Source organism: Prosopis cineraria, unplaced genomic scaffold, assembly GCF_029017545.1.
Source record: "Prosopis cineraria cultivar Desert tree isolate PC_DT_omini unplaced genomic scaffold, ASM2901754v1 PC14, whole genome shotgun sequence".
NCBI lineage: Eukaryota > Viridiplantae > Streptophyta > Magnoliopsida > Fabales > Fabaceae > Prosopis > Prosopis cineraria.
Genome location: NW_026555345.1, coordinates 29,830,805 through 29,958,940, shown reverse-complemented (window position 1 = coordinate 29,958,940; position 128,136 = coordinate 29,830,805). Strand labels below are relative to the sequence as shown.

Here is a 128,136-nt window from a genome sequence, read left to right as displayed (position 1 = left end):
TATGCATTTTCTTGGAAGTTGTAATGCCTATGAAGCTGAAACATAGGCAATTTGAAAAGGTCTGCAATTAGCTTGGGCTATGGATTTTAAGAAGGTTGTTCTCGAATCTAATGCTAAGGCTGTTATTGATTATTTAAGCACTAATACATGGGATAACAATGGCAGTCTCCTACTCTTGTAGATCCGGTCTATGCTGAACTTTGATTGGGAGGTATAGGTCTTACATATACCTATTCGCCGTCAAGCATTACTGTAAGCATATGGGTCATCACAAGTATAAAATATTTTAGAGATATCGTTCCCACAATGATATAAACAAAAGATGGTTAAAATTCACTATTAAGTTTTGAGTTAGATTAAGCAAAATCAAGAATAGGTTTGTGTGAAAGTAATGAAAATTGAATTAGAAGTGTTTAAGCAATTAAAATTTGTTGAAACCTTGACTTTAAGAGGTGAGAATTTAGGATTATCTCTCCCCTTTGTATTTTATAAAACTTAAATTAGTTTCTCTCAAACATATTTTTAATGAAAATAAGTACTAGTATAGGATTTTAATTTACTTGAACAAGCTTTCTCATGTCAAAATTAAATATATTTGTAAATACTAAAATTTCACAATCTCTTGAAAATAATTAGTAAAAACAAATTTTAAGTTCTAATCTTAATATGACTATAAAGGGTTAATAAAATATCTCTATTTTATTAATAAGTTATCCATGTATCTTCATAAATTTTAAGTCCAACACTATTTTATCTAAGTTTTACACCTAAATTAGCTTTCTCAAGCACAATTCAAGTAAACAAAACAATCTAAAAGGTGATCAAGTACTTGGAAGCATTAAGCATAAAATAAAATAAATAAATAAATATATATATATATATATATATATATATCATTAGTTACCAAAAGAGAGGAATATTCAAGTCTTAATCCATACAAAGGTTTGAAAAAATCCTAGAGCAAGAAAACTAGCTATTAATGTTCAAAAAGAGCAACAAATACCAAAATGTACAACATTCATATCAGAAACAAAGAGAAAAAAATGAAAAAGAAGCGGAAAAACCAAAAGAAATCTACTTGAATATCTACAAATCTACAATCCTTGGTCAAATCTCCCTCAAAAACCCAAAACCCTAGTAGAGTAAGTCTCCAAGAACCTCCAAAAGTTATAGCATCCCCTTTTTAGTGCAAGAATTTTGCATATGTAACCTTAGCTTTAAGTCTGATTCTAAAACGAATAGATTCAGTAAACACATTTTGGTTGCTGCCAAAACCTATCACCACAACTTTAGTTGCAACCAATTATTTCTTGGCTACGGCCAAAATGCATTAGTGATGTTCTATTTCTGGCTTTCGACTAAGGCTAAAAGTGCTTTGGTTAAGGTTTAATTTTTCACTCTTTGTCTTGTCTTTTTCTTAATATAATGACTTCCTAACTCCTTCTTTGCTTCTTAAATAGTGTTCCAACAACCTAAGAAGGTAAGTAATTTTGTGAGGTTCAAGCTAATCTTTTTCAAGATAAAAAATTATGCACGATTTACACCAAGATTTTGTCATTTAAATCCAAGTATGAGATATGCACATTTTCCTGTTATATGTACTAAAAGTATGCACAACTTTATCAAAAAGGATATGAAATTGTTGAAAAATATGCTAAGATATGTAAAATCTCTCTTACTATTCCCTGATTAACTCCTAATCTCAATTAATTTAGAGATTATCTCAAGGCAAGTGACAAGTTTACCAAATTTCACAAATGGGTTATATAAATAGGATCCTAAGTTTTTAAAATTTAAAACATCCCAAAAGAACTTTACAATGAAAAATTAGAGTTCATTTTATATACAGAAGTATGAAATCATGAAAAGAATCAATGCACTTGTTAAAATTAGAAAATAGTGAATCAGTGTAAAATAGGAGGCATGTACTGCGGCTCAGGCGCAATGCACTACAGCGTATTGCACGCTATTTGACAACAGCATGCTGCTGTCATTAGACAACACCTAATGCAACTTTTGACACACTCTATTTCTCCATCCAATGTCCGACTGATGTGATCTAAGTATTTATAAAGAGCTTTTTCCTAACTCTTGCTAATGGCTTTGGTTTCACAATTAAATTATTTCGTATATAAAAGTTAGACACTCATTTTAAAATTCTCCCTTTTTACCATGTACATTAAACTTGAGAGCCTAAAACTTATACCAAAAGCCAAAAGCCATAAACACCACTCAGACCACAATCAATAAACTAAAATGGACCTGTGCAATGTATTACATCATTAACAATACTTGTAAATCATGTTTTCGTTACTCAACCCCTAAATCTCAAAAATAGAAGGGGGAATTCTATTATCATATTTCATCAATTAATCAACATAATTCACATGTCAAACATATCTCTTACTTACACTAATATTTTGACCCTATTATAGATCTCACAATCTATATATATACAACATAGGGCTCAAAATACACTATATAAATTAACAAAATAAGTAGTGCAAGTAAGTCATAACTGAATTATCACTGGTTGGTAATATCATGCAACATATACACATTAATACTTAAAAAGTAAAGGAGGCCTACTAATAAAATGGAAATTCTATGCCTTCGACTATTTTCCTCTATCTCATCCCCTTGAGCTAGTTCCTGTAATATCAAAGATAGTAGGGTAGGAATAACCACTCAATAACAAAAGTCTATCAAACTCATACTAATGCATATCAACTAATTTAAATGCAAGTGGCAAAAATTATCAAATTCAAATCATTTACATGTTCTAGAGCATAATTCAAATTCTCATTCACAGTACACATACTCATGATTAATGGTTGAAATAACACTTTTACATATAGAAACAAGACTCATTACATGATTTGTTTCACTAGGGTCATAATAAAGACAATAACGTGCCCTTTTATCACTATATGCATAATCACACATCCCTTATATCCTCCTTATTCCTCTAATACCAAATCATGGGCTATAACTTATTGGGATTGTCTATATATTGAGACTACCCTAGCCAAAATGCGCATGAAATGTTATTCAGTCAAGGTTTCCTAACTCACCTGTGGGTCATGGTTTTCCTTATTTCTCACATTATAGGATGTCATTTGTAAAGTCTCTCTTACTAATTTACTATTTAACTCCAATTCATGGCAATCAAGGGATTAACCCTTAAATGATTATTTAATTGTAAAATTTCATAAAAAGAAAATTTCTCCAATCCTTTTGAAAAGAATCCCAAATTCAACATGTTAAATCTCAAACATTATTTAATAATTTCAAATTAGAGTTTTGAAAGTAAAGTAAAAACTTGAAAATCAATTGGGACCTAAAATAATGAGTTTTAAAACTCAAAGACAAATTTTGTGCAGAAAATAACACATGCACCATGGCTTACGGCATGTGCAATGCAGCTTGTCTTCTCTATGACATGCACCATACGCCACGGCACATTACATGAATTTGACAGCATTAGTGTTGTCATTTGACAACACAGGGAGCAAATTTTTTACGTATCTCAAATCTCCATTCGACGTCCGATTGAGGTGGTTTTAATGTTTACATAGAAATTTCTCCTAACTCTAGCTAATGGCATTAATTTCATACTCAAACTCCTTTTCTATAAAAAGTTAGACACCAAAATTAATTTTGACCACTTTGCACAAAATTTCACGAATAGGTGTCCCAACTCAACCATTCGTCCAATGGCTCACACCGATCATTCAACCACACCCAATAGACTCATGCGGATCTATGCAACACACCACACAAACAAAAACACTCATATCATAAAATCACCACTCAACCTCAATTTTCATAATGCATAAAGGGGAAGGAATTATTGCACAAAATCAACAATTTCATCTTGAATCTTTCAAAATACATATGTTTCTACTTGCACAAGTATTTGGGCCCTATCTACAGGTTTATAACCAAAACTTTCTAACCTAAGGCACAAAATACACTAGATATATATAAAATCATGCAAGTATTGCATAAATCATGTCAAATGATCCTAGTTGACAATTACATTGACAAATATACATGAAAGTGACAAAAGAAAGGCATATAGAGGATTATTCCAAAATCCTCGGCCTCTGTATGTTTTTCCTGAATCAAGTCTGATGAGTTAGGTCTTGAAAATATTGAGAGGGGTGAGTACAATCACTCAGTAACCAAGTTTCACTTAACCCATACAGTTACATATCAATTGTAAATAAATGCAATTAGGCAAATAAGCATAGATAACACATAAACACTCAGCCACAATTTACAAAACTAACAACCATGCAATTGGGCTTGCTACAATACACTTATTATGATATTTCACAGAACATTACATGGGATTGCAAAAATAACAACCATGCGCCCTTAACACATGCTAAACCACAAAACTAACAACTATGTGGCCGAATTTATATTCATGATTATATGCCAACCTTATATCCTCCTGTTATCTTTGACACGAAATCGATGGCTATCACATGGCTATGTCCTTCACGGACTAACCCAACCTTCTACTTGTAAGGAGTTACTGAGCCAGGGTGAATTCATTCACTTATGTAATTCAATTTTCCCCAATACTAATAACTATGGGTTGTCGTACCCTTAATCTAACCCCCTCATGAACTAGTGGAGACTAGTTAGGTTTAAGTCCCTCATAAAATAAGTGAGACAGTCCTGAATCAACTATAGGATAAGGGCTACCTCTCGATTTCAATGGTTGATGCCAAAGCAAGTTTTCGATTCCAACGGTCACTGCTAGTACCACGTGGATTTCAACCAATCCACTCCTCTCCCTAGGCGAACTCTCGCCAATAATCATGCTATACACATTTATCACATATTATGCATTTCAAGGATTAATTCACGGCAAATAATTTCATCTAACTATATTTAATTACTCCACATAGCCAACACATAATACATCACAATTCCTTACCCATAATAACAAATCACAATCAATTTCATAAAACACAAAGAGTGGCATAATCAAGGTTTTCTTTTCAAAAATCATTTCGCAAGTCAAACATGTTGCCAAAATGCATCATGAATTAAAATCATAAATCACATTTCACAAACATAATTGACATTCAACTATAAGGATTAAGTTTTCTCCGGTTACCTCAAACCATTGAGAAGTCAAAGGTTTACCCCTCAATACGCCAACTTCCTAAAGCTTCGACAAGCTCGAATGGTGACAAAATAAACCACACTATAATTATACCACAAGAATATCATTATTGTCTTAATCTTGAAAATTTATCAATATATAACTCCACACATTCTATTTTATCAACTCATGGTCACTACCCATTCATACCCAATGGGCTCATTGAGTTTCATTAATGCACATTATCACTAATAACACCTCAAATCATCTTTAATGCACATCAACCTCTCCTAACTACCATATTTATATTAATTTTTGGATATTAAATGCTCCCATAGACCAACCACTTTTAAAATTATCAATGTGGACAGAAAATCCATCTTCCAACTCAAACCTTACCATAATTCATCTAAATGAGGGAGATAAAGGAAGAATAAGGCACCATAAGCTTACTTTGGGTGTTTGTGAGTTTTAAAATATCAACAATGGAAGCCAATATCGTGCTCTATCAGAGTTTAAGTCAAGCTCTTCATTTGTCCTCTCCTCCTCTTCTTCTATTTTTGCCCATATAACATATTTGATTTATCAGATTTTTGCTCGTGCGCCACAGTGCACACTGCCCTCTGCCATGATATATGGCATAGAGGAGCCTGTTGCATTTAAATTCATCTTTGTGTACCGCGGCGAACTGACCATGCACTGCGGCATGTAGCACAAAGAATAATTCTTCACTTTTTCTTCCTCTTTCCTTACCTGGGTGACCTGCCATCGATCTGAGACCACTTTTAGGGTTGAAATTACTACAAATACACCAAGTTAAGCTCCTCTGACCACATACTTCATTAACTCACTAATTATCCCCATTAGGTTAATAAACCAGGATTAAATTTTCCAAATATTACATCATTCTCCTTATACTAGCTTCCTAGCAAGTAGATAGCAAGTTAGGTTTGAGTCCCTTGTTGAACTAGTAGGATAGTCCTTTGTTGAACAAGTGAGACAATATATATAATAAACCCAGGAAAATCATCAAGCTCAAATGAAAGCCTTATCATGTGGATTTTATTCTCTACTCTTCCTCCTAGGAAAATTCCCACATCTCATGATCATGCAATGCATAACTATGCAATAACTCATAGTATGCAAATATTCACTACTCAAACCTACCCAATTGTCTCATTGTACTTACATTTCACATATTCGCAATTTATCATAAAACTTCTTGTTAAGCAAAATCATTGAACTTTACATATCACATAATCATTGAACTCCTTATCATACACACATTTATTGAACTTCTCAACCATCACATCATTGAACTTTATAAAGCATTATTTCAGGGCACTTTCACACATCAAATCATTGAACTCCCCTTAACACAAAATTATTAAACTTCATTAACAAATCACATCATTGAATTTTCAAAGGAAACATGCCCTTGAACTTTATAATACTATCAAGTGGGTTTTTAAGAAAATCATGCACACTTGCATTTTATTGAATTTTACACATTTTAATTATCAAATTTAATTCAATAAATCAATTAACACATAAAAGCACAAGAAAGAATTTCCCTAATTACCTCAAACATTTAAGAGGTTAAGGTTTCACTCCTTAATTACACACTCTCAAAACTTTCATGAAGCCTGAATGGTGCCAATATGATCATTCTATAATAAATCGCAATATACTTTATCAATATCCATTTTTGGATAATTTTTACTATTAACTCAACCACTTTTTCACTCTTCAGATTCATTCTCTTCTCATATAAGAGTAACCATAGGGTTTCTTAACTTTCCTTAACTTTCATTAACTTTAATAAACTATAATATAGTCATTAATGGAGCCACATTGCCCCAACTATCACATTTATTATGGAATTTTTGTTCATTTAATGCCCCTAACTACCAACAGTCAAAAAGTCATAATTGTTAGGTTCCATTAGCTTAAGCAACTCCCATTAATTTCATTTAAGTTAATGGGTTCGGATTCATAACCTTTATGGACCGAAAAACATCATTCTCAACCAAACCTTAACTTCCAAACTAGAGAAAATGGAAGAGAAATATAGATTTAAGCTTGAGAAACTTATCTCTAATGTTTAGAGACTTCAAAATACTTTTAATGCTTCCTCACTCCAAACCCTAGTAGAGCTTCTTGCATTTCTTTCGTTCACCTATTTGTTTCTCTCCCCTTCTGTATCAATTTTGCGTTCTTATTTCTATAGAAAAGTGACTATGCACCACAGTGGATACACCATATGCCGCAACTCATGGCACAGAGAAGTCTTGCCTAAGCACATTGGCACACATGCATTACGACGGATCATCCACAAGTAATAATGTGTGGTACAAAACCTGCCCTTTCGATTTTCTTCCTCTTTCCATATTCGGGTGACCCAACTTCACTTCGGATTCGCATCTAGCTGAAATTACAACCAAACACACCCATTAAACCTTTCTGGCCACACACCTCACTTAATAAACTCAATTACTCTAATCAAACTTAGTTAATTAGGTTTTAAAATTTAAGGATGTTACAAGATGACATAAATTTCCATATCAATACCACAGACACAAAATTGTGTAGCGGATGCATTAGGTAAAGAAGGTCTCCATTTTTCTTCTTTGCTTGCGATGATTCCATGTTATTTACCAGACCTTGTTTCTAGAGAGTCTCTAGAATCTCCGTATTATTCAATTTAGTTTCTACCTTTAGCCCCCTCTTGTCGCCAAAAAAAAAAACATTTGAAAGCCTTTTTGATATATAACTAATATATTTTTATTATCAATATCATTATTTAATATTAAGTTATTAGTATTACTTCACCGTTATATTTAAAAGTACAAAGGATATTTTGAATTTCAAAAACATTTTTTTTTATATTGAGAATGATAGTGAGGAACAACATGGTAGATTTTTTATAAATTGCCATATATGTTTATAGTTTATCCCGTACTTTTCTAAATCTGTGATGTTTATTCCCGTGCTTTATTTAACCTTGCATTGTTTGGAGCCCTAAATCATTTTTCTTCTTGGCCAAAGAGCCATAAAAAAAAGGAAAAAAAAAAAGAAGAGAGAAGAGACTGAGAAGCATATAAAGTTAACGAACAACAGATGATGATGTAGTGGATGAATTAACATGGATATTTTATTATGGAATGGGTTTGGGATAAAGAACGGATTTATTTGGCCGAAAAAAAAAATTCTTAATCAATTATTTTCTTCCATTTCCTGTGATCAGAAAGAGCAAATGCCATTATTTCATTAATTTTGATATCATTTAATTTATATAAATGGATCCGACTTTGAGGGACAGTCTATACTAGAAGCTCATACAACCAAATTTTTCCAAAGCCCGTTCTTCTCTGCATCTTGATGCAAGTAATTAATCCAAGTAACAATATCTCTCCAAATTGGTTTAGAACAGAAATGGACCCTTAGCACATCCTCATTTATTGTCAAATTTCTCATGCATCAATACTTTTTAGCTTGGGAGAATTAATATCAAAGTTCTAAATTTTGACCAACAATCTAACTCAATTCCTATGGATTTAATTATTTAAAAATTAATTGATCAGTAACAAGTTAATGTTCAAGAGATAACTATATGGTTTTATTTTTTATTCATTTATAGTTTTATTTTTTAAAATATAGGTACTGATTTTTTTTTATTTCTTATAGACATTCTCTTATTGAAGACAATCTTATTCAATGCATGTTTAAATACTAAATGTAAGCACATCTTTCAAAAATAATTTCAAAAATGATTCAAATTTTGGTTCATTAAAAGATTAATATTTTCTACTAAGTCAATTCTGTTGATATAAAAATTAATATTTTAAGTGGTTAAAATTATAGTAATTGAGTAGTCAAATCAAATCAAAATTATAGAGATTAAAATAGATAAAATTTAAGAAGTAATTTTTTATTAAATCAAAATTATAGTGATTAAAATTTATTAGATTATAGGGAGAATTATAATAAAGACTCATTGGCTACATTTATTTAAATTCAAATCTCTAAATTTTCTAAAATTACAATGTAATTTAGGGGTATTAATTTAATATTAAATTTTTTAAAAAATAATAAATTTGCGTCTCATTTAAATTAATATCAGAATTTTCTTGCTTTATTTGTTCATTATTCTACTTTACTTTTTAATTTACTTACAAAATAATGTTAATTATCCTATTTAACTTGTTTTTATTTTAGATGTTGAATCATCTTAAGATAACTTATTGATTCTTATATTGTATGTTGTTTATTTATTTATGAACTATTATTCAATGCTCCACTTTACTTGTTCATTGTTAGACTTTCATTTGATTTCATTCTAAGAAAATAATTAAGTGAAATAGGATAATTAACAACATTTTATAAATAATAAATAAGTGAAATAAGATAGTTTTGATATTAATTTAATGAAAAATAATTTTATCATTTTTTAAAAAATTTAATATTAAATAAATATTCTTAAAATACAATAAAATTTTAAAAATTTAAGAACTTTAAATTTAAATAAATGTGATTAAAGAATCATTTTACCCCACCTGGGTCAAAAGTTGTTTTGCCGTTTCAGCAAAGGCCGACTGATGCAAAAGGCTTGGTACTTTCGTTGCTGATCATGTCGAGGTGGGACTTTTATTTTATTGCTAGGCAGTAGGCACAGGCACTACACAAGCTATGCCATAGGCATAAAGTGAGAGGGATGTATTATAAAAAAATAATAATAATAATGAGTAGCTCATAAACATTCCTAGTGCTACACGCCAAGTACTTTCGCCACATAGCATGTGTTGCCCTGGCTAGCACCCATAACCCATTATTCATGAATCATGACACGTATTGTACTATATGCTTATTCTAAATAAAGTTATATAGAATTATATATAGGTGAATCAGCGGAGAAACCTGATGATATATCATGCTTATCCTTTTCCTCCTAACTTCCTCTGCCTTTCGCGTCCACCACGGATTATTAATTCCTCACAAACAAGCTGCTCTTCTTCTTCTTCGCCCTTCTTGTGTTCAATCTTGGCTTGCTGTCAAAATTCATATCAGGGTTTTACTTCTCCAGTATAGAGAATGATTGTTGAGGACAACGATGCATATCAGCCTCCATGAAAGCTTCTCCAGAGTCCATCTTCAGATATCCAGTAGTACTAGTGCTCACTTCTCGTAAGTCTGTCAATATTATCAGATCAACCTCAGTTGATCTCTCTCGTGTATTCCTTTTCAGATGATGAATCCTGTGTATCAGATAGCAAGTAAGTTTCAGCATATCATACTCTGTATAATAATACCAATAAGAATGATCCAGCTATAGCAGTTTATTGTCGCCCTACATATTTAAGCTTCATTAGTATGTTAGATTGTCATCTATTATTGTTGAAGTGATGGTAGGCATAATGTGTACTTTTTTTTTAACGATTAAATGTCAGAGAAGCTAGCAGATATTATTAGATAGAATACTTTGTATGAAAGAACTTGAACTACCTGATGATCAATTAGACATGCAGCCTAATCCTAAATTAATATGGTATAGTACATTCTATGTGAATAATAAAAGGATCAAAGGCAACTTATATCTGTATTCGTGGACCTTCTTCTAATAGAGTAAAAAGATTAATTCTCCGTGATGAATAACTGAGCTTGGTAATTAGCTGATACTTAGTAGTTGATATGAGAGGAAGAAAGGTTTGAATGAGAAAAGGAAAGTGAAGAAGTGGGTCAGGTATCTTGGTTGATATGAGAGGAAGAAAGGTTTTAAAAAGATTCCAAGTGCTCGAGCTTGTCTTGATTGAAACAATATGTGTGGTTCTCATTGCTATTTTGTACAGATTTGCAATATGTTGGAGGAAACTGAGCAACTTTGTTGTCACACGACTTGTAATCTTGCCAGCCATTAAAATCCCTCCTATTCAGGAAAATATACAATGACCCCTTGAATCATTTTACTGGCGATAGGACCATTTCGGCCCCAAATTATTTGACCAATTATTGGCTCCCATAAGCCCACATTTAATCTTCACCAAACTGTTCGACCACTTTTTTTCACCACACTCGTGGAGAAATACAATATGCAGGAATCATTCAACCAAAGGACCTAAATTCTTGTAAAACTAATTCGTAATCATTTTTTACGATTACCAAATTTAACTGGATACTATCAAATTTTAAAATAATTACTACTAAATTTTATAGGATAAATGATTAAATTACCCCCTAAATTTTATATCTAATAACACTGTAGACCTAAATTTATTTATTGTATAAATTGTCCTTTTAACTTTTAAAAACATTGCAATATAACTTTTATTATTAACAAAGTTAACTTTAACAGTTAATTGATTAAAAAAATATTAAAAAATGACCTAAAAAATTACCAAAAATTTTGGGTCATTTTTCACAATTTTTTAGGTCATTGTTTGTAATTTTTTTGATCATTTTTTAATTTGTGATGTTCTTATTGATCTTTTTTTATATCATTTTTTATTTTTTTTATCAACTAATGATCAAAGTTAACTTTTGTTAATATCAAAAATCAGATTATATTATTTTTAAAAGTTAAATAAATAATTTGCACAATAAATATATTAAATGTTTATGGTGCTATTTAACCAAAAATTTATGGGATAATTTATTTATTTACCCAAATTTTATAAAAGTTACTGCTTAAGATTTTTTTTAAAAAAATAATATCCTATCTTTCCCTTCACTCTATTATTAGTATAAAAATGTTTAAATGAGTGGAGGCTTGAGAATTCATCTAAGTTAAAACATGTCTTTAGACTTTAAAAAATACTAATAGAAATAATTACTGATCATGTATCAATAAAATTTTTAGACAACAAAATTTTATACCACATTCTCATAAAGTATGTATTAAATACTTATTAACTAGATTAACTTTTATTAATCCTTTCACTTTCTTTGATTTTCCTTTCACTTAAAAGGCTGTCGATTTATTGTGACTTAGCCCCGATGCAAGTTAAGTAGTCTGTTTGTTTGCTATGCCTAGGCCCTGATCCGTCATTAAGAGGGCCTCTATCACTGTATTCATTTGAGAGAATTAATCCTTAAAACGGCTCAATGATCTGTCTCTCTCTCTCTCTCTCTCTCTCACAACAAAGGAAATAAAATTCTTGAAAATTGGAAGCAATTGACACAGCTTGTTCGTTAAATTTTTTATTTACATTTGAAACTACTAAAGTATACAATGAATGGATGCGACCTGAGCATCCAATGGAGATTGAATTTTAATTTTCCCATCACATTTGTGACTATTCACATGCTAGTTTAGTGTCAAAGCTAGTCAAGCATATGGCAAAAGCCTGGAATGCCGACAGGGGATATCGATAGTCCATGGTGAACAAATCCTTGCCTACCTTGCCAAACTGAAGAATAACCTTGTCGTGATCTGCCGGGCCACGCTGTGCCGGCATTGGAGCACCGGCTGCGGGATGCACAGCGGCAATCAGCTGGAAATTCTTGACGGAGGCCACAGTCACTCTGCCCCGGAAGTTAAGGCACCAACATTGCAGCTGCTCATGCCATCTTGGAGCCTTGTTCTTGAGAATTAGTGGCCTCTCTTTTACCTCGCCACTCTCTCCTTCGTTGCCGGTCCACATGATGTCTGAGAACCTAGAGCTGCTAAAATTGGATGAACTGCGGATCGATTTTGAAAAGGATGTACTCCGGAACGAGTCATCCATGGCACAAGGAAGGAGTTCTGGCTGGCCTGGGACAGTGCCAGCAGGCTCGAGGGCTGATTCTGGGATCGAGCACATGGTGCAGTTCATCTTGCGTGGGCCTCTTGTACCAAGCACATTCAGCTCATAGATGACCTGAGCAATATTGTAGCTGCCGCTGGGGACTTTTGGAGAAACCTTTCTAGAATAGAATCGACGGCTTTGGCTAGGCGAAGGAGGAGGCAGCTGAGCAAAATTATAGGGAGGCTGTGTATCATATATTAGGAATTTGGTGCCCAGAAAATTTGACCTGAAACAAAAGTTTACACTAAACTTATTATGCCTGAAGCGTATTGAAAACAACCGTGCATGCATGAAATGTTAAGACCAGAGGACTTGATAACCTATTTGGATTTCCTTGTATCTTTGTTATCAATTGACGTGTCTAAATTTTTTAAAAAGATTAGCTCATGTAATGCAGGCTGGAAAGATTATACATTTGTCTGTCTGAAAACTTTATCACTTCTTATGTTATTATCCATGAATCTAATAATAAAAACACAAAAATTGTACTTGAGTTTCTTTGCTGAATTTATAAATGAACTTGTTGAGAAAGTAGACAAGGCACATCAGTCGGATTATGCAAAACTATTTCGTCCCAGCTAAGTAGGTCTTAAAATTACATTTAAAAAAAAAAAAAGATGTAGAAAATTAATCAGGGAATCATGCATTCACCAAGCATATTGATAATATACAGTTATACACTTTATTGGCCAGAAACAGCAAATTTTTCTAGCAGGCACAATATATATATATATGTATATGTATGTATTAATATATATAATATTAATACATATCTGCACAATAGATGCTGCTAAAAGCTTCAAATAACAAACAAGTCATGAGTCACAACGATAGCAAACATAGACAGCCGAAATAGCATGTTTGGATTCAGGAGATTGGAATAAAAAGGAAGGGAAATGAATTTTTAATTATTCTTTTAACTTTCGATTTAAAGCTAACATTTTTTTTATTCTGTTCTCATATATTTCTCTGATTCGAACATACTTTGAGGAAATAGATAGTTGATTTAAATCAAAACAATTCAACATGACAAATTCAGTTGCTTTCCCTTGCATTCCTCCCTATCCTAAACACTCCTCAAGGGATGTCAATGTTTGTTACACGTGCAACTAAGAGTCCTTATAAAGTAAAACTCATATCAAAGTGAGACTTTGCTAATAAGTGCTTATTTGGTATAATCCTCAGATGTAAGCATGACCAAACAGACACACACACACAAAAAGAACCAACATTATGAATCCTGACCAAAAGAAAAGAAATGCACAAAATGAATGTCTTTCTACCATTAAAAAAAGATTCCAAATAGTCATACCTCAGCTTCCCAATATAAGTGCTACTAGATCTTGACATGCTATCAGCATTCATGGATATAATGTACTCCCTGCAAGTTGTTCGTCTAGTCCGTTTAGCAGAGAGCAGAAACTTTCCATTCTCAACAAGCAAGGCTGCAAGACCATGATATGGTTTAGAATTCAAAGCACGCCCCAAAAGGCAAGCGATAACTGGAACCATTTTGCCAGAACATGTTCATTGTTAACATAACTGTCAGGTCAAATAACTAGTTTTGCCTAATGGCATTTTGACCTGCCATCATGGCAGACAATTTTAAGCTATTAGAGATTATAGAAACCCTATTCAGCAGCCTTAAGTTAACAATGAGAGTTGGAAAATGGTCCTAGACATGATATGAAAACCTCTAATAACCAAGTGATGACACATGTCTCCATTAAACAGCTCAAACTTTTTAATTGCAATGGCTGTCAATAAAACCAATGTGCAAAGAATATGTTTGGATGCGTGGTGATGGAGGTAAAGTGAAGGATTCATCGAATCCTTTCCCTTGTCTGACAGTTTTCAACTAACACTAAAATATTCCTATGTCCTCCCTCCTTTAAATATTTAAGTGCCCCAATTTAGGAGATTTTGACGGAGACACTTTTCCATAGCAAATGAAAATATATCATCATTTCCCCATCCATTTTCCTTCATTTTTGTTCCCTTCCATTTATTTGAATCCCTTGCCTTCTCTTCCTCTTCCAACTCCCAAACATTCGCTAAATCATGTAATGGATTAACTGACCAAACCATTAGCAAATACAGAGACAAAAGCAAGACGCTGACAATAAAATAGATGAAATTGATGATACAAAAACTCACAATTTGTAAACAATAAAAGCAAGGTTGTTTGCATGAAACTTCCGAGCTTAATACAAAGACTAAATTTCACTAGCTTGTTCAATATGAACATGGAAAACCCAAATGTGGACCAAACCAAAGACCAGATCAGAACTTGGTAATCTAGTTCCAGATTGCATCAAAATAGATAATATATAATTATCATACCTCAAATGACATAAGCTAATTAAGTTTTCAATTGGTCACAAAGCAAGGAGAACATACATATGTGCGCGCGCGCGCGCGCGCGCACACACATCTTTGGCAACATAGTAAGAAAAGAAGCTTACCAGGACTTAGACAAAGAAAGAGGTGGTATGTCAGGTTAGATTTGTCTCTCTTGATGGAACACTGGATCATTCCATCCCGAGGCCCAGGCTACAAGACAAGATCACCAAAAAACATTCGTTCAGACACCTTCCAAAAGAAATGCAATTCTTATCAAATACGTCGTAGGCGTGGTATAAAAGATCACATATATCTCACCTGCTTCAAGGAAACAGGAAAAGTAATTTTCCCACAGAACTCTGGATTGCTTACAATTTCTTTGCACATTTCTCTCCAGGACTTGCACACAGCAGCACATGCGACCACATGCTTACGGGCAGGCCATGTGCTCTCACTTTCTTCCAATCTTTTGATAACATCATGAAGGAGCTCAGGCGGAAGGCTAGCCCAGCGGCTGTTCTGTATCACTGGAGGTTGTTCTGGCACCTCATAGACTGAACTATGTGACTTGCCCCTGTGATGGCCAGGAAGCCTTACCTCAAAACCCCGCCTAGATAAGCTTCCAAAACCATCCCTTACATCACGAACTATACTGCGGAAGGACATTTCCTCAAATACACTGACAGCCCAGAAGTTAATATGTTATCATCAACTTCACTTCAAATTCTAACTCTCCTCTCCAGTTTGCCACAATTCACAGAACCTAGGAGCGTGAAGCACCGCAGATCAAAAATACTTTAATCAGTTGTAGCTTCATTGTTAGGCATCAAGAAAAAACAAGGAAAAAAGACAGCAAGGGAAAAGCACAAATTAAAATATTTAGAATTATTTTTTAAAAAAGTAGATTCTCATAAAAGAAAGCCTCACATGGACCTAAGGGTTAAAGCAGCCTAAAATTGCAGACTTTTGTCAACCACATTGTTTGTGAGGTTCAATCTAAATCTAACCTCTAAAAGCAGCAGTCAAATCGAAACGATATTTTGTATCTCACCGGAAGGATTATGCCCCTAGCAATCTAGATGTAATAATTTCAGCGGCAACAAACATCTATTTTGTTATAGGAAACATTAAGAAAGTGGGATCTCCCTTTACTGAATGTGAACCATCATCATCCTAATCTTGCATTAGCGGAACCTAATTGCCTGATGTGTCAAGTTTTTTTTCTTTTTTTCTTCTTCTCTTTTGCTTTTCGTGTTTGTGGAGTTACAAGACCAAGAACCAATCAAATGAATGTCTCCCACACGCACAGATACAGAAAGGCTCGCCAGCTGAAAGTAATATAACACACCTGAAATCAAGAACTTGAGTGCACCACATGAATAAGAGATATATGTAAAGAACACACAAATATAAGAGCGCTCCACTGCAACCCAGAAATTTTTTTATATAAACCCAAAGTGGTACACACAAATAAGCACAGAATAAGAAGAAAAGTATAAAAACCCAAGAGGGGAATTTCACCAAACCTAGACTTGAAAAATGAAACTATCGGAATCTACAAAGGAAACCCAGAAGATCATGAATCGGTTTCTCGCAATCGGAGCAAGGAAAAACAGGGCCTCGATGTTTTCGAATGAAAATATGAAATTGTGAGGCAAAGGCTAGCAATTTACTTGAGCTCTGCTTCAAAAAGAGCTCATGATCATACTTGATCAAACTCACTCTGCTTCAAGAGGGGTTTATCATGAAAGTGGAGGCTCTCTCAGCCCTACTCCCCCTCTCCCCTCAGTCATAGAGCCGCTGACTATGAAGCCACAGCGCCTTCATTGAATCCATCCAACCCTGAAGTGGAAACCAACGTAAACAGAACAAACTGCTTAATTTCTTTTCTTAATGATAACTATAAATATAAATTCAATGAATTTATAATTTATAATCTTTTCGTTGATTTTCGTTCTGTGTAACTGTTCTGGCTGGTTAGCCTGGTATCCCGTGATAAATTTACGATTTTGCCCTTCAAGGTTGACTTTTTTTTAAAACATCCGCGTCGACGCGTCACTGATCTGACCGGCGCGTCACGGGCTTCCTCGGTCCAGTTCACCCTTACCTGAGGACGGTGGACGTTGGATCGTGCTGAGAGGTGCATTACATTAAAATTAATTACAATGAGATTTCATGCAAACAAATTAATTATTATAAAATTTTTAAATTATTTTTTAATATCTATTTTCAGTGTTCAAAATCACAAGATATTTAAGGGAATATTTTAATTAAAATTTTTTATCAATCAAATTTTCTAATTAAAGGTAATTTTTTAAAAAATTAATTAAATTTTAAAATATTTAAATATCTTATAATTTTTAAAAAATTACTTTTTTAAAAAAAATCTTATACTCCCTCCGTTCAAAAATTTAAAGTATTTTTTGAAGAGTGGGATGTTAAAAAATATAAGGTATTTTTAATCTTTCGAGATGTAATTATTATATTTTTTTCTAAATGTGTCCCAATTGATAATAATTTTATATTTATTATAGAATATTTAATAAGAGTAAATATGAAAAGATAGGATTAATTAAAAAGTAAATAACTATTTTATTGAGAGGTGAGATTTGATTAAAAATGTCTTATATTTTTTAACAGAGAGAGTATTTTTTAAAGGAGAGAATGTATATTAAGTACACTCAATTATAGGATCGTTATTTTCTTGTCTCTACTCTCTTCAATCATGTTTTTATTTTTTTCATTAGAAATAATTTTATTTAAGACACAATTAAATTAAATATAATTATATATTTTAATAAAAATTTTAATTTTAATTTATCATGTTATAAAAAATTAATTCCTTTAATTAGATTCAACCCTATTAATAATAATTCAACTTATTTTGTTTTGAGAGAATTTTATTAAAATTTCACATAAAAAAATTAATTATTATAATATTTATTAATTATCAATATAATTTAATTTAATTATTCATAAATATTATAATAATTAATTTTTTATGTGAAATTTAATTATAATTTTTCCTTTTGTTTTCCACTCAAATCTTTCTTCACTCTGGGCAACTGTGTCATTTTTTAGGCCTCTAAATCTAGAATCTAATAATCATGGGCTCAGAAAATGGCCATCATATGAGCTTCAGTTCATGATTCGCGAAGAATAAAGCCCAAGCCCATCAACGAAGAGTATAAAGCGGACTGAATGGATGAAGTCGCCTGCTCCTCAGTTAAACCCTTGCCTGCCTCCCTGCATCATGTTGCTTCGTCGCCGCCGCCTCTGGTCTATGATTTCTCTATTTCTCCCACCATCTTTATATGTGACTGATTTATTTTTATTTTTTTTAGCGCTCCAATTTCTTTCGTTTAGTCTTACTCCCCCCCCCCCCCCGGGGGTTTCCTCCCTAAATTGAAGCCCAATGATGCACAAATCGACCTCCATTGAGCAGTTTTCTGCGGTTCCAGTTCTTTACTTGCCTTCTCTTGCCGCTGCGATTCTCTCTCTCTCTCTCTCTTTCTTTCCTTCTTTCTCTTCTCACACACACACGCACGCACACACGTTTTGCGGTGGGTTTTGAAGGCATTTGATGAACGCCGCTAGCTTTAAACTGTGAATGATTCATCAAAGCTATGAGATCTGAGGGCATTTAGTGTGATTTATACATTTGTGATTTTTTGAGTTCTATTTGACATCAGCTTGTTCATTTGTTGTTTTTAGGCTTGTTTTATGATTGTTTTGAAAGTCCGAATTGGAGTGGATGATGTTGCATCCGTGCTCTGAGCGGTTTATTTCTTTCCTTCTCTCTCTCTCTCTCTCTCTCTCTCTCTCTCTGTTTTTTTTTTTGGGTGCACTGTTGATGGAAATGCAGCCTAGAAAGCTATTTCTAACCTCCCCTTGCAAGTTCTGTCAGCTACATGTAAGCCACTTACATTACATATTTACTTATTCACAATGTGCTAACTACACTTTAATACTATTCTTTTGGTAATTAATCAATTCCCTTTTGATGCTATTTTGTCTTTGTTTCCATGGTCGGATTACATTCTGTGAGGCAGCTTCCTACTTTAATGGATGTTAATTAACAACCTCTAGGGCTTGTTAACTAATCTTTCATGGCTTGTTGGGGAGACTGGAGAGTGGGTATTGCATAAACCATTGTTATGATTGTCTAGAGGAAATAGTTAGGACGGCATTCCCAAACCCTCCTCCACAACATAACTCCATTCTTCAACTATCTTTCTGATTACTCTTATTATATCCTGGATAGGTTCAATGATTCTTTTTGTTGTTGTTTTTGTTTTTCAATTTTATTTCCGACAATTCAATTTTTTATTTATAATTCCTACCATGCTAACAAGATCATCTCCTTCAAACGATTTTACATTCTGCTATTTTCCTATTGAACATCATAATTGTTGATTCTAATGTCTTCCTTTTGTCAATGGTTAGCTGTTGAACTCTCTGCATTGACATCAAGATAATCTGAGGTGGGTATGCCCTTATAAAAGAAACCAGTGAGATTCTGAAATACGAGAGCTTTGTTGGATCTCTGCATTTGTGGTTGTGGCAACCTTGATTCTAGAATGTATTCATGTTTTCTATTTGCATTAATTTCTTTACTTGCTCTTCCATTTTTCTATTGGCTCTGATGCCCAGTGATGCACGAATTAAACCATATTGAGCAATTTTCAATGGTTTCAGTTCTCCATTTGTCTATCCGGGCCACTGCTTTCTCTCTCTCTCTCTCTCTCTCTCTCTCTATCTATCTATCTATCTATACTCACACGCACACACTCACTCACTGTTTTGTGGTGGTTTGTGAAGGCATTTGATGAACGGCGCTGTTGTTAAATTGTGGATGATCAATCAAAGCTATGAGATCTGAGGGCATTTTTGTTTTTTGGTTGTGTTTGATGTTACTGTGTATTTGTTGTTTTGGGGCTTCTTTTTTGATTGTTTTAGAGGTTACAAGTTGTATGAATGGTGATAAGGGCACTGCGCTTTGAGCATTGAAATTCACAACCTTGACGGTTTTTCATGACTCCTTCTGCTATCTGTTAAGCTGCACGACTCATTCAACCTATCAAGTTACATGCATGTAATTATAATGGGATTTTCGTACATTGATGATTGGTATCATTTAGTTTCACATTGTACATCGTGCTCTTACTTCAGGACGGTATCTAGTATGTTATATTTGCATCTGTCCCATGGTGGAGTTGACATTCTGTATGACAGTATCAACCACCATGGCTATTAGTTTTTTAGTTCAGTATAGAGGCACAAACCATTCTTTGGACTTTTGGATGGTTATAAATGAGACGCTGCAGATGTGAACTGGGATGGCCTTTTAAGCCTGCTCACAGCCCATTTTCCAACCATTTCCGTTTGGGGATTTTGGTCCTCTTTTGTGCCTCTTTTTTCTCCCCAAGAAAACAAAAACATACTGCTTTATTTCAGTGCTTTTATGTTTCTTGTTTTACTTTCCAGCAAGGTTGATCTAGAAATTTTATTTTCCAGACCCATTCTATTACTAATGACATTGTTTCTTTCATATCGAAAACTAGATTCTGATCTTTTTTGCTTGAAGAAATATTTCATCGATCTATTTTCCTGTTAAACCCTCAGGCCCTTAGCATCATGGGGCAAGAGTCAATTAATTGTCTTTGAACAGTCGCCTTTGACTCCCCCTTTTTGTATTCTGACCTAAAAAAAAAGTTAAAATATATTTTTAATCCTTTAGCTTTATATAAGGTTTTAACTTGATTTTTTAATTTTATAAAATATTTTTTTAATCTTTTAATTCTAATTTAGTTTTAGATGATTATTTTTTGTATTAATCATTATTATTTTAAAAAATTAAATTTAATATATCAATATTTAAAAATATTTTGTTAATATTTAAAAGTTTAATGTAAAAATTTATTGTGATAAAATTAACAATATTAAGATCAAAGGATTAAAAAGATATTTTATGAAGTTAAAGAATTAAAATAAAATTTTGTATAAAGTTAAAAATTAAAAGTATATTTTAGTTAAAAAAAAGAAAGAAAGAAAACAAAAAATCGTGATAATGAGTGAACAAATGGTGGTAAGGTTGGAAAAATATTTCTTTCCCAGGTCAAGTTAACGGGTTAACTAGTTCTTCACGGTTTTAGTGTTATGGTTCTATCTTACCCCTTTTATATCAAAGACTGAAGAAGGTAGATGCTGTGTTATCCAATTATTCATCCATTTCAGATATAGAATTATTTTTCAAATAATATTTGTTTAACATTAAAAAATTATACATAGCCTTTATAAAAATTTGGCCCCACAATGTTATCCTTGCTGGCTCCGTCCCTGGGTACATGTTTGTTCAACGTCGATGACATTTATCGATCATACTGGTCCATGAAGACAGTGCCATTTCAGATGGAAAGGCGTGGAAGGGGGAAAAAAAGGCCATGGTCTCCCATGCATCTTTCCAATATATGTACTGTGACCAAGAATAATCAAGAAGTATCTCTTTTCTTGTTCTTTTTTTATTAAATGTGTTTTCTAAACTTAAAAATATATAGTATAACTCTTCACAGATCACATTGTTATTCAAGTCATTGCATTTACACCTATATATAGTACTATGATTTTGATATCTAAAACACTTAAAAAAAAAACACTGATTTAATACCTTGATTATACCTCTGTGAATTGTGATAGTTTGTTGACCAGGTTAACTAGATACTAAAATCACATCCACAAGGCAAACCCTTGATCTCAGTGATATGAGATATAGATGTGATGGATGGTTTGAAAAATCATTAATAAATTTATTAATGAGAATCAATTAACCTTCCTCTTAAAACAATGGCCTGATATTACCCTCTAAAACATGAGCTTTAGTAAAAGGGTTGAAATTCGGGCTTCAATGTTGTACCACCAAACAATGACCCAATGTTAACCAAGGGCCTTGTTGGCAAATTTTTGACAAAGATCCTCGCTATTTGTCAAATAAAGTCTTTGTTTTCAAAGTCTATTAGCTCAAAATTATGGGTGCCTCATATTCTAGCCAATTTTTCCTTCAACTCAGGCAGTCTCATTAGCTTTCCAAGGAGAGTGAGGATAAGAGAATACTTCCAAGCTTTGCACAGTTCTTTTAGTCTCTTGTTGGGCACTTTAAGAGTTAGGAGGCTATCAATAATCTTCTATTGTTCTGCAATCCATTTTGGTGCATTTCTAGTTTCCTCTTGCAACCATTCTTTGAACTGATCATCAAAATTCCATTCTATTATAGTAATTCTTTACCCAATAGTTTGGCTTTGTATGAGATTTGCTTGGGACGTTCAGGTTCTGTCTCTTTCTTCTCGTTCTTTCCTTCAATGCTTTTTGCCATAACCACATCTTGTTCTACTACTTCTGATTTGCCCTTCATGACTACGTCATCATCCAGTTTATTGGTGATTCGCTGGACGGCCTCCTCTTATGACGAACAGCTCCATCACTGTCATCACCTAGAATGGTAGAGCTAGTCCAACCACTAACCCTAGCAGACACTCACTCACTAACTTTCTCACTCATTCATACACGCTTGCTAAAATTGAACCACTTTCAACTTTCAAGTTTTCATTCAATTGTTTCTTTTAAATAAGAGAATTAGCCCTTTTGTTCACAACATCATTTATTTGGGACACCACGATCAACTATCAAGAAAGGTATTATGAATGGTAATAGACTAATGTCAGCGACCAGAACGACTTAGCATACAGTGGACAACAGCTAGTACTATAGTACGATTGAAGTTTAAGACATGACTAATGAATAGAGGTTGCCTTAGTTTGAGGGCAGTCTGAGACATGTCTCGTTCAACATTAATTGCCTTAATTAAAGTAGCTACGTTTTGTTGCTTTCTCTTCTTGTGTACCCCCACCATATTGCAAAGGGCACCATTCATCAGGTGGTAGCTAACCAAATGGTTCACATTACATTCTACCATATTGAACTTAATTAACCTTGAAAACACCAAATCTATAACTTACATTTCAACAAACCATGGATGGGTTATTTGAATATCGTTGAGTTGAATCATAAAACATGACGGGATAATTATGCAATTTTTTACTTTATATAAATTTCCTTTGAAAAAACATACATCTTTCTTAAATTTTCCTTGAGATTGTATAAAATCTGTGTTTTAAAAAATTATCATTAATATACACCAGTGCATTGAAAAAAAAAAATCAAAGTTAGAGAATGCACACAATAAAAATGCATGGGATTCATAAAGCAAATTGAAGGTCAGAACACTTTTGTTAAATGAAAATGTAAAGTTATATTAATAATCACTTATATACATCATGCAATCAAAAGCTAACCCAAAAAATAAAAAATCATAGGAGTTTCTTTGATCATTCATCACCTCCATACATTCATGTAAGCAATTTATCAAAGGTACAAAAATAAGACGAATATAGTTTGCTTTATGTGAAGAGCGAAGACACTTTGCTGAACATCAAGTGGATATGTGAGTTGTGGAGGAGGAAACATACTTGAATGAGTTGCACTGGATGTTAGGACATATACAAGAATGGAGTCATGGACTCGAACTTTGTTTTAATTCACACAACAAACGCACACACATGTCACGTACTTAAAAATAAGCAACACATAAATATGGAATCAAACTAACTCAAGGCTTATTATAATATTAAGTCAGTCACAATGGAGCTACAGAACTTAAAGAAAGAAGAGTTAGAAAAGGGGAAAAGGGACAACAGAAAGAAGGTTCAAAGAGGAGTGAGACATATCATATCAAACTCATACCGCTTATTGGGCACAAACCCACCCTTACATAACGTCCCTAGTTCGCTAGTCTCTCAACTTCCATGTGACACGCTTGGAACGGTTACTCTTTCTCAAAATAGTGGGTCTATTGCCAACCATGTGAACGGAGCTATTTCCCTCCCCATTTCTAGCAGTGTGTCAACCTGAGACCATTCCACGTGAACCACTAGTGGCCAAATCTGATCCATCACTTGCGATCGGCCCATTCATGATAACACACTCATAGAGAATAGGGCAGAGGAAGGAAGTTTGAATGTAAGAATGAAGCATGAAAAATGAGAAGCTGGTTCCTCATATAGCTTTCATTCATAAAGCACAAAGTGACAATGTGTGAAATAAGATTAGATAATTATTCATTTCCTTATTCAAAATGGGACCCAGCTTCTCTCTATTTTTTTCTCTCTCCACTTCCTCTTCACTTTTCATCTCAACCATTGGATTCATTTTTGAACATTTAAAATTTAATATTTCATAAAATTATTATTATATTCATTTTTTATAAAGTTTTATATTTTAATAATAATTTATGAAATATCAAATCTCAACCATTCAAAAATGAATCCAACAGTTGAGATGGGAAGTGGAGAGGGAAAAAAATAGAGAGAAGCCAAGTCCTTCAAAATGATGGGAGAAAATCACATTGAGAACTTGAGAAAATCGCACACAAAGGCCTCGATTTTCTCATATTTTTTGATAAAGCCCTATTCTATAATTGAGCTTTTATTTGAACATGATCTATCAATGGTGGACTCGGCTGAATGGCCAATGGGTGGATTAAATAACAACACTAATTTTTACGAAAGATTATTTATTTTTTAAAATTATAGTGAAATATATAAAAATATTGAAGGGATAAAATAAAGAGGTGCATAATCAAAAAGGAAATTACATCAAACTAAAGAGCAACTCATGGAGGTCAATATCCTAATCTTAAGTGGCATGTACATGACAAGCAAAAGGTCCAAATTTAAGGACTATGTGTCATGATTAATTAGATTTTTATTCATTCATTTTTGTGTATTATCTATTTAAATAAGATTTTTTTTTGGATTTGGAATATTTTATCTGTTAAGTTTAAGTCTTATTAGTTTGTAAAGTCTATTAGATACATCACTTTAGATATATGAGGTGTCAAATAATAATCTCAAACATATAATTATATCTTTGAATTAGTTTATATGAGATGCCTCCTTGTCTTTAGAATATTTTAAAATGATTTTTTTTTTATGTTTAGAGTTCAGAATTTTTTTCAATTTAAGGGGCAAGTTGCATTTATTTATTTTTTTCTTATTGAGCTTATTTGAAATTTTTGTACCTGTGGCTTCTTTATTCTTAATAGAATACTTCTAGGTTATAAGTGTCTCAACAATTTTTGTTGTGGTTGTTATTAACTAAGGATCTAGAAACAAGTTTTTTTAGATTGTGTTTGGACGGATGAGATATAATTTGGGTTGAAAATTTAAATTTAAAATATTATATTTAAAATCTCACATTTAAAATTCATAGATTTTAAAATTTTTATTTAAATGATATAAAAAAATTTTAAATTATAATATTAAAATTTTTTATTTAAATCTTAAATAAAATTTTAAATTTGAATTAAAAGGTATCTTAGATGACATTGGAATTGGCTTAAATACAAATCCATATGTAAATAAATATAACATTAAGGTTTTAGTTAATCATATTTTTTGTGTTTTCAAGTTTCCACTCTAACCTATTTTGTTGTTCCTAGGCTCTCCAGACAGGTTGCTAGAGCATCATATTAGTAACTGTGTTATTTGTTATCCGTGGATGATACAAATAGCTGCAAAAAGTGATGGATGATACAAATAGCTGCAAAAAGTGATGGATGATTTTCTTTCCTTTTTTTTTTTTGATACAAATGATGGATAATATTGTCCATCACTTTTAAATACTGATTAAGGATTGGATGCAACTAGTCCATTAGGCCCATCCGATGAACATAAACGGAGAAAACAAAAAGTATTCAAACAGAGTAAAAGAGGGGCAAGAGGCAGAAGCCCAAAATAGGCCTTTTTGTATTTCTTAACCTTATAGTGCCATGGGCCCATAGCCATCCGGCACCCCGGCCTTGGTGTCCTTAGGCTTCTCTGTGAAGATTTTCTTCCGAGCTTTCTTGCCACCGCCGATCTCAAAATCACAAGGACAAGGGTTTCTTGAAGTGCCTGCCTGCCATTGAATCTTGCTCTGTGGATCTCTCCATCTTCGGATCGTTATGTTGAGGCCGGTAAGTCTTTGCGAATATTTCCTTGTTTTGGAATCCTGATCATCAAATCCCGATCTGACCATTCTCTGTCAATTTCATGCTTGTATCTGCTTGTTTTGTGCTGTTGGATTGGTGATGTTTCCGAACTTTGGTCGCTTGGTTTAGTTTCCTGATGTTCTGCTTGTTTTCCGTTTAATCTCTGGAAATAATCTGAAATTTCGTGTTTACAATTATTTAAGATAAGGGGTATAATGTGGGAATAAAGGAAGTGTGGGTGATTAAAGAGAAAAAGAAAGAACTCTGATAATGATAATATAAAATAGTGTTATAATCTCATTATTTGATTGTTTTCAAAGATTTGGTAAGATTGACAAAATTATTTCTAAATCATATAATCCTTCTCAAATATGATCCCCCAACAAATGCTTGGAGAAGAGAGTATACTAACTTTATGAACTCCTGTCTCTGCCTTAGTTAATGTTTAGCTTGTTAAATTCATATTGTGGCTTGTGCCTTTGTGGATGGGTATTGTGAAAGGGGTTTTGGCTGGTTCTTTACATGTTGCCAAGACAACCCTTTGTTGTGGCGTTAATGAGATCAACTATTTGATTTTTGGAAACTTGTCTGTACTACCAGCTCAACTACTACAATTTTTTTTTTTGGGGGGGGGGTTATCTTTGGAATTTCGTTTACTTTGTAATGTCATCTATTTGAGAATTGATACAGTTGAATGGTTAAACTTTTATAAGATAACTAGTTAGACTTAGAGGACTGGCTTTTAATATATTTCAACTTGTTTGCAGTGAACTTTGATGCAATTGTTGTTTGTGATTCACACGAGGACATAGAAGATGTCAAGTAAGAAGGAAGAGAAAGCCCAGGCTGCGGCTGAAAGAATCAAGGCTGCAGCCTTGAGTGCTGCTAAAGGCCTTAGTCGTGCCCAGGCTGAACGTGCAGCAGCTGCAGCAGCGAGAAATGTGAACGCATATGGTCAAAAGGAAGAAGGGCCTAGCAGATGGCAGGAGAAAAGGGAAGCGAAGAGGCAAATGTATTTGATGAGTACCGAGAAAGCTGTTAAATTGGGAGAAAGAAAAGACCTCAAGCCCACCATGTCAACTGTTGGCAGCTCGGCCCAGTGCCAAAAGTGTTTCCAAAGTGGTCATTGGACATACGAATGCAAGAACGAACGGGTCTACATATCACGACCATCCCGTACGCAACAACTTAAGAATCCTAAATTGAGGGTGAATGTTTCTGTGACTTATGATTTGGATGATAATCCTGTCTCTAAGGATGAAAAGGTTGGAAAGAGTTCTAGTTCTAAGAAAACCAAAAGGAAACATCGGTCTGATTCTGATTCTGATAGTGGTAGTGAGGATTCAGTTTTTGAGACTGATAGCAAGTCATCATCAGTTACAGGTTCTTATTATACTTCAGATAGTAGTTCAAGCTATAGTTCGTCCTCTGATTCAGAGGAAGAAAGGAGGCGAAGGAGGAAGAAGAAGGTACAGAAAAGGGGAAGGCGAAGAAGGTACAGCACATCATCAGAATCTTCAGATTCAGTTTCAGACTCTGACTCTGATTCTGATGATCGAAGGAGCAGGAGAAAGCGCAGGCACAGTCGAAGGCGCTAAATAAAACGGTGGGATATGAAATGAAAGAACTTTGTGCTTGTTGTGGTTTCGGTTAATGACGTAAGCTTTGTTCTATTTTGACATGTTTTAGTTTAGTATATTAAATCATGTTATCTTGAAGATTTTCAGGAGTCAGATTTGATCTTTCTCATTTTTTGGTTGCTTCCTTCTTGTGAAATGTGAGATCTTGGAAGACGTTCAGAAGCTAGATTTGATATTCTCATTTATTTCTCTGCACGAATAAAAACATTTGAGTCTTGAATCTCGTCGAGCGAAATTAAAGAAGTGGTTTCCACCATATGTGATACACCTTCATGCTTGATATTTGTTCAAACAAGTGTAGCTTTTAGAGGTAACAACCGATAGATAATACATGAATCTCCATTTGTCATCAATTCCCGCACGGATCATATTTCTTTCGCGTCGGGACTTTAATCCTGAAAAATTGCAATGTTTTATTTTTTATATTTTTTGAGATTCTTCAATTTGAAAGTTACAAAACTTGGGTTCTTTCTTCTTAGTTGGAATATTTTATTTTCCCTAATCATTGTGTATGTGGGTGTGTCTATATATTAATATTCTATAGGATGGGCAATTGAAGTTTTGAGATATTTGCGTACGACTTTTTTCATTTTTTTAACGTTTAAAATTAACGCACATAACTTTTTATTGTTTTTCAAAACCTCTTATCATTAGTTAATTGTTATTTTATTAATATAGTTATTAATATATCATATTATTGGAATATACATGCCAGATAACATGGAAAAATATTTTTATTATTTCTTAACACAATTAAAGAGGGATAAAATTGCAATTTCATTTTTTAACATACATGATGATACTCTCATTTTTTTTTTAATTGAGTTACATTGTTTTCATTGTTCATAAGTAATATAATTTTAGAGAAAAATTATAATTTTATTATTTTTTATCAATTAAAATAACATTTTATATTAGACAAATAAAAAGAAAAATATTTAAAAATTATCATTGATAAGAGTCATATAAATTTTGTTATCTGCTTTGTTTATTGTCTTCATACTCTTATTTGTTTGTAATTTTTTTTTTAAATAAATTTTTCAATACTTATTCAAACAATAAAAAAATATTATTATATGTTACAGATGAAATGTGAGCAGTTTTAGAACGAGATATTTTTTTTGCTCCTGGTGTTTTATATTGATTTTGTTAAAAATAACTTGTAAAATGTCATAATTTTCTTGTATTAAATGATAACAGCATTTTTTTAAATTTTTTCATTTGTTTAATATAAAATATTATTTTAATTGATAGAATATATCAAGTTATATTTTTTTTCTCAAACTGCGTTTTCCCATAAAAATGTCGCTTGACTAAAAAAATTATATATAAGTATTATCATGTATATTAAAAGTGAAAAATATAAATTGTTATCTGCTTTGAATATACATACATACATACATACATATATATATATATATATATATATATAATTAACTAACAACTCCCAAGATTTAAGTTATCAAACAAAACACTGCTTTAATAATAAATTTATTATCATTTGCTTTGTTATCTACTGATTACTTAATATCACCAACATTTTTTAAATATTTTCTTTTCATTTGTTTAATATAAAATGTTGTTTAATTGATAGAATATATAAAATTATTATTATTTTTTCTCAAATTGTGTTACCCATGAACAATGTCACTCAACCAAAAAATAAAAATAAAAATGAAAGTATTATCATGTGTGTTAAAAGTGAAAATATAAATTGTTATCTACTTTGATATATATATATATATATATATATCAACTGCTGATTAATTAATAATTAACTAAAATTCCAAAGATTTACTATTGGGTTATCAAACAAAACTATAACATGCCTAGAAAAATCCAATGGTTATGAATCATAATGAACACCTAAAACTTGACAATGAGCTGTCTTTGAAACTTGTGATAAAACCAGAAGATGCCTTCAAAGGAAGATAAACTTGTTATGAGCAAGTATATAACAAGCCAAGTTTGATCATGCAATAAATAAAGTTCATCCGATGTTAAGCATTCAGTAGCGCTTGCATCATCCCCAGAATTGCAGAAAACACACATTACTGGAATGTATTTATCCTAAACCTTTAGAACATATAAAGAAATTATAACAACTCAAGAAGATACTGAATATCCCAATGATAATGATTACAAGTCTCCCCAATTTTACATATAGATGTACATGGTGTTACTTGCTATCTTTATTCAATATTACTAGTGCTGATGTTAGTCACCAGCTACTTCTTAGGACTCAAGTCCGTGAATTTGGGACCCGGCTGCTCCTTGGATGGTTGATCAGAAGTTGATGGCAGCATGGGAAGCTGAGGTTGCTGTTGAGCCTGCTGGGATTGACGATTAGCTAAACGATGTAAAGCCAACTGAGAAGCAAACTCGGAGGCAAGCTCTTTATAAGACTTGTTTTTATAAGCTGTCATACGTGCATGACTTTTCTTGAAGTACTTCAGTTGTACCCTCAATGCTTCGTTGAGTTCTGTAGGCACCGATAAGTCTGTCTATGTTAGTGTCCACGAGTTAAACATAAGAACACCTAGAGAATAATCAAGAAATTATCAAACAAGTCGTGTTTTCTTCTCAACGTGAACCTATTTTGAAGATATAGCAGGCAAATCAATTTTTTCACTGCATTCTGTTCATTCAACAATGACTAGCGATGGCTAAAATGAAAACTTGGAACTCAAGCATACGTTGTCTAAGCTCTGTCTCTCCGTTGATGGTCTCTGTATGCAACTTAATCTGCCTATTCTCAGCATCCATATGCCTATTGCATCCCTGCATTGAACGTGACACAAATTAGTTTGCTTGATCTACAATAAGTATATATATTTCTTGAAACAAATGATAAGTCGTGCGTCTTGAATCTTGTCTCAGGTGAAAATGTGTTAGGGATTTCCACCTTACAGACATTTCAGCATACTGTACTTGTCTAACATGCATAGCTTTTAGAGGAAACAACCGAAACATCGTGTGTTCTTAGAAACACCAATCTCCATGATTATGGAAGAGAGGATCATAGACCTCTCCAACCATAGATGAAACAACTGATGAGGATATCTTCGGCTTAGAGTTAAAAACTTCGTGACGTGTAAAGTTGCTAACAAACTTTAGTATTTAGACAAAAGTGGAAGTATAGAATTTTCAAAATACACAAATGTAAAGTAACATCTTCGAAGACAAAGCATATACCGCGGGAGGAATAGGAAACTTGCCTCCTCCATGAAATATGTTACCATGGACATGTTTCTCAGAAGTTTCTTTGTAGAAACCCAGACAGACATAGTTAAAAAAACTTGTGGGTACATGCAATGGATGGGATGGGATAAGACCAATATAAACTGATGACAAAACTGACTTTTTCAAAGCAAAACCAATTTGATCATCCAGAATGAATACGATATGAAAGTTTGATAGTATAATCATGCATCAATTAAAGGTTTACAAGAATGACTCCAAGTGACCTTTTTTTTTTGTGCACGCGAAAAAAAAAAAGAAATACATATATCTTTACATAGGAGTCTTAGACACATTGCAGTAGTTGTATGGTTCCACTTCCCAAATGAGAAAAGAAGATACTGAAAACCAAATGACAGATAAGAATGCGCATAACTTGTCAGCCCCGTAAGTAGTGTTTAGTGAGTAGAAAAATACTTTAGACATGAATTGAGAAATGTACCTGTCCATTTTCCTTCTAGATACATTTATCATTTTCTTTTTAGAAATGAAATGAGAAATGCACCTATCTTATTTTCTTTCTAGATACATTTCTCATTTTCTCTTTAGAAAACACTTTTTCATGTGCCAAACACAGGCTAAATGTACTTTGAGTACCAAAATCTTCTCTCCTGATACTTAGGACTTGCCAGCATAAATCAATAGTTCAGTGTCACCTTTTTACCAAACTCCATGAATTCCATGAGCAAAAGTGAATGACAGAACTCATTTGACTCAGGCAAAAGGAATAGATGATGGCGTGAACAAGTTGTACCAAATCTCTATTTTCCTTCTTTCTAAATGAAATTCCAAAATCAATTTATTTTAGGGTTTATGATTCTCACATTCAGAAAAAGATAGAGACTTGATTATAGGACTAATCAATATCTCTACTATAACGGTAAAGGATAATAATTAGTTCTATAAAATAAATGAAACATGGCTTTTCCGGTGCTCAATTCACAGGGAAAAAGGCACACTTGTAATGGATACCATCTATAGCCCATCAGTCTCATAACTTCTCACAACTTCAATAATGTAAAGTGGTAATGTAATTTGCCTTCGTTACCTCAATGTTTTCAAGGACCGTTTGGAGCATTTCCGATTCTGCAAACTTGATTTTTAGTTCATCCAAAACACATTAACAGTATCCTCCTCTATTTTTTCATCTGAATCAAAATTCAAATAGCTCGAATCAGGATCCATGGCTGATTCAATGTTAGACTTAGGTTTTGCTTTTGACAACAAATTCGAGTCAGACTCATCTTTATAAGCCACCATGGCTTTGAGTGTGACTCCGAAGATATCAAAATTAGAATATAACTCAAGCATGACAGACAAATGTTTAGTTGGCAACGGTTATAAATTTTAACTGGTCTCCATTATTCAACCCATGGTGCAATGTGCACAATTAGTTGACTTTTGGCCCCAAGAAGTTCATGAATTTTTGGATACAACTTTTAGTGCAAAGTTGATTATTTGGGGGCAGCTAAAAAATTATTGATAGTTTAGCCATTTAATGTTCGTACACCTTATATAAAGGGATTTGAGCCCTTTATTCAACATGTTGTCATTTACTAATGAAGTTGAATTTAATAGAAGTGATTAGTTTCTTACAATATGAGTGAACTAATGTTCGAATGCTACTAAATGAAATGACTATATCCAGTACTTAACCTTGCCTTGAACTTGGCTGTCTCCAATAAGAAGATACTACTACGCGTGGGAGGAGGTAAGTACATTTAGTGATTGACAATGTTTCAAATATGATTATCTTCAATAGGAGGATCCATGCATAATAAAAATTTAGGGGTTTGGGCCCTTCATCAATTTGATTGAATTTCAAATTAAATTTGTGTTTCATAGATATTGCCTTACTATTAAATTAAAGAACGTTGATTGTTAAATTAAAGTTTGACCCTAGGTTAAATGGTATATTTATCTTGAAATTTTTTTTCTAGAGGCACTAAATATCCTAAAACTTTTGTTTGGAGCTTATTTGCTTTTAAAACTTTTAAAATGGAGCAATTTTGCACTATCTTCTTCTTCATTATCCTCTTCTTTCTCATCTTCCTCCTCCTCCTCTTCCACTAGCAAGATCCTACTCACCCCCTAAAAATGGCCGTTCAAGTCCACGACATCGCCCCCTCTATCCATCAAAGACAGATCCATCATACTTAACTTTCCCCAATTTGCTACGTGCTCCCATCATAACATTCAAGCCACTGTCGCCATGATCAGTTTTGATGTTGTAAAGCCTTTAGAAGTATCCGGGATAAGGTCAGAGTCTGCGGAGTCTCATAGTTGAGTGAGATAGTGGAAATTGTCAAATATAAAAGAATAGAGCTTTCACACGACCGAATTCATATAGATTGACTCGGGGATAGTTGATTATTTCTGAATATAGATATCGATTCGGATGATTTTGAACTGAGCTCCATTTTCTCCAAATAATTCTCAGAGGGGAAATTGACACTTCGCAGGGACGAAATAAAACGGTAATGAAAGAGGCAAAAGAAAAAACTTGGATGTGAGGACTTGAGCTCTTGGATTTGGAAGCATGAAGGCAAAAAAAACATGGATGTGAGGACTTGAGCAAAAAAAAAATTGCTCTCTTTTTACAACTTTCAAGGCAAAAATGCTGCAAATAAAAGTTCAGGATGCCTAGTACCCTTTGAGAAAAAGTCCAAGAAACTATGTGTTTAACCGTGATCAAAATTCAATTTAATGATCAATGTTTTCAATATTTAATGGTGGGACAAAAATACTCTCTTTTTGAAACTTTTAGGGTGAAAATGTCCAAACAAAGTTTATGATGCCAGATGCTTCTGAAGAAAAAGTTTTAAAGTATTTTTGGTATTTAACCCTATTTTGAAAGTTTTGTATAAACATGAAGAAAAGAAAAGTGATGATAAATGTATAAGTGATACGCAAATTTTAATATAATTATTAATAGTAAGAATGTTATTCATATCCCACAAAAATGTGAGTTTGAATCTTTCTTGTTTTCAATGTGAAGAACTCACGATTTGTAAATGCCTCATTTTTAATTGTTGTATTTATAAATTATAAATTAACACTTTTTATCACAAAAAATTATTGTGATTTCTAAAAAAAAACAAATAAATTATAATATCATAAAGGGTTAATATATAATTTGAGTTTTAAACTATAAGTTTAAGGGCAATTAGAATCATATACTTATATTTTAGATTCTAAACAATCAAACTTGGGGCATCCTCATCCCCACCATTTATTTGGTTCCAATATCCATTAATAAAAAGATTAAATAACAATTTAGATTAAACTATAAGGCCAAGGGCGATTTCAACCCCGAACTCATATTTTATACAATTTGAGTTCTCAACAATTAAATTTAAAATTAACATCAATTTACTTTAAGCATAGTGGGGCCGCCTTTTTATTTTTGACACCATCTACCTTGTCTTACTTCTTCCCTAGCTCTCTATTTTTAGGAGTGTTTGGCTTGTATCCATTTCAATTGGTCTGATATCATCCTAATTATATCGAGACGGGTCTCATCTCGATCCAAAGACAATCATGATGGGATGAGATAGGAAAGGGGTTTTGGGACGGGACGGGACGGGACATGAGATACTATCAGGACATTCCGTCATGAATATTATAATATTATTTTTTATTTTAAAAATTTACATAAATTATATTAATATATATCTTTATACTTATATTAATTATATCAATTATAATTTCAATACTTGCAATTCTTATATAAAACTAAAGTTTTTATTTTAATAATTTTAATGACATAGAATAAGTAGGGTGATATCTTTCTTTATATTTCTTTATTACTACAATTTATTTATATCTATCTATTTAATAATTTTTATTTATATCGTATTTCTGTTTTATTTTTAAAAGAGTAATTAGCTTAACACATCCCAACTAAAGTAGAAGAATAATGATTTAATGTTGTGATTGACTTGCCTATTATTACTGCTCTTATAACCTTTTAATCACTTGTAATTACTATGATAATGGTAGTTGTGATTAATGTAATTTAATAATTGACTTTAAATCATTGTAATTTATGTATTTGTATTGTTTTAATTTTAAATTTAATAAAATTTAATAAATTATATATAATTTAATTTAATGTGTATTATCTAGATTTTTCTTTGGACATTGTTGATTTTTTCCCAGCACGGTAGGACATCCCAATCTCATCCCTATCCCATCCTGCTTCCTAACGGGATGGGGACAACTTTCGAGACAGAACAAGACACGGAAAATAAATTTGGCCCCACTTTTTTTTCAAGACGAGACACAGGATAAGGGTATCCTAATCCCATCTCGTCCTGTAAATACCCCTATCTGTTTCTAATCCATGTTCTTGTTAATAGTCAATGGCAAATCGTGAAATTCATGACATTTGCTAGAAGTGTGTGTGTGTATGTGTATAATTTTTATCTAGACTCCACAATAAATTAAATTAAAATTAACACAAACGCATATGTATCCAAATCACTATATTAGAAATCAATCTTTAATTTACTCAATTAAAAAAATAAATTACAAAGGAACCTCACATGGGTATCTATGAGCTTGGCTCCTTCCAAAGCGATCAAAATGTCACAAGCCAGTGCAATCTCGAATCCAACCATCACAGCGAACCTTGTAATGTCACCCTTGAAGACATCTTTCATTGTGATCACGTCCACACCTAACAAAACGGTCGACATGAGCTAATTAATATGATTACTTGCACAGAATCATCCTTGTCCAACCTCTTGAATTCTTGGGCCAATCAACTCATCTTTGTTCCTAACTCTCTTGTGTTCAATATTATTCAGAAAACTCTCTTCTTGCCCTCAATTCCTCTCTTCTCTCTTCTGACCTTCCCCATTCTTCTCTATTCTATACAATAGTGTTTGTTAATGCAGATCACATGTTCATTAAAATGCTCATTACAGAGGATAAACACATGTGGCAAAAATATTAGTTTCATGCAGAACTTGTTTAGATGCTGCACATTAGTAGTTGTTAGTGTTCCTAATTTTTGAGCTAATGAAATGTAAATGCATGTCTTATAAAAAAATGTAAATTTGTTTGGAAATGTTTCTTATGTCTTAAATTTTTCTATCAAATGACTAGCTTATGAAATTCTTATTATGACAAATATAAAAGTTAGGAAACATACATATCGATATGGGCATGGCACACAACACTAACACAAGCATGTTAACATGAGGTATTTGATTGTGTTTTAAAGTTGTGTTGACGCTAATCTGAGTGTTCAATATGTGTGAGACATGGGCTCAACTCTTCTTTGAAATATCTTTATCATATTTGGTAAGCTTCTTATACTTTGCAATTAATGGTGGATGCTCTTTGAAGTATGTGTCATGTCCTGTGTTCATATCTCTCTTTCTTCGAGAACATATTGTATCAAAGTTTGCTATTCAAAGCTTGATTCTTCTTGACAAGCTTAAGTGCATGATGACTATCATATCATGATTTTTACAAGTATTGGGAATAAATTGTTTGTACCATGTTAAGATCAATACAAGATTGAAATACATTTTTATTTTGTGGAATAGAGTATTTGAAAGATGTGAAGAACTACAATAGAGGTCAATGACCAATTATGTCACCTAAAATCTTAATTTGATTTCTTCTAATAATCTCTCATCACGCACGCACGCACGCATATATAGATACATATATGTGATGCATTTGAAGAAGTTTGACAAAATTAGCTATAAAATTTATTTATTTACTTGTTTGTTTTACAAGAGAAAATTTTTATAAATTGAAAGAATGAAATTTCATATATAATTGTAAACACACATGGAGGGGCCAAACATAGCATGCATGTTATTTATAAGATTTATGTTTATGCTAGTTTTTTCTTTTTATGGTCTCTCGTAATGCTGGATATGTTATTTATTTTATAGACTGTGTATTACGCTTGATATTCATAACCTCCGAGCTAGGCCTGATATTCATAGCCTTTAGGTTGTGCTTGTCATCCGTGGCCTTTGTCGTGCCTGATTGGCGTTTTTCCCACAAGGGGTGTGTACCTATGGTAGATATTTCATGCTATGTTGGCTCCTTTGAAAAAACTTTTTTTTTTCTCTCAAGAAAATGCTTTTATTAAACTCTTATCATTAATTTAAAATTATCATTTTTGCAATATTGTTTTAATTCCTATCTTTGATAATAAGCGTGTTCTGTATTGACAAACATATTTCAACATCAATTTATCTATACCTTAAGTATTTTAAAGATTTTAAATTATCAGGGTATGGCTGTCACCTTGGAAAAAAAATGAACAGGACTCAGTATTTATTTATTTATTTATTCTTTATATTTTTATTGTTTTTCAATGAACCTGGTTATCACGCACTTATTAAATTATTTGTGTTTCAGATACTAGAAACTTGCCACTTCCTTCATCTGCATTATTTGAATTCCCGTGCTTGTTGGATAGTTGTAGTAACTGCTTAGGTAAAGCTATAAAGCTGAATTTATGATAAATTTGCTTGATGATTTAGCTGTAATTAAGATTTGCTCTATAAAGTTTTAGGCAAGATATTCATATATATGATTTTAGTATATATGTTTTGGAAGAAGGGCTCTCATTTTTTTTGTCTAACAAAGTTGATATAAATATTTTTTTAAATAATAATAATTCAACTCTTGAAAGAGATTATATTGAAATTTATATAAACATCCACGAGTGAATATGACAATACCAATTGAGATTATATTAGTGAAGCAGATTTTTACCAAGTACAGCTAGAATTATAAATTGACGAAGTGAGGTTTATTTTGTACTTTGTGCCAATTACGCTTGTTTTGGTGGGGTGTGATATTAGGGTTTAAATTGCTATTTAATCTTTAATAAAATATAGGTTGTAAGGATATTATTAACGGATGTTAGGATTAAATTAACAGTGGGGGTGAGAATACTCCAAATTTAATTATTCAAGGTCCAAAATGTATCAAGTAGAGTATAGGATTTAAATTATTCAAGAATCTATAATTCAAAATCTAAATTACATATCATAAATTATGAAAAATAATTTTTTATCATATTTTTTTATTTGAAGTAATCATGTTTAAAATATAATCGGACATTAAATGTAAAATGAGTAACAATTTTATTAAAATAACTTTTTGAGATTTTTTTTTTTAAGTTGTGTTTTAGTTGGAGGGGAGGAAAAACTTTAAAAACTTTTCCCTCCCCTGTTTAGATAGAAAAAATGGAGAGTTTCCCTTCCTTGCCAACCCTTCTTCCCCTTTTTCCATCCAAACGAAGGAAGGAAAAATTTCATTAAATTTCTGCTATCTTCCAACCAAGCCGGGGTTAATTAATTTTCTCAATCCTCCCCTCTGAGAATTTCGAGGGATTCCTTACTCAGAAAAGCCAATACGATGCCGTTTTGTGTGACGAGTACCACATCCCTTCCTTGCTCATACCCGCCTTCTCCTGACCGAAGGCTCGACCGGAACCCTTTTGAGTTTCGTTTTCGTCATCCTTGAACGCCCGGGTGGGATGGAGGTACCCGATGAACCCTCTCATATTTTATCCTCTTCCGGTGTCCGTTTCTTGCTGGAATTGGGGCCGTGTTGAGGCATCCGAAGAATATCAGCTGTGTTCGAATGGGGCAAATGTGGTATGGTTTTGTTGAAGATTTTTTCTTTTATATGTGTAAGGAGGATTAATTCTGTCTTCTGTTGGATTTCTCTTTGATGACACTTAATAGTTATTTCAATTAAGGTACTTTCAAGTTTTGGTTCAATTTGGAAGCATCGGTATATGTTTCTAGCGTAAATACTATACAGGGGAAATAGATAAACCGCATTTACCAATGTTTCCGAAACCTATTTATGTCAATATGTATGTATGTGAAGCCATTTTCTAAGCTGAACCCAGCCGCCATAGTCTCAACGTAGGTTTTGTCGTTGTTTTATTTCATTCTGAATGAATTTCTGTGTGTGGGGGACTGAGCTCGCAAGTGCTGTTATAATTTATGGTAATTTTAATCTCTCTGGAAATGTAAGTTAGATGTGTTTGTTAGTACCCAATTCATGATTTTTTTTTTTGGTGGCTTTTCAAAGATCATGGACCCTTTTCTGCTTTTCTACTGTTTATGCTTGTTTCCCAGGTGAAGACTATTAAATATACTGGGTGGAATAGAGCTCAGGAAAATATTTAGTGATGAAAAGCAGTACAATGTCTCATTCCCGAGAAATTCTCATTCTCATCCAAAAGATGGTGAAGCTCCCACCAGAAAAAGCTCTCTCCTTCTTCAATTGCTCAATCATCTGTGGTGTTCGTCACGCCTGCCAATCAATATCCTTCATCTTAAACCATCTCCTCGCCTCTGGCATGCTATCTGAGGCGCAGTCTCTACTTGTGCGGTTGATCTCTGGACAACTTTTGTGTAAGTTCTCTCCATCATCACTTATGGATCAGCTAACTGAAACCTGTTATTTTTCAGAGCCAACATCTTCCCTCCTTTATGAAGCACTTGTTAATGCCTCTCTCAATTCTAAATTACATGATCAAGCCCTCTATATTTTTAAACAGATGATTGACAAGGGCATTGTTCCTAGGCCAAAAACGTTCAATAATCTCTTGAGCTCACTTATTAGATCCAATTGCTTTCAAGAAGCATGGTGGATTTTTAATGAAGCAAAGGGTAAGCCTATGCTAGATGTATACAGTTTTGGGATTTTGATCAAGGGTTGTTGTGAAACTGGTGACATGATTAAAGCTTTTCAACTTTTTGCTCAGTTGGAAGAGCTAGCATGGCCTCCAAATGTTGTCATATACACCACATTGATCAATGGCTGCTTCAAGAGTGGTGATTTTCAACTGGCAAAGAAGCTGTATTGCACGATGGAGAAATTGTGTTTAGTTCCCAATCCTCATACATACACAGTGTTAATCAACGGGTTTTTCAAGCAAGGGCTAAAGAAAGAAGGATTTCAAATGTATGAAACCATGAAGCGAAATCAAGCTGTCCCTAGTAGTCATACTTACAATTGCGTGATTAACGAACACTGCAATGATGGGAACATGGGTGAAGCTTTTAAGGTGTTCGAAGAAATGCAAGAGAAAGGCGTGGCATGTGGTGTTGTGACATACAATACTTTGATTTGTGGGTTATGTCGAGTGCAGAGGCTCTGGGAAGCTTTGAAGATGCTTGATCAAGTAAACAGTGTTGGCCTAAGTCCTAATGTAATCACATATAACACACTGATAAAGGGCTTTTGTGACGCTGGAAAGATGGACGTTGCTGCTAGATTATTTAACAAATTGAAGTCAAACGGACCATCTCCTTCCTTAGTCACATATAATACATTGATCGCAGGATATGCTAGGAATGAGAATTTGGAAAAAGCTCTTCACTTGGTCTGGGAAATGGAGGAGAGAAGCATTGCTCCCTCCAAAGTATCATATACGACTCTAATTGATGCCTTTGTAAGGCTAAATGAGATGGAGAAGGCATTTGGAATGCTTTCTTTTATGGAAAAGTCTGGTTTGAGATCAGATGTTTGCACTTATGGTGTCCTAATACATGGTTTATGCATAAGAGGCCGTATGGAGGAAGCGTCAAAACTCTTCAGATCAATGGGTGACAAGAACTTGAAACCAAACAATGTGATATATAATATCATGATTCATGGTTACTGCAAACAAGGAAACTCCTACAGGGCCCTAAGGCTGCTTGAAGAAATGGTGGAGAGTGGAATGGTACCAAATGTGGCTAGCTACAGCTTGACTATCAGAGCTCTCTGCAATGATGGGAAGTGGAAGGAAGCTGAGCAGCTTCTAAGAGAGATGATAAATTCAGGATTACAGCCATCAGTGTATTTGTCCGATTTAATTTCCCAAGCCAAAAGTGGCATTTTGAATGCTCACAGTGGCTGAGAAATTTCAATTATGCTATTTGTGTAAATCGAAAAAATTATAATTGTCATCTTCAAGTCCCTTTTCATTTTGTTAATGTCTTTGCCCCACGAAGATGAATGATGAATTACTCCCTCTTCTGATGTACAATGGAATCATCAGAGACACTGGAGTTTGGGGTAAATAAAAACGGTGTACAATAGTCCAAACCTGTAATCTACAAACCCAAGCCGCATTTTTATAGTCCGAGTTGATAGGTTTGAGTTTTACGGTATCCACCTGAGAAGATTTTCTTGACCTTTTCGTTATTGTTATTGGTATGCATATTACAATTTTATAATTTTCGTTCAATATTTTTTCTACTTATATAATAAAATAAGAATGTAATAATGTTTTTTTCATTAAATTTTTTTTTCAATTTTTTTTTTTCATTTAACCCTTTTCCATTCTGTTTATAGAAGGTTGGGTTGAGTTGAGCCTTCATCCAAACACGCCCAATCTCTATATCCTGAGATTTGATTAGCAAAATAAAAATATAAGGAGTTTATTTATAAGAACTACTTGTCCTAAAAAATTGAGAATTCAAAGAAAAATAGTAACTCAAGATTATGACACTCGATGTAATTATCATGATTTTTCCTTGGATAAGACTCGTTATGGTAATGCATAATGCACTGGTACGGTTACTACTGCATTTCCACACGTCTAATGGTGGTGATCCACTTTTATGAAGATATCTATATAACTATATTTATATTGGAATGCTGCAAAATAAATGGAATTATTGCTCGTGGGGCTTGTTCTGTTCTTTCTGATTTTGTAGTTCTTGAGGCACTTCTTACAATGGCTCAACCATAACAGGGTACTTGTTCTTCGGCATCCGTACAAGTGTCGGCTGCACAGAATCATCTTTCTCCAGAGGCTTCCACCTGTGACACCATGTAAAAGTGTCAGGTGATGGTGTCTAATGAGCATTGTCTTGAATGGTCATGTGAACAATAACATTTGGGTTTTTTAAGAGTTGTCTTGTGCTTGACTCTGTATTAACTAATATACTTTTCTCTGTTTCCATCTTACTTGTATCTGATGACCAGCTGATGAATGAAAACACAAATTTCAAGCTTGGCCAGATTCATTCCAGGGCACATGCGTGGTCCACTACCAAATCCAAGAAAGCTGAAAGGCTTTAAGGGTGCCTGAAATTGGTTCAAGAATATATTTTGATTTGTTTCCCCAACTGGTAGATTTTTTTAATGACAAAGAAAATTAATCAAAGCGATAGAGATAGAGATACATTTGTGTGTGTATAGATAGAGTTGTGTGAAAGGAGATTACATCAAATCTTGAAGGATCGAACTTCTGAGGATCTGGGAAAACTTCTGGGTCATGGTGTATGGACACAACATCTAGGTTCAAAGACCAACCTTTCTTAATTTTATATCCTGCAAAATCCAACATTCATTCAGCATCTATTACACAAGCATCTCATATTATGTGTTGCGACTGTCTATGACTTTGCAAGTTCGTACTTGTCTAAGGCCATTTCAATTCAAAAGCTTGAGTTGTTAAAGTCCTATGAAAAATTTTATTATGATAACTTACAGTAATGTTATTATGTAGGAATAGAAACGCTAATGACATACCATCAATTTCAAAATCCTGGGAAGCTTTTCTAGAGAACCAAGGCAGAATTGTGGCTCTTCTCAATGTTTCACTAATAACCTAGAGATGAAAAACGGGCAAACATCAGAATAAGCTTTTGAAATTCTAAACCTACTATTGAAGCTAACAAATTAACATATTTTTAATGCAGTGCTCACTTTGGCTGTGTAAGGCATGTTATTCACTTCAAACCATGTAAGATCTGTACCATCCTTTCTGTTTGCTATAATCTGCATGTGTTCCTCCTGCAAAACCAGCATCAGAACTTCAGATTTCAGGCTCATCAAACCAAGGAAAATTGATTTGTACTGTGTCCTTATAAGAAATTACTCTTAGTTGTTCCAAAACTGCAAGATTTTCTTCAAGAAATTTGATGAGCCAAGTGAGAGCAGCAGTTGTAGTGTCGTGGCCTGCAACCAGTAAAGTTAATATATTGTCTTTCAGTTGCTTATCAGTAAGTTTATTTTCATTGTCTTCTTCATCTGCTTCTGCCACTTTGGTGTGCTTCATAATCAGGGACTCTAAGAAATCCTGTTGAAACTCTTCACCACTTCTCCTCATGGAAATTGTGGAATCCAACATGGCATACATCCTATCCCGGGCCTGCTCGAATAAAACATTAGAGTTCATATCTTCTTCAGGACATCTTATTGATGAAATTCACTGTCAAGCCGCCTGAGCCACGCCCAAGAAGGGGTCCAACTTGGGTTTAAGCCCATTTGCCCAAATACAAGGCCCAAGTCTAGGCCCATTATATCAGACCAAGTATGATCATGGCCTACCAAGCTCAGTAATAGCCCTTTAACATATAGTTATGTCCTACTTTTTCTTACCTTGATACCACGAGGAAAAGCTGTTCCTGGAATCTTGAAAGGCAAAGATGCAAATGATGATGAAATTAGCTTGAAATTGGCACGAAATTTTTCTTGCTCTTCCCCCGTAGGCTCTAAGCTCATGATCATGTGTCCAATCACTTTCAGCGTAAACTGCAATGCAATATTCAGTCAGTGGCTTAGCATAATATAGTATGACATAAATTGTGCAAGAGTAAAACACCGGAATATGCTGTATTTTGATGCCATCTTGACACTTAACTGTAGAAACCTCTTCAAGAACCAGAACTTTTCTTCCAGACCATTGATCTAATGTTTTCATTGCTTGAGTATTGATGAAATGAAAATACTTTTTCAGACCATCCACTGATAAGGGTTCAGCAATCAGCCTTCTAAGCCTTTTATGTGCCTCTCCTGTGGTTTGAAGCAAGCTGGTGGGGCCCAGAACTTGCTGGCCTGTGTAGAACAGGTTCAAGCTCACAATGCCATCCTTCCCAGTCAGCAATATCTTGCTTGCTTCTCTCCCAGTCATGAAGACAGTGAACCTCCCAAGCACAAAGCTCTTGAACACCTTTCCAAATCTAGGAGGAAGTTTCCCAAATCAGTAATCAAAAGTCCAACTTTTTACATAAAAGATTGCGTAAATTTAAGGAACTAAAATATTGGATTGGGTGGAAGTTATGAAGTATGATTAAATGAGATTGTGGTTACCTCTGCTGCCTGGTGTTCATGAAGTTGAAGATACCAGAAGGACTGGAGAAGTCAGAGATAAAAGAGAAACTCTCACCCACAAGAGGCCAACCAAGGCTGCCTGGTATGTCTTCCATTTCTTTTGGTGAAGGGCTTTTGTAAAGCAACCACACAGCTGATAGCACTAATAATGATATGGAACAGATCACAAACATCGCAAGACTTGTTAGCTCCATTATTATTCTCCTTCACTGCTCACACCTCTTTCTTTCTATCTTGAACTTGCTCTGCTTATAACATTTCTCATGTATTTCAGACTCTGCTCACAGCCGGGGACTTATATAGCACTTTGATGAAGATCATGTTTTGCTTTTATTGACCGTATATTAACACACACACACACACACGTATATATATATATATGCAAAGCCGACCGCCCGTGTTTAACCAAATTCCTTTTAATTCTGAGGATCCTTGCCTCGCAAAAATATATTTTTAATGTATTCATTTTATTTCAAATTTTATTTTTATCTATCAATTTTAACTTAATATTTATAGCTATACCAACAAGGCGGAGTCAGAATTTAGTTATAAAAGGGTCAAAATTGAAAAACATATGCAAGTCAAAAGTGAATTTGCTAACATTTTCTTCAGGTACATGTTGTTTTATTGAGGAAAACTTTTTTTTTTTAAGTTTTAATATAAAAAATGTCGTTGTTCTTTTCAATATTTTAATATTAAATATGAATACAAATTTTTATTCAGAAAATTACTTTTTAATTTTATTCTTTGGATCAAATCGCCGATGATTCCTATATCATTAGTTGAAAGCATCTATTTTCGAGGCCATGTTTGATTGTTTGTTGTGTAGGATCTTTGGAGGTATCGCTTTTTCTCTTCGTTCTTGTTGGTATCAATCCTTTGTATTATTTAATGAATTAATAATTAATCGTTGTGTACTTGTGTCTTCTTGGAGAGCACTGATATTCAATTCTTTATGATAGTTAGATAGTTTGATTAAGGGAAAACTTAATTATTGGCTTTCATAGTTTTATCATATTTTATTATGGGTCACTGTAATTTGTTTTCATTATCTTAGGTGTCTATAGTTGTTTGGTCTATATCATTAATTATTTTATTTTTAAATATACTCAGAGAGATAACGATGTAATACCGAGGGTATTAAGTTGTCTAACATGTAATTAACTCTATGAATTGAATGTTAAAATAAGAAGAAAAAAAAGACATAGCAATCACAAAATACAAAGTAAAGAAGATCAATTGATATAGTGAATGAAACTAAAGTAGAGGCAAAGATATGAGTTTTGAAGTCTGTAAAAACAAATGAAATAAAAATTAACATCCGTTTGACGCGCAATAAAATGATGTTAGTTACCCATAATATAATTTAGCATAATTAGAGCTACATTATCATCCCACTTGGTATAATTCAAAATAAAAGGACTAATATTATAGATGAAAAAATATAAGAACTTGGAATAATGAAAAAAAAATACAAGAATCAGTAACAAAACATGATAAAATCATGAGACTCGCAATTGTGTTTTTCCATTGATCAAAACAACCAGACGTGGTTCTCATTGACCGTACTAATTATTTGCCGTCCCTCTGCATTCTGAAAAATAGTTTATTTATTTCTTTATAGTTTTTTTTTGCAATAAAAAGGTACAATTAATAATTATAACTCTTTTATGGTCAAAATCTTCAATAAAAATAAAAAAACAAAAACATATTCCCTTCATCTTAAATTAAAAAATAACGTGAAAAGATTGTTATTTCAAAATATAAAATAATTTGAAAAAATAAGATTATATTGGTAATGCTTTTTAATATTACTCTTTAAGTTTGGCCAAAAAAATATATTACTCTTTAAGTAGAAAAATAATTGAAATGATTATAAATTTAAAATTATATTAAATGAAAAGTATTTTTAAAATTTTATATTTTTATTTTAAAAAACGTTAAGCTTTATTAATATACATAATTTTATATTAAATTGTCTTACATTTTAGGCAGGAAGAAGTAATAAATATTGTAGGTTGAATTAATTATGAAATATAATAAAAATATAATACCAAGATAATATATATGTAATTTGTATTCTTTTTTCTTTTTATTCAAGGTATACTCACAGCCAACAATCATAAAATTAATTTTTTAAAAAAATCTGAACGTTATTTAAAAGATTGTCATTTTTCAAGTGATATTTTTTCACACAACTCCTCTAAAAGTCAAACTCTAAAGTGATATTCAAAAGATTCAAATTATTACCATCTGTATTACATTTACTTGCTTATGCAATCTGTGTATGTTGCAAGTTCATTTTACTTTTATATAAGCCATGCCTGAACTTCCAACGGTACATGGTCTGAGTGTTCAGTTTGTGAAATGGCAAAAACAAAAAAAACAAAAAACAAAAAACAAAAACAAAAAAAAAAAGAAAAAGAAACTCCCAAACACAAACATTTCGGAATGGAAGTGGTCCAAAAATAATAATATGATGGAAAAAAAATAAAATCATTATTTTTTGCCAGAAAATATAAAATATTATTATATTATATAAAAGTAAAATCCATAACACTATGAATAAATACCATCTGCCCTTCAATTGTGCGCCCTTTTAATTTACCCGTTATTGTGTAATAAGGGCACTGCTCTAGTTAATTTTAAGACACATTCCATTATCATCAGTTTATCATTATTCTGTTTTATGGTTATCAGTTATCACTCCAAATTTTTTTAAAAAGAAAATGATTCAGGGACAAGTTTACATTTTCTTCTATCTTAATTACTTTTAACATTTAAATTATTAGTGGAGATTGTGACGCGTTTGTCAAAAGTTTAAAATGCAAAGATCAATAGATCAAATGGTCAATTTAATATCAAGAGTTTATAATTACTTTTTATTTTGATAAAATCATAAGAACTAAAATTTGAAATTGTGACAAGTCTAAGGTCATGCTTGATAAGCCATCTTAAAAGAAAGGGAAAGTCCATCATTGAAAATAAAATTATTTATATATATTTTTAAAGAAAGGGAAACTTACTTCCCTAAAAATAAACGCGACTTACAATTTGCGACAATGACAGATAATTCACAAGCTGCTTATTTAAATAGAGATGATTTCATTCAAATACTATCAACTAATAGTCCAAGCTCTCTACATCATGAAGTCAAAACCTGTGATTATACCCTATAACGGCAGAAAATACACATAGCAAAAGACTATGCTTTTGCCCTGACGCTACAGAATGCAGAAAACACAATATAGGATAAAGGAGGCACTAAACTGCACAATGATGATCTTCACAAGCCTCACCAATAATACATACATATATATGTATATGATGCTGCTAGCGATGAATTTTGCCTATTGCCAGTGATCGAGTGCAAATATTTATGAGCTAGTTCTTGCCATTGAAATCCAAGAAGTCCGGGCCAGGCTGCCCGTTGAAAGGCTGTTCAGCGGATGACGGAGGCATGCTGACCTGTGATTGCTGTTGTGCCTGCTGGGATGGAGGATTTGCAAGATGTTGCAAGGCTAACTGAGAAGCAAATTGAGAGAGAAACCCACCATAAGAAGGGTTGCCATTCATGGCAGCAATTTGACTACTTTGTAGCTTCAGGCGCTGTAGTTCTTCCTTCAATGCTTCATTCAGAGCTGTGACCACCCATACATGTGTCTTCGTTAGTATTGCTACTTTGAAACAAAATATGGGAAAGTACAACTTCGATTTTCATCAAATGATACTATTTTGAAGGCATAAACAACCCTGGAACCCAGCATACCATCTCTAAGCTGTGCTTGTTGTTCCATAGCCTCTAAGCGCAGTTTAAGCTCCTTGTTCTCATTAGTCAACCCTGTAGTGTCTCTCTGCATCATATGAGACAAAAATTAGCTTTCTTCTCTTCAGCTTTTTCCACAGAAGTACCCACTTTCATGACATTTTAGGGTTACATTTTTTCTTTTAAGAAAAAAATTAGACGTTGAATCTCACATCTTTCAATCAAATTATATAAGGGGCTCTACAATACATGTACGTCGGACAGAATACTCGATGTTCCCCATGCCCCAAATAAAGACAAGAACCTTTACCAACTTGCTATGCAGTGGCAACAAATACTGCTTCATTTTAGCCATTAGATTCTACATCAAGACAGTTAATATTCCTCCAAATAAAGCTAGCTTTTACAGTAGATAACTGAAACGTCATAAAAGCACAAATCGTGATGAAACAATTTAGGAATCTCACTTGGCTCAAAGCCAACATTGTTGTCTTAAATAAGTAAAATCACTAACGCAAACCAAAATTTTGCTCAGGCTAATGGTAGTACAAAATTTGCAACTATATAGACACTGGCGATCAGAGCTTCAAGTTCATAGTCAGATTATCAATTTGAAGACAAAAACATACAATGTAGAAGGAATGCAGAAGAACTTAATTCCTGTCCCCATCTCCGTCATGAAGACCAGCTATAGACTTTTGAGGCACAAGATACGGACACAAGATAAACTTATGAGGCACTTTGTCAGCTACCCATACAATTCTCGAAAGTGTCATTGTTGAAACCCAAACAATAGCAAGCAAACAAATTCAAATATGATACTAGGTTTGGCAGTACAAGCCAAGGAGTGATGCAAGATAAAGGAACTGATGACACAACTGACCAGTACAGAACGCAGATCAATTCCAGAAAGAAATGATTTATGACAGGTAGTTACGTTGTGACACGTCACAGAGAATACAAGATGAAAATTTGATTCCACTGTCATGCATCACTTACAGCTATGTGCATGACTCCAAGACCTGTTGATGACTTTTTATTAATTCTAGTTTCCACATACCATAGTAGTAGGTTTCAACTTCCATGTTAACAAGGAGTTGTTGAATATCTATGTGAGAAAGTATTGCTACTATAATTGTACAAGTTAACTGTGGTCCAAATTTCCCAAATTACAAAGAACTTATTTCCGTTTTGGTTTGCCAAATTACAAACAACTAGCATACACCTGTGTCATAACTCAGCCCATTACGCCTCACAGTAAAGCAGACATTTTTTTCAATGGAGTATATGAAGCTAAGAAGAATATTAAATTTCTTTTAAGAATTTTGATCATGATGATCAAGTAAAAAAAAAAAAAAAAAACCTTTTGGCATTAAATCGAAACTTGAGTGACAATTTTGATAACAAAAGTGGACTTCTGCAACTTATGAAACCTTCAATATCTTCAGCATTTCTTTCATTTTCATCAAACCTATTATGAAATCATGAATGATTACCAATTTTAATCATACACATAATCAGGCCACACAGTTTGAGTCGCGTTGCCTCTAATATAAATCGCCAGATGGATCAGGGATGCCCTTGTATCGGTGCCTGCATCCCCAAACTCATGAATCAAGTCAGAAACACTGGTTTGTAGCATTCCAAAAAAAATAGAATTAGCTTTTTTGTCCAGTCCCTCATGAGCTGATGGACTCAATAGCTGAAAGTGAGTATCTTAGCTGGATAAGTCTTAAAACTCCCCATCCTCAAGCATCTATACTTGATTTGTTGGCCATGCTATGAGGTATTTTATTAACTTATAAATTTGTCAGATTACAAAGTAACAAAGTTATGACTCGTGATTTTGTTTGTAATATTTGTACTTTCTTTCTTCTTCTTTGTTTCAATTCCTTATTTATATTTTATCATTTGAGCCCTTTTTTGCCCACACAAAATTTATTTAATATGTTTCAAGTGGTTACCATGTTGTCTTTGAATAGTAAGATGCAATATGATTTACGATTCATGATTAAAAAATGTCCCGCGCCCGCCTTCTCATGATTGGAATGGTGAATTGTTGACTACGTTCCATATACGACAATACTGGAAGATAGGGATCCATCAGACCAAACTTTCAAGAATAGCCAATATCCCAATTCCTTTATGAACTAAGAATATGTTTCCAACACTAAAAAGACACCAAAGAGTGGGAAAAAAAAAACGGATGAGCCTATTCGCATGACCAGTATTAGTTAATAGGCGAGGACTTCCATCAATTGCGATGAACTTGGTCTGGTCCTCACCCAAGTTATCAAATTTGTAATCTACAGATATATAAGAACTGTAAAGGACATACCTGAAGCATAGTAACCTGAGCAGAGAGGTTAGTTGCTTCATTTTGAAGCGTCTGTACCTTCCTTTCCAGCTCATTTGTATACCGAATTTTTCTCTCCTTTGATCGCGCAGCAGATTGCCTATTAGCAAGAATCCTGCAACATAGAATTTATCTAGTGTTATTACATTAAGTTCATAACCGAAATTTCTTCTACAGTTTTTAACCCAAACACCATTAAAACATTCGACAATGAATAAAAAACATCACGAGATCAAAGTCACAAAATATTTTTCTATAGTTTCATTACTACTGATCACCAAAACAAACCTGATAGCAATAAAATCGTAAAAACGATATATGTAAAAAAAAAAACGGTTTTGCCCAAAATTCAGTTGAAAATATTGAAGTAGCAGAAGTAGACTGATCAACCTCCGAGCTCTCTTGGGATCAACGAGAGCAAGTTCAGCGAGCTTATCGGGAGCCATGGCCTTCTTCACACCGTCGATGGCCATGGAAGAGTCGGCCTCGAAAGACAAAGACGATGACCCATCCATGGAATTGCTGTGCCTGTGATGACCCCCTCTTCTCTCCTCCACACCTTTCCCGCCAAGTTTGTCGCCATCAACACCACCAGTCAATCCCAGGCCGTTGAAAAAATCAGAGTCCATTGACAAGCTCCGGATATGACCAACAGGGGAACCAGCGGTCCTGGACCGTGAATTCCTGCCGTTGGATTCCTCCGACGGCTTCGAGACCAAATCCATGGGCATGTCGCTGTGGGGTGCCGCAGCAGCAGCGGAGAAAGGCGAGGCGTTGGTGGAGGTGGAGTTGGGCAGCGCCGGCGAAGGAAGGTTGGAGATATCGAGGTCTGACGGGTCGAAGAGGAGGAGCTCGTCGAAGTTGGCGATGCGGAAGGAGGTGTCGGAGTGGGCCCTACGGTGGTAGGACCCACGCTGTGGGGCGTCAGGCATCTGCTCGAGGTCCACCGTGATGGGCGGCTTTCCGACGAACTTGGGGTCCATGGAAGAAAACAAACTGTGCTGGTCTCGTTCTTCCAAAAGCTGGTGGGTTGGGGAGGGGAGAGAGAGATTCTTCTGGTGGTGGTGGTGGTTGTGGTGGTGGGGTATAAATGGTGTGCGTCTGCTTGCGGGAGAGGGAGTGACGATTGACTAGGCTCAGTGCCACTGTGCCCGCAGAAGGAACTGCGTCTGATTTTTGCACAGCGTCACCAATTCTGGCGATGGTGCTTCAACTGATGATGAATCACCAGACACTTTGTTGACTTCACCCTGCCCAAGAGTTTATTGTCTGCGTACCGCGCAAGATTAGGTATTTATCTTATCAATTATGCTATGCGCCTCCTGATCAAATAAACTGTCCGTGATGTCAAAAAATAAACAAATAAACTGTCCATGTTTTGACCCCTTTTTTTTGTATTTTTACTTTCAAGTACTCCTATGTGTTAATATTAATGGTGGATGACTCTTTTAGCCAGATTCGAACGTCAGGTAATGAAAGATTAGCCCCTTCTATTATATATAATTTCTGTTAATTTATTTTTTTTGTCTTGCATTAGATATTATTCAAAATTCATGTTATAAATGTTTTACACATGTGCCTGTATTTAGTAATTTTTCCCAACGCCTGATAAATAATTTTACCATCCTATAACATTTAATTAGGGGTAAATTTTGAAAAGAAGAAAAAAAAAATTATACTCAACTCACTTCATGATCTTTTGTAATTTTAACAATTGGATATTATATTTAAGGGAGAAAATGTATTACATTTTAGTTTTATCATGTTAAATTAAAATTGAGCAAAATACTTAAAACTTGAGTTGGTAATTAAATTAAAATTAAAAATACAAACTGTGGTTTAGTATAAATTTCCTTTGCTTGAATATGATTTGATTGTATCAAATCCAAATAAATGTATTAACATAATTTAATTATTTCAACCTAACTAAATTGGATTCTAAATCACTAGTCATCAACATCAACACTAATATTAATACAATCAGTTTATTTTCAAAATCCATGCCTTATACATTATCCAATGACTAGTCATAATTCAATAAAAACCAATGTTTTAAAACCCGAACCGGACAGCGAACCGAAAATATCAATGGGTCACGGGTCTCATGGTTCAACCGGTCAGACCGGCGGTTGGACCGATGACCTAATAATTAAATAAAAAATTATATATATATATATATATATATAAGAAACAAGTTAACAAATACAACACTAGATTCTTGAATGCATCAGAATTTAGGCATAATCATTTAAAAAAATAAAACTTCTATTTGCAATAAACAACTCTTAGACAATACAAAATAGATTCATTTTTATCCATTCAACAATCTGCAATAAACAGCTCAGATAATAAAAAGCAAGCTCATCTATTAGCATTCATTCTACTCCATTTAGAACCATAGAGATTACATTAAATTGGGTAGAGATATAAATGAGGGAGAAAGAAAATCTCATCGGGACTGAGAGAGAGAGAGAGAGAGAGAGAGAGAGAGAGAGAGCAATCAACAAAGAAGATGAAGAATCATGAAAGGGGTCGAGCTCGACGCCATCTGACTGTTTTCAACAACTGGATGCCTATACTAGAATTAATCAAGAACACGAAGTCACAAACCAAAATGAAGAAAGTGAAGTGAAGATGAAGAACAAAGAAGCATTTGAAGTTTGAGAGAGTTTGAGATGGCTAAAGTTAAATGGTGAAGACAACAAAGGGTGAACATAGAACCCAAATGGTTGAGAAGGCGAGTCCAAGATGGCTGAACGATGAAGACAGAGCCTAGAAGGCTGAGTGGCTTGAGGGAGATGACACATAGAACAAAACCCAGATGGCTGAGATTTGAGAAGGTGACGAGAATGAGTGCGTGCATTGTGCGAGACGGAGAGAAGTGAGACTAAAAAGAAGAAGAATGGGTCCTTATAGGTGTTGGTCTGCTAGACAGAGTGAGGAGAAGGGTTTTTTATTTTTAAAAATATCAATTTCGTCATTTTTTGCGACCCGCTGTTGACCCGTAAAACCCGCTCCGGGTTCCGGGTTTTTCCCGGGTCTTTAAAAACCGTCCGGTTCTAGGCGGGCCAACCCGGGCTAACTGCTAATCCGGGTTAATTGGTTGAACCAGCCCATTTTCTTCAGCGGGCGACGGTCCGACCAGTCCGACCGTCCGGGTCGGTCCGGGTCTTAAAACTTTGATAAAAACTTATAAATTATAAATAAATTTCTCAGTGAGAATCAATTTTTATTTTCGTTCATGGCGGCCAGGTGTCCTTAGACCTTAGGGCACAAATAATTCTGCTCCCTTAATGTATGACTAATTTACTCCAAGTTTTTTGTCAAAGCTCAAACAATCCACAAAGGAAGCGCTCCCAAATCTCATTGTTTGAATCAATTTTTTTTCCGGCACAGAAAATTTTGAGAGCCCACCAAAGTACAAATGTCTTCAAATTCAAAAGGCATATATAAATGTATCAACAGATCACTCAATTACAAGGTTCTTAAATTAATAACATGATTTCTATTTGTTATATAGATAATACTCTTTCCGTGCCGAATTATAAAATATTTTTAAACACAATCTCATATATAAATAAATTTCATTAAATACACCTAACAACTTTATCTTTTTAAAATAAAAATATAAACTTTCAAAAATACCCATAATTTAATATATTAAAAAGAGAAAAGATAAAAATTAATTATAGAATGAGAAAGAATAAAATTAAAATTGACACATTTAATGAAACCTTAATCTATCTAAAGTGTATTATATTTTAGAATAAAAAAACTCTTTTAAAAAATGAAGAGAGTATGAAATATTGGCAATTTTATAGTATATCGTTGAATTATATAAAATATACAGAAAATTTATTATTCATGATCCATAAACTAGATAGCTCATTTCAACATGACAAAGCGCACATCTTCTTGTAAGATTATATATATATATATATATAGAGAGAGAGAGAGAGAGAGAGCATAGTTGCATGATAAGTGGGTAGAAATTGAGCACAAGTCCCAAAGTTGTTAGGCTCATAAAAGTTGTGTAAGTTGGGTAGAAGGAGGAGATTAGTAAACTTGTAAGGATGAAATTTGTAGGCATTTGCATATTTAAGAAAACACAAAAATATTGCAATTAATAAGATGGGAAGCTCAAGCATGAGCTTCAAGACCCACTTCAACACTGAGCTCCATTCACCCACTTGGTCATGCCAATTCTCTTGTGCCACAGTTTCAAAACCTGTTAATTCTCGCTCTAAATGTTCCATCAGGGGAATTACAGCACTCGAGAGTAAATGACTAGAGCGAATTCAATATGAGAAATATTGTAGAGTTTGGATTTTATCAATGGATTGATGGAATCGCCACAGCAAAAGGCAAAATAAAAGTGGCCATTACATCGCAAAAGGCTATTAATCACTATACCAAAAAGTGAAGAGATAGCTTAAAAGTCCAATCAAACGTAGGGGATACATCAATTTACTTAAGAACGGGATCAACTATCAAGGACATGGGACCTTCAAAATCTTCCTTGCTATGCAAGCATGTTCCCCAGACGACCCAGGTGTTAGGTACACCCAAGAATGTTGACATTCATAGAATCTATCCAGCTCTTGCTACCTCTCAGCTGATTTAAAGCTCTACTACTTCAAAATCTTCTTAACCTGGTTATGTGTTGATCACAAGTTATTATATCCTATGATCAGGGTCATGAAAGTTACCACACCCCCTTCTTTGGGAAAAGTAGCGAACTTTAGCAAGTAAAGTTGTCCACCAGTATCGCTTTAATCGCAACAATTTATTTTACTTTAATTGGAGATCATTATCTTCAAATTTTCAAAGAGGAGGAGGCTTCATATCATCCTTAAGAAAGAGTCCATTTCTATTGTGCCACAGGATCATTCATTACTTTAACAGATGGGGACTTACTAATGAACGAGGAGCAAGCTCATCAAACTTACTTGTTGCTTTTGGTATGGGATCACTGGATTCACCATTGAGGATCGTATTCAGAGAAAGTTAAAACCATATTTTGGTGCCTAACCACAAAAATAGAATTAACAATAAGAGACGAACATAATCAACAAAGAGGGGAGGTTGCTATATTAAAGGAATTATATTGCAATTTGAATGTGTGGATAAGATAATCTTTTCTTCACCAGCCTACAACGGCAACACCATTCAACGTGAGAGAATGAGAGATGCAGGAACGTACAGTGAACCCACTTAACATGAGTTCCGCCTCCCTCCTCATTTTACAATCTAGTTCACTGTAAAAAAAATCCAAAACATTTTTTTAAAAAAAAAAAAAACACATTTTATAGCAGTTACACCATTATGTAAGATATAGGGAGTGGTGGGGCCCACCAGGTGAGTCCCACCACTCTATTTATCTTTTCATCGCTTGATCCAAACAATTATAGATAAAAAAAATATTAATATCAAAAGAATTATGCTAACTCAATGTTTGTCTTCATTTGTTAATATCTTCTTTTTTGATGCACAAAGGAAAAGGGAAACTACATAGAGCAATCCTTATTCAGCGAATGCCATTTGTTAATATCTTCAATTCTTTGTATTTTACAACATTTATGAACTTCTATAGCAACCAAACTATGCTACAACTAAAATCAAATGAAAAGATAGAGGGCTGGATACCATTCTATCTCTACCTTTATATTGCATGACTTGAACCATTGTAGAGAATCCACAACATTAATATGTCAAATTATGACAACTTAATGGTTATATTCTCTTTCGTTATCTTTGATTCTCTATATATTTTAATGTTTTGAACATCTATTGCAACAGCACAGTGCTATGAAGAAGAAAAAGATTAAAAAGGAGGGTGAGGCTCACTTGACATCTTTGGTTATATCATTTTGGTGTTGCATTTTGATTTTCTTTTCTAAGACATAAAAGGTTACTTTGGGAGTGATATAGGTATAAGATTAGGCCAAATTGGGAAGAAATTAGGATAGGCATCAAGGAAAGAAGTGTAATTTCTAGCAAAGAATGGGATAGGTGCAACTATAGACAAAATGGTTTTAGGACAGATAAGATGGAGTGCTAGATGCATGCATTTTTATCTAAAGCTAGATATGATAGAGTCACGGTTAGATAGAAAGCTCTCAAGTTTGATAGGAGAACTTGGCAAAAAGGGTAATTTACAACACTAGATAGGATTCATGAAGCATAACTAGTGCTGGATGTAAAGTTAATATTTAAGAGCGCAAATTTTAAAAGAAAAGAAAAAACAAAGGAAGAAACATGTTTGGTCTATGAGTTAGGATGTCCTCTGCTAGGGTTTTGCATTTTCGATGCTTGGGAGGCATATGGAGGCTTCAATCACTTGGGTAAACTTCTTAAACTTGTTTTCTACCCTTTAACCCTTAAGTTTTATGGTTTTGATGAGGATTTGGTTGATAGATGAAAATTAGGGTTTGGCAACTAGGGGATTTCGATTTTCTTATGCATCTAACTACCTCTTGGGCTTGTAATAACGTAGGTGATAAATAACAAGTTGATATAATTTTATCCTTTTAATTTAAGCTTTTAAATATTTATTTGACACTAATTACATTTAATTAAATATTATTTGAATTTATTAGTCAATATTTAACTTTAAAATTTTAAATACCTAAATCTTGTGTTTTAAAATATAAATAATACCTTTGATATTTTTGTACATTTGTTATTTTATTTTATTTTATTTGTGCAGATTTTTTGGATCTAATTTAAACGATATTGATGGAGATTATTTTGAATAGAATAATATGAGCATACTTAAACATTAAGTCAAGAATTAAATTTTATAAATTTTATTTATATTTTTTGGGTTCTTTAATGTAATTTTTAATTAGGTCATTAAGGATAGTTTTATTTTTTTAATAAATTATTAGGTTTTCCTTCAGCGTTGTACGCACATGCTTGGCTTAGCCACAAAAATCACAGACAGGGAATTTAATAAAAAACGCACTGCTTTTGGGAATAAAAAGTGAGGGACAGAAACAGTGGAGAAGACGGAGGATTGGAGGGCAGCTGGGGCACGCACGCGACTTCTTCGTGCAGTGGCGATCGCTCTTCATCTTTTTCCATTCAATACTTCCTGATAGCTTTTTCTCCTTTTGTCTGTTGCTGTTTCATTTATAGATTTATAAAGAATTAATTTTGTTAGTGTACAAACCATGACCCTAAATTATAACAAGACTCTTTGATATTTAGAGAAGATTTTATTTTAATTTTATTTTAATTTACTCTTTTTTTTATCTCTGAATTTTATATTTTAATTGTTATTACTGATTGTTAATTAGAGTAGCTTTATTATATAATTTTTAGGTTATATATTTTATTTAAAATTTTACTTGCTATAATCAATTAATATAATAATATAAGAGCAATTTGGCTTAATTTGAATAATTATTCATACTTTGTTTCTAGTGTGATTAATATATAAACAATTGTTATGTTATGGATTAAGAAAAATTTTAATTAATTTATAATTTTTTTTAATCCTTGCATGATAATTTGAGAAAAATATATAATAAAACTAGACTAATAAAGTTAAATAAAATTAATTTATTTTGTAGATAAGAAATATTAAGTTTAAGTGATTGGGTTGTGATTGATTGTGCTGCCTATGCTTGGTAATTTTTTTAGTTGAAGTTGCTTTAGTTACTTAATTTTAATTTATTTTTTAAATTAATTTTGACATAAAAAATCTCCTCATTATTTAACTTTTCATAATCCTAATTCAAGTAGTTAATCCATTAACTTTTAGAGAGATGATCTAAGTTGTGCTTTATTGCAAAATCAAGTTTTTAATAATTTTAGTGCTATTCGATAGTAGTGCCAGTAGGATTAAAGAGTAAAGGTAACACTGGTTTTATTTTTTCATATACATATAAATCATGTGGTTTGATTGGAATTTTGCCACGACCAAATATGATTCCTGCAACATTCCAATCTTTTAAATCTTGGCCTAAATATTTACTTAAGAGTTTAGTTGCCTTTTTTGGTGAATCACGGTACTTTAGCAGGATTTAAAGATTTTGGTCATGACTGCCTACGGACACGAGTTCAACGAAGGTCATCCATTCATTGTTGAACAACAAACAAGCAAAATTGGCCTTCAACGTTTGCCTACATGCGAGAAATAAACATGTACAACCATTCAGATTTCATTGTAAGGTATAGGATTTGGATTTCTCTCCTTCTTCGTTTTGACCAATGAGAATAAGAGCTATATGGGGGTTATGTTGATTGGCAACATTGGATCTGATATTGGGTGGATTGAAGATATTTTCTGGTTTCAAGAAGTGATTTTAATCTTTCCTAATAGGCTAACCTCATTTGGGATTCTAAGTGGTTGATTTTAAATATATTGGTTGTTTGGGCAAATCCTAAGTTATTAAAGGAGCAATAGGGAATCTCTTAGCATTCAATGACTTAGAACATTGATTAATTGGTATGGATAACTTAGTTATACTAATGTTTCTAGAATATATTTGGGAATGTCACATCCTCAATATGGTTATTGTTAGATTGATCCTTTTGGAAGAAATGATTGATTTTGTATCCATTTAAATATATATATATATATATATATATATTATATCTATTACTTGCATCCATAATGTTGGACTTAGCATATGACTTGTGAATTGACATATATCTAAGACCATTTATTACTACATGGTAATTTTCAATCCCAAAATTCCCATTCATACAGTTAGGAAGGGCAAGGGTGAGGCATATAAAGCCTATTATTCCTTATCCATTACCATTATCCTCAGCCCGAAAGTGAAAAGGTAAAATAGATAAATGTATTTATTAAACCATAGTAGCTAGACCGTGGAAGGTAGATATACAACTCCATGATTCCCCCATCTAGAATAGAATGCAGAGAACCTTTTGTAATTGTATAAGGAGGCTGATCATGTGGATACTCTCTAAAATATAGCCTAGGGGTAATAGAAGGAGGTGTTGGGGTAGGGATGGAATTTGATGTTAATCATACATATTAATTACATGATGAATTATGAATTGGTAAAATATGGAAACTCTTTTTTGAAATGGTTAGACATTTGTTAAAAGAAGGAAACCCTATTTCGAAACTATTTTCTATATACAATACTTTTGAGCATGCATCCCTTTTTATGAAAACATATTGTATTGTAGTATGCCTATTTAGATTAGAATTTCTGTTTGGTTATTGAGATTTTGTATTTTACCCTATTATATTTTACCCCATTCTAAGATTTTTCAAGTGAGAATTATAACGCTTGTGCATGTCGTTTTTTGGCCAAGTGTCATTATTATGTTGGTTAATATTTTCTAGTATTATGACACCCCTTAATTTTGGGGCTCGTTGGTTTGTTTTGTGGGCTCGAACCCCAATGGGTCACCTCATCATAGAGGAAGCCCCTTCTTCTGCAATGGGCCTTTTTGTTAAGTATTATAGATGGATTTCCTCAAGGCAAGATCCTGGTCTAGGCTTGTCGCTTTTGATTTGTTTTAGAGTTGTGTAAATTGTTGGCTTAGTTTTAATTAATCTTTGTATTTATTTTTAGGGGTGTTACAATTACTTATGATATTTGAAATGATTATGTTGAACTTGATACCTATAATTTTTCTTGAAATTTTGTGTTGGAAGTTTTCAACATGCATGATATTCATCTGGCTATGGAAGTTGACAAAAAGCCCAAGGCTTCCCTATTTGAGCTACATCCACAGACAGATAAGACACAAGCTATCTTATCCATCATTGGATATTGCTAGAAATGCAAATGCACATCCCCCCTCCCTGGGTTGGTCCTAATTATAAGGTAAAATTAATTAACCAACTTTACAATTTTTTAAGGAATAGTGGTTAATATTCTTGAACTTGTAAAAAAAAAATAACTTTCCAATTTTTCCCTTCACTAAAACTAATAACCATAATAAAAAGTGTATCGAAATTACAACTCGATGCTATTATGAAGGGGCAAGAAGGGAAAAATTAATTGTAATGTCTTTGGCCTATATTTAAAACTAAATAGAAATTTAAAACGTTGTCCCATAATTATAACCGAAGGGAGTAAGATGTTACAAACAACTGCACTATCCTATAAAGATAAAGAAAGACAGAGAGATGGGTGAGGCTTACTTGGCATGCTGGTCTACCACTGTATCTCTCTCATCATTGTATTGTCCAAACCATTATTGAGAATCCAAAACATTAATATGCAAAAATTATGCTAATTCAACGTACATCGTCTTCTTTCATTGATATCTTCAATTCTTTGTATTTTACATTCTGAACCTCTTCAATTATTTGCATCTCTCTCTATATATGCACAATCCAAACTATTGTAGAGAATCAAAAATATTAATATGTAAAAATTAGGCCAATCAACTTAATGTTTGTTCTCACTCATTAATATCTCCAATTCTTTGTATTTTTTAGTATTTTGAACATTTATAGCAACACATTGTGCTAGAAGATAAAGACTAAGAAAATTAGGTGGGGTCACTTAAGTCTCACCACTCTATCTCTCTTTCTATGCACCAACCAAACCATTGTAAAGAGTAGAGAATCTAAAACTTTAGTATGTAAAAATTAAGCTAATTAAATCAATATTTGTCCTCGTTTATTAATATCTTCACTTCTTTATATTGTTTAGCATTTTGAACATTTACTGCAACAAATTGTGCTATAAAAAAAAGGTTAAGACTGAGAGGAACAAGTGGACCCACCTAACACATGGGTCTTACTGCTCTATCTCTCACTTTATGTACAAACCAAACCATTGTAAAGAGTAGAGAATATAAAACATTCATATATAATAATTAAACTAATTAACTCAATGTTTGTTCTTGTTTATTAATATCTTCACTTCTTTATATTTTTTTAGCATTTTGAACATTTACAAAAACAAATTGTGCTATGAAGAAGAAAGACTGAGAGGAACAAATGGGCCCACCTAACACGCGGGTCTCACCAATCTATCTCTCTCTTTATACACAAACTAAACCATTGTAGAGAGTAGAGAATGTAAAACGTTAATATTTAAAAATTAAATCAATTAACTCAATGTTCGTCCTCATTCATTAATATATTCAATTCTATATATTTTTTTAGCATTTTAAACATTTACAGCAACAAATTGTGCTATGAAGAAAGAGAAAAACTGAAAGGATCAGGTGGATCCACCTAACACATGAGTCTCACCACTCTATTTCTCTTTGTATGCATGAACCAAAGCATTGTAAAGAGTAGAGAATGTAAAATATTAATATGTGAAAATTAAACTAATTAACTCAATATTTGTCCTCGTTTATTAATATCTTCAATTCTCTATATTTCTTTGCAATTTGAACATTTACAGCAACAAATTGTGCTGTGAAGAAAGAGAAAGACTAAGAGAAATAGGTGGGTCCGCCCAACACATGGGTCTCACCACTCTATCGCTCTCTTTATGCATGAACCAAACCATTGTAGAAAATAAAAAATGTAAAACTTTCGTTTGTAAAAATTAAACTAATTAACTCAATGTTTATCCTCATTTGTTAATATCTTTAGTTCTTTTTTAGTATTTTGAACATTTACAGGATCAAATTTGCTATGAAGAAAGATAAACATTGAGAGGAGCAGGTGGGCCCACCTAACACATTAGTCTCACCACTCTATCTCTCTTTATGGTGCAATCAAAATCAATATTGTAGAGAATCCAAAACATTAATATGTAAAATTATGCTAGTTCAATAACGTCCTCATGCGTTAATATTTTCAATTCATTGTATTTTACAATGCTTTGAACCTTGGGGTAGAAATAGACTAGACCCTTAATAAGGGCCTACAAAACTTAACTAACTTTAAATCTAGCCTAACTTATTTATTAAATAAACTCAGACTAGATTCAAGCTTTTAACTAAACCTATTTAGTTAAATAGGTTAGGCCTATTTTTTCAAGGCCTAACCTATGAGTCCAACAAGTCTGCCTATTTGCACACACACATATATTATGTAATATGTTACAAACACATAGTTTCACCCTTTAATTTTTAATCAATCTATTCTTGCTTTTTTACTTTTAGTTATTTTTCAATCATATTGGATTTCTATATTAATTTTAATGTGTTATTTTATTGTTGCATTAGTCCTATCAATTATTATATATTGTAATTGATAAATTAGATTATATATTTTATACTATAATAGTTCTAAAGTATATTTGAGATGTTTAAAACTAAATTACAAGCCTATTTAAAAGGTTTATTTTTAAGTAAGCTTTTAAATAAGTTTTAGGCAAAGCTAAACTTTACGTAAGTTAAAGCCTAACTATGAAAAAAGCCTTATACAAGCTTTAAGCTAAGTTCAAACTTTTAATTTATAACACAGGCTCAGGCTTATTTAATTAAACCTAACTCGACCTAATCTATTTTTATCAGTAGGAAAGAGAAAGACTATAAGAGACGTGTGGGGGCCATCCTTCTTAAGTCTCGCGTTTCACAAGTTGTGTACTATTTTATAGGTGATGTTTTCTGCACTGATAAAAGAATATATTAAAGGCTCAATCCTTTCTGCCTTTTGTGAATCATCAACAGATCAATTTCGACATCAAGTAGGTTTTACTTGAATATGTCGACCTCAAGATCTAATACGATCATCTCTATATCAACTAGATTGAACTCGAAGTTGAGCAATCTGGATCTTGATTCGGAGGAACAAATATTGAGCATTCTTAATGATGTTGATGATCTGTTGAAACTCAAGCATGCCAAATTGGAAAAACTCCAGATCACTCATGACAAAGTTGAGGTAATGAAGAAAAATTACTTTTTTGATTGCATAGAAAGGCTAATACTTTCAATTGTTGATGAAGTTGATGGAATATTAATAGCATCTATCACAAGTATGCATATTGTTGCCCTTAAATTGAGCGCTATGGAAGCTTTTCGTGTTTAATTTATTATATTATCCTCTTCCTTTCATTACTGGGATTTTGAATAAGCCTACAAAAATTCCTTTTTCCCCCAGCATTGAGAATCATTAACCCTAAAAAGCATTGATTTGGGGATTTTATTTTTAAAGAAAAGGAAAACAGCAAGTAGGAAAATTTTGCACTTATCATCCACTTCATTTTCCCCACACTATATATATATATATATATATATCATGGAGCCCCGTTTTACATATCTATGTTTATGGAGTTAACGGAGTCAGGAAAATTAAAGGTGAGATATTGAACAATCTTTGAAACGCCATCATCAAGGGCGATGTTGTATCAAAATAAACTTCAAAAACTAAATTAAAACTCGAATACAACTGTGAAACTTTAGGGAATAAAAATAAACTGTTGCCAGAAAACAAGACTGAAGTGGAAGACGAGATAGAGTATTCTTCACTTCAGGTGCTAGATCTGCCTTATTCTGAAGGGTAGCTTCAAAGTTCACAGAAGTCGAGCACAAATTTCTTCTATCCATAATAAGGAGATAATATTAAGGCATAAACATACGCCATTTCTTATAATTAGGCGGCTATATCACCCAAAGAGAATGAGCAGAAAAAATATATATGGATTCTCATCCTATATAGTTTCTATGATATTTTGTTTTCTTCACTTGGAGGACTTATAGAGCATTTTCCATTGCAAGAAGATTCAATATTTTTCTTGTCTTCAAAGATTCTTACTCCTATAATTCTTGCGATTCATGAGAGAGAAGGAAATTGAATGCTTCAAATTTTTTCCTCCAATTAACTTGTTTAAAGAATATTGTGTTAATAGGAGTGAAAATAGGCTAGATTGGGTTAAGTTTTGGCTAAATAGGCCTGAGCTTGTGTAGTAAATCAAAAGCTTGAGTCTACCTAAAACCTGACCTGGCCTGAAAACTTATTTAAAGGCTTACTTAAAAATAAACATTTTAAATAAATTCACATTTTAGTTTTAAACATCTCAAATATACTTTAGAACTATTATAATATACAATATATAAGCTGATTTATCAATTACAATATATAATAATTAAAAAAACTTACCAATGACAATATAATATAACAATAAAGATATAATATTAAAATCAATATATAAGTCTAATATGTTTGAAAATATAACTAAAAATAAAAAAGAATAGATTAATTAAAAAATCAAATTGTGAAGTTTGTAATATATTACATTATATATATATATATAAAAACTAATTGTTGGGCTCGTAGGCTAGACCTTAAAAAAATAGACCTAACTTTTTTAACTAAATAGGCTTAATTAAAAATATAAATATGACCTAAGCCTGTTTAGTAAGCAGGACAGGCTAGATTTAAAGTAGGCCAGGTTGTAGGCCCCTATTAAGGGCCTGACTTATGCCCACCCTTAATTGTGTATTATGTTCTCTCTTTCTTCATATGAAACTCCTTGTATAATTTAATTCTTGATGAAATTTAAAACCTCTGCTTTAAAAAAGAGATGCATACACCCGCATGTTTCACCCAATTTTTTTAAAAAAAGTGATAAAATTTTGAAGAGAAAACATATTTTCTAAAATTGCCTTAAATGTCAAATTTTAGAAAGAAAAAAAAGAGGGGCATGAGATACATATATCTTTTTACATATAAGTATTGTCATTACAAGATTAGTCACTACGTACTCTTTATCTTGTGTTTTCTTCTCTTCATCCAAATATACAAATAGGTCCCTCATAAAAAATTTATTTATAAGTAAGTTTTGCCAAATTTAAAAAAAAAAAAAAGAATACGGTCAAGTCCCACAAGACATGGTTGTTATTTGCAATATGAGTGAAAGACTATACTACCCTTGAGAAAATGAGTATGTGGTGGGTGAATAAAATTCAAAGGATATATAGAAGATGAGATATGGGAAGGATGATGGAAGTTGGACAACAGAAGATCGACAAGGAAGATGTCTCTGAATAAGCACAAACAACAAAAACCCAACAAAGGCCAAGATCCTATAAAAGAATGGATTGAAAAAATAAAGATAAAAATGAGATGATTAAAAGGGATGGTAAACCACATTCATGAGGAAATAGAGGTAATTTAATTTATGGGTTTAAAAATCATAATTTATGAGATTTTTAGATAGTGTAATATTTTTACATTTATAGTATATGTTAATTAGTTTTATCATGCTTATTATGAAGGAGAAAGGTGATTTAATTCATTTTTGTATTAATTTTTTTAATTCACTTTATTCCATTCTATTCATTGGACCTAAGGGTGAGGAAGATAGACAATGAAGACTAAATCGACTAATTAGAGGGAAAGGCTTGATCAATTGAGAGGTTTTGACACCAAACAAGTTTCACGAATAAAACGTTCAATTTTAAGCGGTAGAGCGACATAGTGTGTGTTTAGGGCTTTGCTTTTTTCTTCTTTTTGCTTTGTTAATTGAAATTTAATCACATGTCATATCATTGTTTTCTCATAAGGATAGTGAGGTCTTTTCACACTCCCTGCAAATCACAACCAGGTCCCAAACAAGTTTTCATCAAAAGAGAGAATTAGGGTCATTTGGACAATGAAATATTCATTTAGAAAACTAATTTGTATGTCATATCTAATGATGCAGAGCAAATACAGAGAGTTGACTGCCGAGACTGAGGAGCTCAAGCTGCAAATAAAAGCTATGGAGCGAGAAATTCAGCTTGAAAAAGGTATGTTTTCATGCTCGTCGTTTCCTACATGGACTTCGATAATAATGTAAAAGCAAAAATGCTCCATGTCTAGTACTCTTACTGTTGAACGATTAGTGTCATGAATTTATCTTCATGCATGCACGCAGCATGCAGTAAAACATTGTTCGGCGTATTAACTTTGTTCAAATACTAGCGAGAGGTTCAAGTGTAACAGAGAAAAATTACGGCTTTGATATGTTTTCGATCCTGTGTAGATGTTGCTGGTTTTTTGTTTAGCTTATGCATACATATATGGATTCTAATATATAGAAACATGGATTGTTGTTGGTGGATGTACAGCTTCCCAGGAATCATTGATGGAAGAAGCGAAGCGACTGAAGCTGGATACTATGATTTTCGATTCGATCGTAGCTGCTCTTGCTTCCCGTGGGCTTCTCCCTCCCGATTTCTAGTTGTTTGTTTACTGTCTTCAGACAGATCCTTAATTCAGCATGCATCAGTACTCTTTTTGTTTTTTTAAGATTTTCGCATTTTTCTTTCCATTTTCACATTCACTGGCAGGAAACATCATCTCTCTGTTGTTGTTGTGTTGTTATGTTGTTATGTTGTTTCAGACATGGCTTTAATTTGGTTGCTGCTAGTTAGAACTTAAAAGTAGTGTCTAATTTCTCTTGGTTACATTATCTTTTTTTTTTTTAATACAGGCATATGTTTTTAATCAAAAAAATATCAAGAAATATTATATTGAAAAAAAGAAAATCATTTAAAATAATCTCAAAACTTCACCTAAAATAGTTCAATTCAATGAGTCACAATAGTCACTAATAGATGGGCCAAATTGGTTCGAACTATGAACGATGAACTGTATATCATGTCTCTTGCTTGGGTTTATGCTCTAATTATATATTAATTTGCACTCCTCTGGTCAAATACAAAAATATATTTAAATTTTAGTGCTACATTGAAACATTATTTTTTTTTCTTAAGTGAGGAAGATTGACATTTTAGTAGATTCAAAATCTTAAAATTTATGGGAGCAAAATATAAAAGTTCCCTTAAATTAACATGCATTTTTTCGAGCAAGTGAAGCATTTGCCCGCTCTTGCATACATATAGGTCCACCACTGCCTACAAGAGGACTTGTGTGCTTCATATCATTTGGAGCATAAAAATTAGGATTGGCCCTAATTAATTACAAGAACAAGAACTTGTGTTTGTGGCATTTTTTATATGAACATTTATGTGAAATAAAGTTAGGCTTAATAGTTAATATATAATAAAATATAAAAATTTAAATTTAAATTTTAAAGTTTTGAATTAAAATGTAATATTTTTTTCTTATTTTTATCGATTTGTTCTCTCTTTCATGTGCAATTGTGATCATAACTAGAAGTGTTTACATTTAATACTCACTTAGCATTGAAGTGTAAACAAATGGAGTTTAAAAATTCAGCAACTCTTTTCACGTGATTCACAAAATCAGTTACATTTAGTAAGTTCAAGGCTTAATTAAGAGGCCAACATGACAAGCATGTGTGTTATCCTCTCAAATTTAAATCTATAGATTCTCTAAATTTTGCGTTATATATCATCGGGTACAATCATCTAGACTTCGTTCAAACAATTTAAATCATACTATTTCTTTTATTTTAAATTTTTTAAAATAAATAATGAAGTACAAAATAAATATAACTTTCTAACTTCTAAAGTAATAATTTAAATTAACAAAGTAAAAAATATAAGCCATCCAAATCAGATATTATACTATCCTGTGTTCAAGTTTTTTTTTTTATTATTATTATTCTGTTATATATGTCCAAAACCAAGAGTAAGCGGTGGAGTGAGGATTTATCTTCAAGGTTAATTGAAATTAAAAAGCTTATAATATAAATTTGGCATAAATATGGGAAGGTTAAATACATTAAGAAAAAATTTTGAACTTGGAAGAATCGTGAGTCGTGGCCCACTAATTTTCCCTCCCTTTGCCTTCACCAAGAGTGTAACAAACACTTCATGAAATGGAAGTTTTCTAAACTTCGCACGACAAATTGAAATTCACGTAATCTTAATATATTTTTATTTAAACCTACATCATGTCAATGGCTTTATCTTAAGTATACCTTTTCATTAGTATGCAAATGATTAATAGCTGTAACCTACAAACGTGCGTGGCATTACAACCAAGTTTTTGTAAACGTAACAAACACATTCCGAGGAAAAAGCAAAAAGCTGCTTAAAATGATGCGTCTTTTACCCTTTACCTCCGCAAGCAAGAAAGGCGCCATTACATCATTTATCAGCACCTTCACTTGTCCTTGTCTGCGTTTCATGCCCTTGTCATGATGTTCCGATCATCCACCATAACTGCCTCAATATCAATGACGTCCTTTATGTTTGTCTCTTCCATTCTCCTTCCCTTGATGAAACCCTAAATTTTACATGTTCATAGTGGGGTAGCTTTTTCCACTTCATACTTTACTGTCTGCAGGATAGTATTCCACGTCTTTATACTGTGTTTTTATCTGTTACTCTTTTATGAACGTAACAGACAAGCTCAATCTTCTGATTATAAGGCCAATGACGACTATCCATGTAGTCAGTGAAAAATGAAAAACAAAACAATGCCTTGTTCATCATCATAGTTGAACGAACTTTTTTCGCCTCCATGAAAACACAATACCTTCCTTACAAATTTAGTAAACACAGCCCACCTTTTTGTCTTTAACTAACTAGTAGGATATTGTCCAACTTTTGCCTCCAAATTTGACAATAATGTTCATCCATGAAATCTTCCTTCTTTATAGTAGCCTGTGCCCTCCACACTCTTTCCGCACTCCATCTTCTTCTACAATTATATACCTCTCCCTTCTATCAAAGCTGTGATTCACATGGCGGCCAACAGCCAATTACCCAAACTTTCCCTTCAAAACACCGACCATGAGGCACAGATCACACCTCTAGAGATGGATCAGACTAATGAAAAGAAAGACTTGGATTACTCGAAAAGATCACAATGGCTAAGGGCTGCGGTCTTGGGAGCCAACGATGGGTTGATGTCCACGGCATCTCTCATGGTGGGTGTGGGAGCAGTGAGGCAAGACATCAAGGCCATGATCCTCTCAGGCTTTGCTGGCCTTGTGGCTGGAGCTTGTAGTATGGCCATAGGAGAGTTCGTGTCCGTGTGCTCTCAGTTAGACATCGAGATCGCTCAGATCAAGAGAGACAAGAGGAGTGGGAAGGATCAGAAAGAAGGAGAACAAGGTTTGCCAAAGCCATTTCAAGCGGCAGCAGCATCAGCTTTGGCATTTTCTGTAGGAGCAATGGTGCCATTGCTTGGAGCTTCATTTATAAGAGAGTACAGGCTGAGGTTGGGGATGGTTGTGGCTACTGTGAGCTTGGCCTTGGTGGTCTTTGGATGGTTAAGTGCACTTCTGGGTGGGTCTCCTGCTTTTAGGTCTGTGTTGAGGGTCTTGCTTGGGGGGTGGCTAGCCATGGCCATCACTTTTGGATTAACCAAGTTGATTCGCTCGACCAGACTCTAGTGATCGTTCATTACTTCACTTTGTAAAATGAGTTTTTTTGTGCTTACAGGATGCATGGTTAAGTATGTAATTACATGTTACTAAGAACTTAGATCGGTGATGCACCTTATCACAAGAGAAAGGATGATGACTGATATCTCGCTCAATCTCTCTTCAAACCAGTGATATTATTGTATTCTTATTCTTCAACGGATATTAAAGTTCGGTATTCCCTCTTCAATTAAATTCACCACTCCTACACATGGGGCATACATCAAAATGGAAGGGGGAAATTAAGACATCAAAGTTTGAAGAAAGGGTATGCATTGTTTGTTAAATGATAAGTTTTTATTAACATTAAGAATTTGAGCTAAATTGAAGAAAATGTTAATTGATTTATCTTTACAAAATCAGCTTCTTTTTAGAAGTGATAAATTAGAATAATTAAATTAATTTCCTTTTTTTTAATAAAAGTCAAATTTATATAAACATAAAATGATTAGTAAAAAGCCTAACCTGTTGTTCTGATAAAATAGACACAACAACTAGATGAAAACCCACAAGCATTAGTCCAAAAGTCAGCATAATAATTTGACCAACACCATCGTAAAGTTTTTGTCAAGGAAATCAGAACGTGCTCGTTTCATAAGAATTCTTTGCAATTGCCTGCAATCCTGAGCAGCGAGAAGATATGTCTTCAAGAACATCAGTGCTTCTAATGGGCATTGATTTGAGAGTAACACTGATATGCATCCTCATAGGATTGCAATGTTGCTTGGAAGATCATCACCTTCCACCAAATATTCAGCAATACTTCTAACAACAATGGGATGGTAATCTTTAGAACCTGCGAAAAACCAAAAAAAAAAAAAAAAACAGAAAAACGTGACGTTGGGATAGAACACTTTGGGTGATTGACATGTCTTTGAGACCACCACAGTATCACCTCAACTATGGTGGTTGTTGGATAATCCACTCTTGGTGGATCAGGCCTAATACAAGCCCATGAAATCTTTATCGAAATGTAGATAAGATTTAGACTTGAAAATGTAATATATTTTGGGTCAAGTGTACAATTTTTCTTTAATAATTTAAAACTTTAGAGGAGGGAACAATTTATTATCACGTACACATGACCGAAAAACCACACCTGGTATGGGTGATTTTAAGAGCCAAATAACTTCCAAGTATTCTGAAGCAATTCTGAATTCAGTCTCTCAACTTGCTCTTCCTCTCTATTTTTCAAGTATATTTGCTGTGTTTCTTTGAATGAAATTTGACCTTATGACTTTATTCCCACATACATCCGTGCAACTCAACCACTGCAGGTGTGTATTCCTCCTCCAAATCTTACAGTGGTCCCTCTTCAACATCATTGGATCGGCTGGTGAGTTTCTTGTGCGAGAACCCACCAAAACCTAGGACTTAGCTTGTACCATGGCATTTACATCCAACTTGTAACAGACAATAGAATCATCTCTCGCCAAGCATTTATGACCTTTTCTACCCCAAAAATAATCAAAATCACTGTTGCTTTTACACTCAACCTTGATAGACCTTTTTTAAAATACAGGATCCTCAATAAAGAAACTTGAGACATCAAAAACATTTGCATCCTTTAAAGAATTTTTTTTATCAAAATGGCTAGCTAAAAGTTAGGAGCTAAGACTAAAAAAGCAAAGAAAATCTAGTGTCTGTGGGACAGCAAGCAAAAAAGATTGTTCGCAGGCCATGGGAATTTCTTTTAGGAAGACCATTCCATTAGCGGAGTTCTGAGCAAGTTGAGCTAAGTAATCTGCACATGTTATCGCTTCCCTAGGAGCATACATCAAAGTAAAATATGTATGTGCAAACAGCATTTTTTGCACTTCTGATATTTCCTCAAAAAACAGTGAGTGTTGCTTACTCCTCTACAAACACAGTTGATCGCATCAATAGAATCTGAATATGCCAGAGCCTTTTCAATATTAAGGCTTAAACAAAGATGGATCCCGCATTTAATGGCTTTCAATTCAGCTATGGTGATTGGCAAATTCCCTAAATTGCATTGAAAGCCATCTAACCATATTCTTTAAAGAAATTTTGACCCTTTTATATTGCAGTGAAGTAGATGGGGAAGAATCACTGACCTTGCGCTACCCATCAATCATTGAAAGGGAATTTCCAAGATTCCCTCAAGGACAAGAATTTTCAGAAACTTGAATTTTGATCCCCTTACTTATCATGCTTTCTAAACCAAATGATTTTGCTCTTCTCTTGCGAATGTACCTGTCATTTGTAATCGCAGATTGTGTCCAATAATGGTCTATGATAGCCTTCTTAGCTTAAACCTCTTGAGGTTGACGATGAGCAATAATCTTAACTCCAGACATTTTAGCATAAGAAGTATGAGTTAGAACAGCCATCATATTTGATACCAATTGACCGAAAACCCACAGGTGAGACAAAAACTTGGAATTGAAGATTGGAAGCAGATTTACAGTTATCGGCAACATGTCCTACACTCATACAAGGACACAAAATAACTGACACATTCAAAGTCACACCATTAAACAATTTGAAGCTATTAAAATTGATAGAGCTTTGGTAAATTTGCATGCGCAATTTAAAACCACGTAATGACTTTGATCATCATAGTAAATAAATTTTCCAAAACACTTTCCAACACAACATGCTACTTCCATGTTGTGATATTTTAAAGGTATGCCATCAAGCTAAATCCAGGCAGGGAAATGGCTAGTAAACAAATTAGGCAAAGAGATATTTAGCTTCCATGAAATAAGATTAATGGAATAACCTTGTAACATCAATAACCCATGTGAAAGCATTTAAATTATATCCTCCTCACATTGAAATTAAAGTAAAAAGGAGTTTTGAAACTATTGTATCGCTGAAATCAGCCCACGCAATTTCCATGGAATCCTAAGGATTGCAATTTCGAGATGTGCAGCTTCCGACCACCAATTACCTTGGCCAAAAAGCGGCTCTTGTTAAAAGATAACTTCAATTAGAGGGGAACACATTGCCAGACTAGAGGCAGCAGATGGTAGATCTAATTAGCGTTATGCAGAACAAAAAGAACAAGACTGAACCAAGGAGCGGTAACGGAGAACAGTGCCCAGCATTAACGGCCTAAAATTGCAAACAACATCAAACGCACGACCTCTCACCTATATATAAACTTCTATACCATTTTAAGCTACAAGGTTATTGGCTCAAACATGCTCAAACTCTTATGTTCGGAATGCCGAGTGAAGATTTGTTCACAATTGATATTTCAGTGACAACTAGAACTTGAAAAATGAAATACCATTGTAACAAATAGGCATTGCATATCACTCGATAAATGTTTTGCTGCATCTAAGGCTATATTCCATAACAATGCAGCAGCAGCAAATGCCTTCTCCCACTAAGGTTAGCTTCTCAAAGACCAAGTTAATCATCTAAAACATTAACATAATAAACACAAATCTTAATACCTCATTTAAACAAACGCCGCCCTAACCAAATGAACCGCCACATACAATGAACCCCCCCCCCCCAAAAAAAAACAAAAAAAATGGCTCAACAGGGCAGGAAAATTTGTGAAGATAATATGCTGGTGAAGAAAATGCAACAGAAACTCAAACAAAACGATGTACACTTTAGGTACACACATGTAGTTTTACTCAGGTGAAAAAAAAATTCCCCAGCGAAAAAACAAGTGTGAAGTAGAACAATTTGTCAGCTCCAGTCGATCTCTTATCCATGTTTACATCCCTGTAATTGCTTCTGCTCCCAGTCAACGTCTGCCACGAAAATAACAGATAATATTTCACAAAATTCCAGCCTTTGCCAGCCACCATTCTCTCAGCATTTTGGCCTCATCTTTGCCTGCCGATACTGAGCATAGGAGTTTCTCGTCAAAAAAAGTGTTTCTTGACAAACAATGCCACTCTATACTCATTCCATTATCTGTATCAACCTCAGCGACGGATCCAAATTGCTGCCAGAAAATAATCCCCGAACCATTTTGTATAAAACCGGACACATCGCTGCTCAAGCTGTGTTTACCATAAAGAATCATACTCGAGAGCACCCACGTGAAGTCTCACTGTATCTTGAAAACGTTCTTCAATTTTGCAACAAGCCTCCATTCCTCCATGCTCAGTTCATCCTACACCATGTAATAACAGCATTAGCAAGTATGAAACAAAATCCAGATATACATACTAATCTTGATGCTCTATTACAACATACCCGATAATTAGCTTTGAGGATATCGATAGATCTCCTTGAGATATGGCTTACAAGTTCATCATCAATCTCGAAATGCCTCCCATACATTTTTTGTTGTTCCTCAGGGTTGCTGCCAGCAATCTGTAAAATCATAGAGGACTTGTAACTATGAGAATAACTCCAAAACTCTGCGCACACAACATCAAACGTGTTATACTTTGTTCTCTTATGTATGTTACTCCATTAATTTGACAACTACTTACCATCTATTTTCTGTTGGTATACCTGCAATGTGAAAAACAGTTTTTTTTTTTTTTGGTCAACCACAGCATGATTACCCCACGTTTGAAATTCCTCCTTACATTGAGGCATCTTCATGACAAGTTAGTCTTAGGAAAAGTATATTTTTTGGTCCTTAATTCTTTTTTCAATTATTTTTTGGTCATTAAATTGTAAATCTGTAGAGGTTGTAGGGGTTATGATTCAAAGGAAAATCAATATCATTTGCTTGCAAGAAACAAAATGGCGTGGAGAAGAAGCTAAGGATATTCAAGGTTTCAAACTTTGGTATACAGGAAAAGTAAGTGCACGCAATGGAGTAGGCATCATTATAGATAAGGAGTGGAAGAAGAACGTTGTAGAAGTTAACAGAATTGGAGACAGAATTATTTCTTTAAAAATGATAATTGGACGTGAGACTGTTAATATTGTTAGCGCTTATGCGCCGCAAGTCGGGACAGAAGCCAGTCTTAAGGAATTATTTTGGGAGGATCTGGAGGGGTTGATTCGACACATACCACAGAGTGAAAAGATTTTTATTGGAGGAGACTTTAATGGGCATGTCGGGAGGGAAGCTGGTCAGTATGCGAGGGTGCATGGTGGTTTTGGTTTTGGAGAGCTAAACAAGGAAGGGCAAACTCTTCTTGATTTTTCATTGGCGTATGATTTTAAGATTGCCAACACTTGTTTCAAGAAGAGAGATGAGCATCTCATCACTTACAAAAGTGGAGCCTCAAGGTCGCAGATTGATTTTCTTTTGGTTAGGAACACAGATAGAAAACTTTGTAAAAATTGTAAGGTGATACCCGGAGATGCTGTAACGACACAACATAGGGTCCTAGTCCTTGATGTGTGTATTATGAGTAAAATCCAAAAACGTCGACAAGTAGTAACACCAAGGATTAGGTGGTGGCAATTAAAAGGTGAGAAGCAAGATATTTTCAAACGAAATCTTTTGGATAAAGGAATTTGGGATTCTCAGGGAAGTGCTAACATTATATGGGAGGATATGGCTAAAAAGATACGGGAGGTTGCAAAAGTAGTTTTGGGAGAATCGAAAGGTTCTGGTCCGAGAGATAAAGAGTCTTGGTGGTGGAATAATAGTGTACAGGACAAAATCAAGTATAAGAAGAACTGTTTTAAAGCCATACATTTGTGTAACAATGAGGAAAATTGGGAGAGGTACCGTATGGCTAAGAAGGAAACTAAGAGAGCTGTGGGTGAAGTTCGTTCTAAAGCTTTTGAAGAATTTTATAAGAACCTCGAGACGAAGGAAGGAGAGCAAAATATTTATAAGATTGCCAAGAGTAGGGAAAGAAAATCAAGAGATCTAGAACAGGTAAGGTGTATTAAGGATGAAGAGGGAAGAATTTTAGTTACAGATGATGAAATTAAAAATAGATGGGAGACTTATTTTTCTAAACTTTTCAATGATGGAGAGGATTCATCTAGTAACTTGGAGGATTTAGTAACTGGTGAAGGAGAACAAAATTTGTCATTCTATCAAAAATACGTGATAAGGAGGTAAAGGAAGCTCTTAAGAAAATGGCAAATGGTAGAGCCAACGGACCTGATTGTATATCTATCGAAGCGTGGAAATGTTTAGGTGAAGAAGGGGTGAGATGGTTAACTAAGTTATTTAATGTGATTTTACGGTCCAAGAAAATGCCTGATGAGTGGAGGAGAAGTACATTAATTCCTATTTATAAAAATAAAGGAGATATTCAGAATTGTACTAACTATAGAGGGATTAAACTCATGAGCCACACAATGAAATTGTGGGAGAAAGTAATTGAGCACAGGTTGAGATTGGAGACAAGTATTTCTGAGAATCAATTTGGTTTTATGCCAGGTAGATCAACTACAGAGGCGATTTATCTACTAAGGGGATTAATGGAAAAGTATCGTTGTAAAGATAAAGATCTACACATGGTTTTTATTGATTTGGAAAAAACTTATGACCGTATACCAAGAGAAGTGCTTTGGAAAGCGTTGGAAAAAAGGGAGTACGGATTGCTTATATTAAAGCCATACAAGATATGTATGAGGGGGTAAAAACTAGTATAAGAACGCCTAGTGGTCAAATAAAGGATTTTCCTATAAAGATTGGACTACATCAGGGATCATCTCTGAGTCCTTATTTGTTCAACTTGATTTTAAATGTTTTGACGGAACATATTCAAGAGGAAATCCCGAAATGTATGCTCTTCGCGGATGATATAGTTCTTATAACAGAGACAAGAGAAGAGGTTAATTGCAAACTTGAGTTATGGAGGAGGACATTGGAGTCGAAAGGTTTTCGTCTGAGTAGAAGTAAGACGGAATATTTATATTGTAAATTTGGTAAAGGACTATCCGAAAATAATTTGGAAGTGAAATTGGGAGATCAAATTATACCTCAAGTGGAAAAGTTTAGATATTTGGGAGCCATTATTCAAAATGATGGCGAAATCAGTGGAGATATTTCACATAGAATTCAAGCTGGGTGGTTTAATTGGAGAAAAGCTAAAGGAGTTATTTGTGACCGTAAGGTGCCTAATAAACTTAAAGGAAAGTTTTATCGTACTGCTATCAGACCGGCAATGTTATATAGTAGTGAATGCTGGGCTCTAACGGGACAGCAAGAGCATAAAGTTGGAGTAGCAGAGATGAGAATGTTACGATGGATGTGCGGACATACACGTAAAGATAAAATTCGAAATGAGCATATAAGCGAAAAAGTGAGGGTGGCACCTATTGAGGAAAAAATGGTAGAAAATCGGTTGAGATGGTTTGGGCATGTACAAAGAAGACCAAGGGAGGCACCAGTGAGAAGAGTGGAACATATAACTTTGAGTCCGATTAAGAGAGGTAGAGGAAGGCCTAAGAGAACACTCTTGGAAGTTGTTGAACGTGATCTCTTAATTAATAATATTTCTAAAAGCTTAATAAATGATAGAGCACAATGGCGTCTTGCAATCCATGTAGCCGACCCCACCTAGTGGGATAAAGGCTTGTTGTTGTTGTTGTTGTTGAATTCTTTTTTCAATTATTGATCAGTCCTTAAACTTTGCCTAAGAACAACTTGGCCTTAGTTTATTGACTCAGAAAAACTCAACCCCAACAATTTCTTGACTCAGCAAATCAGCCCCTATAGTTTATTGACTCAATACAATTCAATTCTTAAAATTAGGGCTGTGCAAAATTCCTCCAATCCAAATCAGTCCGGTCCAACCAGCAACAAACCCGATCCTGTTCGATTCAGATAAAATTTGGTCTTTCAAGACCAAAAAAACCATACTCTTTTTTTGGGTTAGACCGGACAATAAATCAAGCATCTGGACCAATTGTCCTGGTCTAGTACTATAAATTTATTTAATATAATTATAATTAATTTATTAATTATTACAGTAAGTTAATTTGTAAAAATAATTAGTAATTTTTTGTGTTTTATACTTGTAAAGTCATGAATATTGAGCAAAATTTCAGCATTGACCAACCTCAGTCGTCTATTTTTATTAGTGAAATTTGTTGTTAACTTAGTATAATAAACTTCAAACATGTTGAAAGTTGTTCAATACTGTCGAATGTTTTTTAATTTAAATCATTTGTGTTGTAACTAAAATACTTTTTTTTGTTATTAGAGATTATTGTGGATTTATAATTGTTGTTGTTGTTGTGATAAATTTTATATGACTATTAAGAAATTTTATTATGTTAATTGAGTTTATTATGTTGAAATAAATTACTACCTCTCATAGATGAAAAGGAAAAAAAAAACAAAATGAGATACTGAACAAGATCAAGATTAGTTTCCTAGTTCTATTGGACCAATCCAATCCTGTTCGGCTTTGATTTATACTAGGATCAAACCAAACCACGGGTTGCTTAACTCAATCCTTTTTATGAAAAAGATCAAACTTCAAGTTAGGCTGAAGTCTTGTCAAGTCGGTCCTTTGTACAGCCCTACTTATAATTCCTTAACTTAAATAAACTACAAAAAATGAGTTACTCCAAGCCGTTGTTCAAGGATTGAATTGATAATTTAGAGAAAGTATAGGGACTAAAAAATTATATTTTTCCAATTTAAAACTTTAGATTCAACCTAAGCGCATTAAGAAAAGATTTCCAAGCATGGTATCCTTATTCACAAGTTCAAATCTGACGTCCAAAATAAAAAATTTCCACAAAAAAAATAATAATAATGCTCGTTCATTCGTTAGAAGCACATAAAATATAAAAGGTTTTAAAATTTAAAAAAATGAAAGAGAATCAGCGGAAGACATGAACCATTCGTACTAAGGAGGCGTCATCTATCTCATACCTTGATGGCTACTTTCTGCCCTTTCTTGGCATAATCAACAGGTTTATGGTTATTTTCAATGGATGCAATGCGACCAATATCTATGTAATCTCTGGAAGGAACACAAATTGGAGTCCCAACCTGTCAAACACAATATTAGATACAAATTCAGAATGCCACAAATCAGGTCAAAATATAAAATGCTGCAAACATGATCAAATATTCATAATTTCACAAGTTTAACCTTGTCAGCACAAACCAAAGAAGGTGAACTAGACAGTGAATTGAATATTCTGTTTTTTTTCTTTTTGGATTATGAGCTATGCAATTAGCCCTCAGTAACACAGATGAATCATAGGTTTATTCAGTGTGCTTTGGAAACTGATACACAATTATGAAAATACCAAAAAGAAAAATAATCTACTATCAGAAAAAATCATTGATAAAAAGATACAAAAGAAAAAATACTAATAAAATACCTCCATGAGAAGACTTCAATAAAAAGAATATTAATAAAATACCTTTAATACGCCTTCAAGAATATCAACTCCCAAAACAATTGGATCCTTCTTGTTGAAAATGCAATTTGGTAAGATTTTCAGGACACAAGGGAAGACTGCCTCATCAGCTGATTCTTTCTTCTTTTCCTCCTTAATGTTGTCAATATAGGCCTTAAATTGGTCAAATAGGTGATAAATGATATCAGCCATAAAGATTTTCACACCTAGTTCTTCTGCAAGATCTTTAGCCTCCTGATTGACTTTGACATCAAATGCCAAGATAGTGGCAAACTCTCGTTTCTTTTCAAGCATTACACTGGCCTTCATTACGTCTTTTTTATGTACAGGGCCTATGCTTATACCACTAACAGGAATATTCACTTCCGGTGTTTTCAAAAACTCCAGCAATGCTTCCAAAGAACCAAGGGTGGATGCCTGTACACAAACTCCCTCACCACTCTTGTCAATCCTGTTCATGACTGACTCCATATCTTCCATAGCTGCTTCTTTGATATCTTCTAAATCATCCTCAGGCTTCACCACGTATAAAGCAGTGCCAGCAATAGCATGCTCAAGCCCCTGACATATAATATCACAGAAAAAAATCGTTGAAACTTCCACATTCATAAAAAGCAAGAGAATCAATAATATGCTGGACACAAACGGGCAAGAACACGGTCAGATCAATATCAGCATGAAGTACCTGAGCAGTGATTTTGATACCCATAGCAGCCTTAATTTCTTTATGATGGAGGTATGTGCCCTGAAATCCAACATCATTAAATTATTGTACAGAATATATAAGTTGACTGTTAAAGAATACACCTCAAGAGAACGGTTCTCATCCCGAGTACATGTTTAAGTACCATGAAAGATCTGGTATTGCACAAACAAACAAACATAACACAACAAAAACCTTTGTTTGCAACGCAATCAAGTTAAAATGTCTCAAACAGATAGAAAAAGATGAGAGAGATAAAGACGTTTAACATTCTAAAAAAAAAAAGTTAGAAGAGATCATATGGATTTTATTCAGTTCAGTAACTGCAAACAGAAAAGTCAATAAACCAATCATATGCCTTAAGTTGGTGTAAGAAAGAAACTAAGCATTTCAAGTATAAAGGAGCCAATGATTCCTTCATCACCATTTTGTTCATTTATTTATAATGTTTTAAAACCGCACTACATAATGATCCAATGGAGGTACTAGTTCACAATTTATTGGTCTGAGTATAGTTGAACAATCATGAAACTAGTGATAATTAGATACGTATTTTCACAACATGAACATAATACAATTCTAACGTAATATACTTATGTTAAATATTTAATCAATATTTTCATACTTCTTCAAATGTTTGAGAAGTCATTTTTTGTTTGACAAATAAGAATTACCAATAGTAAAAACATAGAGTACTTTATATTGAACTTTTGGAAATCTCTAATTATAATAAGAACCAAATGTAGAGGAATGTGGCAAACTTTAATCAGACCACTTGATATCTAGGAGAAATACTACATTCATGTGGAGATAGATGGGATTATATGTTTAGGAGCCCCAGACCAACTAGCCTCCCCTAAATTACATTTCAAGGTTTTTGGCTGAAATGCTTAATCATTTCAGTGCAGCCAGAAAAAGCCAAAGCCATAAGCACATCAAAAAAACAAGAGTTGTTGAAAAATAGAGTTCTGATATTTTATTGAATTAAAGAATAATGAAACTTTTAGTTCCTCAAGTTTGTCTCAGTTATCAAAGTGATCTCTAAAGTTTAATTTTTATTCTTCAGCTAACAATTAGTCCTTAGGTTTTGAAACATAAATTGGCCCTCAAATTAATCTAATATATAAAGCATGACTTGGCATGTATATGTGGTTAAATGAGAATAAATTAGCCTTTAAATCAGTTTAATTTTATCAATCTAATCCCTTACGTGGCATATTTGTTCCTTTATTTTTAAAATTTCTCAGTCAGATGTTTTCCCTACCTAAACAATTTTCATTAATTCACATAGCTGCCAACTCAATATTTAATTATCCATGTCAGCTAATTTTAATCGTGTTACCTCATCTTCAAACAACAAGAACCAAATCGATAAATAAGGCAAATTTAAGAGATTAAAAGTGTCATTATCCCTAAATTAAATAATGAATTTTATTATTGCATTAAGTTCATTGCTATTAATTTTATTATTTCCTGCAATTTATTTATACCACACTGTATCCTAGATTATAAAAAAAATCCTTATTATTATTATTATTATTCCTGGCACTTCAGTCATTGACTACCATTCCACTTTAGGACTGACGGAAAGCAGGAGGCAGTGGGGTAGTGCATAGTGACATAACAAAAATCAATCCAGAAAAAGGATGAAGATTCTCCCTCCATGTTGAATGAGATTTTCATACAACCTCCAAAAACCACTCATTTACACGAAATAAAATAAGAAAAAGGTCCCGTTCTTCAGTCAATGAAGGTGACACATTAGGCAAAAATTAAAAGAACTAGACAAAGAAAGTAGGCAAACCTTAACACGGAGCTCTTTCATAGGATGAGGTGTCAATAGAGCTCGAATTGTAGTAACAATAGGTCCCTGTGTTAGAAATTTTATTAGTCAGAAGCTGAATACAGACTGGAGATGTTGCAGAAACAGTTTTGAGATACTTGCCTGCATTCCACACACAACTATTTGATCTCCTTCATGAAGAACGCCGTTAACCAAGACAACGTCAATCGTTGTCCCATGACCTTCAACAACCTTAACCTCCAAGACTGTACACTGGTAGATGAAATCAAACAACAATCAGTGCCAGGCACTTAAGCCATCTTAAAGCACTTAACCAGCTTAAACTTATGTGACAAAAAGCTAACCTGCACTTCATCACTATACGTAAGTTTCTGAGCCATTGTTTTTTGTGTCCATTGGACCAACAACAATAACAAATCTGGGATACCTTCACCGCTGTAATATTGAGCACTCAAAATATCAACACAAATACAAAAGAGCTTTACAGTTACTGTATTCAGGAGGTTATGCAATCAGTGATTCAATTCCAGACAAAATAAAAGAGCTTGCATCCCCCAATTTGGCAAGTTATGCATATTGCAGAATCAAATGCAACTATGCAGCAAGATTTTGAGAGCATGACCCCTCCATTTAGATTTAGGACGAGGGCACCAATAGACCAGTAGACCTAAGAGTGACTAAATCTTTTGGGCAATTCTCACACATAAAAGAAATGGTCCGGGTTCAATTAATGACTCCATACTGGCCAGGTGTGCGCTTGAATTAACTAATAGTAAAGAATTGCAGAGGACTGGCTACTAAAATTACCTTATAGCACTAGTAGGTACAATACTGAAGGTTTCTCCCATTTCTTTGTTTTTATAGTATAACTCACTGTTTAGCCCCTGTTCCTTGAATTGAGTGATGATCTAATGAAGAAAAAGATGGATCAGAACGAGATCAATAACAAAATGTATTTATATGAAAGATAAGATGTGACATCTTCCAGAACCTGAGTCACTCTCATATTGAACTCATTTTGTACATCCTTGGTTTGCTGCTTCATTGCCTTAACAATTGGAGAATTACGGCATACTTTCCAACCATAAAGTCTGTCAACCTGCAATGTTGCAAGTACAGAGCGGCAACCCTGAGCATCAACTAAAATAAAATAAAGAAAGCAATATCTAATAAGAATAAGACTGAATTACTCACTTTGTTCAACGCAACAATGAATTCCGTATTCCTCATTTTCAACAGATTGAGTGATTCTATTGTCTGAGGTTCTAATCCGTGCATAATGTCGACAACTAAAATTGCAATATCACATAGACCTGAACCCCTTGACCTTAAGTTAGTAAAAGACTCATGCCCAGGGGTATCTATCACCAGCAGACCTGGAACTTTCAGCTTTGCATCAGCTTTCAGTTCCTTTGTTCTTTCACGTATGTTCTCAGCAGGAAAATATGTAGCGCCAATCTGCTGTGTGATGCCACCAGCCTCACCTTCCTGAACATTAGTACCTCGAATACAATCCAGCAGCTTAGTTTTACCTGTGTCCACATGGCCCATAATACAGCAAATTGGGGAACGAAGGTTCTCTCCACTTGGCTGAGAAGGCACAGCTGAATTGGGTGGTTGCAACCCAGTCTGCTTAGCTGGTTGCTTCTGAACCTGCTTAGGTGGTTGCTTCTCAACCTGCATTTTACTTTCAATTTGCTCGGTAGAAGCAGCTTTCTTAGTTGTGCCTGTTGACTTGACAACAGACAGAGGTGCTGAAGGGTAGATAATCAAAGGAGCAAAAAGTCAAAATTAGAAGGGAAACACTTGAGCCCCTAATATATGCAATCTCTCTATGGGAGCAAAAATAAGTTTCTAAATTTTTGCAAACAAAACCTCCAAGCACCGCATATACACACAAAATATGCATAGTTATGATTTAAACATATTACAACAAATTATTTCTCAGGAGAAAGGATATTGGTTCACATTTTTCTCACGCTAGCCAAACACTAAATATCGGTTGGAGATGTTTGACTGAGGTCTTGCGAATCACTAGCTTGATAACAACCCCATAAGAATGAAAAGGTATGGCATAATAGACATGCAATTAAGATACCAAAATATAGGAGGATGTAACAAATATCACAATATACATATCATGGAAGCAGGTAAGCTACAATGAGTAAGTAATCAACAACAATGACCATATATATGCATATCAACAGCAATAATGATGACATCAACACATATCTTGAACCAGGTAACCCACAACGATTAATTAACAAGTTCATTAATTTGCAGCGCGTTATTACTAACTGAAAAATTTAAGCAAAAGCTATCCAGCATTAAAATATAATCAAAACCAAGTTTTGATACCAAACAAGCAGCAATACAGTCTAGAACAACAGGAAGGGGAAAAAATGGATCCAACCCTTCTCACTGGGAGTGTATTCACAGAGGAAAGTTCAAGCACACCCTAGGCCCCCTTTTTTCCCTTTGAAGGGAGAGGAAGGGAATAATGAAATACACTCTTACCTCTAAGCAACAAATTATCCATTTGAAAAGGAGGACGTTAAACAAACAAAAATAATTCATTCAAACAATACAACAAATGTATCAAACCAACCATAACTGGAACAAAGAAGAAATTTAATGCGGAACAAGTGCTTGGATTTTAGCTCTCAACAAGATCAATGAAATTCCTCAGATGGTTACGAAGGCAATGCTATGAAACCAAACATTCAAATTCAATCACCAGACATTTTGACAATGCTTAAATTATAAAAGGAAGGCTTATTGAAGTGCACGTCTTACCAGCATTTTGAGTTGATACAGCATTTTTTATCTCCTTTTTCACTACAGGTTCAGGTTCTGAGTCAGCCTCCTCATCAGCAAATGCACTTTTTCCATTTAAATTAACATCATCCCAACTCTTTGCATCCCATTCATCCTCATCATCTTCTTCAACTTCATCTTCTTCAACATCTTCAGAAGGTTTAACGTTGTCCTCATCCTGCACTGATTCAACCACTTCATCCTTCTCTGGTTCCAATGACTCTGCATCAGGGGTGGTCTCCAGATTTTCCTTTGCTTCCACATCTTCAGCTGCCTTAACAGGGGCAGTGCCATTCTGCTGATGATGGGCTTGTTTTGACTTCTTTGTCTGATATATGGGTCGTTTTGCTGGTACACCCGAGTCCCCAGTAGGAAGAGTGACACCCCCTGTACCAGCAAGAAACTGCTTCCTCATGGCCTCCAAGCGACGAGCTTCTTCCTTTTGCTTACCAGTTAATAATTTGCCTTCTTGCTTCTTCTTCTGGAGCTTCTCCTTCTCCCTTTCCTTTTTTCTACGTCTTGCCTCTTCTGCTTGTCTCTCAAGCTCCTCTTGCCTACGCCGCTCTTCTTCTTCCTTCCTCAGCCTCTCCTCCTCTTCCCTTTTCTTCCTCTCTTCAGCCTCTTTTCTTCGGGCCAATGCCTCTTGCATCTCTCTAACATGCTTTGGCACTTTCTTGTCAGCTGCTTTACTCTTGGAATCATTCTTCTTTGATTCTGAGATCTCGGGTTTAACTTCTTCATTCTTCTCATTATCTGGGGCACTTGCAGCCGCAGCTGCTGCAGCAGCCTTCTTCTCCTTTTCCTTTTCCTTTTTCTTTTTCTTCTTTTTTACAGCAGCTGACTCCATTGTCTCTTCTTCCCCTTCTTTTTCCACCACAGCAGCAGCAGGGGCAGCTACTTCAGAAGAAGCCTGAACTTTATCCTTCTCTGCAGGAGGGAGGGCAGGCTTTACTGGAGGCCCCTCTCCAAGTTCAGCTAGAAGCTTGTCCAAATCTTCCTCTTCTTGAGCAGTTCTTCCACTCTTTTTATTCTTCTTCTTCTTTTTTGCAGCAGCTGACTCAATTGTCTCTTCTTCCCCTTCTTTTTCCACCGCAGCAGTAGCAGGAACAGCCACTTCAGAAGAAGCCTGAACTTTATCATCCTCTGTTGGAGGGGAAGCAGGTTTTACTGGAGGCCCCTCCCCAAGCTCAGCAAGAAGCTTGTCCAAATCTTCCTCTTCTTGAGCAGTTCTTCCACTCTTTTTATTCTTCTTCTTTTTATTTTTTGAAGTTTCAATCACCTCTTCACTCTTATTACCTTTATTGTTGTCTATTACGCTAGGTTGCCCAGGCTCTACAGCAACTTGACTTTCATTAACAGATTCAAAATCATCACTAGCTTTGGTAGTAGCAGTCTTGTTTCTCTTAGAAGACTTCTTTTTACCTGAAAACGTAATAATAGAAACATCTTCGTCCTCAACCTTATCTTCATCAGCTATAGTAGACTCGAGCACAAAATCATCATCATCCACATCCTCTTCAGCAACAGCTGCACTAAATGTATTAACAGCCTTCTTCAAAGATTTGGATGACTTCTTCTTCTTCCCTGTGAAAGTGATCGGAGCAACATCTTCATCCTCATCTTCTTGCTCCTTTTTGTCCTGCTCTCCGTTAGTATTACCGAAACTAGATCCTGTGAATAAGGCACCAGCCTTCTTGCTACTTTTTGATGATTTTTTCTTACCCGTAAAAGCAATAACCGGCTCTTCCATGTCATCATTCTCTTCGCGGCTGGCTTCCACTGAATCATCAATCACCTCCTCTTCATTATCTTCATCTATAATATCAAAAGCTGATGCGGTGAACAAGCTACCACCCTTCTTCTTGGAAACCTTTGAAGATTTCTTCTTCCCTGAAAAAGTAACAACCGGTTCATCTTCGTCATCATTGCCTACCTCACCAGCTATGTCGGATTGTTTATCTTCATCATCCCCTCCACCCTCCTCATCACCAAGCAAACCGAAGCTCGAAGCAGTAAACACACTGTTTCCACCACCTTTTTTTGATTTTCCCTTCTTCTTCCCAGTAAACACAACTTCAGGTACATCATCATCATCATCCATCGCCTTCTCTAAATCTTCGTGCTCGGCTTCTGAAGCCTTTGAGTTACCCTTTTTACCTTTCTTCTTTCCCGTCGCCGCAGGTTTCTCTTCTTGAGCCGGAGGTTCCTCAGAGGGCTCCGTTCCAATAGAATACTCATCATCATCGATCACTAGCCCCTTCTTTTTCGACTTTCCACCGCCTTGAGATGCAGCGGGCGCGTTGTCATCGTCACGGGCGGTCGGCTTCTTTCTACCCATTTTAGATTTTAGATATCTTTTCGACGAATTTACCTTAGCGTGTAAAACCAAGCCCTGAGATCATAAACTGCAAATCGAAAAAGGTAAGTAATATATCATAAATCAACATCGAATCATAAATAATTGGATCAACTCATGCGAATTGACAGCATAAGAGCCAAAAAAGCGTCACGGAAACAAACAGAACGAATCGTATTGCCAACAACGTGGCCTACCTAAGAATCCGAAATCAAGAAGGAAGATTAAGCTTGAACTGGAAGAAGGATTACTCGGAACTGATGCGATAAAGAATCGAATTTCCAGTGGCGATGAAATATGGAAGAGTTCCAATGCAAATGGAGGGGGAAAACGTGAGAAATAATCCTAGCACGAGGAGTGAAGGGGATTGTGAGAAGAAACGCAGAACTACAGTGCAAGAGAGAGAACAGTATCAGTATGAGACTCCAACAATGGTTAAATATTTTTTTAGGGTTGGCTTATATAAACTGGACTTCAAGGAAAAAGGCCCACGCCGCCTTTTATCAATTTGGAAGCCTTTTGAGCCCAGGCTCGCTCTTATTTACACTTTCACACTTTGTTTTTTTTCTGAAGCATTATGAGGCCCAACATCAAACAAAACAAAATTTTACTCTTGTTCTCTTTTATATCCCAAAAAAAAAAAATCTTGCTTGGCTATTTTCCTAATTAATGTAATATCAAAATGAGTAAGTTTTCATCTTTGAGACATTATTAAAAAGAAAGAAAAAAAATTGCCAATTGGCTCTGAACTATAAAAATAGGAAACTCACTCGATGTTTGGGATGGCTAGAAATAGAAATTTAACAATATCCCTTTAAAGTAGGAAACAACCCCAAAATATTACATTATCTGGAGATAGTGTTATATACTTAAAGTAATAAACATCAAAATTAGTTTAGTGAGAGCCTTTTTATTTTGATGTTATAAATAATAAAATTAAGAGAAGAGATCAACCTTGAAGGAGAGAATAAGAAAAATGAGAGCTTTTTTATTTCGTTATGTAGAATGTAACTGAGATACTTTTTATGTATAGGAAAAGATATACAATTCAAATATCACAAAGAATTTACAAATGAATGATAATTGTATGTGCATTATAGAATAATGAAGATATTAAAATATAAGCATAAATGTATAAAACTTTCATAAATTTTGAAATAATTATATATGGCCCCTCACATTTAAACATTAAAAATTAACTCTCTTAACCTTTAATTCTGTTTGTTTGAAGCCCCTTATAGTTGATTAACTCTATTATATTATTAATATAATTTTTAATGTCAAATTAATGAAATGCATATGGTACAAAACACGAGAAAAAATATTTTTATTAATTTTTAACACAATTTAAGAAAGAACAAAACTATAAATTTTACTTTTAACATACGTGGCAATGCTCTCTCTTTTTGGATGTTGTTTTCATTATTTATTGTTAACACAATTTGTGAGAAAAATTATAATTTTATTATTATTTATCAATTAAAAAAGCCTTTTATATGAAACATGTAATAACCTAAAAAAATTTTCAAAATTGGGATAAATAATAAGATAAATTTATTGTAAATTTATTGTATTTTTATTAATTGTTTGAAGAAAAATAACAAGAAGTTTTAGTAACTTAGTGGAATTTCTCTCAGTTCTTGCTTATCGGATCTGGTGTTCAAATCTTAGTTTTGCTTAGAGAAATATTTATTTTCATTTTGGTCTTTTAAATGAAAATTACTATTGTACCCTTAAAAAAAAGAGTGAAAGAAGTTAGAAATTCATCATTGATCCCCGTCTTCTTCCTCCTCTATTGCAACTAACGCCAGCAATCGTCACTACCTTCTTCCTTCTAGCCTTGGCTTAAGTTTAGACTGTGTGAGTGCAAGAGAAATCTATTGCTCAAAAGCTTCGAATCCTCAATCCAACCACCTTCATCCTCTGCCATTCATCCATCACGTCATTAACTAAAACAGGAGCTCTGCTCACCACTATTGTGACATTTGTCGAGACCCCCCATTCTCCCATGCTCTATGCTTGCCATGAACCACCGTGTTGAGGCATGAATCACGAGTCCTTCCCTTCCCTATGTAGCCATGAGCTTTATCTTCTTCATCTCTGCTCCATGCTCACAGTGAACTGCCACTATGAAGCATGAATACTTTAAAAAAATAAATGTATCCGTATTCGATACGATATTTATAGGATACTTTTGCATACGTATCTCATATTCTAACATTTATAATATGATTTTTTTCTAATAAATTCTTATTATATCATTTAAAAACTTGAAAAAGCACCTAATATTTTGGTGGATTCTATAAATATCCTTATATTACTTTAGAAATTATTGTTTAAAAAATCAAAATACCTACACCTATATTATAAAATGTTAAAATATATATTATAAATATCTCCATACCTGTATCCTAAAATTTTAAAAATTTGTCATATAATTATATCATGCCGTATCATATCAGATACTCGTACTCATAGCTATGCAACCTAAAACTACCATTGTAGAGTGTGGGATTCGAACATTCCTCTCTTCCTACTTCTTTTCTTGTTGATGTTGTGAAGTTGCAAATTCTCCTCTTGTGTGTGTTGAAATGGTTGAGATGGTGAATGTTCTTTGTTTTTTTTTGCCATGAATAATGGTAGGTGGGGATTTAATTTTTCTTGAGTTTAAAAATTTATTTATGTCGAAGGAATGATATTGAGAAGTTCGATTAATTCTAGAATTGATGTTGGATAACTTATGGAAAATGGTTAGTATGAGATTGGGATAGAAGAACCGATACCTGAAACTTGAAAATTGGTGTCTATAACTATAAGGTACCTGTTAAAATGCTTGTTAAAGGGAGTGCCCGATTGAGTGTTTCCTAAAATCTCATTAAATGAAAGACATAATTGGTTTGGATGTTATTATCTGTGAATTGAGCTTAGTATTGTGTAGAAATTTGATTATAAGATAATTTATAGCTAGTTAAGTTTTTTGGAACTATTCAATTGAGAAATTATTGGGTAAGGAATTTGAATGTTAAAAGCTTTGTTGTTGGGTTTGAAAATGATGTATGTTTGGTGTTTTGATAAAAAGACTAAAAGATATTGTATTTTAATGGAGTATTTATTTATGACTTTTAAGAGACTCTTACATGTAAAGTTTTTTTTTTTAAATTTTAAATTTATTATGGCTAAATTTTGGTAGTGATAATGTTGGAAAGGAATTATTGAATTTGTTGAAACTCTATTAAATTCTTAATAAAATTTATAGTGTGTTTCAAAGAGGAGAAATTTAATTGAAGTCAAGAGGTGAATTTTGAACTTTGAAAATTTTAAGTAAGTAAATAATGTTTCAACTAATTTATCAATAAATTATTTTACTAAAATGTTATGTTTTTATATAGATTATTTTAATAATAATTATGTTGAGTATTGAATACTTTGTTAAATAAATTAATTCATTTGAAGTTATAAGATGATGGTGGAGAACAATTACATCACAGCATATGAATGTTTTGCTCCTCATGAGATATACTTTCAAGGTTGATAAAAATTATTTTCACAAGCTTTGGTAATTTTTTATAATTCAATAAATGTAAGTAAGGACATTAATTATAAAATTTTATTTTGTTAAACATTACATTAATGCTTGAAGAGATATGAGAATGAAAGCTATATATTTTAATAGTAATTATTTTCTCTCATGTTTAAAAATGTATTTGGAGGGAATTTTATACAGAACATTGATTGTCAACAGCAATTCCATTAGCCTTGGTGCACTATAGTCAATACCTAGCTAGTTTAATTTTCGTAAACTTTATTCTCATATTTATTATTTGCAAGTCTAATACTTGTGTTTGTTCTCATAGCTTTGAGCTGCATTTAGTTAGTATTATTTTCATAAATTATGTATTCACGTTTGTTTTCATAGCTTAAGCTACATTTGATTATTTGCTCTCATGAATCACATGTCTATGTTTGTTTTCATAATGTAAACCGTGTTTGATTATTTACTTTTGTGGATCATGTGTTTGCATTTATTAATTGTTCTAATAACTTCACCAAAATGTGAGTTTTGATTATTTGATGATTTTATACTCCATTGGTTTTAATTAGTGATATCACCGTATTTATTTATTTTATTTATTTTGTTTTTTTTAAATCAAGTGATAATAATATTTTATATAATAATTCAATCGTTTAGATTTTATTTAAGGATATATAAAGCCTCTTAATTTCAAAGTTTATTAAATATTTTATATGAAAATTATTGTCTCTTTAGTTTATACAATCATTGCAATTTATTCCTTTTATTTTTTTCATCTATTTATTATCGAGACGTTATTTACTAAAAAAAATTATTTTGATTTTAAATATTTTAGCTAATGCTGAACCTCTTGATGATAACTGAGGGCTTATTGTTAAGCTAGGCAAATAATTATTTTGATAACAATCCCTTTGATTTAATAATCAAATTTATACATTATATCATGAAAAATTAGTTAGGTGCTCTACATAAATTATATTTAAAATTCTTATTTTGTTACTCTATTTAATGGCTAGATAGAGCTGAACTCTTAGTTTTTGTAATTTTTTAATTGAAAAATTGTATCATAGAATTTTTAAGAGATTTTATTTACATAAGAGGTTTTGTAGAAATTTCTATAAAAAATTTGGAAATTATTTTGTTAATATAAAAGAGTTGCATTGATTTCTATCCCTATGTTAAATGAATGTTAAGATATTAATTTAGATTTTTTTTTAATCAAAACTTAAGAGATATGTGTCTGTACACAAATTTTATGCCAATCACATTATACTTCGGGACGTGACGAAACAGATGAAAAGAAAATATCTAAAGCTATTATTGATAAAAATTATATAAATAAAAAATTTATTATTTAACACAAGAAAACTATGAATTATTAATAACAAAAAGGTATGGATAAAACTAATACAAAAATACATATTTATAAAATAATATAATTTTTATACATGTATTATTTGTTTACATAAAATGCCACATAAGCTTTTATGTGGCTTTTTTTAGTTTAACACTACAAGCTCTATTAATAATATAACAAAGTAATTAAGAGTAGTTGGTTTTGGAAAATAAAATTAAAGGTTATGAGAGTTAACTTTAAATATTTAAAGGTGAAGAGAGTTATATACAATTATTTTAAAATTTAAAAAGTTTTATTTATTTTGGCCTAAAGTATATGATTAGATAATCGACATGCACGATATATTAATTTAATATCCATGACGAAACTAAAATAAAATCTTCCGATAATGCATGGCTGAGAAAGGCATAATTTGAGGAGCAAGTTTGGGCTCCATAAATTATAAGACATGTATAGGTTCTCCACAATAACGCTGAACAATTATTTGGATTCGTTCATTTAAGATTAAAAAAATAAATAAATTTTAAACAGTTTAAGGATTTTATATTAAAAAAAGACTTATTTTGTAGAATTTTTATTAAAAAACATATATTATTTTATGTTTGGTTAAAATAATAATAAATAATTATTACTTAATTGATTTTTAAATTTTATAGTTTTTTCTTAGATATTTGCTTTATAAAAATAATATATTATTTAATTATTTTTAAAATTTTATGATATGTTCATGTATTCACATTTTCATGGCATCTTCCCCTATTTATTACATCAGATTATCTTCAAAAAAATTTAAAATAATTTTTCAAAATAATCAAAAATATTTTTTAGATTCAGATTATTTTTAAAAATTTAAACAAACACAATAAAATTTCATAAAATATATTTTTAAAAAATAAGTAATTTTTTCATATAAAATGGATGAAATAAACGTGCCATTTATTTCCTTCAACTTCATGAAATCAGTACCAACATAGCAACATGTTTGTTTTAAGGGTTAAAATACATTTTTACCCCTAAACTTTTTTTTCAAAAAATATTAAGCACTTTATATTAATAAGTGAGATATTTTTTTAAAAAATATTTTTTTAATAAGCAAAAAATATTTTTTATTAATCAGCTATTAATTTTGCTATTTTTTGTTGATGTGGCATATTCATGGGGCCTATGTATAATGACAAATAAGTCTTTGACTGCGTCCTTTAATGTTAATTTGTTCTTGTACTATTTTTTAGGAGCACTGAGCATCTTAAAATTTTTTTCTAGGAGTGTTAGTTATTCTAAATTCTTGTCAAAATAAAATAAAATAAATATTACTAAATGTTAAATGTTTTAATATTTAATAATTTAAATATTATTATTTATAAATATTCATCACAAATTTTTAATTTTTTAAATAATTTATAAATATTCTTTGAGATAGTGCTCATATCATTGTATCTTTTGTATGAGCAAAAATTTACTTATATTTTTAATATTAATTAAATTTTTTAAATTCTTAGGCCCTTCTCTGTAATGTTTTTTAGTTAACCAATAATAAAAATATTATACCATTCAAATGTAATACTATCTATACTCTGTAGCGTTAGGAATAAATTTAAAAACACACATAATATATCAGGACCAATAATATGCCAGCAAAAATATTTATTTGAAAGAGATAACCTATCCCATTAACATGTTACAAAAAATGTTACTTAATAAGAAAATAATGGAAAGATGAGGAGAAAAAAGTCCATCCATTGATTTAGAGGTTCATTCCTTTCAAGTTTAATACAAAATTATAAAATATTAAAAATATTAAAATGTTAAATTGGATAGTGTAATATTTTGAAGGAAGCCTGTTAATTGATAAAAAAATTATAAAGAATGACATAAAAATTTAAAGAACTCAATCAATATTAAAAATATTATATATATATATATATATATATTATAAGTCATTTATAAATTTATGAAAAATTAGTTTGAATCGTTAACATTTAAAAAATAATTCATAAATTATGAATGAGTATTTATAAATAATAATAATATTTAAACTATTAAATGTTATTATTTACAAATATTTTAATAATATTTATTAAATTTTATTTTAAAATAATTTTAGGGTACTTAACACTCATAAAAAAAGAGTTTATAGGCAAATTAGTACCATAAGATATAGTCAAAGTCTTACTTATTATTGTGTGTGGGTCCCACACAGATGCCATATTAGTAGAAAATAAAAAAATTAATGGCTAATTAATAGAAATGGTTTTTTGCTCTTCAGAAAAATAATTCAAGGATAAAATTGACTCACTTATCAATATAAAGTGTCTAGAGCTTCTAAAAAAAAACTCAAAAGTAAAAATACACCTTAACCTTTATTTTCATTCTAAGTGACATTTTTAGATTTAGTTTACAAGGCTTGATTAAAATTCTTAACAAAAATTTTATCAAGAAAAAATTATATCTAAGGACCTCTTAAAAAACTTATTTGTAAATGAAGACTAATAACAAGTTTTATTTTAAAAAAATAAGTTAATATTTCTCTTTTAACAACAATTTCTGTGAATTAATTTCTTGAGTAGTTAGATGTGATTCTGCCTTTTATCAATATATACCCATCAATAGACTTAAGTCCATTGACTCAACTTTTAAATCTAAAAAAGGGAGACTTTATGAAAGTAAAAAGTTGCTTGGATGTAAAAAAATAAGATGAAATTGCGTTTTCAAATGTGCTGCGGAGAAGTCGTCGAATGTGGATTTGTAAATGTAATTCCTTTTTTTTTTTTATTTTACCATACTACTCCTGATTTATAAAAGCGAAATTGCACGCGAGTTTTTGACTAATCCCATGTATGGACTGTCGAAATTTCAACTTTTTTTAAGAATCAAGAAAAATTAAATACCAACCTAAATAAAAATCAAGAAAATTTTGTTTAAGTTTCCAGGACATGGCCTACACTCTAAGATGCCCAGCATGTTCGAAACAGAAAGAGGGAACGACGGGAGGATCTAAAAAAATTAAATAAATGACAGTGTGATTTAAAATTGAGTTATAATTAAATTAAAACAATTGATGAGTAAATAACCCAATGTTCCGATATATATATATATATATATTTTACTGTGACCACATAAAAGATTATTGATTTTAGGTTTAAATTTTTGTTAAAAGAAGTGTTTATATTTAATGTACGACTATACTTTAAACAGGATTATTTTTAATGAAAGAATATTTAAAAGTAATAAAAAAGATTGTTAATTCAATTGAACATAATCAAAGATGTTGACATAAGATATCAAGAGAACACTTGTGTGTTTGATTTTAGGTTGCCAAAAGTCAGTTTGATAAAAGTTCATTTGATAAAAATCAGTTTAGTAAAAATTAATTGTTGTAACAAAATTTATATTTAAATATATTTTTTTAAAAATCAATTTGACAAACTAAAAGTTATTTGAATTAATAAAAATTTATGCTTTTGAACTACACTTTTGAATATACAGTGACCAAAAAAGACATTCATTTATAATAATTGATAATTTTTGTTATATAACTATAATATATTAAAAATGTTTAAAAAAATCAAAAATTTAAAATAACATAAAATTTAATATGTTAAATAATAAGAATAAAAAATATATAATTTAATACTGGAAAAAATTAAAACATAATAAGAGTATTATGATCATTTATAAAAATAGGTATAATTTAACTCCCATCTACAATTTCATCCACCAAAAAACTAGAGTTAATAAATTCACATTTTAACCCCATCTTAACCTATATTTATAATAAGTGTGTGTTTGGTTATTTATACATGTAATTTGTCAAAAAATTACTTACAATTTTTTTATATAAAAATTAGGAGTAGCATGGTCATATCATAAATTAATAGATTACATTTGAAAATCACATATCAAAAGCTCGGGGAAATCAAGCTAAACAAATCTACATTCAATCACTTTCTTAGAATACATTTATAAAAGCATCTTCATCACATTTTTTATATTTAAATAACTTTTAATTTTTAAAAAACATTTTTTAAAAGTGAAGTCATCAAACGCGAACTCCACCTTTTGTTATGTCTTGTGTGCCTTAATTCAACTATTCATGTGACTAGTGAAATGTTCAAATGCATCTTCATGAAAATTGCCATTTACTTCACCCGTTTCATTTATTCCTTAAAATATGAATTTTTGAACATTGATAAAATATTAATACTGCACTAACCGGGAAGAGAAGCAATTTTTCCATAAATTTCGCGTGTTATATGGAGATTGATGGCTTCCACAGAATTAAAAATTAGGAAACATACATTTAAATTACATTAAAAAAAAGAAAGTTAAGAAAATTATGCATCACTCGCTTCAGGAATCTAGGATCCCGATCCCTGGGGAGCTGGAACGGCAGCTCTCCGATGCCCAGCAAACGAGACGCGCCACGACGAGAGATGATGGCAAATCCCATAACAAGTCGCAAATACATATTTGCTCCCCCCCAAAAAAAAAAAAAAAAATGTCGCAAGCACATGAAGATGACGACGAAAATCGTTATCTGTCGCCACCACCACGAGCTCCCCCAACCCTTCCACGCCTGCCACGTGTCTCCCAAGTTCTCCATTGCTCGTGGATAGCCCCATCCATCTCTTTCGTCCTCCCTTATGTTATCTTTGTACCTTGATTCGAGCGCCACTTGGTGGGCTCATTCAAATACCAACTCTCTGCACTCAAAATTCAAAAACGTGCTCGCTTTCCGTTTCTTCAGGGCGAAGCCGAGTTCGAAGTGGTTCTGAGTCCAAGAAATAATGGATCACAGCGCCGATGCCCAGCGCACGGACTTGATGACCATTACGCGGTTCGTGCTTAACGAGCAGTCCAAGCATCATGAATCTCGCGGCGATTTCACCATCTTGCTCAATCACATTGTCTTGGGCTGCAAGTTTGTCTGCTCTGCAGTTAGCAAGGTCTCTTCGTCTCTGTTAACCCTTTTGTTTTGGAATTGCTCGCATTTGCGCAGACTTGTGAATTTTATTGTCTGTCTTACCGAAATATGGGCTTTCCCAGTTTGCCTGAAACTAGACTGTTGAACTTATGCGTTTGAGAATCGTAGTTATATGGTTGGATCTCAAACTAAAAAAGGTTAATTGAGTTCTATAACGATCATTTAGAATATTTTGCGAATCTTTTATGACACAATCAAATCAAATTTTGGAGTTCAAAAGTCGTACAACTTACAAAATAATTCAAAAGAGCCCGCCTTATTGTTACGAAGGCCATCTTTGCATGATTAAAACGTGACCGTGACTTCGGGTAATTAAAGGAAGCTTGCTGGTTATGAAACCGTAGTAACAAAATTTTAACTTTTAATCATACAGGCGGGTCTTGCAAAGCTCATAGGACTTGCTGGTGAGACCAATGTTCAGGCAAGTGCTTGATAATTCTGGTAGCCTCATAAATCTTTATTTAACAATCTCCTTTCAGCGCGTGAACGGTCTAAAAATGTGTTTCTTATTATATTTTGAAACGTCTTGTCTCATGTTTTCTTGGAATTCGTTTTTATAGTGTGTTTGCTTTTCGTTTTGGAGTACAGGGTGAAGAACAAAAGAAATTGGATGTTCTTTCCAATGAAGTCTTCATGAAGGCTCTGATAAGCAGTGGGCGAACAGTAAGTCATAATGTCGTTTCCAGAGTCACTAACCTGAGCTTTATTGGCTTCTGCTGATGGGTAAAATCTTTTTTCAGCGCATCCTTGTCTCAGAAGAAGATGAGGAAGCAACATTTGTGGAACCCTCTAAACGTGGAAAGTAATTACTGCGCTCTGTTTCTTTGTAGATTTGTTTGTTCCCTACACAATTGATACGTATGCTTGGTTTCTTGAGGCTGATGAATGTTGAGCTATGGATTTTTCTGATGATGCAGGTATTGTGTTGTTTTTGATCCACTGGACGGTTCCTCTAACATTGATTGTGGTGTTTCCATCGGCACAGTATTGTCCCACCTCCATTTTTGCATTCTTATTAAAGTCCTCTTCCTCCTGACTTTAGCATAGACTACAGAGGAATTACTATACCAGAATAACTGCAAATTGCGGTATTCAATTGAATATGTTGTTTTTCATCTAGATTTTTGGGATCTATATGGTGAAAGATGATCACGAACCCACCATAGAAGATGTCATGCAACCAGGGAAGAACATGTTGGCAGCTGGTTACTGCATGTACGGGAGCTCTTGCACGGTATAATAAATCGTTATATTTCTTTTTTCCTTTTCTTAAATACCTTGTTTCTGTTTGGTGCGCCTATTTCTTTCTTTTTCTCTTCTTTTAAATTCTCTTTTACACGGTCTGTCCCGATTTCTGATCAATATAACTAATAATGTTAATAAATAACAGTTTTTTTTTTTTTTCATGTTCTTTTCGTATGATCAGCTGTCTGAGTTTCTTTTGCATTTTCCTTGATTTATTTATTTTGTGTGCACATCTATGCATTGAGAAGTTATGATTTATTTCTGCTTGCGTTCTAGAATTTAAACGCCCCCATTGTTACATTATCATTCGGTCTAATAACTTTGCAGCTTGTGTTAAGCACTGGAACTGGTGTTAATGGATTCACCCTTGATCCATCTCTTGGGGAGTTCATTCTTACTCACCCTGACATTAAGGTATTCCTTACATCTCTGCCTACTCATGGATCCCTCTTCATTAACATCGAAGTACCCCTCCTCCCAATACTTGTATTTCTGCTCAGCTCTTATCAAAGCAATGATTTCCTAAACTTCACATTGTTTAAACTGAAATCTGATTCAATTTATTTTCACCCTCGTCAGATGACATCTCAGCCACATACTTTCTCTGAACTAATTGTTTAATTTTATTTTTTTTTTAACAGGTTTTTTCCAGGAATGTTCTCTATCTTGGAATACTTGAATAATCTTTTCGCTAAAAGGGTTTCCAAGTTAATTCCATGAAACTAAGAATCATTCGAGATCGTATAATCAAAAAATATTCTCAAATAACCTCGACTTTTCATGACCAAGGCATTTCTCTCTTCTCTAAAGTAATATTTGCTTAGCTTTGAAGGAGAACTTATTTATCAGTCTCGGATACAGCATAGGCAGATATACGGATTTTTGGCATATTTAAAGATCGTATCATTTGTTTCATGTGATCTCCCTGCAGATCCCAAAAAAAGGCAAGATCTATTCAGTGAATGAGGGAAATGCTAAAAACTGGGATGGTCCTACTGCCAAGTAAGTATGAAAATCTTGTATATTTGCAGGCACCATGGTGTGACTTCCTATAATCTTTTGTTTCCTTTCCTCTTTCCAGGTACGTGGAGAAATGCAAGTTTCCAAAAGACGGTTCGTCTCCAAAGTCTCTAAGATATATTGGGAGGTAATGCACGTTCTCGACCCCTGCTTTACTTCTCACCTCTGGTTTACAAGTCATATGCACGCCAGGCGTTAGTTATTAGAGAATTTAGTTGTGTCCTCCGACTCTCAGAGAACTGTATCTTTCCTTCCATACAACTAATTTGTTGCATTATTTTTCTGACTAAAATCCAGGCAGCAACATAATGTTACTGTGCGGTCAAGGACATACTTTTTTCCATGGTATTGAAAAACGGACCGGACCGGTGACCCGGTCCCCTGTCCGGTCTGGGTTTACTCTTAACCCGGTGAGGGAGTGAATCGGTGTAACCTGCTCAACCTGGGTTCAACCCGATATAACCCGGTGGGTTGACTAGGTTAACTGGGTTATTATTTTTTCAGACTTTTACCCCCAAAACGACGTCATTTTTGATTTTTTTTTCATTTTTAATTTTTCAGAGCTCTGAATTCGGAAATAAGATAAAAAAAGTGGAATTGAAGTCAAAAAATGAAAAATTAGAGACAGAGCATGCTAAGTTCAAAAATATAGTATTTTATTATTGTTAGACTTTTGAGTGGTTGGATTTGGTTGAATGTTTTTATAATTAATGTCTTTTTATTTAAATTGTATTGTTTTAATCATGACCGGTTTGCCACCGGTTCAACCCAGATTGAACCACTAACTCGTGACCCAGTGTCATGACCGGTTTAATGACCAGTCCGGTTTTATGTACCTTGCTTTTTTCAATGAAATAACGACAGCTAGTGTATACCAATGATATTTTTCCCAGATAACTTTTTATCCATGACGAAGAAAGCTATCGCCATTCAGTGTGAACAGTTTATTGCTGCGTTCCATATTTTAGCAGGTTTTTAAATTGTGACCTTTTTGGCTGCGTGTATTTTATGAAAATTGCCAGCATGGTAGCTGATGTTCATCGTACATTGCTTTATGGAGGGATCTTTTTGTACCCTGCTGATAAAAAGAGTCCAAACGGGAAACTCCGGTGCGTTGTATTTAAGTTAGACGTAATTTTTTGTGATGTGTGAACTCTGAACTCATGGAGATGGATGACTTTTTTATTTAACTTGTTTGGTGTAGCGTTCTCTATGAAGTCTTCCCAATGTCATTCTTGATGGAACAAGCAGGAGGCCAGGCTATCACCGGCAAGATGCGGGTAATTTACTACCTTGTTTCCTCTCTAGTCTTGCAGAAGAGGCTTTTCATAGGTCTAATTTATAGAACATACATTTTTTCTTAGTAATCAATTTCTAACACCTTACTCACGAACCACACTTAAGAATAACTGAGAGCTTTATTGTAAAATACAATTTTCATGCGGTGGGAACTTTCTTGTGTGCACTATGGAAGCATACGTGTTGGTGCTGGCCACAACAATCATTGCGGCTTTATTTTCATTGATGACTCCTATTGATTTGTAAATGTGATGCTGTTAATAATGCATTAAACACTATTTACTAGAGAAATATGAACAAGAAGTACATTTGATGTGCCTCTATGTTTCTTCATGACTGGGTTAATCAAATTGAGATTTTTTTGGTTTTGAGCTATCAACCGCCGCCACCTCATGTCCCCTTGCAATGCCCTTTACGTAAGTTGAAGAATACATTTGTCTGCAAGTCTTTTATACCCGCAAGAGCAGCTTCTTTTTTTGGGTATCCTAGCAGGAGTAATTTTGCTACAATAGTTTTGTATCAGCAAGCTATTCTTATCCGCTCTACTGATATTCTCAACAAATTAAAATCACTATAGCTGTATACTTGTGGTTAACTGATGTAACTGGCGACAGGCACTTGACTTGGTACCAAAGAAGTTGCATGAGCGGTCTCCCATATTCCTTGGTAGCTCTGATGATGTTGAGGAAATCAAAGCACTTTATGCTGCTGAGGCTGAGGGTAAATAGTAGTGTGAACCCAGGAAAGCATCCGACTGTCTTCCACAAGTTGCATCTACTTTCCCTGTTAGAATATTATATCTGGTCTGATCGTGTAAATCTTGGTGTAAGTTTCTTATGTAACGGGGAGAAGGATAATCCCATTCCTTTTCAAGGGTTGTATACCAAATCAAGGCCACACTTTGGAAGTATCAAATTCTCAATGCAAATCATTTTGCTTGTCGTAAATTTTTGATTGTTTAGTTGGTTTTTGATAACTTATGCATAATATTCAGACATGTATCATGTTATTGACTAAACTAGCTTCAATCCCACGGTTAAGCAAATTCAATAAGATACAGATTCAAGTAATGAAATATAGTTCAAAAAATTATAACTGCAATGTGTAGTACCTAGTCAAAAGGTAATGTATGATAAGGAAGGCAAGCATTGGTTAACGAAAAGTTAATTAAATATTCAGCAACAAAGTTACAATAACTTATATGTAAACAGAACAGAATGGATGGCTTACCCTGACTGGATATATAGACCTGTTTGCATTAACATGCAAGAACCAAATGTGATTTGTGGATACGTTGCATTAAATTGAACCTGTCTGATAAGTTTTTGTGTATATAATTTGCGGATGCAAATGTGGTTTTCTTTAAAACATATGCCGGTACTTCGTGAAATGCCACTACATACAGCGTTCATTCACTGCTCATAAAACCTGAAAAAAATCATGAATAAAAAAAAATCATGACCATACATGGTTGCCACTACGCTTAAAGCTTAATGACCATCAGTTCTCCCATATCCATCGTCAACTCACGCAAGATAGTCTTCGCAACATGTTACAAGCCATAAAGAAATGGTACCGCGTTAGGAATCTTGAGAGTCAATCGCAAGGGAAGCCAGCTCTACACGTCGCCAAAGAAGCTTGTTCATGTATATTTCATGATTCTCATGTTTAATAGAAATCAGTAACAAACCAGTACCGCAACTAATCTCATTATAAGCAGCAAGGCTTGTTTAACAAGTTACATAGCAGTGTCAAATGCTTAGAATGATTAAAGCTCATCAGTCCCCCATCATGCAGTCCTCAGTGGTGGGGAAACCAATATCACCCCATCTCCCCTAACAAACAGGAAAGGAACCGTTCGCTTGGTCGTCTGCAATTGGAAGAAAACAAAAATCACAAGAAAAGTACCAACAGCGTAAATTTATGACACATTCACTTTCAGTTGCCATGTTAAATAAGTGCAGGTAATGCTTGATGAAGATTGGGGATGATGTGAAATCCCCCCACTATGAATAAGACCTTAAACACGAATTCCCCAATGATGCTGCTTCCTAGCCAGAGCAAACTACCGTTTTGTTGAAACTTGAGAAATTCTAAAGTCTACCTGGTTACACCAAGCCAATAGGCATCACTATCGTGTGAAACCCCTCAAACAAGTCTACAAGTCTATTTCCCATTGGCTTGGGGGACATAAATTTGGCCTACGTCATAATTTCTCAGACAACAGCATTGGTAGCAAGCTAGAGTGTGGAGTGGCTAGCAGCAGAATAAGGCCGTGGCATTGCTAATTCCAAATGACATGCACCACTTACAGAGGCATAAAGCTCATACACTGAAACCACATGAGCCAGGCCTTCATCAACAGCTTTCTTTACTCACAACCAAACTTGGTTCAAACCAAATTCCTCACAATATGCCTTATATCTCTAAATGTCAAATGATAACTGGGAAAACTCACCCCTTAATCAATAAGTAAAACACGAGAACTACTTAATTATACGTAATCATGCATATCCATGCCACTGGCAGAGCTCATTATTTAAACAACATAAGTTTGAAAACAGAATTTCAATTACCATAGTTAAATCCTCCCCGCATTTTTTTTGTTCTTCCTTTTGGCTTTTAAAACCAAATAATACGCATTCTTTTAGGGAAGAGGAAGGGAATACAGATCAAGGCTTACCCTGACAATCTCTTCATATGTCTCATCATCAATTTCAACAGTAGTAACAACTTCTTCGACATCACCGAGAATCATATTTAGATGCTGATCATAAGCCTGTGCATTGGATACATATAAAAATAAAACAGGGTGTCAAGCCCAAGAAATAGAATCATCCAGATGGATGATGCCAATGATATTAGGCCAAAATAAACAGTAAAAAAAATGGATGAAATACAAGTAACATATCTCGTTCATTCAGACACATTCTAAAAACAATTACGACTAGGATCTAAGATGCAAGCAACAGACATTTTCTTTACACAAGCATTCTTAATATAAAACTAATCTACAACTCAACTTTGACAGGAAATTGGTTATTAAATATACGACTCTGTCAACCCTGGTGTCAGGGACAATTATTGGCTATATGGCAAGTAAACTCATGATTGCAAAAGAAATACAAGTGTTACCAATGTACAAAGTCTGAAATTGATCAAAACTAATGGTGGCATAACACTATTTCATTACCAAGCAGGCATAACCGAATTCAATTCTACTTAGGATTTACACACAGCATGTTCAGACCAAATAAAGAGCATAAATACAAAGACCAGACATTCAGCGTTTGATCAAGGTGACTAGATTAGTCGTTAGAATTACAAATTTCCAGTGCAATAGCAAATCGTAAACGTCGATGGGCAGAAGAATTAGGACTTTAAAAATTCAAAGATCAAGACATAACATACAATTTACTTCGCAGTACAACTCTGTCGTTTGAACAATTTTCATGCAATATATTCAGCATCTATCATCCCAACTTCTGCATTCCAAATTATAAGGAACTTATTCATAACCTATATATATTTATTTAATATTTCTTACAGACAAAACGGGAGAGGAAAATAAAAAATAAAAACCGCAAGTAACTCATATTTTCATTGTCATCAATCGAAACTTAAAAATTAAGTTCCGTAAAGGGAAAAAAAAAAAAAAAGGAGTCCTACAATTGAACGCTTAAAAGGCAATAACAACCCTAATCGTTAGGGAGGAGTCCAGTAAAGACAGAAAAAGCTCAACACCGCCGACGCTAGGCAGAGAATCAAGTGCAAGAACATAGGAAACTTAAACAAAAGAAGAAATGGTTCTCCGAAAGAGAAAGCGACAGGGAAAAGCAGGAGTACATGAAGCTTGCCGCGAAGCTCTCTGTCAGAACGAAGCTTGACGTAGATACGCTCGTCCAGGCTGAGCCTGATGAGATCCAATGGCTCCTTTACCGCGCTCTCTTCCTCTGTAGCCATTCTTCCTGAGTGAACCCCCTTGCCCTCTCACTCTCGCCCCCGCTCCCCCGCGTGTTTTCTGTTCTTGAGCAACTCTTTCGCCTGTTGTTAGATTGTGCGGGTGATTAAGCGGGCCCAAGGCCCATGCACTACTAGCCCGTGTAGGTATTTTCACCAACAGAATATCCTCAAAACGAATCGTTTACTCTTTCTCTACTCTTTTCACATCCATGTAATTCAACTTGCTCAATTTAAATCAGTCAGAATATGATGTGATTTTTAAATTTTTTTGGTGCAACTAAAAGATAAGAAACATGGATTTGGTGAATAATTAACAAAGGTTGGTTTCATAGCTCACGGAAATGATTTGATAGTGATATTTTATTTTGAAAAAATTAATACCCCAATATTTATAGTTTTTTCTAATTTTGAATCAAGGTCCTAAATTTTTATTTTTTTTTATTGCGTCCTTTAAGTTTTTTTTTTGTTTTGTTAGAATTGATAGTCTTTTATGTTTAAAATCGTTAAAAAAAGACTAACGTGTTAAGAAAATTGTTAATCACTAGATGGCACATAGTTGGTAAAACCTGCTAAGATGAATCTGATTAGGATGCACGTAGGAAATTAATGCCACCTCTAAAAAGAAATTATTTTGCTAAAGTCAAGCAAGTGGAGAAGGGGAACCTGAACGCAAAAAGTGAGAAGGGAGGGAGAAGAGATCATTGTCGTGAATTCCGAGAAAGGAAGATCGCTATCATGAACGTAGAGAAACTTGAGGACGGTGAAGATCAAATAAGCACAGCTTCTCTTTGTGAGCAAAGTGACGAGGTAAGAGAAACGAGAAGGTTGAGCTTAGTTCTTCGATTGAAGAGTGTTGGAAGATAATCCGAACTGAAGGGTATTAAAGAATCAACCTCTTCGATTAATGAATTTTATTGATTTTCTCATTTGAACCCCCCTTTTTTTTTTGTTTTATTAAAACCTCGGTCATGTCAAATTCTTCGTACAAAATTTCGTAGGAAGATACATGTTGCTCCCTAATTAACTTGTCCTAAATAGCTTGTCTTTTTCTCTCTTAATTCTTCCCGACAAAATCCTAGAACAAAAGGAGAGGGCGTACTGTCCGTCAATTTGTCTTTTAATTTTCCATGTGTGTTTCTAATCAAATTCACCTGGCCAAGTTTTACTAATCTAATGCCATCTCATCAATGATTGACGGTTTTGTTAATACTGGTAGTCCTTTTTTAACAGTTTTAAATATAAAGGATTAACGGACAACGGGAAAAACTTAAAGAACCAAATAAAAAAGGAAAAAAAAAAACTTAGAGACCTAATTCAAAGTTAGAAGAAACTATAAGGATTGAGGTATTAACTCTTCCTTCATATTTTTAAAAGGAAATATAAAAATGATTTTAAACTCTTAAAATTGGCAAAAATCATAACCAGAAATCATTTAAAAAAAAAAGGTTGCTCTAGGTGGTGATTGTTTATTTGAAATTTTTTTTTCACCTATGATCACCACTGCTTTGAAACCCGAACCAAACATCGAATCAGAAAGAGCAACGGGTCACAATTTTTATGGTTTAACCGATTAGACCGACGGTCGAACCGATGATATAAAAATTAAATAAAAAATATTTATATGTACAAATATATTATAAAACATTAATTTGTCGATGATGCTTAGATTCTCAACTCCAAAAGCTAGATACTTGGACCGTTAGACTTAGAGGCAAAGGCATGTCAATATAAGTTCGTGATCTCAAAGGAAAACACTAAAGTTGGAGGCACACCGTCATGTCATGATTCATAAGCTTTTGATCTCGATGCTAAAGGTTGGATTGCTAAAGTTGGAGGTAGGAGTTGGAGGAAAAGTTAAAGATTGAGCTTGGGCCATAGAGCATAAATTAGAGATTAAAGAAGAGAAAAAAAAAGAGAAAATTAGTGATTAGAAAAGAGAAGCTGTGAATCCAAGCGACTGAGCCTAAATTTTTTTGTTTTTGAATCGGGTTGACTCAAGTTGAACTGACTCCAATTTCTAGGTCCAAGCCAGTTCTTTCAAAATCGGTTGAGTCAATCTGGGTCAACTCAATTCAAATGTCAGATTGGTTCAACTAGTTGAACTAAACCATTTTGTTCAGTAGGTGACGATCGAACCATCCGATTTCAACAACACTAACAATCATTGATATTTCAAATTATGTCACGTCTCCACATCCGTATCATGTACCGATACTTGTGGATATTTTTTTGATACATATCCATAAAATATTAAAATATTTTTTAAAATAATTTAATTTTTGACATGCATATAATACTTCTAGATAGATACTTTAAAGCCAATGCTTCAAAAAAAATTTAAAAAATTAAATTTTATTAAAGATTGCAATACTAAACTTTTTATTACTTATTTTTTTATTTGCTTTTAAAGTCAAACATTAAATTTTTCTCAAAAAATTAAGCTTTAGAGGTAATAAAATAATAAAGGTTACATTATTCTTATTATAAAAATATGGTAACGTAATCTTACGATATATAAAGTTATAAATCCTAAGCAAATTGAAAGCGGAACCAGATACAAAAGCTATCGTTCTTTTCAGATGATAGTCAAAGAGGAGGAGATGCTAATACTATATCTACTAGTAGAGATAAGGTAGTAAATAATTAGGTATAAATAGAATAAAAGTATGATTAATGATTATATATTTTTTGGTATTACTATAAATAACTATAAATATAAATGCATGTATGTATGTCAATTTGGATATTTTTGAATTGAAATTATATTTTTTAATATTTTTTCAAATAAAAGTATCAACGTATCATATTTGATATACATGAGTATCTGTATATCATAGCTTTTCACTTCGAATTATTATGGTAATTGATTCGTTTGGAAACTTGGCAATATATCGAAGGGGAAAATTCTGTAATCACAGCGTTTTTTTTTTCCTTAATTTTTTTAATCATTTTGTTCGCAGGTGAGAATTGTATTGGAGCTCGAGAATGAAGAATTTGATTGCGGCTTTAAGTTTATACATTTTTATTATTATTTGAGTGCATGTCCTTGTCTTTCTTATTTTATTGCAAAAGTATCTTTTTCATTTTAAAATGTTCAGGATCAGCTTTAATCCCACATATATTATTTGACGTGGATGGCGATAGTGTACGTGGGACTGAAAATTTTATTGGAAGAATCTCAATCGGAGCCCTTGGAATGAAATTAATAGCATACAAAATCTAAAACATACTGAAAATCTTTTGCAGACCCAAAAACCTTAATTAATTTTTTGGGTCCAATTAAGAAAACATCCATAATTGTTATTTAAAAAAATCCATTGTCATTAACGGATAGATCATAGCTATGTTGGAGGCTGGACCTTTAAGGCTGACAATAGTCGTTAACTCAAGAAAGGGGCTAAGGAATAATTTGATTCCTGATCCCTTGGGTGTCAAAAAGGAGAGTTGCCACAGAGCTGCTATACACGAGACACTTTTAATTATATATAGTAAAATATATAACACACACACATATATATATTATAACTTGTTTTTAAACATTTATATGATTTGTTATTTATCATGGATATATTATTGTTCACATATGAACAATCACTTATACATGTGTGAATATAACTTGTTCATGTATACTTAACTTTTTCAAATTTTTTTTAACAACTTATTGTTTCAATATTGATATTTTATCAATATTACACTAAATAAAAAATATATTATAAATTTATTTTTCAAGCATTTTTATCGACTATTCGTGAACACATTATTGTTTATATCTGAACAATTGCTTGTACATATAAAAACATGACTTGTTCATTCATACAATATGTGTGTGTGTATATATATATATGAACATAACTTTTTTTATGTATGATCAAATCATGTTCATATATGTACAAGCAATTATATGGACATGAACAATAATGAGTCCTTGAATAACTAAAGTCAATGAAAATATTTAAAAACTAAATTTATAATATATATATATATATATATTGGTATAATATTGACAAAATGTTAATTTTGACACAACGAGTTGTTAAAAAAATTGAGCAAGTCATGTTTGTATGTGTATAAATGGATGTTCGAATCTAAACAACAGTACGTCCATGAATAATTAAATTTGATGAAAATACTTAAAAAATAAACATATAACATATTATTATTCAATATAATATTGATAAAATGTTAATTTTGAAACAACAGGATGTTAAAAAATTTAAAAAAGTAGTAAGGTTTAAAAAATTGACAATTTCTTTATATATGAATAAGGTATGTTCGTATATGTATAAGTAATTATTCATATATAAACAACAATACATCTATAAATAATCAAAGCTGATGAAAATATTTAAAAAATAAATTTATAATATATATATATATATATTATTTATTGAAATATTGATAAAATGTTAATTTTGAAACAACAAGTTGTTAAAAAAATTGAAAGAGATTAGGTTTAAAAAATTGACAATTTTTTCATGTATCATGTTTGTATATTTACGAGTAATCATTGGATATGAAAAATAATACGTCCATAAATAACCAAGGTTGATGAAAATACTTAAAAAATAAATTTATAATATATATATATATATATTATTTACTATGATATTGATAAAATGTCAATTTTAAAACAACAAGTTGTTAAAAAAATTGAAAAAAGTTATGTTTAAAAAGTTGATAATTTTTTTACGCATGAAATATTTGCATATATATAAGTGATTATTTGAATACGAATAATAATATATTCATGATGAACAACAAATCATATAAATGCTTGAAAACAAGTTACAATATATATAATTGAAGGTGTTTTAGTTGTTCAGCGGTAACTTTTTTTTTGGCACTAAAGTAATCAATGGATCAAATCATCCCTTGGTCCATTTCTTAAGTTGACCCATTGTTGACCACACATCAACACTAGATGTCCAACGGCGGACGACAAAGATCAGGCCTCTAGTGCAACGGTGGTCTGTGTGTCGACAACGACAACTCCGATATTAGTGGGTTTTGTTTTTTTTTTTTTATAAAAATCAAGGTATTTCCATAATTAGACCAAAAAAATTAACTGCTATTGAAGTCATTAGGCCTGCAGAAGAGTTTCAAAATGTTTTGAGCCTTGCATGCTATTAATATTATTTTGAGGAACTTTATTTAGATTATCTAAATTTTATTTGATAAAAAAATGCTCTTTGATGCCAATTTTAATTTATACGTATTGAAATAAGGGAAAATGAAAATAAAATTTGTTTGAATTATGTAAATGATATTTTGATCTCTCAAAATGTCATAATTTTTATGAAATTCTTGGAAACTTTTGTCATTAAAGAATTAATGTAAATGACTAAATTGCCTTTAATTCAAACTTACGAATTGTTATTGAATTCTTACAATTTAAAAAAAAGTTGTGAATTTTAAAACAAAACTTATAAATGATAATTGACATTTATAACATTTGAGAAATATTATGATTTCAAAAGTGAACTTGTAAATTGATGTTGAATTCTTGTGATTTTAAGAGAAAAAAATTGTGAATTTTTGAATAAAATTATGGATGGCAATTAATATTTGAATTAAGGGTAATTTAATTATTTATATTAATTTTTTAATGACAATAAAAGTTTCTAAAAACTTCAGAAGAATTATGATATTTTGAGAGATTAAAATATTATCTACATAATTCAAAAAAATTTATTATCAATTTCCCTTGAAAGAATTGCATTGCAGGCACTATAACCAACATGTTTGCATTAAATGCCTGATAGAATATGAAATAATCCTACATGTCTAAAGATCTCTCTTGCAAATAAGTTTTTTCAGCAACAAGATGGAATTGTGTTTTTTTTTTTGGTGTGAAATAAATGGACTTTAAATGCATAGGCTTTGATTGTTATTTACAGGCATTTTATTGTAAATTTCATATGGATAGCTTATAAATTTCTTTTCCTTCGATAAGTGCAAACTTTGTGAACTTTATGAAATAAAAAGATATTTTATTATAGACAAATGTACTTTGAATGTTATTTATGGAGTTTTTGTTATAAATTTCATATGGATAGCTTGTAAAGCTCCCTAGTCTTTACTAACCTTTAATCATTCAATGTTACTTTTTGACCCCAAAAACCACATGAAAACTCCTCATCTTCCCATCTCTAGTTCATATGCTTTATCCCTCTCTCTCTTTCCAAGTCCAGTAACGTTCCAAAATTGCTCCCTTACTTCTTCTTCCTTTTCATCTAGCGAGCTTGACCACCCTTTCCCCTTGCCACATCATTGTTCTAGTGAGTCAAGTTTGGCTAATGACATACTTCACACAATCCTAAGCCAGACATGTGAGGAGGCACATGAGGTTCCAAAACATAAATTGGGGGGCGTTAGCTACGCCTAAACTTGCAAAAGGAAGAGGTTTAATTGTAGAGCATCTCCCTCCCCTTTTGTTCTTCATCTTATAACTTATAGACAATCATATTTGGTTGGTGATAAAATGAAAGTGGATATAGTAGTGGTCAATAAAAAATATTAAAATGAAGAGTAATGACAAATCAAAGTTTTTTAAGGTTAAAGAGAAAAAATTATAAAAACGAAGAGCATGATTCATAAACCCTAGTTGTAAGTTGTCAAATGCATTGGCCTTTTTATCGATAATGTCTCCCCGCTTGGATCCTTATTTTCCTTTGGTTTTATCTCTGTCGACCTTGCCATGTTTGCCTCTAACCTTCATGTGTACCTTTATCCCTTTGACATTCTCCACTATTCTAAATACTTCTCGGTTATTCTATAGGATCAATGGATTGGCCAATCTTGTCCTTAAGAATCTAATGGTTTGTTGAAGACTAATCTTGGTGCCCCACTTGGTTTAAGTGACATTCAGTCTCATCTCAAAGTGTTGGAATTATTGCACACTGATAATTTTGCTAATACCATCAATGGTGCATCGATTGCTCTTGATCTTCTTCCAATTACCCTAAAATTTCTATTAAAGGAATGCATTAGTTCGTGTGTTACTTTCCTAGGAGCATGCCTTAGACCAAAGAAGAAGAGAGTAGAGTGTTGAATTTGATCCCTTTCCTCTACGAGGAAAGAGTCAAAAGAACTTCTTGCTAGGGTTTCTCCTATAAGGGAAGACTCTTGCAAAGTAATGCTTGGAGGATTGATTTCCTCTACTTTTCACAATTATCCAAACACAACATTTGTTTAGGAATAGTTTTTGGAATGGCAATGGAATTGGATGGGAGAGAGAGGTAGAGCACATGGAGGAGAGATGGGAAGATGAGAAGTTTTTATGTTAGTCTATTTAATCAACAAGTAATATTTAACAATCAAAGATTAATAGATATTAACAGTGGGGTAAAATTTCTGTTTTTTTAAAAGTTCCGAACAACATTGCTTCAACTAAGAGGTAAATTAAAATCATTTAAAATTAATGATATTAAGATTAGAGGATTGAAAGATACTTTATAAAATTAAAAAATTAAATTAAAATTTTATGTAAAATTAAAGAATTAAAAGTATATTTAAAATTAAAACGATGTTGTGATTATGGGAAGGAAGATATTTAATATTATTGGGCCATGGCTTCCACACGCCTGTCTATGACCAATACTTATTATAAAGTAGTTGTGTCAATCAAGTAGGCCCACTTGCTCACCTGCATTGTATCTTGCCGATTCTCGTCACGCTCGATCCTTAAAAAAATACACGCTAATGCCTAATATGCTATTTCCCTCTGTACTATTACCAAACCTTCTTTCATAAATCGGAGGACCATATTTTTTTTATAAAAAATAATCAAATATTTATGGTTTATTTTTAAAAATTCTCTATCTCATCACTCTCCCCGTTCATCTCATCTCAATTTGATTAAGGGCCATTTGTGAAAAACTTCGACACTTAAGCCTTTTCAATTAATTTTTTTGATATTTATATAATACGTGCAAGACGAATTCCAAAAGAGCAATTTACATGACATGAGTGGCAAATTCCACCATGTCAATAAGGTAATATATTTGGGGAATATTTAACAATGAGATCAATGGTTATTTTGCTCAATAATTATGGCGGTATTTGGCAAAAGTATGACTAACATGGGACGAGTGCAAACGATATTCCTTCCGGCCTGGATCAAGAGGAATTTTAAAATTCATTTACTCTTTCTAAAAATTTAAAAATAAATTCTTACTTTGCTCATATGTAATGTTTTATTTTAAAAAATTCTGCTTTCCTCCATTTAAAAAAACAAAATGTTATAAATAATAAAAGGGGTATCTTATGAAAAGAAATAAAAAAAACCTTTAAAATGCCACATGACTAGAAGTAGAGGGAGTGGTGGGAATTGTGCCATGAATGTGGGATGACGTCCTTACATTACGCCTCCATTAAGGCCCCCGTCTAAGTTTAGTTTCATTTCATGCCTTCTCCATCGTGTTGCATAATCGGTTAATGTTCTTTCTCTTATATCCCTTTCCATCTAAATTATAAAATATTTTTTTAATAAAATCTCACATGTTAATAATTTTTATTAAATTATTCATCAATTTTATTTTTTAAATAAAAATATAAAGTTTTAAAAATATTTTTAATTAACTATATCATTGAAAATAGAGAGAAATAAAAATTAAATAGAGAGAAGGTAATATTGGAAAAAAAATTAATAAAATCTTAATCTTATCAAAGTGTCTTATATTTTAAAAATTTAAATATATCTCAAGAGTATTTTATATTTTGGGATGGTATAAATAATATGTTACTCTCTCTTGCCTTTTATTTTTTAATCCTATTCTTTCAATTTAAGGGGGAGGGGGTCTCTCCTTTTCCTCCTTTTTTTTTTTCCAATTTTCCTCCTTTTCCATCTCATCATCATTGAATTAAAATTTCTCAACAGTTTAAATTTAATTTTTGATAAAATTATTATTATATTTTTACATAAAATAAATAAAAAAATATTATAGTTTTAAATTATTTAGATTAAAATTTAATATTTTGAATTTATTTATATATCTTTTTATAAAATTAAAATAATAATTTTATCAAAAATTAAATTTACAGTGTTAAAATTTTGATTTAAGAGCAATGAAAGGAAAAGGGAGGAAAATGGAGAGAAGGAAAGAGAGACACTCCCTCCCCCAATTTAAGAGGTTAGTTCCTTTTTCTTCTTTTTCTTATATAATTTAAATGGCTAGTTTCGTTCTTTTTTTTTTTTTATAAGATTCTTTTTCAAACTGTCCCTACATTAATTGTTTTTTCATATAAGTTTCCTTAATTAGTCCGCTTGACGCAAAGACACCGAACCTAAAACCTCTCCATTCTTATCATCAACGTCTTTTCACCTTTTTAATCGTAATATTAATAAAATTTATGACTAAAACAAATTTATTTAACATAATAATATCAATGATTATGATAAAGAAATGAGGGGAAAAGAATGACAGGAAAATGGAGAGCTACGTGTCCAATGAACACCACCCTAAACATGCCATTAATCCACCTTTTGCCTTTTTCACATAAGAATAATCCTACCTTTTGTTTTTATCAGTTACCATTTCATCTTCTTGATAGAAACAACCTATGCACTACATTGCTTTTCAAGACCACAGCATTTTAGGCCAACACCACCCTAGACACGCCATTAGTCCACCTTTTGACTTCTTCACATGAGAGTACTAGTTTCTGCCGACTTTACTCACGTCATCTTAAAAAAGAAAAGAGAGAGAGAAAGAAAAAATAATATTTAAAGACTATCATATAAAATTTATATCTTATAAAAATTAAATAATTTTAAAATAATTTTATAATCTTTTGATTGTTCTGATATATTAATTTTATAAATAAAAAAATTAAAATATCCTTCAAGTAGTTAAAAAACAAGAAAAAAAGAAACTTCCATTGTCACAGGCATTGGCTATCAGATCACCATTGACGGTGAAGTCACCAAAGTCCTTACTACCTCACTAATAAGTGCAAATAGATGTACTACTTATATTTTTTTTTGTCACATGCTATTAAAAGCCATCAAGCTTTTTAAATGATCAAAAATCATAAAATTAAACCCTCTCTTAATCATTTAAGAAGTTTATTTTTTAAATAAAATGTCACCAATGATTGTGGGAGTGTTTTTTTTGTTTGTTAACTACTTGAGGATTATTTTAATTTTTCTATTTATATAATTAATATGTTAGGAGGATTAGATAACTGTAAAGTTATTTTAAAATTATTTAATTTTTATGAGATATAAATTTTATATAATCATCCTTTAATGTTATTTTTTTAAAAAAAAAATTGTCATCCATTTGCTTGGAAGGACCCAGCTCGAATCCTCGCATACATTGAACCTATGACGCGGAAGTGTTCCCCATTTGGCGTCTCTAGGTGCAAGTTGCTAGCTCGAATGGACCTCCCTTGTTATTTATTTATATTTTATCGTGCTTTATAGACGGCTAGCCTGGCTTCGTGTCTTGGTTCTCCAGTCAGTTTCTTTTTCTCCTTTTCTTCTGGGGTTTGTTCCTTCTCAGTTTCTTTCTTCTCCTGACCCAGATATGGGATGCCTCTCGTGATCTTCAACACTGGATTCTCGGGTTGGTTACAAAAAGATCTTCTTTTGTCTTTTGGATGTAAGATTCTTGGAAGACCTCCTGCAGATAAGTAGATTAGCTCCAAGGCTTTCTTTTGCTATTTCTTTTTTGAACATTTTATTTCCATACTGCTGAGTATTTTCGAATTGGGTTCCTCTGTTTGGCTTGTAAATTTTGTCGCTGACTGGGAATATTTGTGTGAGAAATAATACTGGGGTGGACGGTCATGAAGATCTAGAATGCTAATAGAAGCTTTATGAGGGTCGAATAAGAATGGGCTTGGTTAGATTTAAGGTTTAGTCGGTTCATTGGTTTCTCTGGGCTTGTTCTTTGGAAAAAGAAATGGAAGGAAATTTCTGTCAATATCAAGGAGGTATTGTTCCAGTTGGTGCTTCTTTTAGTGGTTTTGATTTGTCAGGATCAATACGTGTTCATTAGCAAGCTGAGCATCCTCAAAACATGCACCAACCTCAAACACATCTCCGTCAACGGTCTTCAGTGCATTCCGCTTGCCATGATGGTTTTCCTCTTGCCATGGGAACCTTGCAAAACTGTGATCAAACCATTTCAATGGCTGACTTTACTAAAGGAGATAGGTGCAAGAACTCAGCAAGTGAGGATGACGAACCAAGCTTTATTGAAGATGGAGCTGATGGTCGCAATGAAGCAGGCCGTGGGAAAAAGGGTTCACCTTGGCAGCGTGTGAAGTGGACTGACGAGATGGTGAAGCTTCTGATAACAGCTCTCTCTTATATATGTGAGGATGCAACTTCTGACAGCGGCAGTGGGGGAAGAAGAAGATTTACAGTCTTCCAAAAAAAGGGCAAGTGGAAATCTATTTCTAAGGTCATGGCTGAAAGGGGTTACCGTGTTTCACCTCAGCAATGCGAGGATAAATTCAATGACCTTAATAAAAGGTATAAAAGACTTAATGATATGATTGGGAGGGGAACCTGTTGTCAAGTTGTTGAGAACCCTTCTCTGTTGGATGTACTTGATTATCTCTCTGAGAAGGATAAGGAAGATATTCGGAAAATATTAGGCTCAAAACACCTATTCTACGAAGAGATGTGCTCATACCATAATGGTAATAGATTGCATTTACCCCCTGATCCAGCATTGCAGCGTTCACTACAGGCTGCTCTTAGAAATAGAGATGACCATGATAATGATGATGTCAAAAGGTCCCATCACGAGGATCTTGAAGAGGATGATCAAGATGTGGATAGTGATGATCATGATGAATTTGAAGAGACTTATCATTCCCATCGAGATAGTAGAGGAGTATATGGTGCATTAGGGGGATCTATGAAGAAATTGAAACAAGTTCAATGCCAAGAAGATACTAAAATGTTTGGGAATTCCTTAAATTGTCATGACTGCAATAAAAATCCTCATTCCCATGGACTGGTTTTCCAATATGATGCGAATCAAGGTTTACCTGACAGCAACAGAACCGCTTGGTTGCAGAAGCAATGGATTGAATATCGAAATCTTGAGTTAGAAGAGCAGAAACTACAGATTCAGGTGGAAATGTTGGAATTGGAGAAACAGAGACTCAAGTGGCAGAGGTTTAGTAAGAAAAAGGACCGGGAATTGGAGAAGCTGAGGATGGAAAATGAAAAAATGAAGCTTGAAAATGAACGGATAGCTTTGGAACTGAAGAGAAGGGAAATGAGTGCTGGCTTTAACTAGGTTACCGTCTTGCTAAGCTTTGTGGTGGCTGCATCTTATGTATGGTGCTTCATTTCTATTTTTGGGTCTTTGGTAAGCTGTGGTTTGTTTAATTGAAAATTTATGTATTTAGTGGAGGAACTGTTGAAACCATCAGCTCTTCCTCCTCCTTTTAGAATTATGGAATTGTGACAATTCTGGTGGTTAGTGTGTAGTGCTCTATGATTAGGTCTTAAGTGAAGTTCTGTTGCCTATATTTGACATACATGGTTGTTGAAACGCTGTTAATATTTTAGTTTGTAATATTAAATTTCGATCTATTTATGTTGACCTTGACTTTGTCTAATGTCTGTATTTTTTTTTTTCCATTCTGTGTTAGTATTCTATATTCATTCGTAAATCTTTGATGTGTGGAATTGTTGTACCTATGAGAACAATGAATGAACAAATGTCAAACAGATTAGCTGCAACTTATGAGAGCCTCATATAGATCTTTTTGCGCGTTTTCTTTTCATAGGGTATTAAGGACGCCTTTCTGTAGGTCAAGTTATCTTTGGTTGTTGGAGTTTGAAACATATAGGGGGCATTTGGTAGCTGGACATTCTAATTTCCCAGGTATACTGAAAGCTACTTACAAAAATTGAGCATGAGGTGTAAAAGAAAAATTTCAATATCCTAATGTTAGTAAGGAAAAATTCAACAGATAAATCTTGAATTTTAACATTTATTTTATGAGCATTTATTTTGAAAATGGTTTCTTATTAATTAGGAATTCAGAATATAAAAAGGCAAGTCATCAGAGAAGTTCGCATTTTGCCCTGCTTTTCATTTTGTGGGAGATCAATCAATTATGTTTTGGCAGTAGTCTAATTCATGTTGCTGATGCAGGGACTTTTTTAGTGGGTGTCTGGGCGTAGTATTTTTATAAATACTTTTTGAGCCATGAAGCCTTACTTGATAATCTTGGCATGCCTTTGATAGAGTTACTTAAAAGGAAAGGGACATTTACATGAACTGAGAAAGCAAACACAGCATTGCAGAAAATGAAGAAGGTGATGACTTGTACTCTAGTTTTAGTCCTCCCCAATTTCTCACAGCCATTCATTATAGAAGCTGTTGCCTCCAAAAATGGAATTGGAGCTGTCCTTTCACAAAGCATGGCCATCCGCCTAGGCTAGCAACAGGCGAGCATAACATTAGTTTAGTATTTAGTCATATTATAGAAATGTCGAAGTAAAACTAAACCTAGCATTTGGAATAGCTGCTTTTGTTTCTGATTGCTGATTATGTTCCATGTATTATGCTATCTTTATCATGTATTTAGTTTGTTTTCCTCCTTAATTTGAGATTGGCCGGTTAATTCTTACAGTCAAGTATGTACTTCCTTGAACTGCCTGTTAAATACGCTCTTCCAAGTGCTGGGTATATCCTACATGCAAGGGTCTCGGCTCTTCACACGCCTAGAGGAAGATGGAATTTTAATCTGTTGAGTTGCCACGCCCACCTTGATGTGATTAAGACAAATGGCATTGGTACAACCTCTGAACCCATTTGGAGATGAGGATGTTCTTCATTGGAGGCCTTCCTTTGACGGCAATTTCTTTATTAAATCTGCCTTTAAACTTTGGATATTCAAAAGGATCAAATTAATTATTATATCTAGTCTAAAATTTGAAAGTGGTTTACATATGAAAAATTCAAGTGTTTTCTTTGAAAAGTTGTTTGGGATTAACTACAAGTCAAGTTTAAAATTGCAAGAGGAAGTAATTCACTTCAACAAACACCTCCTTTTGGTTATAACTCTTTTGATTCTGCCCACATTCATGTTTTGCGTGATTGCAAGGAAACACAGGAGGTTTGATTAAAATTAGTCAAATCTTTCAAACTTTATACTTTTTTTTCCTTTTTTATGCAGGATTCGATGGTTTAGAATGTGAAAAACGAGGATGATTGCCAGAGCACAAAAAGAACCCCATGGTAGGGGCTTTTTGCACATGTCTACTGAAACATTTGGAAGGAAAGATGCAAGAAGATTTATTTTGATGAGGAGAACCATGACAAAGATTGTTACTTTTTATTGCACCTAATAAATAATCATCAATATAAGGCTTCAATTCAAAGTGAACCTTTTAAGTAAAAGCACGCTTAGATTTGAAATCAAATGGTGCCCTTCAAAAGCAAGTTGTGTTAAACTTAACATTGATGGATCAATTAGCTTTAACAGGAAAGCGGCTTGTGATGGCATAGTACATGAGATAAGGGAAATTGGATTATGGGTTTATCAAAATACCTTGATTATCACACCATTACTATGGTCGAAGTCTTAGGCATTCTAGAAGGTCTTACTCTTTATTGGAAGATTAATTTTATAAGAATTAATATCCATTCTAATTTTATAGAAGTCCTTTTGCTCATCCATTGTAATTTCTTTAAAAGTCATCCTTTATTAAAAACTATTAAAAAATTAGGAATTTTGTCATGGAAAACTGAATGGTCACTTCTGATCATGTATTCAAAAAAGCTAAAAGATATGTGAGTATGCTTGCACACCAAGCATATGAAGAAACTATTTTTGTTTTGTTGAAAATAGAGGCTGCAACACATTATGTGCTAAATCTGTTGTGGGAAGATTCAAAATAGCATTTGTCTGTCTTATTAATTGATGGTGGATCCCAAGCTGCCCATGACGCACGGACTTGCATCTTCTTATACCACAGAAAAAATCTTTTGTTAATTGCAGCTCGGGTTCAGTAGTTGCTGACAAAATGTTCAATGCTATAAAATGTTCATTTTATCACATTTAATCAAAGAATAGAACAGTGAACTGAAGACCAGAGGAATAGTGCCCAAGTTGGGTCCACTTTCGTTGGTCTAGAGCTAGTGTGAATGTCCAAACTATTGCACTTCACAATGAACACTTACAGACGAATAGAATAATAAATACTCTTTCTGTTTAAAAGTGTAAAGTATTTTTTAAGGAGTAAGATGTTAAAAAATATAAGGTATTTTTTAGTCTTTTGATATGTAATTATTGCCTTTTTTTTAAGTATTCCTATTAATAATAATTTTATATTTATTGTAAAGTGTTTAATAGAGGTAAATATGAAAATATATGATTAGTTAAAAAATAAGTAACTATTTTATTAAGAGGTAAGATTCAATTAAAAATGCGTTATATTTTTTAACGGAGGGGGTAATAATTTTTTTTTAAATAAATGGCATACCGTTGATACTTGATACTGCTATGTTGTTTTTGAATTTCCTGGCAAGCACATTGTACATCTCACTATGACAAGTCCCTGCGGCTGTGAGCACATCTCTGCTGGACTCATGAAAATCTGTAGTTCAACAGTTTGTGGCTACCAGTGGGAGGAAAAATAATATATCACCCATACTAGACAGATTAGTGGTCTTCTTTTTCAGCTGATGTCTGTCTTAAAAACTATGTATTAGTTTCTTTATCTCCCCCCCCCCCCAAAAAAAAAAAAAACTACTAGTGTGTATTAGTTTGTTACTCTATCTTGGGGATTTTTGAAATATTTGCTTGGTGGCTTCATTCATTTCTAGCTTCTTTCATGAATTATTCAAACATGTATTATTGTTAAACCAATTGGTCACTTTTTCGAAGGCATTGTACAGGTATGGCATGAGCCACACTGTTGATCACCAATGACTCTGGGATACATCATGAAGTATATTAGTATTTGAATTTAAAAGTCTTTCAAGGGATGTGACATGGTTGGATGATGCTAATTAAGTTCATTTTTATGAAATAAGCGCATATACTTGGTACCTTTATTCTGATAATTTAGTTCTCTCTCATCTGTTTTATGAACTGTAGAAGGGAAAATTGGGATTAAGCACTTGATGACAAAAATATTTAAGAAAAAGGACCCATAATTCTACAGCGAAAAACATGAAAGATAAAATGTAGAATTTTGGCCAAAGAGAGTATATTCATATACATAATGGTTGTCTCATTCCCTTTCGCCAATTAAATTTCAGAATGGGTCCGTCTCCCCAATTTTTCTGTTGTAAAAGTACATATCTATAAATAAATTATTAAAGAAAAAAATTCAGAGGGGAAAGAAAAATCAACCATTTGGTCATATGGGGTAAGTATGGTCCTCAAATAAAGGCCCATGTAATTGTGGTCTGTCTTATGTCCAAAAACAAAATGATGTGGTCTGGCTTGTCTTGTTTATCGTCGGCCCATCTCGTTTTATAGTGATCGTTATTATTGTTTCTGGTTAATAAATTAGCACTAACAATTATGTCATGTCAATAACTAGAAAGTAAAGTAACGATGCTCATCACTTCTGTTTTACTATTTTTTACATAATATATTGATTTGTTTCTTGTTAATCGATTTTTTTTGAGTTAGACTTTATCCAGAAATTAGTACATTCTTTTTGGGCCAAAGAGAAGAGTATCATAAACAGAATGGATAATTTAAAATAATGTCTTACAAAATCCAGGGATACTCATAATAACCACTGATTTAATAAAACCAGACACCATTTTGGTATGCTAAAAATAATATAAAAGGTATATAAATTGAAAATATTTCTATGCTTATATTTTAAAAATAATAAAAACGACAGCATTGAATAATAATAATAATAATAATAATAATAATAATAATAATTAAATGGATTGAGAAAGAGAGAGAGAATAAAAAAAATTTTAAAGGGAAAAAATGAAAATTTGAAGAGAACATGTACATTGTTGATAATAAGTCAAGCATGCCTTCAGTTGAATTCTTCAACACGGTTATTAATATATTTTATTTGACCTTGAACGTGATTATTAAGCCATGAGTCATCCTTCATACAGCTCTTTCCAAATTATATCATGCTTTAACTTTTATTTACATTGGCTCTTGAATCCATAACTAAGCAACATTAATTTCCTCACTATAACCAATGGCAAATCTTGTAGCCAAAAAAAAAAAAAAACACAGTGTCATAGTCAAAGGTAAAGTTAATTAATTGGTGTTAGAATTATGCGATTAATTATTTTTAAAACAAATTCATATGTCATGATTAAATGTTTATTTTATGGCTTATAAAGCAGTAGTATAATGATGATTATATTAATTGAATATATATTCTAAAAAATAATTGTTTTTTTCAGATTTTGTAAAACATATCTATCTTTTTTTTGTTTTGTTGATCGAGGTATCCCTACAATGTAATCATGAGATTAATCACCCAAGAAATTTGAGTACCATTTAAAGTATTCTCCTTTTTCAAGAGGTACTCTCTATACACACTTTCAGGAATCAAACTCTATAATGATATTTGAAGGATCTAAATCACTGTCATCTGTCACACAAATAGCACAAATACAGACCTTCGCAAGTTAATACCTGCAAAAATAAAATTATTATTTGATTCTTGAAAATTTAAGTAACAGCCATCATAAACCAAAGTAAATTGTTAAATACTACTCGATAGAAGCAATGACACTCCCACCCCATAAGGTCCAAATTCAATGAACAGATTAATATAAGTAATAAAAACCCAAATGCACTAACAGAGGAGACCCAAGTTTAGACCGTGGTGCACTTTGAAAAAGGGGAAAAGAATGCGCAAATAATTAATGAACTAAATCCAACACATTGAATTTAAAAGGATCATATATTTTAAATTGAAAAGTTAAATTAAAAATTTTAAAAAATACATTGGACTGATTTCCGTGAGATATATACCCTGCAAACCAATTAATTATAGTGGAGTGAAATAGAAAAGACTGGATGGTACAGCTAAAATGCACGTCAAAACATGAAATAGCAGAAATCTTGTAGACAATAAACACATACAACGCATGAGGGAGATAAAAGCCCGAATTTTGGGGGCAGTAAATGCGACTGACACCAGATAATTGGAATGAAGCCCTAAATAGAGTCTCTTATATATATTTGGTCTGACTTCTCTTCTCTTCGCCTGATCTTTGAAAACTTGGCACACCAATGGCGGCGCCGATGTGGCTCCTTAACAGCGACCTCAGTTTCAACCTTTTCTTTTCTTTTGTTCTTCTCTCCTACGTAGTGCCCACATCAATTCAATTATGATATTATTTTTTATTACTTCTCAACCTTGGTTTTAGCAGAAAGAAAAGGCCTTCTTCTTGATTAACTTTGAACGCCGATCTGTATCAATATCACCATGCATCTTCCTGAGATGACTCTGCACTTTTTATTTTATTTTATTTTTATGATATAATTACAGTTCCTGCTGTTACTTTCCATTGTGGTCCGTTGGAGATGGATGATCACCAAGACCAAGATATTATAAATGAACTTAAATCCTCTAAAATTTTAATTGACAATTTTTTATGATTTAATTGATGAAAAAACAAACTTCACAAAAATTGATCAATTCCAATACGACTTGAGAGAATTTAAATCCGAAGGGATATATATATGACTGAAAATAAATAGAAAGAAAGAAATATGAAAATAAAAATAAAAGAAGGGATAGACGTGAGAGAAGGGAATGTGGAGCGCAGTGTCGACACAGTATAATAAAATGTTGCTTTGTGGTGTTGTGGCCAGATGGGTCCTCCACCTTTGGTTGCTCAACTTCAACTTTTACAATCACACTCTTCTCTTTCTTTCTTTCCTTTTGGGATGGGACCCCTTTCTCTTCTGCTAACTATCTTCTACCCATTCCATTAATGTGTTTCTTAGCGAATTCATTAGGGTTACCTTCATTATCATCCAATAAACCAGACTATCTATTATTCAAAATGCTTTTGTACTGCTAAACACTTAGTCCAGGGTTACATTTTCTTAATTAGATATCTTGAGTTCAAGTTTTGAAAATACAAACTTGACTTGATTTGAATTAGTTTAGACCTTGTTATGTAATATCAAGTTCCGTCTTAGGATTTACTCATTATCATTCAAATTTAAACATAAAATTATTATGCTTTTCATTTTTATAATTAGTTACTCTCCTTTTCAATTTAGTTGTTATAGTTTAGAAAATTGGTAATTAAGTCCTTGTAATCTATAAAAGTTTTTAATCCAGTCACTGCTATATTTAAATTCTTCCAATATTTTGTCAAAATTAGTTATTTCTTATAAAATTTTAAAGTTATTCTAAATGAAAGTCATTAATTATAGGAGTTTTTTTAATTAGTTAGAAAAATTCCACAGTTGCTTAGGGATACGAAGTAGAAAAAAAAATAATGCTGGAGGCAAAATATGTTACATTAGAAAATATGTACTTTTTTTCGGATCAAAGAAAATATGTAACTTTTTAAAAATAGGACCAGAGTAATAAAATTTTTTAATTGTGATTATAATGAATATATAACATTGGGATCGCTTAGGGTTTTAAATATTAACCGTGTGCTGAGCACATGCTTCCATGTTCCGATGAATCTATATAATGTAAAACTCGGAGGAATTTTTTGATGTTAGCTTATAATTATAAGCGATCAGAGATGTCATAATAAGCGTCCACTTCACATTAAATTAAAGAATAAATCTTTTGCACATGGTTATGATTGCTTGCAATTTACTCTCTACCATATATATCCGTGATCCAGTTCAAGCTTTAACACTAGTTAATTAATCATAATTATTAATTATACGCCTAATGAAGCTTTCTTAAAGCATATACAACCTAATATATAATATGATATAATAAAAAATGAGAGTTTGAACACAGCACTAAAGGAGCCTGGCTTGAAATAAACAATGCCACATTAACTTTTGATAAGGTCCATTAAAGATATATATAAACTTCGCTTTATATATATAACACCTCCAAACCCTTGTAGGTTTAATCATTGTGATGAAAAATAATTATAAAGAAGAAACGGCAAGTGTCAAAATCTCAAGTTGATCACAGTTTCTAGATAACATGTAATTGTTTTTCTATTCACAGATCACGCGCTCCCCAGTTTAAATATGGCTTTATAAATGGATAAAAAGATATACTTGTTTAAGAAATAAAAATTATGAGTAAATATTAATCTCTGTTTTTTTTGTCTCATTTCACCAGGAAAAAATTAATAATAAATTTGGGTTTTTTAATTTCCTTCCTGTTTTTGTTTTTTGTTACTCGTGATGGCTCCCTCCAAGTTGCAACAAGATGTTGAAAGAGAAAACGATGGGGAAGAAAAAAAGGGAAGAAATAGCTAGCTAGGGGGAGAAAATAAATAACCATCCTTTAGGTTTGAGACATGAGAACCAAAGTGTGTTTGGGAATAACAACGTGGTGCGTGTAATTTGTGAGGATTTAAATAACTTGGACAATAATACAAACTAAAAAGAAGAATGGGTGGGGGGGGGGGGAGAGGCACAAAGCATTCACAACACTTGAAGGAGGGGGAAAAAAAAGAATCAACTTGGTGCGTTGCTTAGCTGGAGACAGATAAATCTAGGGTTAATCCACATGGTAGACAGAAGAAGATGTAAGGGGTACATTCACATCACATGCACAGCCCCATGTGAAGTAAACCCTTTTGTCTACTTGTTAAAATCTTCCTTTTCCCCTCATTTATATGGGTCCTCTCCCATATATAAAGTCTCTCCCAGATCCACAAATTATTGTGTATTTAATGAGTATCAGCAAATTATTATATATTTATGTGAATCAGCAAATCAAAAATGATATATCCTATTTTTCCCCTGCTATCATCAGTAACTTGTCCAGAGGGGCTGTATGAGTATCACTATTTATTGCATTTTCCATTACCAGAAACAAACTATGAGGTAGACTGTTGTTTCTTCATCTTAATTATAACCGTGCCAATACATATCCATGAATTGCAGCGCGTGGCAGGAAGTATTTCCTCAGAAATTAATGTTTCTGTTCTGTGGAAGCATGTTGTAAAAGGACAGACTCATTCACAGACAGTAAACTGTACATTTCCCATTTTTATTATTTCCCTTTTCCACTCTCCTCCACTGATCACCTTATTGGTGTACATATAATATTATAGCTATAATCATGATCATATTTTATTTACTGATGTAACGTGTAAACATGAATTTTACACGGAACCGAAGGATCGAAGTCAAACAAGAGATTTTTAATCCCTACACGTGAAGTTAATTGTTAACCTCTATTGTGTTGAAAAAAGAAAACTGATGGTTCATGATGTGATCTCATGTTGTTTATTTTTCTTGCTATATATATATATATATATATATTTATCTACTTTCAGTGTCTGCAATGACTTTTTGGAATAACAACACAGAACTGATAGATGTATATTGAACAGACTAAATAGCTAGGGCTTTGTGTAGATGCTTCTCTGAATTCAAGAAAGAGGCCAGTATTGATTGAGATTTTGTTTTCTTTTACTTTTCTTTTTCGCACTGTTTTGTTTTGCTTTGCTGGTAAAGCTTTTCAACATTGAACGGATCAAATATGTCTATAAACATGCTTTTACATAAATGGAGTCAACCTGTTCCATCACTGCTTTTATCAAATGTGTGTGTATAATTTCTGGAACCTACCTATACCGTTACGTTGCAGTATGTGATCATTAGCATCCAATTGTATGTGTATGCTGCAGATGATCTCGGTCACGCAAACTAGTTGATTGATTTGTTGATTCATTCTGATTTATAAATGATGTGATATGACTGCGGGCATATGCTTTAGGGGAAAAAAAGTGTGTGTGTGAGGGAAAAAAAATTACAGTTGGAAGGTATGGGATGTGTAAAATACGAAAAGAGTGGGGATAGTGGGTAGGGCATCTTCTCCCACAACTTTCTCTCTCTACAGCTAAGTAGAGGAGTTCCACAAGGCATATGTCCTTTTATCCACACACACACACACACACACACACACACACAGTCTTTGCCAGCAAATTAAGCAAAGAAACGTATATATTGAGATACACACACCCCAGTAAAAATTAATTCGATGCTTTGCAATATATACTAATATTACTTAATAATGTGGATGAGCAGAGTTATATTAATGCTTTTTCATTAAACTATCTAAAGTTTTCTAAAACGTTAAAGAAAATACACAGACATTCTTTTTGTTTTCAAGACCAATATCATTGTTTATTTTTTATTTTACCAAAATTATATACATCTTTTCTCTATTTTTCAAACGATAGACCTCTCTATTGTTTATCACACACAGTTCCTTTGAGTTTTGTTAAAATTCCATGCACAGTTTTCTTTATTTTTAAAATGTACACAAATGTTCTCTTGAAAATAAAAAATCTATTTAATTTTAAAAAAATTGAAGAAATTCCTATATGTTTTTTTTTATTTTGCAAAGTTTGCATGGGTTTGTTAAATATAAATAAATTTGAAAAAAATTTAGAAAAATGTAGAATTTGCATGTAATTTATTATTTTAAATTAGAAAACTAATCATTTAGTTTATATAATTTTAAATTAATTATAACTTAGTCCTTAAATTTTAATTTATTATAACTCAATCTTATAATTTTAAGAAAAAAATTAATCATTTAATCCTTGTAATTTTGACCCAGTTTTAACTATGATTTGGCTATAAATTAGGTGTTGAACTTTACCTCTTGCAATTTAATTTCTAAACTTTCAAACTCTTAAATATTGGTCCTTATATTTTAAAATATAAAATTATAAATATAAAAACTATTTCAAAATTTTAATATTTATAGCATTTATAAAGGTTAAAAGGGTTTAATAATTTAAAATGTTAGTAATAAATTTTAAAATTGTTTTAATATTTGTAATTTTATTTTTTAAATATAGGAACTAATATTTAAGATGTTAATACTTTAGAACTAGATTGCAAGAGATAAAGTTTAAGAATTGATTTATAATGAGTCAAAATTCAGAGACAAAATTACAACTAAATTAAAACTATAAGGATCAAATGATTAATTTTTTTTAATTTTAACTCAATTTAGCTTTGATAAAGCCCAAATGAAGTTTGTATAGAGTCATTATATTTTTTTTCAAGGGTCAAAAAAATTAAAGAAGGAATTAAAGAGTGGAAAACTAGAAAAGGCACGGGAAATGTTATGATGAGATGTCAACTTTATTGTACATCATGAGCTCCTATCTTTAGTTTAATTTATTCACAATTAATGTTAGCCAATCCCATATTCCATTCCCCACATGCGGATCAAACATAAAGATGTTGCAACTCTGGGAAATACTTTTCAGGTTTTATTTATAGGATAGATAGAAGATAATTTTGGTTTTATTTACAAGATATTTCACTACTTTTTAGGTTCATCTTTACTTTTATACCCTTATTGAATGCTAAAAAAATTATTAAATTAAACAATTCTTTTTGGTTATTCTTAGTGGGTAGAGATGACAATTCTTTAAATTTTTAAAAAAATTAATGAGATTTAAGATTTTTCTTGATTACGATAAAAATGTTAAAAGTGACTTATAAATAAAATTAGAGAAAGTATATATTAAAAACAGACACATGCATGGATGGAGATAGGGGGCTAACAAGGGCCAGGACTCTCCTAACTTTTTAATTTCTTCTTAGTAAAACGTAGGGGTTATATATTTTTGGCCATCTAAATTGACACATTATAGAAGTTTTCAAACAATAGATGAAATTCTCATTTCAATTCTATTTGTAGTCTTTTATGTATAGGATCTACTTATTTTTAACAAGATAATACTACATGCTTTTAAAGTATTGACGTTATTTTATTTTTCTTTTGTTTTATATTATTATTAACAAGCTTTGTGAAACATTGAAACAAAAAATTCAAGATATATTGAATGCTATGTGCTTGACATCTATAATAAAATTTCTTATCTAAAAGTTAAGAGGTTATGGTTAAGATGTTCTTTTAGAAAAAAATTACTTGTTTTAATAATCAAGTTATTAATAATTATTATATGAGTGATTTTTACTTTGATATAATTTGATCTTATCGACGTAAATATTTTGTGATAATTGAACATCATTATTATGTTGATATATTTATTTAC

The 128,136-nt window shown here is 32.9% G+C and overlaps 12 protein-coding genes and 1 long non-coding RNA gene across 20 annotated transcripts; 8 read left to right on the top strand and 5 right to left on the bottom strand.

Moving 5' to 3' along the window:
- Positions 1-12,303: 12,303 nt before the first annotated feature.
- LOC129293383 (tubby-like F-box protein 8) lies at positions 12,304-17,120 on the bottom strand. 7 transcript variants are annotated; one of them, XM_054931312.1, is made up of 5 exons: positions 16,923-17,120; positions 15,568-16,577; positions 15,372-15,459; positions 14,219-14,351; positions 12,304-13,132 (listed from the first exon to the last, which is right to left on the bottom strand). In XM_054931312.1, the coding sequence occupies exons 2-5, from the start codon at positions 15,913-15,915 to the stop codon at positions 12,415-12,417; spliced, it is 1,287 nt and encodes a 428-aa protein (XP_054787287.1). In that variant the 5' UTR covers positions 15,916-16,577; positions 16,923-17,120; the 3' UTR covers positions 12,304-12,414. The 7 variants fall into 7 exon arrangements, with proteins under 7 accessions (XP_054787287.1, XP_054787291.1, XP_054787286.1 ...); XM_054931316.1 differs by having other exon boundaries at positions 15,568-16,044; XM_054931311.1 differs by having other exon boundaries at positions 15,568-16,012.
- Positions 17,121-18,481: 1,361 nt separating this feature from the next.
- Positions 18,482-20,705, top strand: LOC129292609 (uncharacterized). Its single transcript, XR_008588912.1, has 2 exons — positions 18,482-19,162; positions 19,696-20,705. It is a non-coding gene; the product is annotated as an uncharacterized LOC129292609 (long non-coding RNA).
- Positions 20,706-26,143: 5,438 nt separating this feature from the next.
- On the top strand, positions 26,144-28,157 carry LOC129293458 (uncharacterized). Its single transcript, XM_054931445.1, has 2 exons — positions 26,144-26,317; positions 27,100-28,157. Exon 2 carries the CDS (start codon positions 27,148-27,150, stop codon positions 27,928-27,930), a length of 783 nt encoding a protein of 260 aa, XP_054787420.1. The 5' UTR covers positions 26,144-26,317; positions 27,100-27,147; the 3' UTR covers positions 27,931-28,157.
- Positions 28,158-38,527: 10,370 nt separating this feature from the next.
- On the top strand, positions 38,528-41,188 carry LOC129292584 (pentatricopeptide repeat-containing protein At4g11690-like). The gene is made up of 2 exons (XM_054930156.1): positions 38,528-38,852; positions 39,345-41,188. Exon 2 carries the CDS (start codon positions 39,398-39,400, stop codon positions 41,114-41,116), a length of 1,719 nt encoding a protein of 572 aa, XP_054786131.1. The 5' UTR covers positions 38,528-38,852; positions 39,345-39,397; the 3' UTR covers positions 41,117-41,188.
- A 544-nt stretch (positions 41,189-41,732) lies between these two features.
- LOC129292047 (abscisic acid 8'-hydroxylase 3-like) lies at positions 41,733-44,599 on the bottom strand. Its single transcript, XM_054929558.1, has 9 exons — positions 44,302-44,599; positions 43,853-44,171; positions 43,591-43,743; positions 43,088-43,360; positions 42,916-43,002; positions 42,739-42,817; positions 42,431-42,537; positions 42,173-42,291; positions 41,733-42,024 (listed from the first exon to the last, which is right to left on the bottom strand). Exons 1-9 carry the CDS (start codon positions 44,514-44,516, stop codon positions 41,934-41,936), a joined length of 1,443 nt encoding a protein of 480 aa, XP_054785533.1. The 5' UTR covers positions 44,517-44,599; the 3' UTR covers positions 41,733-41,933.
- A 2,808-nt stretch (positions 44,600-47,407) lies between these two features.
- On the bottom strand, positions 47,408-51,704 carry LOC129293888 (transcription factor VIP1-like). The gene is made up of 4 exons (XM_054932011.1): positions 50,835-51,704; positions 50,427-50,559; positions 48,092-48,176; positions 47,408-47,963 (listed from the first exon to the last, which is right to left on the bottom strand). Exons 1-4 carry the CDS (start codon positions 51,425-51,427, stop codon positions 47,707-47,709), a joined length of 1,068 nt encoding a protein of 355 aa, XP_054787986.1. The 5' UTR covers positions 51,428-51,704; the 3' UTR covers positions 47,408-47,706.
- An 11,291-nt stretch (positions 51,705-62,995) lies between these two features.
- LOC129293298 (uncharacterized) lies at positions 62,996-66,719 on the top strand. The gene is made up of 3 exons (XM_054931177.1): positions 62,996-63,234; positions 65,999-66,083; positions 66,405-66,719. The coding sequence occupies exons 1-3, from the start codon at positions 63,055-63,057 to the stop codon at positions 66,515-66,517; spliced, it is 378 nt and encodes a 125-aa protein (XP_054787152.1). The 5' UTR covers positions 62,996-63,054; the 3' UTR covers positions 66,518-66,719.
- A 2,025-nt stretch (positions 66,720-68,744) lies between these two features.
- LOC129293297 (vacuolar iron transporter homolog 1-like) lies at positions 68,745-70,173 on the top strand. The gene has a single exon (XM_054931176.1). It carries the CDS (start codon positions 68,954-68,956, stop codon positions 69,605-69,607), a length of 654 nt encoding a protein of 217 aa, XP_054787151.1. The 5' UTR covers positions 68,745-68,953; the 3' UTR covers positions 69,608-70,173.
- A 2,707-nt stretch (positions 70,174-72,880) lies between these two features.
- Positions 72,881-86,979, bottom strand: LOC129293295 (eukaryotic translation initiation factor 5B). 2 transcript variants are annotated; one of them, XM_054931173.1, is made up of 13 exons: positions 86,761-86,979; positions 84,187-86,612; positions 82,585-83,144; positions 82,382-82,489; positions 82,198-82,298; positions 81,735-81,825; positions 81,532-81,642; positions 81,391-81,456; positions 79,569-79,628; positions 78,887-79,444; positions 78,387-78,506; positions 73,826-73,945; positions 72,881-73,742 (listed from the first exon to the last, which is right to left on the bottom strand). In XM_054931173.1, the coding sequence occupies exons 2-13, from the start codon at positions 86,543-86,545 to the stop codon at positions 73,677-73,679; spliced, it is 4,320 nt and encodes a 1,439-aa protein (XP_054787148.1). In that variant the 5' UTR covers positions 86,546-86,612; positions 86,761-86,979; the 3' UTR covers positions 72,881-73,676. The 2 variants fall into 2 exon arrangements, with proteins under 2 accessions (XP_054787148.1, XP_054787149.1); XM_054931174.1 differs by having other exon boundaries at positions 86,815-86,979.
- LOC129293296 (uncharacterized) lies at positions 75,981-77,170 on the top strand. The gene has a single exon (XM_054931175.1). It carries the CDS (start codon positions 76,123-76,125, stop codon positions 77,062-77,064), a length of 942 nt encoding a protein of 313 aa, XP_054787150.1. The 5' UTR covers positions 75,981-76,122; the 3' UTR covers positions 77,065-77,170.
- Positions 86,980-96,108: 9,129 nt separating the features above from the next.
- Positions 96,109-100,947, top strand: LOC129292925 (fructose-1,6-bisphosphatase, cytosolic). Its single transcript, XM_054930633.1, has 12 exons — positions 96,109-96,398; positions 96,810-96,857; positions 97,025-97,099; positions 97,177-97,238; positions 97,354-97,420; positions 97,557-97,670; positions 98,009-98,095; positions 98,613-98,683; positions 98,763-98,828; positions 99,724-99,810; positions 99,906-99,981; positions 100,615-100,947. The coding sequence occupies exons 1-12, from the start codon at positions 96,240-96,242 to the stop codon at positions 100,726-100,728; spliced, it is 1,026 nt and encodes a 341-aa protein (XP_054786608.1). The 5' UTR covers positions 96,109-96,239; the 3' UTR covers positions 100,729-100,947.
- Positions 100,948-101,625: 678 nt separating this feature from the next.
- LOC129292927 (sm-like protein LSM3A) lies at positions 101,626-104,026 on the bottom strand. The gene is made up of 3 exons (XM_054930634.1): positions 103,847-104,026; positions 102,684-102,779; positions 101,626-101,870 (listed from the first exon to the last, which is right to left on the bottom strand). Exons 1-3 carry the CDS (start codon positions 103,961-103,963, stop codon positions 101,790-101,792), a joined length of 294 nt encoding a protein of 97 aa, XP_054786609.1. The 5' UTR covers positions 103,964-104,026; the 3' UTR covers positions 101,626-101,789.
- A 10,363-nt stretch (positions 104,027-114,389) lies between these two features.
- On the top strand, positions 114,390-116,548 carry LOC129293720 (uncharacterized). Its single transcript, XM_054931807.1, has one exon. The coding sequence runs from the start codon at positions 114,988-114,990 to the stop codon at positions 116,221-116,223; it is 1,236 nt and encodes a 411-aa protein (XP_054787782.1). The 5' UTR covers positions 114,390-114,987; the 3' UTR covers positions 116,224-116,548.
- Positions 116,549-128,136: the final 11,588 nt, after the last annotated feature.

Bases quoted from the DNA above. Each gene is read 5' to 3' on its own strand.
- LOC129293383 (XM_054931312.1), bottom strand. From the start codon at position 15,915: ATGTCCTTCCGCAGTATAGTTCGTGATGTAAGGGATGGTTTTGGAAGC. The intron at 15,460-15,567 runs GTGAGATATATG...CTTGTCTTGTAG, and splicing joins TTCCTGTTTCCTTGAAGCAG to CCTGGGCCTCGGGATGGAAT. The intron at 14,352-15,371 runs GTAAGCTTCTTT...ATGGTCTTGCAG, and splicing joins CTTTCTTTGTCTAAGTCCTG to CCTTGCTTGTTGAGAATGGA.
- LOC129293458 (XM_054931445.1), top strand. From the start codon at position 27,148: ATGTCAAGTAAGAAGGAAGAGAAAGCCCAGGCTGCGGCTGAAAGAATC.
- LOC129292584 (XM_054930156.1), top strand. From the start codon at position 39,398: ATGAAAAGCAGTACAATGTCTCATTCCCGAGAAATTCTCATTCTCATC.
- LOC129292047 (XM_054929558.1), bottom strand. From the start codon at position 44,516: ATGGAGCTAACAAGTCTTGCGATGTTTGTGATCTGTTCCATATCATTA. The intron at 44,172-44,301 runs GTAACCACAATC...ACTTCCTCCTAG, and splicing joins ATGAACACCAGGCAGCAGAG to ATTTGGAAAGGTGTTCAAGA. The intron at 42,292-42,430 runs GTAATCTCCTTT...AACCAATTTCAG, and splicing joins TCGATCCTTCAAGATTTGAT to GCACCCTTAAAGCCTTTCAG.
- LOC129293888 (XM_054932011.1), bottom strand. From the start codon at position 51,427: ATGGACCCCAAGTTCGTCGGAAAGCCGCCCATCACGGTGGACCTCGAG. The intron at 50,560-50,834 runs GTTGATCAGTCT...TCTATGTTGCAG, and splicing joins GATCCCAAGAGAGCTCGGAG to GATTCTTGCTAATAGGCAAT. The intron at 47,964-48,091 runs GTATGCTGGGTT...GGGTGGTCACAG, and splicing joins ACAAGCACAGCTTAGAGATG to CTCTGAATGAAGCATTGAAG.
- LOC129293298 (XM_054931177.1), top strand. From the start codon at position 63,055: ATGTCGACCTCAAGATCTAATACGATCATCTCTATATCAACTAGATTG. The intron at 63,235-65,998 runs GTAATGAAGAAA...CTAATGATGCAG, and splicing joins TCACTCATGACAAAGTTGAG to AGCAAATACAGAGAGTTGAC. The intron at 66,084-66,404 runs GTATGTTTTCAT...GTGGATGTACAG, and splicing joins AGAAATTCAGCTTGAAAAAG to CTTCCCAGGAATCATTGATG.
- LOC129293297 (XM_054931176.1), top strand. From the start codon at position 68,954: ATGGCGGCCAACAGCCAATTACCCAAACTTTCCCTTCAAAACACCGAC.
- LOC129293296 (XM_054931175.1), top strand. From the start codon at position 76,123: ATGTATGAGGGGGTAAAAACTAGTATAAGAACGCCTAGTGGTCAAATA.
- LOC129293295 (XM_054931173.1), bottom strand. From the start codon at position 86,545: ATGGGTAGAAAGAAGCCGACCGCCCGTGACGATGACAACGCGCCCGCT. The intron at 82,490-82,584 runs GTGAGTAATTCA...GCAACATTGCAG, and splicing joins TCATTGTTGCGTTGAACAAA to GTTGACAGACTTTATGGTTG. The intron at 79,629-81,390 runs GTTTGCCTACTT...GTTGGATTTCAG, and splicing joins TGAAAGAGCTCCGTGTTAAG to GGCACATACCTCCATCATAA.
- LOC129292925 (XM_054930633.1), top strand. From the start codon at position 96,240: ATGGATCACAGCGCCGATGCCCAGCGCACGGACTTGATGACCATTACG. The intron at 98,684-98,762 runs GTAAGTATGAAA...TCCTCTTTCCAG, and splicing joins TGGGATGGTCCTACTGCCAA to GTACGTGGAGAAATGCAAGT. The intron at 99,811-99,905 runs GTGCGTTGTATT...TGTTTGGTGTAG, and splicing joins AGTCCAAACGGGAAACTCCG to CGTTCTCTATGAAGTCTTCC.
- LOC129292927 (XM_054930634.1), bottom strand. From the start codon at position 103,963: ATGGCTACAGAGGAAGAGAGCGCGGTAAAGGAGCCATTGGATCTCATC. The intron at 102,780-103,846 runs GTACTCCTGCTT...TCCAATGCACAG, and splicing joins AGCTTCGCGGCAAGCTTCAT to GCTTATGATCAGCATCTAAA. The intron at 101,871-102,683 runs GTAAGCCTTGAT...TTCCAATTGCAG, and splicing joins CATATGAAGAGATTGTCAGG to ACGACCAAGCGAACGGTTCC.
- LOC129293720 (XM_054931807.1), top strand. From the start codon at position 114,988: ATGCACCAACCTCAAACACATCTCCGTCAACGGTCTTCAGTGCATTCC.